At 39.1% G+C, this 144,179-nt stretch overlaps 1 protein-coding gene across 2 annotated transcripts; it reads right to left on the minus strand.

Moving 5' to 3' along the window:
* Nucleotides 1–15,822: 15,822 nt before the first annotated feature.
* tmem256 (transmembrane protein 256) lies at nucleotides 15,823–77,358 on the minus strand. Of its 2 annotated transcripts, none has more exons than XM_039746930.1 (4): nucleotides 77,232–77,358; nucleotides 71,438–71,475; nucleotides 69,087–69,167; nucleotides 15,823–16,465 (listed from the first exon to the last, which is right to left on the minus strand). In XM_039746930.1, the coding sequence occupies exons 1-4, from the start codon at nucleotides 77,308–77,310 to the stop codon at nucleotides 16,322–16,324; spliced, it is 342 nt and encodes a 113-aa protein (XP_039602864.1). In that variant the 5' UTR covers nucleotides 77,311–77,358; the 3' UTR covers nucleotides 15,823–16,321. The 2 variants fall into 2 exon arrangements, with proteins under 2 accessions (XP_039602864.1, XP_039602863.1); XM_039746929.1 differs by having other exon boundaries at nucleotides 69,074–69,167.
* Nucleotides 77,359–144,179: the final 66,821 nt, after the last annotated feature.

Below are 144,179 nucleotides of genomic sequence, written 5' to 3' on the forward strand. Positions count from 1 at the left end.
TGAAAACATCCAAGCTGTAAGGGCATCAACTTTGCAGACATTCAGCATGCAAACATGTGCAACACATCTTTGAGGAGGATTTTGCATGAACACCTTAATTTCCATCCATACAAAATGATGGTAGTGCAGAAACTCGCTGAAAGAGACTGGGAGAGCCATAGAGTTGTGTGTGAACATTCTGCAAACTCTTTATCAAGATTTCATTGTCACATGCAGCAATGAGGCACATTTCCATTTAAATGGATGCATAAATAAGCAAAACTTCTGCTATTGGGCTGAAACCAATCCTTGTGAACTTCATCAGAGACCCCTGGACAGTAAGCGTGTTACAGTTTGGTGCGCTGTTGCGGAATTTAGTGCTGTAGGCCCTTGCCTTTTTAAGGAGTGGGTAGCAACGGTTACTGTCATGTTGAAATGCTAAAGAACTTTTTGTGGCCCCAACTGGAACAAACAGATTTGGTTGATGCATGGTTTCAACATGATGGAGCAACAGCTCATACAGTGCGGAGATCCATGCAAGTTTTGCATGAGATGCTTCTGGGGAAGCTGATCTCCCTGCCCAGCGATGTTGAGTGGCCTTCAATTTTGCCTGATTTTGCTCCATGTGATTTCATTTTGTGGGGCTTTCCCAAGTTGAAGTTATACACACACCGACTTCAAAACCTTCAAAGTGAAGCACAGTGATTGGCCAAGTTCCAACTCAGCACAGGCCAATCTAAGTGCAAGTACCTTTGTTATCACCAGAGGTTGCACTTTCCTTCAAAACTTGGTGCATTTTTCCCTTCTGTCTCAGTGGGAGCTGACAATCCACATTCTCTGGAACAGGAAGTTGTGGAGCAAAAAATTCACAAACTTTCTTTGGCCTAGTAACTACTCTTCATAGAGCCTTGGAGCTGGACACCCTGAACTAGCTCTAGGGTCATTCAAGGTATACCTGCGATGCTGCCACTGTCAAGAGAACTGCAATCATCGGACTGGTGGATGAGGTTTTCTTCAGGGTCTGGTGTGATCCACTTGTGATGCTGCCGATGTGAGCACAATCATCAAAATGGTAGATGGGGTTTCGTTAGGGGTAAGCCACAATCAATCTGGGATGCTTGCGCTGTCATTTAAGTGTGATTGTCAGAGTGGTGGTTTTCATAAGAGGCTGAAACAGATTGGGAAATGCAGAATTAGGATATGCATTTCTTAAGAAGACAAAACTCATCATACAAAGATACTTCAGACAGAAGCCACGCTATCTAGTATATATATATATATATATATATATATATATATATATATATATATATATACACAGTACTCCTGTAGCCACAATAAATGCCTTTATTGAATACACAAACCAGGGGTGAACAAGTTCCTTTCTACTGCAGCCACTGCCGCGACACACATAAAAAACATCAATAATAACTCATAAACTTGCAATATTATTTACCAAAATCGCAACATTTACCAAAAATTCTGATTATTTGTAAACAAAATCCATCCTCCTCTCTTTCCTCAAAAACAGTTCAATTACTCTGTCGTACGGATTATCCGTGCACTTCAGTTCCATCAAAACGTCCCTTTCTATCGCCATCGAAGCTAATGCTGAAAGGCGAACCCGCCCTATGGTATTTCTGGCAGAAGTTTGAATTTGTTTCAGGGCTGAAAATGTCCGCTCGACAGAAGCAGTATACAGTAATCCCTCCTCGATCGCGGGGGTTGCGTTTCAGAACCCCCCGCGATAGACGAAAATCCGCAAAGTAGAAACCATATGTTTGTGTAGTTATTTTTATATATTTTAAGCCCTTATAAACTCTCCCACACTGTTAACATTATTAGAGCCCTCTAGACATGAAATAACACCCTTTAGTCAAAAGTTTAAACTGTCCTCCATGACAAGACAGAGATGACAGTTCTTTCTCACAATTAAAAGAATGCAAATAGATCTTCTTCTCTTCAGGAGCAGAGAATTTCAGAGGGAGAGAGAGAGAGAGCGCTCGCAAAGAAAAGCAAACAATCAAAAAATGAATACTTGTGCTTTTAAGTTTGCCCGGCATTTTTTAGAGGAGCGTTAGTATCTTCTAAGCAAACAGCCCCTCTGCTCACATCTCCTCCGTCAGGCGCAGAGACACGTCAGAGAGAGAGCGAGATTAAAGCAACAATCAAAAATCAATACGTGTGCTTTTGTGCTTTTAAATATGCCGAGCACCGCAATAAAGCGGCATTTTTTTAGAGGAGCGTCAGTATCTTTTAAGCAAACAGCCCCTCCGTCAGGCACAGAGAATGTCAGAGAGGGTGAGAGAGAGGCAGAGACAAGCAAACAATGAAGCTCCTCGCGGGATGCATATCTTATAGCATTGAGGAGTTTTAGTTAATATGTAATACATGCTCTGATTGGGTACTTCTAAGCCATCCGCCAATAGCGTCCCTTGTATGAAATCAACAGGGCAAACAAACTGAGGAAGCGTGTAGCATAAATTAAAAGACCCACTGTCTGCATAAATCCGCGAACCAGCGAAAAATCTGTGATATATATATTTAGATGTGCTTACATTTAAAATCCGGGATAGAGTGAAACCGCGAAAGTCGAAGCGCGATATAGCGAGGGATTACTGTACACGGGAATGCTCACCGCCAAATATACCAATGTGAACAGCTGACACACGCTCTCATTCAGATTTTTCTGATGAAGGAAGTCAAGGAGATCAGTGGGAGATTTTCCTGCAAAATCATCCATGGCATACATTACAGTCAGTTCTGTTTTAGCGAGACAGATCAAAAAGCGCTCCGTGGCTCTTGTGTTAAACTGGAGAAGGCTGCATGCGTGAAATTTTTCTTCTGGGGCTCGAGGAGCGTGACAAACATCAGGTTTTCATGGTCTTGAAATCGGGTCTGTGTCTGGCAAATAACATTGTCCACAATCCTGCTATGGAGTTGGCCGTAATGCACGCGACAATCTTTTGCTCGGAGAGTTTGCGGTGCATTCAGTGGCCTCGTAGAGTTCCTCATATCGGCTTCTATCCAATCAATGGGTCTGAATACGGTGACGTTGCCGTAGACCTGCTAGAGGGCCCTACTGACACCAAATCAAAATCTGATTGGTTGAAGCAACAGGTTAATCGACATTTATTCTGAGTTAAGAGTGCCTGTACAACGGATTGTGAAAGCCTCTCTGCCACAAATGATGGCTGAAATGTGATTGGTTAAATGGTTTAATACGAAACTCCGCCTCCCACGGCTATCGAGCTGCAGTCTGGTACAGTATTTGGACGAAAATACGTTCCAGTTATGACCATTACGCATAAAATTTCGAAATGAAACCTGCCCAACTTTTGTAAGTAAGCTGTAAGGAATGAGCTTTCCAAATTTCAGCCTTCTACCTACACGGGAAGTTGGAGAATTAGTGATGAGTGATTGAGTGGGTGAGTGAGTCAGTCAGTCAGTCAGTGAGGGCTTTGCCTTTTATTAGCATAGATCCAGTTGCCATTCAATAAGCACGATGCAGTAAAGCAAAGATACAGACACACACGGGTACACATTTATTTAGTTATTTTCACTACTGAGTTAGTTTTACAACAGTGATTATCGCTTTAATGCAACACAAGGGGGAAATTCACTGTAGTACCTTGTAAAAGTTCTCTTTTTTACCTAATGAATTACTAAGGAGCTAAAAGGTCTCCTGAATGAGAAAGAGAGAGCTTTCAAATCTGATGACAAAGAGGCCCTGAAGGACACACAGCAAGTGCTTATGAAAAAGATTAGTGTGGGAAAAAAGCTTACAAAGCTAAAACAGAAAACAAACTAACTCAGAATAACATGAAGGATGTCTGGCATAGACTGGGTATTATTACTTGACTTAGGCAATCCAGGGCTCAGGTGCCAGACGTGAATGTGGACAAAGCTAATGCCCTGAACAAATTTTTTAATAGAATTTCCCTCCCACTGCCATTTTCTATCCAATGACTAGTCTCCCCACACCATTCCCACCACATCAAGAATTCCTGCCATGTCAACTGGAATAGACAGTGAGGAACTCACCCCTGACCATCAGTGTGAGGTGTCCATAACTGAAAACCACGTAATGAGACAACTAAGAAAGCTACACACAAGAAAAGTTGAAGGACCAGATGGAGTCAGTCCTCGAGTTCTTAAGGCCTGTAATAACCAACTTTGTGGAATCCTTGGTCACCTGTTCAGTCTGCCCCTAAGGCTTCAGAAAGTGCCACTGCTATACAAAACATTGGGCATGGTTCCTGCTGCAAATGGCGGAAGGCGCACCTCTGTATCTAATGACTACAGAGCAGTGGCACTTTTGACAGACTGATCCTGGACTATACGAGTCCTCTTGGGGTAGACCACCCGCACCCACTGCAGTTTGCCTATTCAACAAATATTGGAGTGGAGGACATAATTATCTGTTTGCTCCACAAAATTGACAGCACTGTAAAGATTCTGTTTTTATGTTTTCTCCAGTGCCTTCAGTACCATCCAGCCATCCCTGTTAAGGGGTAAACTCAGAGATATGCAGGTGGATGAGCCTATTGTGTCCTGGGTAATGGACCACCTGTCAGGCAGAACGCAGTTTGTGAGACTCAAGGACTGTGTTTCTGATATGGATGTGAGAAACACAAGGATCAGTCCTGTCTCCAATTATGTTCACTGTGTATAACTCAGAATATAAATACTGTATAACAGCACGTCATGTCACTTACAGAATTATTCTCTGATGATTCTGCACTTAAGGGGTTTGCTGGTAAGGGGGATGAGATGGAGGACAGGAGTCAGGTGGAGGAGTTTTCTTTCTTTATAGTCATTCCGGTGTGCATTCAGACCAAAATGTGTGCATTTATTTAAAAAAAAAAAAAGGCTGTAAAAAGCCAAATTTCCCCCTGGGGATAAATAAAATTCCATCTATCTATTCTGTTATGGTACATACCTCATGAGATAGTCAGGTCCAAAGCACTCATGTTACTTATTCCCCATAGCTTCATTAAATGCATTGTGCACATACAGGTTGAGTTCACTGCTTCACAGCTTTCATGTCCCTAGAACTCAAGACAAAATTATGCCTGTTTGATTCTGTGGGGGCGACATGCAAAGTTGTTGGGAGTGAGTCACTAGGTATGTCAGACTACAGGACTGTCATTATAGGCATGTGCTGTGACTGCCTCCAACTCACTAAAGTAATGGAAATAAAATCTGTGACTGAAAATCACTGCAAACATCATGTAATATGACAGAGACTTTAGACTTACAATACTACGGAGCTTTCACACTTCAAGCTAATTATCAAAATATTCAGGTAATTCTTATGTTAACTCGAAAACTTTAACATACAAGGGACCTTTTTCAGTAGTCAGGTAAACTAATAAGCTTATTATGCGTGAAAAAGTATAAACAGACTTTTTAAAAGCACACTTATTAAATGTTAAACGGTTATGCTCCTTCCTCCAACAGCACCCAAAATCTCGAGCCTCTGAACCTTTTTGTTTAGAAAAATATTGCCATTATCTATTTTTTTTCCACCTTTCTAGAGTTTCATGAAGCTATCCCCCATTCCTTTTAAATCTGAAGCCATTGACCAATTTGTTTTAAAAGTAATTTGTCAATGTTTGCTGTGCCATCTTTTCCATTGGTACATGTCTAGGTGCATTCAGGTTGTTCCTGGTTCTTCTTCTTTGATACAGTGATATCTGCAGGATCTTCCTAGTCACACTACTGATGACACATTTACAAAGTGGAAGCAATGAAAGTCATTAGTCAGACACCCCCTTGTAGACAGCAGTGAAGATTAGTAAATTCCATTGTGTCGCTCTGGATTATGCATAGTAGATTTAGAAAGAATTCAGACTCTTTCACTTTCTGTGACATTTACTGTGTTGCAAATTTAAATTTAAATGGATAAATTCCACATTTTTGCCCATCAATCTACACTCCATAACCCAGAAAGTTTTTAGAAAGGTCTGCAAATTTATTGTAAGTAAAAGCCTGACATGTCTCATTCATAGAAGTATTCAGATTGTGGAAGCACCTTTAAGAGCTTTGAGACTTCTTGGTAAGTCTTTACAAGCTTTGCACACTAGGGTTTGAGTACTTTATCCCATTCTTCCTGACAGATCCTCTCAAGCTCCATTAGATAGAATGGGAAGTGCTTGTAAACTGCCATCTTCAGGTACCTCCTCATATGTTCCAAGGGTTTTAAGTCTCGACATTGACTAGGCCACTCAAAAGACTTCTTGACAGCCATTCCAGAATTGTCTTGGCTGTATGATTTGGTTCATCACTTTTTATAAAACTGAACTGTAGCTGCAGTCTGATGCTTGTGATGCTTGTGTGGAGCAGGTTTTCTTCAAGGACCTTTTTGCATTTAGCTGTATTCATCCTTCCATCAATTCTGGCCAGTTTTTCTGTCCCTGCTGCTGAAAAGTGGCCCCATTGCATTATGCTGCCACAAGCATGTTTCATTCACCACTGGGGTTGGCCTTAGGTAGGTGATGAGCAGTGTCTGCTCTTCACCCAACATAGTGCTTGGAGTTCTGCACAAAATGTTCAATTTTTATCCCATCAGACCAGAGACTTGTGGCTTCCATCTAAACACTCTACCATAAGCGCCTGATTGATGGAGAGCTGTGAAGTTGGTCATCCTTCAAATAAGTTCTACCATCTCAGCAGAAGACTTCTGAAGCTCTTTTAGAGTGACCACTGTGGTATCGGTCACCTCCCTGACCAAGGCTATTCTTTCCCAGTTACTCAGATTGACTGGACAGTCAAATTCTAGGGAGAGTCCTAGTGGTTCCAAACTTCTTTCATTTCACAATAATTGAGGCCACTGTGCTCTTGGAAATACTCAAAGATTTCTCTACCACAAACCATTTTCAGGCAGCAACATGGCAGTAAGCAGTAAGCATGCCTCGCTATAAGCAAACCAGGGTTCATATCCAGGGTCTTCCCTGCACAGATTTTCCATGCTTTCCTCGTGTCTGTGTGGGTTTAATCTCACTGTCCAAAAACATGCAGGTGTGCTGGACTGTCAATACTAAATTTGCTCTAAGGCTGGGACATGTGTTACCCCTACCCCTGCGATGGACTGCTGCATTGTCCAAGGTTTGTTTCTGCATTGCGTCCTATGCTAGCTGGGTTAGGCTCCAGCCCCACCATGACCCTGTTTTGAGCTAGGTGGGTTAGAAAATGACTAACTGACTGTTTGCGTGGCGTATCTTATTTATTAAAAAATATTTTCCAAAATAATTTTTTTTTCAATCTTTCCAAAATAAGTGACATTGCTGAGTAGCATGTTGGCTCCCATTGCTTCATAGGGGTCTCCAATTCCCTAAAACCCTTGATTGTGTGTTATTTCCATGCGGTGCTTGATGTTTTGCGGGATATCCCAAACCCCAGTTAGTCAATCAAGTGTGTAAGCTTCACTGCGAGAAACATTTACAAGATTATTGAGATTTATAAAGGTTCACAAATTTGACTTTTACATCTTCAAATGTGATATTACTTTTGTACGGGGTGTGGACATAAATCAAAACATTTTCTAAGGGTGTGAGGCATAGAAAAGGTTGGGAATCATTGTGACAGAGCAATTCTGTTGCGACATTAGGATTCATAATTCTCGCACCTATTAAAAAAACCAAACCTAAATGTTTGGAGAGGAGCAGAGTATTTTTTTTTGGCAGACAGTGTTACATTTTAGTTAAGATGGCTAAAAGTTCTTATAGCACCTTAAAGAAAGTAGATTTCAAAACCCTGACAGTGGCCTTCACAAATTCCATCCTGCAAGAAAAAAATAATCCCAGCATTTAATGGAATGTTTAAGAGTCGCCTTCATTTCAAAACCCCACAGACACCACTATTAACCCTGTTAGCCCAACATGTTAATTCAACATCTTGCCTGATATAAAAAAGGTCAATCAAGCTGCATTCACCAGAGCACGTCCATTTTCACCTCCCACCAACCTGTCTGCCAGTCCAGTCAAATGGATGTGCTTAATGTTCATTCAGCAGAGGAGGCTTGTAGCACAGCTATAAATCAAAATTGGGTTTTTACATTATCACACTAGCCTAGAAAACCACAAATCTCTTACTTGGCTTATTTGACATTTCTTTTAATTAAAAATACTTGGTAGTTCTATTAATCAATTTAATTTTCATGTTACTGTCAAGAATTACAGTTACCTTTGACCATGATGAGAGACGATGAGTACTTGATGACAAAAGTTGATGCTCACAGCAATAAGAGTGAATGCCCACTTCTCACCAGCAAACTTCATAACCATCCAGAGGACATCTTGTAACCTGCCATATAACAATGATGAAACCAGACAAACCGCAAGAGCCAGGAAAACATTTTAAATGTCTCTATTACAAATTTCTTTATAACTTTTTTCCACTGCGTCACCGATTTATTGCACTATAACATCTAGTGAAGCCTTGTAAGGACACTAAATTGTAAATGACAAACAAAGTATCAATCCCTAAGAGTGACTCACTGTGTGACCCCTAGGATGTCACAAAACCCTGCACTGCTCCAACTGTACATACATTTTCTAGCTTACATAAAAGGCAAACAAATTAATAAAAATAAAAGCACAGCATCTGTTAATAATAATGGAGGCAATGTTTTATTTTATCCCACAACATGGCATTAGATTTAAGTGCAGACTTTGACATCACTGAGCACCCCTTTCTGTTACACAGGCTGGAAAATAACATTGGGTTCTCATTCTTTGCCTGGTTTAGTTCTCATCTGTCAATTTGATTTCAGTACGTACATAATTGTGCTGACAGTACTCCATTATATTCAAGTAGTTAAATATGGTGTCCTGCTGGGCTCAGTACTTGGACCTTTACTCTTTTCACTTTACATGGTTCCACTTGGAACTATCATTAGAAAGCACTACATTTATTTTCAGTCATATCCAGCTATCCTTTTCTTTTAGACCTAGGCTTACAGAGCAGGATGGACAAAACATACCGTCTGGAGACAACCATGAGTGAATCAACAATTAAATGATTCATTCAGCTTGAAATGTCTACTGTAAACCAATCCAGTGCCTGATGAAGACAGAGCTCAAAGTAGGAGCGGAGATTTTAAATAGTAAAGACTAACACTGCACTTGTTAATCTAGTCTGATAGACAGCAAGCCCGTGGTCACAATGAATAAACCTTGCATTACTGAAAAACCTCCTAAAAAGACCAGTTAAAAATGTTATATGTGCAGAGAACGCATAAAAAATTAAACAAATATAACCTCTTGCAAATGAAAAGCCTTTCCGTTAGACCAAACAATACTATGGCCTTCAAAAGCATCACTAAGCTTGTAGGAAAAGTAAACGATGCACTGCCATTGGCTGTATGTGGTTTTATTTGCTCATCGTTAAGAGAAACAGTGAAGCTCAAAGAATTGGTAGCTACAACTGCAAAAAGATGAACTGTAATATATGTATTCAAACAGGACTGCGCAACACATGCCCTATCCACGTACCTGCCTTGCATCCAGTGATTAATGGGACAGGCTCTAGCTGCCTCCTTAGTACAGTTAAAATATTAAATGTGTCTAATGGCACTAACACCGGCACCACAGACCATGCTGCACAGCACCCACATTCTGACTGCATGTCTAAACAAGAAACTAAAGTAAGTTACCATTACTCTCTAATTGAAAATGTTAAAACATAACATACCTGAGCATGGATACAGTGTTCGAACATGAATTAAATATATTCCACAATGGTTCTCACTATTCACTACTGTTATGTCATTTAGTGATGCAATATTCAAATGGCAGCAAGGTATGTAAATGATTAGCTTTAGGTAGTTAGCGCTTGAACTGATAACATCAATTTTACCTATTTTCTCTTTTTGTCAAGACATTTGTCCAGTTTCATGTTCTCTATCCCTGTTTTTACAGCTATTTTACACATTTATTTAACACAAGAAGAAATGGAACACTGCAACCCCAACTGGAAGAAACTGGGGACGAGTTTTAGGAAGAACTCCTGTAAGTTCACTAATCACTACAAACTTACTTTGCGAACTGTCTCCAGATGTGTAACCTTGTTTGAGAATCACGAGTGGCCCTTTAACAAGACTTTTTTTTTATTTTTAACCAAACAACATTTCTGCTGACTTGAAGGTGGTGACTACTTAGGCAATCTATTATTTTGTATTTTATATTTGAAATTAATTTATTTGCAGAGATGTTTTAACTTTATCATCAAGAAGTCTTTTTCTGTTGAACAAAAATGCCTTACTACATCCACTATGATTCAATGTTGTATAGAAATACAATGTGAAAACTTTCAAGGGGTGAACATTTTTTAAAGGCGCTGTATGATTATCAGGTAAGGGTGCCCATTAAGAATAAATTCGGAGCCTTCAGCTATCTTTTGCATTGGTACCAGATTTCAAGTTAATGCTAAACCAGCAGATTTCCATTTAGCTGACAGTAATTAATAGCAGTGGTGTGTACAGCAGCCCATTCACAGTGGAATTCCTTCCTATAACTAACTACACAATTAACTATGCAAGTTAATTTCTGACTGACAGTCTCTTAATAGGTGTATTTGTAACCCGATAGCAGAACTGAAAATTAGGTAGCACCATTCCCCTCTGGTTTTGTTACTTAGACTGTTGCCTATTTGTATTCCCAAGCAACAAAATTATAACTGCACTACATTTTTTAAAGGATATTGCAATACAATGAAAAAGACATAAAGCTTTGAGTTAAGACATTAATTTTAAAAATGTTAATTCTCCCAGAGAATGTCTGGTTTAACATTTTTCTAAGAGGCTCCTAAGATTAAATATGAATATATCTTTGAACTGTTATACGGATATAATTCCTAGGCATGTGAATGGCTGTGAAACTATTAAAGAAAACTGAACAAACTTGTGGCCACTTTATATGCATGATGTAAATTTAATGAGAAGATTTTGATGTCCATGCAGTCCTATGTATATTGACTGCACATGCACTAGACAACAAAACATTGACACATATGAAGAGAAGCTGTGCAGGGTGCAACTCAAACACAACTGTTACTATATAAACAGAACAGTGTGTACATCGTCTGCCTGTGACTGTACCCACAGCTGTCTGCATCTGTTCAGTTTTGAAGTACAATCCCACATTTAAGACTGCCAGGGTATTTGCAGGAATGTTATTCAAATCATTATTGAACGTTCATTTTTTTAGAATAGAATATTTTAGGTACATATAGAAATGACGATTAAGAATAAGTGATATAGAGCACCATGTTAGCTGAATATTCAGACCATCTGCTACAGCTTAAAAAAACAAGATCTGTATTTATGCAGCAAAGGATATAAAGACACTCCAACTATTTTAGCCCTCTATCTAATTGATCACCCGTTCTTGCCTTGAGCACTAAAATTATGTCCTGCACCACAAATAATTAAGATTGGTTTCTAATTAAGCAATCAGGTTTGAACAAAAAAATCTGCAGCCATTGTAGCCCTCCAGGATTGACACTGCAGACCCCTGATTTAGACCATGCTGCAATGATTAACGGTCTAAAGTTAAACAATGTTTACTCTAAACCATTATTTTAATGTCTCTATATTGCCCATGCTTTAAATTGTTGCATTTAGGAAATAGAAAAATTAACCTTAGCTCAGTCCAAACTACTCTTTCTGTTTTTACCCAAAACACCCTCAACCTTATTCAATTTAACCTTTCTGATCTGACCTTTGTGAGATAGATAGATAGATAGATAGATAGATAGATAGATACCTCCTCGATCGCGGGGGTTGCGTTCCAGAACCCCCTCTAGGCAAACAGCCTCTGTGCAAACAGCCCCTCTGCTCACCCCCCCTCCATCGGGCGCAGAGAAAGTCAGAGAGAGTGAGAGAGAACGAGAAAAGCAAACAATCAAGCACCGCTCGGGAAGTACATCGTATATCATTGATGAGTTTTATTTAATATGTAATACATGCTCTGATTGGGATTGGGTAGCTTCTAAGCCATCCGCCAATAGCGTCCCTTGTATGAAATCAAATGGGCAGACAAACTGAGGAAGCATGTACCATAAATTAAAAGACACATTGTCCGCAGAAATCCCCGAACCAGTGAAAAATCCGTGATATATATTTAGATATGCTTACATTTAAAATCCACGATGGAGTGAAGCCGCGAAAGTCGAAGCGCGTTATAACGAGGGATCACTGTAGATACTTCATTAATCCCAAGGGGAGTCTGTAAGTGGAGCAAGACAGTGACAAAAGTCTGTCACTGAAGCTGCTCCTCTGACTGGAGATGACACCTTTAAGTGGATGCAGTGGCTTCTTCATCATTGACAGGAGTTTGCTGCTGTCGCTCTGCTACAGATGTTCAATTGTCCAGTTTTATTCCTACAATAGAGACTGCCTTCTTAAAAAGTTTGTCCAGGCGTGAGGTGTCCTTCATCTTTATGCTGCTTCCCCAGCACACCACCGCGTAGAAGAGGGCACTCGCCACAACCGTCTGGCAGAACATCTGCAGCATCTTATTGCAGATGTTGAAGGACGCCAACCTTCTAAGAAAGTATAGTCGGCTCTGACCTTTCTTACACAGAGCATCAGTATTGGCAGTCCAGTCCAATTTTTCATGCAGCTCACTCCCAGGTATTTATAGGTCTGTACCCTCTGCACACAGTCACCTCTGATAATCACGGGGTCCATGAGGGGCCTGGGTCTCCTAAAATCCACCACCAGTTCCTTGGTCTTGCAGGTGTTCAGGTGCAAGTGGTTTGAGTCACACCATTTAACAAAGCCTTTGATTACCTTCCTGTACTCCTCCTCCTGCCCACTCCTGATGCAGCCCACAATAGCAGTGTCATCAGCGAACTTTTGCACATGGCAGGACTCTGAATCGTATTGGAAGTCTGATGTATATAGGCTGAACAGGACCAATGTCATGTCATGAGAAACGCTAACATTCGACAACTTGCTCCAGCAAATTTAAAAATTGTCACTGCACCGGCCATTACAATTCATATGCAGTGTTTTACTTTTTTGGAGATAACATGAAAATTATGCAAGTATGATGCCTCCAGAGCAGGAGTTTCAAACTGAGATGATAGTTTTTGTTCCAGCCAATTTTTTAATTACGAATCAATTCCTGTTGCCAATGGAACAGTATTTTGCTTTCATTTTAAATAAATTGTCTTTTATGATTAGGAACCCTTTATTTCCCTAGCCTTAGCATGCAGCCAAACAATAATTAAATTATTCATTCAGTTATTTTTTGTTTAGCACTCTTTAGTGTGTGCAGGCTCTGAGCGGTGTTCACAGGTAAAATGCAATTACAACTTTACAAATTACTAACTACGTAACACAAACACATAAAGACACATTTGTTTAAACACAAAGTCAAATAAAGAAGATTCAAATGGATTAACATAAATGGAACTTAACAATCTCTGTCCAGTGACAACGTAACGCAAATTGAGCCAACTAATGAACATCTAACTCATGGGTCTCAAACTCAGTTCCAGGAAGACCACCATTTTCGTTTCAACTAATATCTTAATTAGAAGCCAATTAAAACCCATTATTTAATTTCAAGGTTTGCTTGAACTCTCATTCCGCCACACCAGACAAAAGCAAAACGGATTTCCATTTTTTTTTTCCTTTGAGAACATCATCCAAACGTACCTGATCATTATTTTTCAGACCTTCACTATTTCTTTGTTAAGTATTTCTCTCTATTATAAAAAAAAATCCTGGAGAGAAACAGTAGGGCGACAATACATGATCTTCACGTTAAGATCACGGAAGACACTTAAAAGACCCGCGAGATGAAAGAGATTGGCTACGGAGGGTCTCACAGGGACCTTAAACATGAGACTTTGTGCCAAGAGATTGACCAAGGACCATCTCGCGATGACGTAGAACATGAGATTCTTGCAAGACACGCCTTACTTACAAATAAATAAGAGCAAGGGCAGCCAGTGACACAATCAGTTGTATTTTGGCTTTGTGCACATAAAGATTCAGGGCTCTCAGCGCATATAAAGTGTATAAGGACAATATGTTATAAATGAAATCTAGACGACAAAGCGAAGAAGAAAGCAGCGCAGAGAAAAGAGACTCAAAAGCATTGGAGAGACAAAAAAGAAAAAGAATAATCTAGGTGCAAATTCAGAAAATAAGGAAAGTAATTATCCGCCCGGAACAAGTGAATTTGAAAAAAAGCATGTCCAATCAGGACGTTTGCACATTACACATGCAGAGCAGGTTAGAGATTATGAAAGTAATGATACGTAATTATCAGCCTGGAACAAGTGAAATTGGAAAAAAATGCACATCCAATCTGGACTGGCACTATACACAGGCAGAGCAGGTTAGAGATTATGAAAGCAGTGGAATTCGAAAGGCTAAAAAAACAATAGGTGGCGCGATACACATGTGGAGAAAGTTGAAGAATATGAAAGTAGGAAACTTAGAAAGTATAAAAAAAAAGAAAGTAAAGATTGCAGGAGCGCAAACATAAATTATTACTCGAAAAAAGGGAAAATAATAACCACGGACCAGGTGTCATTAAAAAAAAAAGCAGGATAAAGCGAGGTCAGAAATAAAATACAGAGTAGAAAACAAAGAAAAACGTCATAAAGAGGTTTAAACAAGGGGGCCAAACACATGCAGAGCAGGGTGAGGGTAGGGGATATTAGTCCGAAGGCCATATCAAAAAAATTTTAAAATATTTAAAAGACATATAGAGCATGATACAGAATATGAAAGCAGAAAAAAACGAGTGTCAAAAAAAGAAAGTAAACATTGCATTAGTGCAAAGAATGAGAAAATACAGTATTAGAAGTATGTAAATACTCGTATTGTAAGGCTTTGAAGTTTAAGTCAAGAGAATTTCAAAAACGTAGTTTACCTCACATGCATTTATTGGTTACTTTGCAAACAAATTATTAACTGCTAATGATGTAGATTGTTTTGTCTGGGCTGAAATTCCAAACAAAGAAAGATATCCTGAATTATGGTACAAAGTCATTAAACACAAGTCTTACTGACCTCATTAAGAAGATTCAGCACGTTTGGACTTGAAAGATTCAAAATATTGTTTTTACAGTAAAAAAAAAAAATCTTAAAAGTGTGCATCCGGAAAAACAAAAATGGGGGTTGGCGAACGAAGCAGCCTAGTTACGGAAAAAAAAAAATGAACGATAGACACATGAACGCAAAAGGGATCAAACAAGCTGGACATCTCTTGGCTAATTTGCATATTAAAGTTTAATCTATCTATATTATTATTATTGTTTGGCTAATGGCTATGGAAAAAATAAATAAGTGTTCTGAAGCTTAAAATCCAAATCAGTTAATGAAAAATACTCCAGTTTCAATGTTAGCAAAAATTAGCTAATTAAGAAAGCAGTGGGAACAAAAACCTGCAGCAACTGCAGCTCTCCATGATCCAAGCTTGGCATATGGAAGAGATATGGTGGCTCACTTTTCATCTCATTGTTATTTGGAAGTTAGTTAAGGAAAAAATAAACAATTAAGCTTTCTGAGTCAAAAGAAGACTGCTCCTTCAGCAGCAATAATTGTTTTACTAATTAAGAAAGTGGCTGGAATAAAACTTGAAGCTATTGTGTCCCTACACAATACTCTACTCTACTGCTACACCCCTACTCTACTGCTACAATTACTTGGGACCATCCAAAGGCTGCTATGGAACAGATGAAATCTGGAATTGCTGTTCCAACTTCAACCTGTTTCAGGGTGGATTCAGAATTACAGTATATTAAACTGCTTGTTTTAAGATGTTAATTAAGAGATTTTTGTAAAAAAAAAACAACAAAAAAAAAAAAACACACAGCTTCGATTTAAGAGTGATTTAATAAGATGCTTCCAGCACCCTGCACAAAAAACACATAAAGGCACCAATTAGTTAAACACAACTGAAAATGATGCTGCACAGATTTGTAATTAAAATACTTGGACAAAGGAGCCTTTATGTGTTCTTCTTGGGCCATCAAAATTTATCTTATTTACTTTTCACATTATCAAATGTTTCCCAAATCAATAATACAAAGTTCCTGATTAACAAATGTAAATTGACTCATTATTACAAAGCAAAGCAGAAAGATCCAGAGATTGTCAATTCCTGTTGCTGAATCCAAGTCTACGTAATTAAACAAAATATGCTGCGCAATATGCAGACGTAAATGAGAAGCGGATGTAAATGGTCTTGTTTCTGCAAATTAAGGATAGATGTGCATAGTGTAGAAATCATTTGGTCACTTCAATTGATTGCATATGTAGTTCATCTTCAAATTTTGATAATGGCGCAATAAAATAATCTGCCGGATATGGACATCACACAGCAAGGGCCAGCCATCCTGCAATAAGCAGAGTGCCTCCCACAGGTGCAGCCTTGCTGAATGTTGGGTCCCCAGTTAATGCATGGTAATAAAAGACTCCAGAGAACATCACCATCCCGGTACACAGTATTGTACCAGCCTGGAAGAAAAAAAATATATATAAAAATAAATTCAGTATTTAAACAGAGCAAATAAATATTGCAACATGCATCAAAAATCTTTAATTAGTAAATTATTGCGATTTGTGTTTTAAGGAGGTATGCAGTGTGCAATGTATTTTTACTTTATTTACAAATGACTAGGGAATTTAGCCACAAATACTGTATAATAAAGTATTCTGGCTTATACAAGGATTATTACATGCTGCACTGCATGGGCAGTGACATCCAGATACAATCATCCAGAGATAAGACACAGATGAAGGTCAAGCATGGTCTTATTTAACCAGGAACTTAACAAGATCTTCTGGCTACAGAAAGACATATACAGTGGACCCTTGACATACGACCGGCCTGACATGCGAACAAATTGATTTACGACCAAAATTTTTGTTTTGATTTACGACCAACAACTTGCATTACGACCCGGATGCGGTCACGTGTATCCGCTCGTGCAATTATAAACAAATAGTCGAGAGCGTTTGCAAGTGGCAACTGGAGTTGAGATACGTGTATTTGTGTATTTATTTATTTTCTTATTGCAGTGATTTATATCATTTATTTGGATAATTACTATCAAAATGGCCCCAAAGAAGCTAAGTAAGGAAGAGAAGACAACGAAGGTAAAGAAAGCAATCTCGATCGAAACAAAGATGGAAATTGTGCGTAAATATGAGAGTGGTGTTCGTGTGACCGATCTCGCTAGAGCATGTACAGCATGTCGAAATCCACCATCTCCACAATTTTACAACGAAAAGATTTGTATAAGGAAGCTAGTGTTGCTAAAGGTGTTACTCAAATTAGTATGTCGCGATCAACAGTGTTAACAGTGTGGATAAACGAAAGACAGATGGCAGGCGATAGCCTATTTGAGTCAATCATTTGTGAAAAAGCTAGGGCTATAAATGCAGATCTGTTAAAGGATAAGCCATCAACAAGTGATAGTGGTGAAACATTTCGTGCCAGTAAGGGGTGGTTTCACAATTTTAAAGCGAGAACTGGGATTCATAGCGTAGTTAGGCATGGTGAAGCAGCCAGTGCTGATAAAAAGGCTGCCGAAAATTACATACGCCACTTTGAAATGATAACAAGGAGAAATGGCTTTTGCTCTCATCAAGTTTTTAACTGTGATGAAACTGGGCTTTTCTGGAAGAAAATGCCAGGGAGAACATACATTACCCAGGAAGAGCAGAAAATGCCTGGCCACAAGCCTATGAAGGATAGGCTAATTGTTATGTGCCAATGCGAGTGGTGACCTAAAGATAAAGCCTCTCTTGGTTTATCACTCCGAGACACCTAGAGTGTTCAGAAAACATACAGTCATGAAGAATAGGCTAGGGGTCATGTGGAGATCTAATGCAAAAGCCTGGGTAACAAGAGTGCTTTTTCTTGAGTGGATCAGGGAGGTTTTCTGTCCGACTGTTAAGAAATATCTAGAGGACAAAAGCTTACCACTCATGGCTCTCCGAATCATGGACAATGCTCCTGCTCACCCAAGAGACTTGGAAGAAGATTTGGCTGAAGAATTCCCATGGCTTACAGTAGATTTCCTCCCACCTAATACAACTCCTCTACTGCAGCCTATGGACCAGCAGGTTATAGCTAACTTTAAGAAGCTATACACCAAGGAACTGTTCCATAAGTGCTTCCAGATGGTCTCAGATACAGATTTGACTCTTACAGAGTTCTGGAAGAAACATTATAACATCCTTTCCTGTGTGGGGTTAATAGAGAAATCCTGAGCCAATGTCTCTCTAAGGACACTAAGATCTGCCTGGAAGAAAGTGTGGCCTAAAATTATAGAGGAGAGAGACTTTGAAGGCTTTGTAGAGGAGCCTGAGCCTGCAAATGACCCTGTGGTTGATGACATTGTCACTATAGCTGAGTCCATAGGCTTGCAGGTTGACAGTGGTGATGCTGAGGAGCTGGTGGAGGAACACTCAGAGGAATTGTCTACAGCGGAACTTCAGCAACTTCTGGCTGATCAACAGAGAATGGCAGCTGAGGAGATTTCTGAAGAGGAGGGGGAGGATCAACAATCAGTGCAGCAAATGTCCTCTTCTGAAATAAAGGACATCCTGAAAAAAATGGACAGAGCTACAAACATTTGTAGAGAAGACCCACCCAGACAGAGAAAAAGCTAATTGTTGCATTAACTTGCTTATTGACAATGTCATGTCACACTACAGAACTGTGTTGAAGAAAAGACAGAAACAGACAACCTTAGACCAGTTTTTATTTCCGAAAAGGTTGAGACCTAGTGAGCCAGAAGCAGGTACTAGTGGGCTACAGCCTCTCCCAAAGAGAGAAAGGACACCAGGGAGCCAGAGTCCTGATGTTCTTATGGAAGGGGACTCTCCTTCCAAACAATAACCACCTTCCATTTCATTCTCCTCCTCCTCCGTTCCTGCAAGCCAAAGATGTCAACTTAAATGGTGAGTGTAGTATGAAATTGTTGTTTCTGGTAGTCTAGGCACTTTTTATAACTGTTTGATTAGTACATTAGAAAAATTATTGGTGTTTGTGGTAAATTATGCACATTATACAACCCTTTTTTATTATGAAAAGTTTAAGTAAGTGTTGCTGTGGGAGGTTTGGAACGCATTATGAGTATTTACATTATTTCTTATGGGAAAAATAGTCTTGACTTACAACCAACTTGAGTTACAACCAACCCTCGTGAACCAATTGTGTTCATAAGTCAAGGGTCCACTGTACAGTATATAGTACTGGACAGTCACAAGACCTCAGCCACAGACACAAATCTCACCCAGTGCCTTGGAATAAAAAAAAATGTATTCCTTATTTTTGCAGAGTTTATTCTAAATTCAAAGCAACACTGGGAAATTTATCAGCAGCTGTGCCTGGAAATAGAGCCTTGTGCCATAACAACTTTGAAACTTAGAGCCTACCAATCTTCAAACTGGCCTCTGTTGAAAGAGAGAAAGAATGGGAGCCAAGACGAACACAGAGAAGGGGAGAAAGCTGGAGGATGCATTCTGAACCTTCATCGCAGGAAGGGTACATTGGCACATACTTGCTACTCCACCTCACTGTGTAAAATGTCTTTACTTTCTCACATTGTTTCCCTCCAAAGACTATAATTTGCTACTTTTTCTGAAAAGGTTCTAGATTAAAATATACATGGCAAAAAAGAAATTCACCATTGCCTAAAATAAAACATAATGAGGAGAAATTATATACTTTTAGACAAAAGCAGTAATCCAGCAAGACAATAAAATTGTCATCCAAATTACTTGAAAAGTAAATGCTGAGCCTGCGGTCTTAGAAAAGATCCCACTTTAGCTGGCTCAAAACTTTGTGCACGCTGATAACAGTGAAATCTGCCCAGCCCCAGTGCTCTCCTGATGTCTGATGGAGGCATCATTTTTTTAAGTTTTCTCCTTCCATTATACCCTTTTCTCCAATACATCATATAATCTAGATTTTTTAAGTTATTCCTGTAGCAACACACATATAAAATTTCAGGAAAATCGGTTCAACTGTTTTTATATTACTATAAATATACAAATATATACCGTAGATCCCGGAATATAAGTCAACTCGGTATATTAGCCGACCCCCTTCTCTACCTACTAAATTATATGTATTTGCCGATGACTGGTATTTAAGCTGACCCTTCTCCAAGCCAAATTTTCAAAATTTCCTTAAAAGTGTCTCTTCAGGTATATTTATCATGTTTATCGGCGAGAATAAGAGACTGCCGGCATTTTTGATGGAAACCAGGAAGTGATTGCGGAGAAGTTTGGTAAAATTAAACCTTTGTGTTGAAACGATATGCGCAAATACGGTACATCGTCGGGTGGATTTCCGGAGACTCGTTATAAATTTGATTAACTTAAATACGCAATACAGTGGATCCTTGACTTACGAACTTAATTCGTTCGCGAAGGCTAACCCATAATGCGTTCCAAACCTCCCACTGCAACACTTACTTAACCTTTTCATAATAAAAAAGGGTTGTATAATGTGCATAATTTACCAAAACACCAATAATTTTTCTAATGTACTAACCAAAAAGTTATAAAAAGTGCCTAGCCTACCAGAAGTAGGCTAGATTAAGCTAGGTGCATGGCGGTGCGCATGGTCACACCGGCTCAGGGCTCTCCTTTTTAGTGCACTTTTTTGTTGTTTTTGTACTTGTTTTTTTTTTTCCTTGTTTGTGCACGATCATCCGCTACACCCGTCAGAACCTTATAGACATCGGTGTCCAGAGCCAGACATCTGTTTCAAGTGTTTTTCATTACACGCACAACATCCCAGACAACATAGCGAGACCAGCTTGTTGTCGGGTCTAGGAGAAGACGCAGACGGAGGAGGGAAAGAAAGCAGAAGCAGGGCCGCAGATCCGGTGTTATGCTAAGGCTAAAGAAACAACCATACAAGCCCTATACAGAACTTTTTTTCTGCACTGAAGGAGCTGCTTTTAATCTCAATGTAGATGTGTATAGTGACAATAAAAGGCATTCTATTCTATAAACAACAATTTCATACTGTACTCACCATTTAATTTGACATCTTTGGGCTGCAGGAAGGGAGGAGGAGGAGAATGAAACGGAAGGTGGTTATTGTTTAGAAGGAGCCTCCTTATGCAAATCTTTTCTTTGTAAAATTGTCGAGATGGTGGATTTCGACATGCTGTACATATTAGCGAGATCGGTCACATGAACAGCAGTCTCATATTTCCACACAATTTCCATCTTCGTTTCGATTGTGATCGCTTTCTTTACCTTCTCTTTCTTCCTTAGCAAATATGTATCTTGCTCGCATGGTCTTAGTAAATCTATACTAATAAAAGGCAAAGCCCTCACTCACTCACTCACTCATCACTAATTCTCCAACTTCCCGTGTGGGTGGAAGGCTGAAATTTGGCAGGTTCATTCCTTACAGCTTCCTTACAAAAGTTGGGCAGGTTTTATATCGAAATTCTATGCGTAATGGTCATAACTGGAAGCAGTTTTTTACTGTAATGGAGATGAGCTTCAACGCCGTGGGGCGGAGTTTCGTGTGACATCATCACGCCTCCCACGTAATCACGCAGTACATAGAAAACCAGGAAGACCTCAAAAAAGCACTCAAGAAAACATGCATTACATAATTGAGAAGGCAGCGAAACAATAAGAAGCGAGCGAGTGACATATACAACCATATTCATGAGTTCTGCTACTGAAACAAAGCACGATGTAAACCTACACTTTAAATTAAGTTCATAGACAGGCTACGCTGGCGCTTGTAATTTAGTGCCTGCCCATATAAGGCCGTCCGTCAGCGGCAATCCAATAGCAAACTGCCACGGGTAAATATTCACGGGTGAAGGACTGTGCTTATGGAGAGGAAGATGAGATGGTCAGGGTGGTGTTTGACACAAACTCAGCGAAACTGCGAGAGAAAGTTTTAAGTGCCAGGACTAAGGTAACATTAAATACAGCTATGGACATAGCACGAGATGGCACCAGCACAGCTGGGAAACTTCGATGCATGTGCACCGAGTGGCTCACGTGAACTGACGAGTGCACAGATAAAAGCAACAGTTCCAAAGAGCGCTGAACAAAACCGAATTACACAATTGAAAAGGCAGCAAAAATATGAAGCGCCTGATACTTACAAGCATATTCATAAATCCAACTACTGCGGAAACAAAGCACACGTTGGAAAAGTCAATGTCCCGCTAAAGGAAGACAGTGTAAAAAACCGTGCATGCAGTGTGTCAGGTCTCAGATAAAGAAGAAGACGAGCTGTTTATTGATGCAGTAAGAAACGAATCGATGAATGAAACCTGTCATCTTTACAACGATTGACAAACACGGAATGTAACTTGAACACAACACATCCTACAAATACGAACCTGATTGAAAGAAATAATGATAATCAAATCCTTGATGACAGCAACACTCAGTAACACTCACAAAACAAATACTGTATATTGACAGTCATGTTACGTTATTTTTAAAATGTTCCCTTTTCTTTTCTAGCTTTTTAACACACTACTTCGCTGCGATACGCTGGGTATATATATATCCCGATCTACATACTCGAATAATGGATACTTTATTCGCCATCAATGATTGTTTTGGTAAAGCCATACTCAGTGTATTCATTAGATGAACGGTAAAAAGTAAGAGCGAGGGGAGGATGACTCATTGAGGCATGCAGGCTGTAGGCCAACTCTATCTGAATTGCGCGATCACATTTGAAAAATATATCTTTTCAAGTTCTATTTAGTCCATATGTGTCAAACTCAAGGGCCGGGCCACATCCGCCCAGCGTAATTATATCCGCCCGCGAGATCATTTTATATACTGTATTATTGTTATTAATGGCCCGGTATATGAAGCGCTGGTAACACAATAAACTACAGATCCCATAATGCAGCGCTTCAGCTGCCTTGCCAACACTTACCGCGTTAATCAAGTCTACCTTATGATGCTGCAAGTTATTGCGGCTAGAGTTATTGCGCACTGAGTTTGCACGGCGCTTTGGTGACTTTGAAGAACAAAAAGTCCGCCTACATGCGGCTCGAACCTTGTGCATGTTTGGTAGCACATATCTGTGGGAGAAGCTCTTCTCAGTGATAAAGACTAACAAAACAGCAAACAGGAGTCGCCTCACTGATGAGCACCTACAGTCCATCCTGAGAATCTCCACAACACAGAACCTCACACCAAACAGAAACGAACTTGTTGCCAAAAAAAGATGCCAGGCGTCCAGCTCTAAAATGACATATGAGCAAAGACAACTTAATGATTTGATTTGTTATTGCACGTAAGAGCGGGAGTCAACCGTTTTAACAAACAGCGTATTGCACTGATACTGAAATAGCTGTGTGTGTATATATGTAGATATGTATGTATATGTATATATATGTTTATATATGTGTGTGTATGTATGTATGTATATATATATATATATATATATGTATTTGTGTGTATATATGTAGATAAATATATGTGTATATGTATAGATATGTATATATATATATGTTTATGTGTGTGTAAATATATATATATATATATATATATATATATATATATATATATATATATATATATATGAGACAACAACACTCATCACTCACAACAGTGACAAAACAATTACATTGACAATCAGGTTACGTTATTTTCAAAATGTTTCCTTTTCTTTTTCATTGCTTCTGTAACACACTACTTCTCCGCTGCGAAGCGCGGTATTTTGCTAGTTATATATATAGGTAAATCACTGCAATGACCGAAATTACATCCACAAACACATGTATCTGGGCTCCGACTGACACTACTAACGCTCTCGGCTATTTGTTTACAATCGCGCAAGCGGATACACGTGACCGCATTCGGGTCGTAACGCAAGATGTTGGTTGTAAATCAAAACAAAAACTTTTATTTTAAACTTCCCGATAATTTATTATAAATTTTATTTATAAAATCAACAACTAAAACACTTTTTTGAATAAATTCATTATTTAATTTAAAATACCGGCATGCAAAGTTACTTCTTCATCTGAAAGATGGCTCTGTGGTTTCGTCATTATTTACTTCCGTATTCATCGGCAAAACCGGCATTGCGTTGGAAATCTTGAATCTGAAACGATACTCGTTGTATAAGCTGACCCCAAACTCCAAGCCAAAAATCTAGGACGAAAAAAAAAGCTCAAAAAAATTAAAGGAACACTTTGAAAACACATCAGATCTCAATGGGAAAAAGAAATCCTCCTGGATATCTATACTGATATAGACTGTGTGTTAGGAACGAAAGGATGCCACATCGTTTGATGGAAATGAAAATGATCAACCTACAGAGCCCTGAATTCAAAGACGCCCCAAAAATCAGAGTGAAAAAATTATGTGGCAGGCTAGTCCATTTTGCCAAAATTTAATTGCAGCAGCTCAAAATTGCACACAGCACTTTGTATGGCCTCTGTGTTCTTGTATACATGCCTGACAACATCGGTGCATGCTTCTAATGAGATGACAGATGGTATTGTGGGGGATCTCCTCCCAGATCTGGACCAGGGCATCACTGAGCTCCTGGACAGTCTGAGGTGCAACCTGGTGGCATTGGATGGACCAAAACATAATGTCCCAGAGGTGTTCTATTGGATTTAGGTCAGGAAAGTGTGGTGGCCAGTCAATGGTATCAATTCCTTCATCCTCCAGGAACTGCCTGCATACTCTCACCACATGAGGCCAGGAATTGTCGTGCACCAGGAGCCACTGTACCAGCATAGGGTCTGACAATGGGTCCAAGGATTTCATCCTGATACCTAATGGCAGCCAAAGTGTCTTTGTCAAGCCTGTAGCGGTCTGTGTGACCCTCCATGGATATGCCTCCCCAGACAATAATTAACCCACCACCAAACTGCTCATGCTGAATGGTTACAGGCAGCATAATGTTCTCCATGGCTTCTCCAGACCCTTTCACTTCTGTTACGTGCTCAGGGTGAACCTGCTCTCATCTGTAAAAAGCACAGGGCACCAGTGGTGCATCTGCCAATTCTGGTATTCTATGGCGAATGCCAATCGAGCTGCATGCTTCTGGGCAGTGAGCTCAGGGTCCATTAGAGGACATGGGGCCCTTGGGTCACCCTCATGAAGTCTTTCTGGTTGTTTGGTCAGAGACATTCACACCAGTGGCCTGCTGGAGGTCATTTTGTAGGGCTCTGGCAGTGCTCATCCTGTTCCTCCTTGCCCAAAGGAGCAGATACTGGTCCTGCTGATGGGTTATGGACCTTCTATGGCCCTCTCCAGCTCTCCTAGAGTAACTGCTTGTCTCCTAGAATCTCCTCCATGCCCTTGAGACTGTGCAGGGAGACACAGCAAACCTTCTGGCAATGACACGTATTGATGTGCCATCCTGGAGAAGTTGGACTACCTGTGCAACCTCTGTAGGGTCCAGGTATCGCCTCATGCTACCAGTAGTGACACTGACTGTAGCCAAATGCAAAACTAGTGAAGAAACAGTCAGAAAAGATGAGGAGGGAAAAATGTCAGTGGCCTCCACCTGTTAAACCATTCCTGTTTTCGGGGTCATCTCATTGTTGCCCCTTTAGTGCATCTGTTAATTTCATTAACACCACAGCAGCTGAAACTGATTAACAACCTCCTCTGCTACTTAACTGACCAGATTAATATCCCATAAGTTTCATTGACTTTATGCTATACTCTGATTAAAAAGTGTTCCTTTAATTCTTTTGAGCAGTATATATTTATATACAGTAATCCCTCGCTATATCGCGCTTCGACTTTCGCAGCTTCACTCTATCGCGGATTTTATATGTAGGCATAACTAAATATATAACGCGGATTTTTCACTGCTTCTGTGGACAATGCGTCTTTTTACTTCCTGTACATGCTTCCTCAGTTGGTTTGCCCAGTTGATTTCATACAAGGGACGCTATTGGCGGATGACTGAGAAGCTAACCATTCAGAGCATGCAGTTAAGTTCTCCTGACTGAGAAGCTAACCAATCAGAGCACACAGTTAAGTTCCTGTGTGCTGAATGCAGTGTTAACCAGGAAGTCTCGTCTCGCTCATTCAGCATCAACGTGTTTCGCTGTGTAAAAAGTTAACTTTTGTGCTCTTTTGTGTTTATCTTTGTGCATAGTCAAGCCCTTCATTATGGCTCCAAAACGATCTGCTCCTGCCCTGCTGCTGCTTCAGGGGCTGTGCCAAAGCGCCAACGGAAGATGTTAACGATTGCCGAAAAGGTAAACGATTTAGATATGCTAAAGGATGGGGAAAGCTACACCGCTGTAGGACGCCATTACGGCATCAATGAGGCTACGATTCTTTTTATTTATAAAGTAGGAAAGGAATATAAGATCTATAGCCGCAGTGTCCTTTTAACCAGGGTGCAAAACGAGTTGTAAGTGGATGTAATAAGGCAGTAGTCTGGATGGAATCTGCTTTAGGGATTTGGATTGAAGACTGCCAGAAGAAGAACAACGGTAGTGCTACACAATCGCCTCAAGTGGCTCCTTTAGAAGGGCTGTAACGCTCTACTTTGTTGTGCAGTAAAATTAAACTCATTGTTATCGGACAAGTCATCGTGTCATTGTTGGTGAGTAACCATAATTAATTTTCTACTTACAGTACTTAGTACATGTACGTACGTTTAGTGTCACTCTACACACATTTACTGTATACTATTTTTCTTGCATTATACATATTTATTGCTGGTGGCCTGTCTATCGTAATGGTTGTAACATATGTGAAATCGGAGACACTCGATATCTTTAAAATAATATTTAGGTTTTACTGTATATAAACAGTGTGTTTATATACATAATTTCAATGAATCTTACCTAATATCTAAGAGAATACAAAGAGATTATGCTGTATAACTGTGCGGGGAATATTTATAAACAGTGTGGAAGAGTTTATAAGGGCTTAAAATATATAAAAATAACCATACAAACATATGGGTTCTACTTCGCAGATTTTCACCTATCGCGGGGGGTGGGCTGTCTGGAACACAACCCCCGCGATCGAGGAGGGATTACTGTAATTTTTTTTTTCTAGTTTTGCTTCTGTCATAGACATACTCTTTGTCCAACATTACAAAACATTATTATTTCATTTAAATAAAACCAGGAAAAATATATATACATTAATATCAAATTAAACTAAACAGAGTTAACGATAAATCTGGGGGACACAGTGAGGAGCATGCAATCAGCTCTATGAAGCACCTATTTTTTTACATCACTATCCAGATAAGTGCTCTTAGCATGGAAAAAACTAGTATGGTTATTATCAGCTTCACTGTGTTAAATACCTGTCCTAATAGCATATGCACTAGCAGCACACAAATATTTTGAGATGACTTTCACAATTATCAGTAAGAACCATCTTTAGCCAGTAGAGGAGAATGTTCACATCAATTGAGAAAAGCTGTCACTTAAGCTTTGGTGACCTCTTTAGTGGGTAGATGAAGATGGTGAGAAGAGCACTCAGCCTCTCAAGTACTTAACAATTAAACAGTGGGGTAATACTCAAACAGTTATAGACAAGATAAGGATCTAGAAACATCTTTAACAAAATATACCAGTGGCTGCACTTTGTAATGAACTTTTACTATACATTTACTGACAGATACACATCAGGCTAGTACTATTCAACATTTCAAAAAACTGCTGAAAACACACATTTTTCTTTTAGCCTTTTCATAATTTATTTATAGCACACCATTTTTTAAAATAAAATTAATCCTCCAATGTAAGGTTTGCATTTATTGACAAACAGCTGTGTTCTTGCAATTACCTATAAGAAAGCTCTAATTACTGATATTTCTTTTTTCCAGTTACTAATCACTATTCTTTTTGCTTTCTGGAATTTAAGACTGCCATCCTTGGTCAGTGACAACTGTTCAAAGTATTCAGCAGCCATATTGGTGCTGAAAAGCACAAAGAATGTTAAAACTAAGATGACACGAACTGCAAGAAAACTTTTAGAATTTTGCATTGTATCTAAAAATTAACAAATAACTTTATCAGATTTACAGTATATGCTGTAGACAATCAAAGAAGGGCTGGGTGGACTTTTGCTTTTGGAATGTGTGTTGCAACCTCACACATTCATGCTGGCTGCCAAATTGTTTTCTTCTTTCTACTTTAATTTCTCTATTACTATTTGTAAAGCATTGTGAGCTTCACCTCTGTATGAAAATGTGCTAAGCAAATAAATGATGCTGCTGTTATAAAAGTCAAAATATTTCGGACTTACAAACAACGTGTATTGTACAGTACATATATACCCAAATTTATCTTTATATGCCCATACATATTCATCTTTATCTGGAAGGTCAACCATGGGGTAAATCAGTATTGTGGCCTAAAGTACACAATGAAGACAAAAGAACACTCCAAGCAGCTCCATGAAAAGATGATTGATAAGCAAACGTCAGGGGATGGATATAAGACAGTACCACTTGAAATCCCGCAAAATCAATTATTAAGAAATTAAAAGATTATGCCACAGCTGTAAATATGCCTACAGCATGGGGTCCATACAAACTAAGTGGTAGTACAAGAAGACAACTAGTGAATGAGAAAACCAAGAGACTTCTTAGAACTCAATAGGAGTTGCACACTGCAGTGGCTGAGATTAGAGAAACTGTAGGGGCAACACCTATTGCCCGGGTGCCCCACCAAGCACAGCTTTATGGGAGAGTGGCAAAGAGAAAGCCATTGTCAAAATAAAAAAATAACTAAAAAAAAGCAGATGAAATCTCAGCAGATGGCACAAAAATGCTTCAGAAGTCAGCAGAATGCAGAAAAAATGGCAGAGTCCAGAGTCCAGTGCAAAGTTGATAGAGAGAGACTCAAGACTGTCATGGCTAACAATGGTACATCTACTAAAGGTTGACTTGAACACTTATAGTAAGAGATCAATTACTTTGTGTTTTATATCTGTAACTGTTTTGCAGACATCTGTTTTCAGTTTGACATTACAGAGTCTATGCCCATCAGTGACAAAAAGCCAAATTAAATCTGCTGTAATTCAATGTTGTAAAACAAAAAGGTGAAAACTTCAAAGGGGGTGAACACTTTACTTAGGCACTGCAGTACTGTTCTAGTAAAACACTATTCCACACCACTTTACAAGTAGAAGATACATAATGTAACTGTATTGGAATTATGGGAAACGTAAGAGAATTGCACAGGGCCGCATATAATTCAGAGGAAATAATTTAACCTCTGGTCTTTTACATATTCCAGCTCATTAATTAAGCCCCTGCCACACAACAGTATTTACTGCCTAAAGACAATTACAAGTACATTAATTTATCTGTGTCACTGTTTTTACACTGTATTAAGGGTAGTAATGAAAGCAACTTGTCTGTAATGTATTATATCTGAGAAACACACACTTAAATAAAACTCATAAACTGTGAGACACAAAAGCAACAAATCTATTTGCTGGAATTTAGGTTTAAACAAAAAACACTTTTTAAATGTAAATTGTTCCTTGTATAAGGTTTACAATGATGTTTGATCAACTTTACTGAGTTTCTTGCTTTGCTTCTTTCTAGGCATAATAAATGCTAGTCTTTAAAATATTAAAATTTATTACATATCTGATTCTTTTAAACTGGGCATATTTAAATTTAGGAAAGACAGTGTTCAGACATCATGATATTACTTCACAGAAAGGTTTCGCCTTATATTCCTGGAGTTCTTCACTCCTGTCGGTGCTGCAGACATTAACAAAACGTGTTTGGCATCCATGAGGTATATTTCACACAGTTCCCTTACAGAGATACCTCACTTAAATCAAGATGCCTGTGTTATCTAAAGAGGATTAAGGCAAGTCACAGTCGGTAACCAAACCAAATAACCGTCATGTTTGGAGTTTAGCGGAGTGTTGTGAATTGAGAGTACATGAAATGGCCACTTGAGGAGAAACAAAACCACGTTTATCTTACATGTCCATTGTAAAATTATAAAGCATTATAACCTAAACTATCCATTGAAAAAAATCAACATTTAAATTATGTCATTCATTATCATCTTTTGTCAATGACAGGATTCTGCAGCATAGTAGCATTCTTACTTACACTATTGTCTAAATTAATCTGATATTAATTGCAAAGTGGTAAAATATTGAAAAATGATAGGAATTCATAATATATTACATTTAAATCATTATGCCATTCATCCCCATTGCAAAAGACAAAAGGAAAAGTTTAAAAAGAAGTTGGTCGTGATGTTAAAATCTTCAGTTGTTATTTTGCCAATTCTGTTAGTAAACCTCCAACACTACCATAGTGCAAAGATATTTATAGTAATGTACGTTAAAAAAGACAATACTTCAAGACTTAAAGGACCAATCACGGTGTGTTTCTGTCCTAGAATACAATAAACAGCTTATAAATCACCATCCAAAATAATGAGTAAAAAGATTTTTTTTTATGTTATAACAATTTTTGTATGTACATTGTAAAATAAAAAGAAGTAAAATATATTAAATTGAAAATGTCAATAATTAAATCGACTTGACCTCTTTGTTATTTTACTAACTGTCCATTTTTTGCATGAGTACCATATTACAAATACAAAATGTTCTTGTATTGAGGGTATGCCAGTAAAACAGAAACACTCATTATAGAAATGGTCAAGTTTGATCTGGTACTCATGAGAATGAATTTCATACATATGTTTGCGGTTACATTCAATGAAAAAATGTGAACTATGGCAAATCTGTGAATCTCTGTAAAATGCATTTCTCCAAAGTAATATCAGTGACACTAGACAATGTTATTTTAGCTTTCTAAATGCCATAGGAACGAAAGACTGCCCTCATATGTGAGTCAACAGCAGTGCAAAAGTTTATTAGAGACTTGGATAAAATACAAATCATTTAGAGCGTCGAGACACAAGTCAGTCTTTTTAAATGACACTAACCAGTCCTACTGTGCAATTAGACATAATGAAGACGACCAACCCTTCACCAAGAGTTACACTAAAGCACTGCATCAATGGCAGAAGCCGCACCTTTCTGTTTGGTTGCTGAATGTGCAATATATTTGTATATACTAAATGTACTCTCTGTTCTAGTAATTCTAAAGTATCCCTAACAGTAATATTAATAGGTCATCAATTAATGGTCATCAGAAAACATGGTTTATAAAACCTTAAATAATCTCGCTCCATCTTATATATCGGAATGCCTGACACGTTGTATTCCAAATCGTAACCTTAGATCTTCAAATGAGTGTCTCCTTATAATTCCAAAAGCTAAACTTAAAAGAAGTGGTGAGGCGGCCTTCTGCTGTTATGCACCTAAAATCTGGAATAGCCTGCCAATAGGAATTTGCAAATACAGTAGAGCACTTTAAAAAACTGCTGAAAACACATTACTTTAACATGGCCTTTTTATAACTTCACTTTAACTTAATACCGATACTATGTATGTTCAATTCATCATAATAACTATTCATAGTGGCTCCAAAATCCGTACTGACCCCTACTCTCTCTTCTGTTTCTTTTTCCGGTTTCTTTGTGGTGGCGGCCTGCGCCACCACCACCTACTCAAAGCATCATGATGCACCAACATTGATGGACTGAAAGCCAGAAGTCTATGTGACCATCATCATCAAGTCCTTGCCTGAAAACCCTAAATACAAAGAGGACTGTTTGATTTATGTTAGGTAGGTCTCTTGGTCTGGAATCCCTACAGATTTTATTTTTTTTCTCCAACCTTTGGAGTTTTTTTTTTTTTGTTTTTTCTGTCCACCCTGGCCATCGGACCTTACTTAGCAGCTCACTACTCAAAACAGTAAATGCAGGGAGGACCCAGGCTCGAACCCACAACCTCTTGATTATGAGTTTTTACCATTGCACTAACCAAGAGGACATGTATACTTTTTGTCATTTAATATTTGGGCTTCTGTTTTTACAAATTGACAGCAACATGTAAATTGAATTATTTCTTTTTCTTCGGTTATAATCTTGAATAAAAGTGCAATTTAAAAAAAAATATTTTAATGAATTTATTAAAAGCAAGTAACATTCCATACAAGCAAGTGAAACTTGACAAAACTAAATTCAAAAAGTGCACTTGTTTTGTTATACGTTTTGTGAAAGTGTTTATTTAATATTTGGACTTTAGTCTTCACACATTATATGCTTCTTGTCAGCATTTTGTCATTATTACTATAACATGAAAAAAGTTTTAGTTATGTGTTCAACATTTCTTGCCTCACATTTCCTGTCATCCTACATTAACACAGATCATTGTAGACACATGCATTCCAAATAATGATATATTATTTACCCCATACAATTCCAGACACCTAACTCCCAAATAAAGAGACTTCAGCTGCCTCGGTGGGGCATGAGTGAGCAGGCTGCCAGTACTGTTTGACAAATTTGCAAAACAAAGACACTGATGAGAAGGTGCAAGGGAATTTAAGGTGGCCCAGAATTACGTATATTTTCGTAGGCTTCTGAGATTCTACTATTAAGCAATGTTTAAGCAGTCAAGTCTCAATTTCATAAGCATACTTCATGGAATACTTCCCTAGAACTGCACCAAGCCCTAAAGGCTAATCTTATACTGGAAACAAGTAGTAAACAGCAGAATATAGGAAACATATAATGCAAGAGAATACTAAATACCTTTTACATTTACTACATTTATTCACTTAGCAGATGCTTATATCTGAAGTGACATACAAAAGGGTCAGCATAATCGAGTAAACATCAGCCTGGGAGACTGTTTAGGAATGAGAATAAAGAGTGCTATGCCATCCCAGTACCACCTATAATTAATCTATCTACAATAAAGATGAGGGACTTACTGTGCTAGCAGATACAGGATAAAGTTATTCAATTTAAAAATCATTTGTTCACTCAGATTTTGACCAAAAATCTAACAACATTCAGAATAAAATTTAAAAGGAGGAAATTTGTGCAAGATGATCGGAAAGTCTCTTATAGTAGTTAAGAGAATGGATTCTAAGCCAGAAGTTGTCAGTTCAATAACCACCTCTGACTCACCATGTGCTAAATGTAAAAAATAGTTAAACATTATTCATATGTTAAACTTTACACTGTGTACTTGGTAAATGGTACTTATAATTTGCATTGAGGCGGTCTTTGCTGTAGAAATGGGCTATATAGTAGCTCTAACTAAAACAAAGCTTATATATTTGCTTTGTGTTCTCTCTCATTATTAGTTCTAAAAAAAAGCCATCCTGACAATTAATGAAAAGTTCATGTTTACTACAAGATGACTTACATGGTGTAAGAAAGTGAAAAAGAGGTTATCAAAGTTGCAAAAAGACTGAAATAATAAATGTTGAGTAGAGATCTTATGCCAGGGGAGGAAGACAATGCAGAGCTAAAAGTGAGGACAAATTGTTCAGCAACGAAAAGCACACAGAGCTATTGGAAGATTATTAAACCAAAGGCAGCAAATAAATAGTTGATGAGGAACACTGCGATTGAAGGTGAAGAGAACAAAAAAAGCAGCCAACAGCAGCCAATAAGATGTGGTGGTAACTGACATAACGAGAAGAGGAAAATCATTCAAAGATTGTGTAAAATGAAAGCACACAGTTTGGGGAGTAAGTAGCTTGGTGAATTGCGAAAATGGCTATTAATCTCCTATTACTGTTGTACAGATAATTGTTTTAACTTTGCTTGAAAGCTGGATGCTTTTCGCAGAATTAAACAACTACAAATGCAAAGCAATAATTTATTATATTCACCATAGTATTTTTACAAAACATTTTATATACTGTGAATACACTTCCCATCAACTCAACACCCAATTATATTGTGTTATGCCTTAATTTATTAAAGTGCAATTATTATTACATTGTTTAATGTATTTGGCTGACATTCTACCCAAAAAAAATCAAGATAAACAATAATTGTTTACGTGCATTTTTTATAACAATCGCTAGCAGGTCAAGTGATTTATGCAAGGTCACACAGTGAGCTGGAGGTGAGAATCAAATCAGAAACCTTTGGGGCTTACATGCACTCTTAGCCACCACATTACACTGCCTACAATAATAATAATTTAATTGCAATGGTAGTAATTTCCTTATCTGTGAATAAATCTACTCACATGGAAGGAATAATCTGTTCACTCAAAAGAAAAAAAATACTGTCATATCCAGCTCACAGAACCGCAACACATTTTTGAACAAGTCTAACGCAAACAAAAGTATTGTTAACAAATATATTTTACCTATTTTATCATTGAACATTTATTCAGATTAATTCATTAGTACTGTGTTTGTGCTGGGCTAGTCTAAACAAACTTAAAATGCTCTACACACAAACTACCGAGATTTTATGTGATTGTGATTTTAAGTAAATCAGATAATAAGAAAACAGAGGAGTATGAAATAACAAAATTCAAAAGAAGGGGAGCTGAAGAAAACTTTCCTTGTTCATCCTTACATGATTGAGTATTTCCATTTGTTTCCCATCTAATTGTCATGATTTATCATTTAAAAACTGATTTTTGTAGCTAGTTCAAATCTTATTAGAAAACAACATATTCAAATTCCTATTTGCATAAAATCAATGCTTTTTAAACTATGGATCCAATCTCAGTAAGAGAGATACAAAGAAGATTTGGCATTAAGTTTAAAGAAGAATTTCTTCTTGTAACACTATTTTAAAGTGGTTCAATAAATTTCAATCTTCTGGTAGCATGAATGAAGTGTTTATTGGACAACTGAGAGCTGACAAAAAACACCAGCAAATATTAAAAAGTTGAGACAGGGTGTGGAGCAGTCCCTGGTACACAGTTACACAGTGGCATTTAACATTTCAAATTGGAATATTCGTTGAATTCTTCATCAAAAAGTATCCTGTTACCCATATAAAATATTAGTAACACATACAATTTTTAGGAATAATTTAGTTTTAAAACTCATTTTTTTCATTCAGTACATTGTTAAATATAACAGTTAAATGAAAACCAGGAATGCTCAACAATTTGTAAACATTTTCTATCCATCTTCTAAACCTGTGTATTCAAGCTGGGGTCACAGGAAATAATAATTTGGAGGAACTGTTAATGGTGGAGCACATTTGAAAAATGTTATTTAAACAAGGCAAACTTACTGCATCAATTAATTCTCTTTTTCTTATCTAGAGCAAAAAACCCAGATGCCAGTGAGGAGAAATGTAGAATACATCATCGGTCTCCAGTGCCAGGAGTCAAGTGATTATGTGATCATTCATACTATCCTTTCAAAATTGATCATATGCTTGCAAAGCCCAAATTATAAAGAAACATTATTTCTATCAGCTTTACTAAAATCTACATTAAGCATTTACTTTGGCAATGACACCCCAGGAGTCTATTCCCTGCTTTGAATGATAAATATGTTTTATTAATAATATGTTTGTTTTTCACTTTTCTCTTTTAGGAACACTAGTGAGAAACACATTTGAAAGAAACAAAACCTTTGTCATTATTATATGGCTCTGTTGTCATTAGGGTTAGTATTTTCTTTTTGGGGCCAGGTATTTAATTGATATTCTTTTTTTAGGTCCATCAAATTGAAATGTTTAAGAATCTGGGCATAAATAAATTAAAAGTGACTAAAGTTAGATATACGGTCATTATTCAGCTACTGCCTTAAAGTCCTCAATTTGAGCCCCAACATAAGCATTGTACATGTGAAATTTGCTTGTTCTCCCATCCTAGAACCGTGTGCTAGGTTATAGAGTATACATGAATACAGTATGTTTTGGTAGTTGTGATGCTACCTTAGATTAGGTCTGCATATGGATGGAGAGTATAGAAAGCAATATAATACACACCAAGACACAAATGTGTGTATCATATAATGCAAATAGTATATTTGACAGATCTGTAGTTAACCGAGGTGCCACAGATATTTTTAAAATGTCCGTTTGAAGGTAAAAGTTTTTGAATTTTTGATTATGAATTTGCTAAAAGGGGTATTCCAGTGATCCTAAAATATTTTCACTATTGTGCTATATAGGTCCACCTGACTGTACTTCTTGGGTTCGGTCAGGCAATATGCTGAGAAAGCTTTTACTTTCCAGATATTGCAAAGTTTGTAGTTTAACACTATCTTATTGTACCAAAATAATACCATTTGCTCGTTTCATGTGTTACCACATCCAGGCATTTGTGAATCCCACCACTGAAACCTGGACATGCTGGAGTACCACCACAACTGACCTGCTTAGCTATGGCTTTTCCGAACTGCTGCCCAGCTCCCTACTCCATAAAGTTCCACCCTCCAAAGTTTCAGCATACTCTAAGCTTACCTAGACAAGACAGTGCATTAAGAACACCTCAAATAAAAGAGGGAGACACAGAAGGTATCCTGATCGCTACATGAACATTTGCCTTGTCATTATTCAAATAGCTCTCCTGGCAAGGCCTAACCTTGATTGTATACTGAGAAAAACTAATATAAGCAAAGTATAAAATTATAATTATACTTTGATTGTTAAACTGTTGTATTTGTGGCATTCAGAGGGCACTCTTCACCAGAAGACCTTTATACATTCTGATTCTCAGCTTTGAACCTGGTCCATTTACTAATAAGGCTGCTGTAAAAAAAATTTCTTCTGCATTTCAAGCCTTCATGGCCATTAGGCACAAGTCATTTGGGTATGATACTGAGACTTTGGACAATAGCGCCATGTTGGCTTTCTTAAGACATACTGTACAAGTACACAAGACAAAGGCAAGCTAAAACAAGGATAATCTGAGCTTTTGTGGTTTTGATAATGAGAACAAAAATTCCAGCTGGTTCAGGATTTAAAGAACTTTGTCATAAAGGTCACTGATTAATTGGGAGTCTTGTAGGAAGAATTTCAGATTCAGAACACGTGATACTTAAAAGTGATATGTTAATGTTACTGATTAAACTAAGATTCCCCACAAATTTTGAATGCTCCACATATCAGATTAAGGTTCTGAAAATGTTGTTTTATGCTGTATGTCCTTATATTTTCTCTTAGCTGGTATCCTTCCAAGGATATTATCTGGATTTTTAATATACAGCACCACTGCCAGAATTAAAATTAGCAGGTCACATATTAAGATTGATGTGAATATCAACATCAACCCTGGATTTTTATTTCAGATATAACAATGTTCCTGGTAACAAGATATTCTACCCAGCATTTAAGATGGCACTTAGATCTGTTGTTAAATGGTATCTGGTGATGCCACCCCTGCGTGATATCAAATTTCAGGCCAATCTCTTCATGTGAAACTGCTAGCTGGTGGAAGGAGCTACCTACATACATTTGAAAATCTGTTTCAGAAACATTTAAAGACTTTCTTGTTTGGTGAATTTTTGTCTAACTGACAGCGGTTTTTTTACCTAAAACCTGTGTGTTGGGGCAGTGGGCTGAAGACAGCTGAGGCCAACAGGCTGAACAAACTGATTAAAAAGGTTGGTTCTGTCTTGGGTGTCAGACTGGAGAACCTGGCGGAGGTGTCTAAGAGGAGATTGCTGAAAAAGCTTCTTGGTATCATGGACAACCCCTCTCACCCCATGCATGTCTCCTTGATGGGTCATCGGAGCACACACAGCAAAAGACTCATTGCCTCCAAATGCAGAACCGAACGCCACAGGAAATCCTTTCTACCTGTGGCAATAAGACTGTATAATTCTTCCTCATTCTGTAGGTGATCCTTCTCATCATCACATGCTGCTATCTCATTTATCTACAGCATAAACATTAGCCACTTTTCATTTCCACTTGCACTAATAATCTGTAGTTTTATTATATCTGTCATAGTTTTTGTTATAGTTGTTTGTTGCTTTGCACAAATTAGTGATATAGTTATAATACAAACTATTAGTTATTTGATATTTTGTTTAGAGTTATTTTGTTATTCTGTTTATTCAGTTATTCTGCTTGCACTATTATTACTGATCTTTTTAACTCTTTATTTACCTTATCTTTATTCCTCTTGTTGCACTGAGCATGTATATGACAAAAGAATTTCCCTCAGGATAAATAAAGTTCGAACCTACCTACCTACCTACCTACCTACCCAACCCCACCTACCTATCTATCTTGACCTGAGCTGTCACTTTGGTTAAAAGTGTCTGTTAAGCAAATAAATGTAATTGTAAATTAATTGGACTGAATAGGTATTCTTAAGATTAATGGATGTGTCTTTGAATAAGTCATTCAGGTGGTATAGTAGCTGTTGTTTGACTATGTCTCATGAATAGTGTACAGATTTTATTGCATGAGGTGACTCTTTAGCTTAATTTAATAATAGTACACAGAAGACAAACAAAGTGCAGGTATGTAGGTAGAAGACCAACAATCTTAAATGTAAATACCTCTAGCAGGAAAGTTTAAAAAAAATCTAAAACATTTAAATGACTGAAGGCACCCTCCAAGTATACTTTCTGTGTTGCTGATGATGACACAGAGATCATTCAGCACCACCCATCACTTGCATGCGGCTCCATGTACTCGGCAGTCTTAATAATAGAGGCAAATTACCTCAGCAGGCAGAAGGGCAGACACTTAACCACAGTACACTCCAGGAAACTTGTGCACAGCTTGAAACAAATGCAATGTTTGCGCTAGATGTTTATTTATAATTATTTTTGATGTGGCCCTGTCCAGCCAATTAACTATGTTTGGTTTCCATTACAATTCTGTGAAGTATATCACACAGAAGTCTCAACTGAAAATTGGAGCAGCATTTTCATGTATCAGCCACACCATTTAATCCTTCAAATTTAACCTGTCCCTCAGCTCTGCGTATGCATGGTCCCGTCTCATGAGTTATAATGACCTGTTCTACTAGTTCAAATTAATCTATCTTAGGTTCTGCATTTTTACAAAAATTACCCTCAAAATATTTAATTAGTTTTCCCTAGTAATCTTTAACTTATGTCTTCAACCCAATTGCCATTTTATCCAGCTGTTCTTGTCAGTTTCATTATAAAAGTACTGATTATTTTTGTTTTGAGTTGCTTTTCTAAGCATTCACTCTGTTATATATGACAACCTTAAAAAGGCAGTTTGCAAAGAAAAAGGATAAAGAGGAGATGAGAAGGCCGCAATAAAACTGAATTTAAAAGATAACTCAATGTGCAATATTAGGGCCCTAAAGACCCTGGCAACAAATCAAAACATAAAACAATGAACGTAGTGTATATATATATATATATATATATATATATACATATATATATATAGTACAGGCCAAAAGTTTGGACACACCTCCTCATTCAATGTGTTTTCTTTATTTTCATGGTAGATTCTCACTGAAGGCATCAAAACTATGAATGAACACATGTGGAGTTCTGTACTTAACAAAAAAAGGTTAAATAACTAAAAACATGTTTTATATTCTAGTTTCTTCAAAATAGCCACCCTTTGCTCTGATTACTGCTTTGCACACTCTTGGCAATAAAACCATTTCAGGTGACTACCTGTTGAAGCTCATCGAGAGAATGCCAAGATTATTGTGGATCTGCCTCACGAAGAAATCTATTTACATGGTGTATATATACTCAGTGTATCAATTTGCAAAAAGTAACAGTATAACTTGTAGCAATGCTCTTTTATAGTGTACCTGTGCCACTGTATCCTTACGGGGTACAATAATCCGCTCTAAATGGTTGTAATCCAACCATTAGAGTGTCTCTGATTATTAATATAGATCTCCTTTGATCCAAATCCCATTCAATAGTTCACAGATTTTTACTATATATATATATATATATATATATATATATATATATATATATATATATATATATATATATATATATATACATACACACACACACAAAATACAATTTATTTTTGTATAGCCCAAAATCACACAAGAAGTGCTGCAACGGGCTTTAACAGGCCCTACCTTTTGACAGCTCTTAGCCTTGACTTTATAACACGACAAGGGAAAACATCCACAAAAAAAAAAACACTAGTAGGGGAAAAAAATGGAAGAAATCTTGGGAAAGGAAGTTCAAAGAGAGACCCCTTTCCAGGTAGGTTAGGCTTGCAGTGGGTGTCACCCTCTATATAGGTCTACCAACTGATTAAAATAGTTGATGGACAAAAAAACACAATGAAGAAAATACCTTATTGTGAGTTTTGCCACAACAATGCCAGCTGTGTGAAATCTGATTTGAAGGAAAAATTAAATACAGGTATAACAGAGCTAACATAGGTATTGCAATAAAAAAGGCAGAATTTAAGGAAAACAAAACACCTAGCCCAGGTTGCTACTTTACCTATGGTAAGAGTTGGAATTTTAACTCAGAAAGCAAACCCCTTTGCAGCTATGCACAGCAAATTAAACTAGGTAACAATCACTCAGCTCAATTACCTAGGTGTAAGAGTCACAAGAGAACTTAAAGATCTATTCAGAGTTAATTTCTACAATACAATAAGAATCCTACAAGAAGTGAGTGCATAGTTACTACATCTATTTATCTCACTGTAATTGGGAGAATTAATATTGTTAAAATCAATATCCTTCCTAACTCTTACATACTTTTCAGGATACCCCCATATTTATTAACAAATGATTTTTAATAAAATAATTAGAAACAATTATACCTTTGGTAATTTAGAATACACAATGGCCACGTATTAAACAGACAGCTCTGCAAACAACTACAGCAGAGGGTTGCATCTCACTCCTTGACTTCCTGTTTTATTAATGGGCCATGCATATACTCAAATAAGACTTTGGAAGGAAGCAGACTATAGTGAAACCATATCTGCTTTGTTAGACATGGAAAAGAAACCTTGTCCAGTTCATCTATCTGTGTGCTTTGTCTCTGATTCAGCCTGGTGGTACATCATTCCATCAACATATGGCGCCTGTGTTAAGACTTGAGATGCTATGCACATATGTCCCCATGCATACTTAAATGTCTCACTCTTCTTTAACCTACACAATATTTAATTCATAGAAGCAACAAGGTATTTGGACCTTTTCCCGATTACCACTCTAAAAGCAAAATTGTGATACTTAATGTTTCTTAGGTCTTTAACAAAAATTTGATATTAAAGGCAACTGAATGACAAATTTTATGTCATCCCCTGACTGAAAAAAGTTTTTTTTTTTTTTTATCAACTGGAAAAGTGTGAAATAGTTATTGCTTCCCAACATTTAATTAGTGAAGTGCCACATTTTAGCTGCAATACTGTATCAAATTTTAACATCACCTTGAATTAATTTTAGTCCACTCTTCCTTGCAAACTCATTTTCATTTAGAAACAGTGTGCCTGTCACAGCATTTCTGTTAGGTTTACATCTGGACTTTGACAAAATAGCCTCACAATGCTTGACTAATGGTATGATGTGCATGCTTCCTCCTGGACATAATTTGAACAAATATTGTCCAAAAAGTTCAACTCTAATCTGTTCATAAAATGCTGTTCCAGAAGGCTTGGGTATCATCCAGGTAATCCTGGAAAATGAGAGACAAGTATTTATTTTCTTTTTGGTTATCAGTGTTTTTGCTTTGCTATTCATCAATGAAGCACATTTTTGACAGTGCCTTTCTAATTGTGGAGTTATGACTTTTGCTGAAAGAAGTTAAAAATGCAGCTCTTTCGATGCTTTCTTATGATCCTTTGCTACTTCTTTACTGATTTTACGCACCGCACCCTTTAAGTAACTTTGGCAGTTCAAAGATTCCCGGAAAGATTCACTACTGTTTCTGAGTGCCTTCTATTTGGAGATTATGGATCTAACTGTGGTTCACTGGAGACCCAGAGCCTTTGAAGTTGCCTTGTAGGCCTTTCCAGAAGGATAGAAACCAACAACCTTATTACCAGCTTAACAGTGAAGATCAGCACAATACTTGCTAGCTTAAGGCTCCTAAGAAAATCCTGGGTGCGTAGCATATTAGGGAAAAAAATGTTAAAGGGTTGTACATGACATCAAGGGTTGAATGAGAGCTGTTTTCAGTGCCTAAATATTATATATATATATATATATATATATATATATATATTGTGGAGGATTGCCGGCTTTCCATGCGGTCCGCACTCCCCAGGCCGCCAGGAGGAGCTCTCCCGACAGCAGGATCATGCCCGAGGTCCAGCAGGGCATTATGGACCTTGTAGTATTTTTACACAACCCTGCTGGATACCTTGGGGGCCACCAGGAGTCGCTGTGGGGGGGCTTATGGGCTCTTTATGCCCTATGACCCGGGAGTACGTCATGGTCACGTGACAGGAACGAACAATGTGCTCCCGGGTTAAAGAAAAGGACTGATTGCCCTGACCCGGAAGGAGTAAGGAACTATGGACTGTCAGGACAGGAATACCTCCGGGTCAGGGGCTATAAAAGGACGGTGCCTCAGTCCAGACAATGAGCTGTGCTGGGAGGTGGAGGAGCAAAGTGTCTGGGCGAGGAGGAGAGGTTATTGTATTCATTATTGTTAGTGTATTGTATGAGTAGTGTGGAGGGTGCTTGGTGCATATTTGTGATAGAAGAAAATAAAGAGTCTTGGACTTTTACCCGTGTCTGAGTTATACCTGAGGGTTCAAGGAGCACTAGCCCCTACTGCCACATATATATATATATATATATATATATATATATATATATATATATACTGCTCACAAAAATTAAAGGAACACTTTAAAGAAACACATTAGATACATCAGATCTCAATATGAAGTTGGATATCTATACAAATAACGACAGGGCAATGTCTTAGGAACAAAATGATGCCAAGTCTTTTAATGGAAATAAACGTTTTCTGCCTACAGAGGGCTCAATTGTGTAGACACCCTAAAATCAGAGTGAAATGAAGATGTGGCAGGCTAGTCCATTTTTTCACAAACTTAATTTCTGCTACTCAAAATGCTTTTCAGTATCTTGTGTGGCCCCCACGAGCTTGTATGCATTCTTGACAACGTCAGGGCAAGCTCCTAATGTGACGACGGATGGTGTCTTGTGGCATTTCCTCCCAGATCTGTATGAGGGTGAGAAACGCACACATCGCGAGTCGCCCAGAGAGTTATAGCGCGGGTTGTTCACTGAATGCTAGCAACTGGCGCACTGACGCTTGTGGGCAGTCGTGGCTTTGTCTCGAGAGAGGTAAACAAGGGAAGCGCGCGGTGTTCTAGCACGCGAGTTGTATTGCAAACAAAGGTTGTATACCAAGCAGAATTTTTCGTGTTCAAACAGGACGTATACCAAGTTGGACAAATTCCAAAGCAGACATATACCAAGGTACCACTGTGTGTATATATATATATATATATATATATATATATATATATATATATATAGGGAACCCCTTTCAGCCTGCATAATAATTTACTTTCAACAAAAAAGATAACAGTGGTATGTCTTTCATTTCCTAGGAACATGTAAGTACTGGGGTGTTTTCAGAACAAAGCTTTTTAGTGAAGCAGTATTTAGTTGTATGAAATTAAATCAAATGTGAAAAACTGGCTGTGCAAAAATGTGGGTCCCCTTGTAATTCTGCTCAATACTGATTACTTGCAACACCAAATTGGTTGGATTAGCTCATTACGCCTTGAACTTCATGTTGTGTCCAATCATGAGAAAAGGTATTTAAGGTGGTCAATTGCAAGTTGTGCTTCCATTTGACTCTTCTCTGAAGAGTGACAGCATGGGATCCTCAAAGCAACTCTCAAAAGATCTGAAAACAAAGATTGTTCAGTCTCATGGTTTAGGGGAAGGCTATAAAAATCTCAGAGGTTTAAACTGTTAGTTTCAACTGTAAGGAATGTAATCAGGAAATGGAAGGCCACAGGCACAGTTGCTGTTATACCCAGGTCTGGTAGGCCAATAAAAATACAGGAGCCGCATGTGCATAGGATTGTGAGAATGGTTACAGGCAACCCATAGATCACCTCCAAAGACCTGCAAAACATTTAGCTGCAGATGGTGTATCTGTACACCATTCTACAATTCACCTCAATTTGCACAAAGAACATCTGTATGGCAGGGTGATGAGAAAAAAGTCCTTTCTGCACTCACGCCACAAACAGAGTCGCTTGTTGTATGCAAATGCTCATTTAGATAAGCCAGATTCATTTTGGAACAAAGTGCTTTGGACTGATTAGACAAAAATTAAGTTATTTGGTCATAACAAAAAGCACTTTGCATGGCAGAAGAACAACACCGCACTCCAAGAAAAACACCTGCTACCTACTGTCAAATTTGGTAGAGGTTCCATCATGCTGTGGGGCTGTGTGGTTAGTTCAGGGACTGGGGCCCTTGTTAAACTCGAGGGTCAGATGAATTCAACCCAATATCAACAAATTCTTCAGGATAATGTTCGCAAAGTTCAAGTTACGCAGGGGTTGGATATTCCAACAAGACAATGACCCAAAAGACAGTTCAAAATCTACAAAGGCATTCATGCAGAGGGAGAAGTACAATGTTCTGGAATGGCCGTCACAGTCCCCTGACTTGAATATCATCAAAAATCTATGGGATGATTTGAAGCTGGTGGTCCATGCTCGGCAGCCATCAAATTGAACTGAACTGGAGAGATACTGTATGGAAGAATGGTCAACAATACCTCCATCCAGAATCCAGACATTCATCAAAGGCTATAGGAGGCGTCTAGAGGCTGTTATATTTGCAAAAGGAGGCTCAACTAAGTATTGATGTCATATCCCAAATTTATGCACCTGTCTAATTTAGTTATGATGCACATTGCATATTTCTGTTAATCCAATAAACTTAATCTCACTGCTGAAATACTACTGTTTCCATAAAGCATGTCATATAATAAAATGAAGTTGCTACTTTAAAAGCTCAGCCAATGATAAACAAAAATCCAAAGAATTAAGAGGGGTTTCCAAACTTTTTCATATGATATACAGTATATGTATACAGAATCATATGAAAAAGTTTGGGAACCCCTCAATATATATACAGTGGTGTGAAAAACTATTTGCCCCCTTCCTGATTTCTTATTCTTTTGCATGTTTGTCACACAAAATGTTTCCGATCATCAAACACATTTAACCATTAGTCAAATATAACACAAGTAAACACAAAATGCAGTTTTTAAATGACGGTTTTATTATTTAGGGAGAAAAAATCCAAACCTACATGGCCCTGTGTGAAAAAGTAATTGCCCCTTGTTAAAAATAACCTAACTGTGGTGTATCACACCTGAGTTCAATTTCCGTAGCCACCCCCAGGCCTGATTACTGCCACACCTGTTTCAATCAAGAAATCACTTAAATAGGAGCTGCCTGACACAGAGAAGTAGACAAAAAGCACCTCAAAAGCTAGACATCATGCCAAGATCCAAAGAAATTCAGGTACAAATGAGAACAGAAGTAATTGAGATCTATCAGTCTGGTAAAGGTTATAAAGCCATTTCTAAAGCTTTGGGACTCCAGCGAACCACAGTGAGAGCCATTATCCACAAATGGCAAAAACATGGAACAGTGGTGAACCTTCCCAGGAGTGGCCGGCCGACCAAAATTACCCCAAGAGCGCAGAGACGACTCATCCGAGAGGTCACAAAAGACCCCAGGACAACGTCTAAAGAACTGCAGGCCTCACTTGCCTCAATTAAGGTCAGTGTTCACGACTCCACCATAAGAAAGAGACTGGGTAAAAATGGCCTGCATGGCAGATTTCCAAGATGCAAACCACTGTTAAGCAAAAACAACATTAGGGCTTGTCTCAATTTTGCTAAGAAACATCTCAATGATTGCCAAGACTTTTGGGAAAATACCTTGTGGACTGATGAGACAAAAGTTGAACTTTTTGGAAGGCAAATGTCCCTACATCTGGCGTAAAAGGAACACAGCATTTCAGAAAAGAACATCATACCAACAGTAAAATATGGTGGTGGTAGTGTGATGGTCTGGGGTTGTTTTGCTGCTTCAGGACCTGGAAGGCTTGCTGTGATAGATGGAACCATGAATTCTACTGTCTACCAAAAAATCCTGAAGGAGAATGTCCGGCCATCTGTTCGTCAACTCAAGCTGAAGCGATCTTGGGTGCTGCAACAGGACAATGACCCAAAACATACCAGCAAATCCACCTCTGAATGACTGAAGAAAAACAAAATGAAGACTTTGGAGTGGCCTAGTCAAAGTCCTGACCTGAATCCAATTGAGATCCTATGGCATGACCTTAAAAAGGCGGTTCATGCTAGAAAACCCTCAAAAAAGCTGATTTACAACAATTCTGCAAAGATGAGTGGGCCAAAATTCCTCCAGAGCGCTGTAAAAGACTCATTGCAAGTTATCACAAACGCTTGATTGCAGTTATTGCTGCTAAGGGTGGCCCAACCAGTTATTAGGTTAAAAACTGCATTTTGTGTTTACTTGTGTTATATTTGACTAATGGTTAAATGTGTTTGATGATCAGAAACATTTTGTGTGACAAACATGCAAAAGAATAAGAAATCAGGAAGGGGGCAAATAGTTTTTCACACCCCTGTATACACTTTGCATGATGTTGAAAAATTAGCTTTGTTTTCAGTCGGCTAGATTACTATAATGCACTCCTCTCAGGACCACCCAAAAAAGACATCAATTCAGTTGCAACAAGTGCAAAATGCAGCTGCTAGAATCCTAACTAGAAAGAAAACAGCACATCTGTCTAGTTTTGATGTCACTACAGTGGTTATCTGTGTCATTTAGAATTGACTTTAAAATACTGCTTATAGTTTACAAAGCCTTAAATAATCTTGCACCATCCTATATTTTGGAATAGCTGTCAACTTACACTCCAAATCGTAACCTCAGATCGTCAAATGAGTGTCTGCTTATTATTCCAAGAGCTAAACTTAAAAGAAGTGGTGAGGCAGCCTTCTGGTGTTATGCACCTAAAATCTGGAATATTTAACCAAAAGAAATTTGCCAAGCTAATACTGTGGTCTTTCTCATAGCTTCATTTTAATGGTATATTGTATGCATTGAATTATTTTTATCATGGCTCCGCAATCCATACTAATCCCTGCTTTCTCTGCTGTTTTTTTTAAGTTTTTTCTGTGGTGGCGATCTGAGCCACCACCACCTGATCAAGGTACCAGTTCCTATAATCATGGACTGAAGGCCAGATATCCACATGACCATCATCATCTAATTTTTACACGTGAAACCTGAAAACCATGAGGACTGATTGAGATCATTTATTTTAGGTAGATTGGCCAGTGGGGGCTGGGTGGTCTCATGGCCTTGGAACTCCTGCAGATTTTGTTTTTTACTTCCTCCAGCCCACTGCGTTTTTTTTTTTTGGTTGTTTTTTCTGTCCTCAAGGCCATCGGGCCTTACGTTATTCTTTGTTATGTAGTACAGTGGAACCTCTGTTTGCGAGTAACGTGCTTTACGAGTGTTTTGCAAGAGGAGCTAAAATTTTTTAATAAATTTTGACTTGATAAACGGCCGACGTCTTGCAATACGAGTAGTATGTATACACTTTGTCTGCTGAGCGTCATGTAATCACAACTGAACTGATGGTTCTTCTTTCTGTCTCTCTCGCTGCGGGATTGTGGGCAATCATCTCCTCGTGCCTCACTCATATAGTCAACATCCGTATGAATGTATACTGTTTGCTACAGCATTGTGACTGTGTGTGTGTGATGTGACGTGCGAGTCCCCGTATTGCACCACCAGCTTTATTCAGCTTGAAACAGCAACAGCGCAGTTATTTATTGTAGCAGGATCTTCCACTCTCCTATAAACAGACACAGCAGTCAGGCATGATCGTGGCTAAGTAGTACTGTGCTCTGCAATTTATAATGTTTCTTGTTCCTTATATCACCCACTGACGGCAAGCGCTTATAGCATGTCTGCGATCTTTCTGGATTCGCTTTTTAAAGCAAACTGCTACAGCAGTGGGAGACTGGGATTGCTTTGGGATGTTCTTCCACATGTCGTCCCGTTGGGTGAAATCCCACAAGAATTTAGAAACTCACTCACACCAGCCATGATTCTTTTCAAAGGTAAAGAGCAGGTTAATTTGTTTTATGTATTTTGTACTACCAAAATACCCGCGCTTCGCAGCGGAGAAGTAGTGTGTTAAAGAAGTAATGAAAAAGAAAAGGAAACATTTTAATAAAAAATATCTAATTATAATAAAATTAGATGTAATTAGAATTACTAACGGTCATGGAAGTCCAATGATCCCCAGTAAGAACCACAAAGTCCGCTTTCTGTAATGCATCTAATTTTGCTTGCTTTTCAGTGTGCACAAAACCATGCTTTTATCAAGGCTTCTGTCGGGTAGTCTTTTGAAATGAAATTTGCCTCCGATCAGTCTTAGGAACGCGCTTTATTCTGACTCTAACATTTTTGTAGCTCTGATGTGTGCATCAATGTCATCGAATTACCAGGAAATCATGCATTGACAAAAGTTCCCCTTTGCTTGGAATTGAAAGTGTGATTAAATGCGTTATGGAGTACATGCACTGAATCTTCTCATCTGTGCTTGTGCTAAGAAAAGGAAACATTTTAAAAATAACGTAACATGATTCTGCGTTAACCGCATATTTTTTCATACGTCTCAAACCAAGGGGATCGAACCTCGGATGTCGGTGCTAGAGGCAAAGCCTCTACCATTGCGCCACGGCGTGTGGCTTGTCTATTTGAGAGTATGTAGATCGTGGTATATATATATATATATATATACACACATATACATATACATATACATATACATATATATATATATACATATACATATACATATATATACATATACATATATATACATATACATATATATACATATACATATATATACATATACATACATATACATATATATACATATACATATATATACATATACATATACATATATATATATCCGCGTTTCGCAGCGGAGAAGTAGTGTGTTAAAGAAGTTATGAAAAAGAAAAGGGAACATTTTAAAAATAACGTAACATGACTGTCAATATACAGTGATTGTTTTGTGAGTGTTGCTGTCATCAAGGATTTGATTATCATTATTTCTTTCAATCAGGTTCGTATTTGTAGGATGTGTTGTGTTCAAGTTACATTCTGTGTTTGTCAATCGTAAAGATAACAGGTTTCATTCATCGATTCGTTTCTTACTGCATCAATAAACAGCTCGTATTCCTCTTTATCTGAGACGTGACACACTGCATGCATGGGTTTTTTTTACACTCTTTCTTTAGCGGGACATTGACTTTTTCCACCGTGTGCTTTGTTTCCGCAGTAGCTGCACTTATGAATAAGCTTGTATGTATCAGACGCTTCATATTTTTTTGCTGCCTTCTCAATTGTGTAATTCGGTTTTTGTTCAGCACTCTTTGGAACTGTTGCTTTTTGTCTGTGCACTGCGTCAGTTCACGTGAGCCGCTCGGTGTACATGCATCGAAGTTCCCCAGCTGTGCAGGTGCCATCTTGTGCGATGTCCACGGCTGTGTTTAATGTTAGCTAAGACCCGGCACTTAAAAGTTTCTCTCGCAGTTTGGCTGAGTTTGTGCCAAACACCACCCTGACCATCTCATCTTCCTCTGCATAAGCACAGTCCTTTCACCCGTGAATATTTAGCGGCAGTGTTTCTACTGGATTTCCGCTGACGGACGGCCTTATAAGGGCAGGCAGTAAGTTACGCCTCCCACGGGCATCGAGCAGAAGTCTATTATAGTATAAGGACGAAAAAATTCCGGTTATGACCATTACGCATAGAATTTCGAAATGAAACCTTCCCAACTTTTGTAAGTAAGCTGTACGGAATGAGCCTGCCAAATTTCAGCCTTCTACCTACACGGTTAGTTGGAGAATTAGTGATCAGTCAGTGAGGGCTTTTCCTTTTATTAGTATACTGTAGATTAATCATTTTTATATGAATAGTTTTGGGTTGTGGAACGAATCACCTGAGTTTCCATTATTTCTTATGGGGAAATTCACTTTGATATACAAGTGCTTTGGACTGCGAGCACATTTCCGGAATGAATTATGCTCACAAACCGAGGTTCCATTGTATTGGCTAATCTTATTTTAATGTCCTTTTTTTTTAAAGAACATTTTCTTTTGTCACCTTTAAAAGCACTTTCAGCTACATCATTTGCATGAAAATTTGATATATATATAAATTGGAGGGATGTTCACAAATATTTGGCCATACAGTGTAATAACAGTGTGATTTTTGTTTTCTGATTCTGTTCTATAAAATATTGCAATTAATGATTTCCTTTTTATTAAACTGAATTTAACGATCTTACAGTTAAATCACAAAATGGGTCAATTTATTAAATCTAACAAAAAAAACCTGTGACTTTATACATACCACTTTTTTAATATTGTGAAAGTGTATTTCAGTAGTCTCCACAGAAAGAAAACGCTCAATTTTGGTATACAATATGTACAATATAAGCACGCCTAAGTTTAGTTCTAGAGAAGTTCGCATGAGATAAGCTCTTATGTTTTCTGTTGGACTATCAACCTATAACTAAGATTATTCTAATTAGTATATAAACATGTATTTTAATTTCTTGTTGCCACATAATAGTATACTGCCTACTTTTGTGGGTAGAAAAGTATGGAAACTAGTAGGTCTTTATAATATAGTGTTTATTTATCCAATCTACTTGGTTACCACCATTTTCTCCAATTCTCTCTGCTAATAAAAATGCACACAATCTACTACACATTCCCAGCTGTGGTTCGAACAATATCAGATGTTCTAAATGGGAGCATCAACACTAATCAGTTGAGACGGACCTAAACAACCTCTTCCAGGGCCTTCCTGGATGGTGTGTCTCTGATATTCCCATCAGTCACTTGCTTTCTTTTTTCTATTCTTACTTACATTACTGTATATGGAAACCCTGAACCATACAATGAAGGAAAAAAAATTCTCAGATGCCATATCATCACCTTCCTAGCTAAGTAACTAAATAACATAATAAATGAAAAGGAGTTTATCTTTCACATAAAGTTGTTAACACCGGTTTTTCATAGGTTTAGCTAGACCTAATCCAACTACACCCCCTGGAATTTTGGTTCTTTTGCAAGGATGTACTGGCTTTTGCAAGAAAGTTAAATAAGACCAGAAAAAATCCAGAGAAGAGAGACTAGAGTGAGTCCATGAGTGCAGAGAAAGAGTTATGAGAAAAGGTTAAATGAACTGAACTTTTTCAGTTTAAACAAAATGAAATTAACTGGAAGCATGACTGACATGTTTAAATGTATGAAAAGAATTAGCACAGTGGATCCAGGCTTCTACTTTAAAATGCTAAGCTAAGTAAGAACACGTGTACAGTTAGAATTTTTTTTTTCCACAGGGAGAACCTTAGACACATGGAATAAGCAACCAAGTAATGTGGTAGACAGCAGGACTTTAAGGGCCTTCAAAACTTGACTTACTATTTTGTAAGAATTAGGTGAATAGGACTGGTGAGAGTTGCTGGGCTGAAAGGAATGTTCTCGTGAAAAGTTTTCTAATGTTCTGTCTGGGATTTCCAAAATGGCACCAACTACTTGAAACATTTTGCATTGCTTAATTTAATAATATAGGAAAATTCCATTATTCTACCAAAGGTAAAATAAGACTTCTGTTACTGTTATTTTATTTATCTATGGAATAGTTCAGAAATAAAAATACATGATTTGTGGAGGAATTGAGAGTACAATGCTGTGACCACTCATCTGTAACTTGCAATCATTTTCACATGATGGAGTTACAAACAGTACCAAAAATAAATTCAATTTTATCTTTTGACTATAATAGACACAGCTACTGTTACCATTGCAACAAGCCATCTATTCTCTAGCTGGTCTATCTAGTGTGGAACGAGCCCCGGACACCGACAGGCAGACATGTTTTTAATCACCACCACACGTTTATCTCTCTCTATATAAAAGAAAATCCTGGAATGTAAAAGCCAGGCGCGAGACGTGATCTTCTCGAAAGACATTTTAAAGACCCACGAGACAAAAAAGACTGACAACGGAGCGTCTCGCGGGGCCGTGGAACATACGATTCTTGCAAGACACGCAAGATGCAAAACATTCAGTCATGTGAAGTCATGTGGCATACACAGATCCTGTGCCTTTAGCAAAAAAGAAAGAGCAACGCGGAGAACAGACACCCAAGGCACAATACATATGCAGAGAAAGGTATAGAATGTGAAAGCAGTAACAGGCGAAAGTATTGTAGGGTCCCAGCCAAGCTGAAGCCTTTTTTTTTTTTAAGTGACTGTTAGGTCCGCTCGAGGGAGGGCAGAGTAAAGCACGGCATACTGATAGCTGGGTGCTGATTGATGCAGTAAGGGGAAGGCGAGACCCGTCGGAGGAGAGGTTGGAGAGGGTGCTAGAAAGTTGTGTTTGGGGTTACACAGTCAGCGATTGTTAAAGTAGAAGTTTTGTGACACTTTATTAAGTCAGTCGCTACAGTATCAAAAAAAAGATAGCACAGATCGCACTGAAAAGAAACAAAAGGAAATTAGTTTAAGTCAGAGAATTTCAAAAACAGTGTTTAACTCAAATGCATCTATTTGTTACTTTGCAAAAAAAGTGCCTGTGACTAGCGTACATGTTATTTCCAAACTAAAATCTACTCATCATTTCAAAACTTCAATACTGGCCAGACATACATGTAGTTCAGCTCATACTTATGCACAAGGCAAACCTGATGACCTGATTGTTTCATTGTTGATCCTATGATACAACATGTAATGCACTAACAGAAGTACATAATCACAGAGATGCACAGTTAGCAGGACCACTAAAACATTACACTTCATTGCTAAAAAAAAAAAAAGGACAAGACAACACTACATTTATGTAGTTCACTGTGGTTTTTAAAGCCAAAGTAACATCTATTTAGTGTAACAACTTAAATATAACTAATGTAGTGACATGATGTGTAATGGATCTGGAACTGACCTTAATTCCATATTTTTAACTGGCAATTACTTTAGGAAGTAAAACTTTTAGTGTCAGCACCTGTCTGCAAAGCCTGGGGGGTTGTGTCTAATTCCGAACTGCCACTTGAAGTTCATATAACATTTCTTTGCAAATATTATCATTTAAATCATTTTGTGTATCCAATCCTATCTAGGCTCTCCTGCTGCCTAAGCTCTTATTTGTGCCTTTATCTTTTTGTGTCTACAATATTGTAATGCCCTTTGCAGTGTCACACAAACTTCAAATGGTTCAGGATTCTACAGTTCACTTACTGACACATGACTCATGACTGCAAGAAAAGTTTTACTCCAGAAAATTCTTTTAACTCTTTTAGAGCTATATATATATTTTTTTTGTTTCTTTTCTCCCAGGGCTGAATATTTTTCCAAAAACTAACATTTTTTAAAAAAAGAACACAAAGCAACGGTTTAAGACATCAAATCAACAAAAAATATTTATTTTTGACAAATGTTACTGTCTTTCATGTTGTATGAGCCTGTATACTATATGATTTCACAAACATGTTACACAGCAAAGTCCTGCAAAGTATGATATTGCTCAAAGCAGCCAATTGCATCCATTGCCACACTGCACTGCTTACAATTATGTGTTGCACTGATGCCTCCTTTTCAATTGTCTGTTGTTGCACAAAACACAGTCAGGTTTGTATTTTTGTCATCATATGTTGCAGGAAAGCCTGTCTGGCAGAAAAAAGGCATCCCTTATATTTTATCATAGATTCATCCACAGACAAATCATGGCCAGGCTGATAAAATTGCTTATATGTTGGTTCTACAATGTCAAGCAGGGGCTGAACTTCATACATGGGGTTATAGCCTGGCTCATCCCTTAGGCTTTGATTCTGGTTATCACAGAAGTGAATAAAACTTTGCAGGAGCACCTACAGTACCTATCACGCGGCATAAGCTGTCCAAAGCCACCAGGGGACAAAGCACGTTTGGACTAATGCTCCCTGAAGTTATATCTCCAGTCTAGTCCCATCTCGTCTTTTGTTGTGGGTTTCCACTTTGAAAAAACAGAATGCAGTGCAAGCGTAGCCCATGATTCAAAAAATTGCTCTGCATACCTGTTTGTCTAGTCTGATAGTAGCTGAAAGGCAGCCTCAGGAAAGAACAGCCTGAAGTAGTCCAGCGGCTGGTAATCTGTTGTGTCCAACAGCAAGCCATGCTGTCTTGTCAAGTACGGTAGCCAATTTGGCTCCCACAAATCAATGTCTGGGTATTCCTCCCACACGAACCTTGCCGTAGGGGCATCGGCTGTGCGAATTCGCTCATGTGCTAGCCAATCAGCTGGGACAGCATCGGCTGGGGTCCTCCACCACAATTGAGAACCAGGCCATGGGAGAGATAATGAACCTACTGGTCGCCTTTCAGCATTTTAGCTATTGCTATAATAGAAACGTATAAATGCTACCGCTTAAGTAAGTTATACATTTACAGTATATATTAGAGCAATAGACAAACAGTGCATGTAAAGATGAAGGCAGTCAGGGGCCAAATGTGCTTGTTTTCTAAATTTTATTTAGGTTCATATTGATTCAATAAAAGGAAACCTCAAGCAACTGCTGGGCTACAGACTGCAACTGTTTTTTGAGGGAGTGGGAAGTGCAAGAATGTTTAAATTTTTGTTGATCATATTTTCAGTCAGCATGTCTTTTCTCATGTTGCTTATTAAAATATTAAGCTTTGAAGAGTAGCTACATACATATAAATATACATACACACACATACATATACATATATATAAAGTGGCTAATTGTTACTGTGGTCAGATTGAAATGACCACCCCAGCACCTTCACTTTTTTCAGAGGTAGCCAACAAAGGGTTCACTTGGAGTTGTGTTTTGGATCACTGTCATGTTGAAAAATCCAAGTGTGTCCCATACACAGCTTTCAGGCTGATTAATACTAAGTCTTCGTCCTCCAATATTTTTCACAAAGTTATCTGTGTTGCTGTAGCACACACAGTTCAAGAATATCAGAGATCCACCTCCATGTTTCGCAGTAGGCATGGTGTACTTTTTGTCATTGGCCTTGAGCTGTTTTGTGGCATTTGAGCAGTAAAGGCTTTTTTTCTTGCAACTCGTCCATGTAGCCCATTTTTGCTCAAGTACCTCCTAATGATGCATCTTGAAAGAGCAAAACCACTTATTTGCAGAGGAACCTGTATTTCAGCTGAAATGGCTTGTGGGTTTTTCCTGGCATCTCGACAAATGATCCTAGCAGTTGTGGCTGAAATCTTGGTTGATCTACCAGATCCCCTAACTTTCCACTCTTTTTTATCCAAGTTTGAATACTACTGACAGGCATTTTCAGATCCCTAGATATCTTTTTATATCCTTTTCCTGATTTATATAATTCAACAACCTTTTCTCATAGATCCATTGCTGTATACCAAGCCATCAGGAAAGCAAAAGAATCATCAAAATCAGTGCCTCTCAACATGGACTTAAATTGACTATATATATACACAGACACTGATTACAATCAAAGAAGTTTCATGTATGGGCACTCTCCCTTAATTTCTCTTAATTTGAACTTGTGTGTGTCAACATGTGTGCGTACATTATCAGCCCCAAAATTCAAGGGTATGTAAACTTTTGATCAGGCCCATTTGGGTAATTTCAGTTATCATTGTGATTTTAATAGGGCATACACAATTATGTGATAATAAATTGTTTCCCCTTCTGGAGCCAGGTCTGGAGGTGGGGCTCGATGGCGAGTGCCTGGTGGCCAGGACTGCACCCATGGGGCTCGGCTGGGCACAGCCCGAAGAAGCAATGTGGGTCCCCTTCTCATGGGCTCACCACCTATGGGAGGGGCCAAGGAGGTCAGGTGCAGTGTGAGTTGGGTGGTGGCCAAAGGCGTGGACCTTGGTGGTCCGATCCTCGGCTACAGAAGCTGGCTCTTGGGATGTGGAATGTCACCTCTCTGAAGGGGAAGGAGCCTGAGCTAGTGCGTGAGGTCGAGAGGTTCCGGCTAGATATAGTCGGGCTCACCTCAACGCATAGCTTGGACTCTGGAACCAATCTCCTTGAGAGGGGCTGGACTCTCTACCACTCTGGAGTTGCCACCGGTGAGAGGCGCTGAGCGGGTGTGGGCATACTTATTGCCCCCCAACTGTAACCTGTACATTGGGGTTTACCCCAGTGGACGACAGGGTAGCCTCCCTCCGCCTTCGGGTGGGGGGACGGGTCCTGACTGTTTTTTGTGTGTATGCGCCGAACAGCAGTTTGGAGTACCCACCCTTTTTGAAGTCCCTGGAGGGGGTGCTAGAGGGCATACCTTCTGGGGACTCCCTCGTACTGCTGGGAGACTTCAATGCTCACGTGGGCAATGACAGTGAGACCTGGAAGGGCGTGATTGGGAGGAATGGCACCCCCGATCTGAACCCGAGTGGTGTTTTGTTATTGGACTTCTGTGCTCGTCACAGATTGTCCATAACGAACACCATGTTCAAGCATAGGGGTGTTCATATGTGCCCTTGGCACCAGGACACCCTAGTCCTCAGTTCGATGATTGACTTTGCGGTCGTGTCGTCAGACTTGCAGCCACAGGTCTTGGACACTCGGGGGAAGAGAGAGCAGAGCTGTCAACTGATCACCACCTGGTGGTGAGTTGGCTTCGATGGTGGTGGAGGATGCCGGTTAGGCCTGGTAGGCCCAAACGTGTTGTGAGGGTCTGCTGGGAACGTCTGGCAGAGTCCCCTGTCAGAAGTACCTTCAACTCCCACCTCCGGCAGAACTTCGACCATGTCCCTAGGGAGGTGGGGGACATTAAGTCCGAATGGGCCATGTTCCGTGCCTCTATTGTTGAGGCGGCTGACTGGAGCTGTGGCCGTAAAGTGGTCGGTGCCTGTCGTGGCGGCAATCCCTAAACCTGTTGGTGGACACCGGTGGTGAGGGATGCCGTCAAGCTGAAGATGGAGTCCTACCGGACTGTTGTGCTGTTGTCCTTTTGTGCTGTGGGACTCTGAAGGCAGCTAATAGGTACCAACAGGCCAAGCGGAATGCGGCTTCGGAGGTTGCTGAGGCAAAAACTCGGGCATGGGAGGAGTTTGGGGAGGTCCTGGAGAACGACTTTCGGACGGCTTCGAGGAGATTCTGGTCCCCCGTCCAGCATCTCAGGAGGGGGAAGCAGTGCAGTGTCAACACCGTATATGATGGGGATGGTGCGCTGCTGACCCTCACTCGGGACATTGTGGGTCAGTCGGGGGAGTACTTCGAAGACCTCCTCAATCCCACTAACATGCCTTACAATGAGGAAGCAGAGCCTGGGGACTTCTGATACACCCTTAGCAGAATCCTGGAGGGTGCATGGGAGTTTGCACTACCAGTCAACATGTGTTTTGTGGACTTGGAAAAGGCGTTCAACCGTGTCCCTCGGGGAATCCTGTGGAGGGTGCTCCGGGAGTATGGGTACCAGACCACCTGATAAGAGCTGTTCAGTTCCTGTACAACCTGTGTCAGAGCTTGGTTCGCATTGCCGGCAGTAGGTCAAGCCCGATTTCAGTGAGAGTTGGACTCCGCCATGGCTGCCCTTTGTCACCGATTCTATTCATAACTTTTATGGACAGAATTTCTAGACGCAGCCAGGGTGTTGAGGGGGTCCAGTTTGGTGGACTCAGGATTGGGTCACTGCTTTTTGCAGATGATGTTGTCCTGCTTCATCAGGCTGTGATCTTCAGCTCTCTCTGAATCGGTTCGCAGCTGAGTGTGAAGCGGCTGGGATGGGAATCAGCACTTCCAAATCCGAGACCATGGTCCTGAGCCGGAAAAGGGTGGAGTGCCCTCTCAGGGTTGGGGGAGAGATCCTGCCCCAAGTGGAGAAGTTCAAGTATCTTGGGGTCTTGCTCACGAGTGAGGGAAGAATGGAGCGTTAGATCGACAGGCAGATCGGTGCAGCGTCCGCAATGATGCGGGCTCTGCATCAGTCTGTCGTGGTGAAAAAGGAACTAAGCCGTAAGGCAAAGCTCTCAATTTACCAGTCGATCTACGTTCCTACCCTCACCTATGGTCATGAGGTATGGGTAGTGACCGAAAGAACGAGATTGCGAATACAAGCGGCTGAAATGAGTTTCCTCCGCAGGGTGTCTGGGCTTTCCCTTAAAGACAGGGTGAGAACCTCAGTCATCCGGAAGGGGCTCAGAGTAGAGGTGTTCTGGGCACGGTCAACCGGGAGGAGGCCCTGGGGAAGACCCAGGACACGCTGGAGGGACTATGTCTCCCGGCTGGCCTGGGAACACCTTGGGATTCTCCTGGAAGAGCTACAAGAAATGGTCGGGGAAAGGGAAGTCTGGGCCTCTCTGCTCAAGCTGCTGCCCCCGCGAACCGACCTTGGATAAGCGGAAGAGGATGGATGGATGGAAATTGTTTCACCTGAGCACACTCCCTAATTAGAAAGAAAGCTTTCTGCATGGTGACTTATATTTTCCAAACTAAACTTATGAGCACATTTGTATATATTGTGACTGATGTCGCCACTGGTTAGTTGCCCAGAATGGTTGTGACTGTTGCTCATGTGCAGTTAAGTAGTGACCCTGCTCCGTTTCTCCTCTCGCAAAATGCCGCCACCAGCACGCTCTTACATTCTTAATTGTGAGCTGCCTCTCTGTTAATACTACAATCCCTGAAGCCTACATAAAAAGTCATAATGCAGGGCTACCTTAAATTCCTTCGAACCTCTTCATCAGCATCTTTGTATTGTAAATGTGCAAGCAGCCACCTATCCAATCCCCCACCAACATAGCCGAAGTGAGCCACAAAATTCTCAGAGCTCAAGTCTGTTTATCTGGCAGGTGTCTGGAATTGTAAAGGGTAAATAATGTATCATTATTAGGAATACATACATGTCATGTGTGTTCCGTGTCTACAACGATCTGGGTAAATGTAGGATGACAGGAAATGCAAGGCATGAAATGGTGAACACAAACCAGGGACTCTAGTGTTAATGGACACAGCATGTGACAGCAGAGACTCGAAGATTGGTTTGCAATGACCAGAACACTTTGTTCCCAACATATGGCGAATATGACAGTGCCAAATGGAGCTGTAAGTCAGCACATAAGTATGTGTGTTCATGTGTGTATTTTATTTAAATATAAGAAAAATATTTAAACTGACACTTTAACAACATTTTTTGTGTGAATAAATGGTGGACTTTATAAATTATATCTATTGAGTAAGAGTCTGACAGCTTCAATGGGATTATTCTCATAGTCTGAATCTCCAAAAATAGGATACTCGGACGCTCAATTAGTTCAGTAGCAGCCATGCTTAGAAGAAACATTTACAGATAATTCTAAAGATGATTGATTTGCCTTAATATTTTTATTTGAACATAAGGAATTATGCCCAATGGGGCCTGGGGGCCATTTTAATCTTGGAACCCCTGTCGGTTTTTTTTTTCCCCCCAGTATTTTAATTTTGGTATGCAATTTATTAATTCCTATTCTTATATATTTTTATTTTACTTTTCTTGTTTTTTTTTTCTTTGATATCGTGTAAAAAATTTTGAACTGCATTCTTTGCATGAAAATGTGCTACCGAAATAAATGTTACTGTTGTTGGATATTAAAGTTTTACCTTGATTACTAAAGGAGATCCTCAGGTCTGACTTCTGTGAGTAGGAGGAAACACTGGAAGATAAATGTTTTTGCCTCTTGTGATAAAATCCTGTATATTAAACAGCTTGTCCAGAGCAAATGGTCAGACTGGAATGTCCTAAAAGACACTGGTATTTTGCAGTGCTGAATTATTTACATTGCGGGTCAGGTCACCGACATGGCAGGGCTGCAAATGGAAAGTTTACCAGCAGTTTTTTTTCAGGAATATGCCACCCTCCTCATGGCTTTGGGAATAAGAGTGCCAGTGTGTCAAACTCGCAATATGCTAGAATAAACTCTGGTTGTGGATCTGTGCACAACAAACCTTCATTAGCTAATACTGCATTGCTTAACACAATATCTCTTAATGGCAAAGCACTGGTGCTACCAAAATTCATTACATAATGTAACCTTGATATGTTATGCTTAACAGAAGCTTGGCAAAAACCAAACAACTTTATATCTCTCGGGGAGGAGACAACATCCGGATACGTTTACTTCACAAAGGCTTGCAGCTCAAGACAAGGAGGACAGGTTGCAGAAATTGTTAGATCTGAGTTAAACGTCAAAAGAATCCAAATTGACAGCCTATTGTCTTTTAAGTGTCTGGCTCTATAATTTCCCTAAAAGTGTGAAAAACTTTGCTCCCCATGAACATACTACTGTTCCTAAACACACGGGAGGAACCTTGTATATCTTTATCACGATGCCAATTGCCCATCGATAACAGACTTTTTTTTGCAAACATATCCATACGACCATCTGTATAAATGTATGACAAAATAAGAAATATTAGATCTTGTAGATGCAAATCAAATGTATGCGTTTATTATATCAAATATAAAAGCTTGAATGTGAGGTTTTACTGTTGTGACAATCACACTCATGTGATGCCAAGGTAATTATAACAGCACACAGACATAATGTGTCATTTAGCATTAACTTTTACAACTAACAAATTTACACAGGCTGTTACTCAAATGAAATGTATTTATTATATCAAATATAACTGCTTGACTGTGAAAAACATCTTTATTTGAAAACAATATTTGGACTTCACAGTCTGTATACTTTCCCAGCAAAATGTTTTCAAATCTGTCTCTGTCTTTCCTGCTCTCTCTCTCTCTCACACATGTACACACATATATTCATGCATGTAAACATCTTTATATATAATAGGGTGTTTGGGGGAATGACAATTTGTCAGGGAAACTAGTGTTAAACTAATAATGAAACCTGGTCCTATCTCACTTGTTGTTCTTGATCATCCCTCAAAATACAATGGGCCTTTCTTATCAAATCAAATTGCCTTTTATTGTCAATTCACTCGAAATACTGTTTCGCTCTCATCTTCGTAGTACAATAAAATATATATTAAAAAAAAAGTATATAAGTATAACATATAAGATAAATAAAATTAGAACTTGTAAAGTAAATCTAAGTAAAATGTGCAATAATCAGTAGTGCAAAAGCCACTTACAGTAAAAAGTGACAAGGTGCATTATACAGTAGAGTAGCTTATGAGATGTACAAAAAGACAAACAGTTAGCAGCAGATGTAATATTAAGTCTTTATATAATACCAGCAGAAGTAGGGTACTTGGTAGATAATGACTCTTGATACAGTCCAGGGGCAGGGGGCAAGGGGGGAAAATAGTGGACAGAGTTTAGCATCCTGACAGCTTGGTGGATGAAGCTGTTTAGACAGTCTTGTGGAGCTGGCCTGGAGGCTCTGGTACCTTTTCCCTGAAGGAAGGGGGCTGAAGAGGGAATGTAAGGGGTGAGAGGAGTCACCAGCAATGCTGATGGCTCTACGGGTGTGGAAAATATCCTTGAGGGAGGGCAGTGGGGCATCAATGATCTTACTGGCTAGATCCACTATGCATTGCAGGGACTTCTTAAAGGAGGCAGTGCAGCCTCCATACCACACAGGGATGCGGCTAGTAAAGATGCTCTTGATTGTGCCCCGGTAGAAACAGCACATGATAAAGGGTGGAACTTGTGCTCTCTTCAGTTTATGGAGGAAGTAGAGGCGGGTTTGAGCTTTGTTGGCCAGTGATGTGGTGTTATCTGACCAGGAGAGGTCCTCGGAGATGTATGTCCCCAGGAACTTGGTGCTGATCACCCTTTTCCACAGCTACAGTACACCGTCGATGGTCGGGGTGTTCTGTGAATGACCTCTCCTGAAATCGACCACAATCTCTTTAGTCTTACCCACGTTCAGGAAGCGGTTGGTGTCTTTACACCACTGGACCAATTAGCTCACTTCGTTTCTATAGGCCGAACACAGTTGTATTGTCCGCAAACTTGACAATGTGATTGGAACTATAGATTGGTACCCACAATCGTGGGTGTGCAGAGTAAAGAGCAATGGGCTGAGCACACACTCTTGTGGGGCCCCTGTGCTCAACATGATGGTCTTAGATGTGTTATTGCCGATTTGCACATTTTGTGAACTCCCTGTAAGAAAATCCAGCACTCAGTTGCAGAGAGAGTTTTTGAGTCCCAAGTGGCTGAGTTTTTGTATTAACTGCTGGTGAATGATTTTGTTGAATGCTGAAATAAAATCTAAAAGCAACATTCGCACATAGGAGTTCTTTGAGTCCAGGTGGGTGAGGGCTGGATGGAAAGCAGTAGAAATAACATCCTCTATGGACCTGTTTGACCTGTATGCAAACTGAAATGGGTCATGGGAGGGGGGGGGAAGAATGGACTTAGTGTTCTGCATAACCAGCTGCTCAAAACATTTCAAGATGGTGGAAGTCATTGCTACGGGCCGATAGTCATTATACCTAGATGATCTGACTGAATATGCAGTCATTCTTCTTGGCAAGTTCAACATTCATATCAACATTCCTACAACTAAACTGAGCATAAGAACCAATCTTAGTTAATGTAAAATTCACATACATATTTGCTTAATTACAATAGAATGTTAGTTTCACATACTGGTAGTTACTTACATTATGGTATAATCTTTTACCCAATATAACTTCGCATGAAATATAACTTTCTTAGCTATTCCTATAAAAACAAAGCATTAATTAAGCCCGTTTGGAAATAGTCTCATTAAAAGCATGAACAGTTACATCAGTTTACAAATAGAGCATCAGCATATAATTGTATGACCATTCTGACTGTCTCCTGATCGTTCTACAACCTTTAAAGAACATATGAACATTTAAAAGTATAGTTGTATGACAGAGCGTGAGAGAGAGAAATGAAATGAAATAAATAAGCTTTAACAGAACTTTCTTTAAACATGAACTTTGCTTTTAGTTGTAATATCAATATATTTCTCTATTTTTGTGTGAACTGTTTGCTTTGAATTTATTAAAGCTTTTTAAGATATTTGGAATGTAGAATTATTTGAACACATGTTGCACTAGTGCTTGAATTATTCTATGAAGTAACATAAAGCTTGAGAACCTTAGAAATTTTGGTCAAATGCAACTAAACTGATAAATTAATTCCTGTCCCTTCTGGACTGCTCTGACTTGGTGCAACATGTTGACTTTCCCACCCATTCTGGTGGTCATATATTAGACATGATCTGCACATTTGGCTTATCTGTCGGCAACATTTATAGCAGTGATTTTGACCACTCTGACAATAAAGCAGTACTTTTCACTGTATATTTGCCTCTCCCCACTCCCTCCTGTAAATGTCAAATTTCTTTCAGAAACCTTAAAAATATCTGTCCCTTTATCCTTGTTGGATACATTTCTGATCTTTTCCTCTCTTCCCTTATTCCATTAGATAGTCTTGGTGATTACTATAACTCTGCCCTTCATTCAAAACTAGATATAATATCTCCCTTAAAACAGAAGGAGGTTTCCTTTAAGCATTCGGCTCCATGGTAAAATCAGAATTATGGGCTATGAAAGTAGCAGGCTGGTACCTTGAGAGAATGTCATGTAAGGCAGGCCCTCGCTGTGCATGTCCGGGCTTTCTTTCACCATCAAAAGGCTGACAAAGGATTCACTAAGTGCAGCCAAGAACATGCAGTATGGCAGAATAATAGAAAGTGGCCATGATAACCATGAGAATTTGTTCTTTGTAGTTAATAAACTACTTCAACCTTCATCTGGCCCAAGTACCTCCTCTTTTTCTGTTATAAAATTAAAAATTTAAATAATTCAACTAACAATAATCCATCGTCCATTTATACTGTTCTCTGTCTTCGAACTCCATCCAGCTCCTTTTCTAAATTTGTTAATGACGTGCTTTGTAAGATGAAGTAGACTACTTGTGTATTGGACACCCACCTCCACCAAACTTCTTAAATCCTGCCTTCATGCCATAATCAAGATTGTTACGACAATAATAAAGACCTTTAACAATTTTAACAACCTTTAATAATAAATCCTTTGACACTGACTTTGTGCCAGCAACTTTTAAAATCACTTCAGTAATCCCAAAGTTAAAAAAGTCTGGTCTTGATGCTGACAATCTTAAAAATTGTTGGCCTACTTCTCATTTACCTTTCCTGTCAAATGTTCTTGAAGGTGTCGTAGCCTACCAAGTCAACAATTACTTAACTTTTAATAAATTGATGGAACCCTTTCAGTCTGGTTTCAGAGCGCAGTACAGCTGTGAAATGTCTCTGCTTCGGGCAACTAATGATTTGCTTATGGCAGCAGACTTTGGACAAACCAGCACATTAATTCTGATAAACCTCAGTGCAGCATTTGAAACTGTCAGACATGACATTCTACTGTTCAGAATGGAGAACATTCTGGGTATTTCTGGCACTGCACTCCAGTAGTTTAAGTCCTATTTGACTGTTAGGCAAGAGTTTGCTAGCCTTGGCAACAGCAGATCCAGCTCAAGGGCAGCCATACAAGGAGTTCCTCAGGGCTCTGTCCTCGGCCCTTCACTCTTCTGTATCTGTACGTTTCCCCTTGGATATATTATTTGTAGCTCTGGACTGGGTTATCATTTTTTATGTAGATGATACTCAACTATGTTTCAATGTTAAAAGTGAAACTTCTTCGGAGCTTGTTCAGCATACAGCTTACCTCAGTGAAATTAAAACTAGGATGGAGCAGAACTCTTTTAAAATTAAATTGTAACACAACCAAAGTCATGCCAATTGGCACTAAAGCTCAGCTTAAGAAAATTAGCTCCTTTTCAAAAATTCTTGATGATGATCTCTTCAGACATTCTTTTTCTGCAAGGAATCTTGATGTCATTTTTGATTCCCCCCTTTCTTATTCCACTCACAAAGACCACATTAGGAAGCCCTCTATAATATATCCTGTGTTCACTCATTACTCTCCTTTTCTAATGCTGAGAAACTTGTACATACTTTTATTACATCCTGCAAAGATTATTGTACAGTAACATCCTACTGCCAGATGCTTCAGATCTTATATCACTGCTCCAGTTGATTCCAAACTTTTCTGCAAGAGTCCTTACATGGACCAGCAACAGCGAGCACACAATACCCATCCTGTTTTGCCTTCACTGGCTCCCTGTGTCATATAGGATTAAATATAAAATTCTATTAATAATTTATAAAGTTTTAAATGGCTTTGCACCAGACTACATCAGTGCCCTTCTCCATTGCTATCCTCCTGTTTGCCCACTAAGGTCTTCTGATTATGGCCTCACACTAACCTGCCCTCTATGAAAATGTAAAATAAATTAAAATAAAATAAAAGTAAATGCTAACATAACTCAAAGTTATTGTCTGCTTTTTCATTTTTTCATTTTTATTACTATTTAATTTAATATTGTTTCTTTGTATCAGTATACTACTGCTGGATTATGTGAATTTCCCCTTGGGATTAATAAAGTATCTATCTATCTATGAGTGATAGGGCCTTCAGCGGTATAGCACCCAAACTTTGGAATGACCTCCCTAAATTAGATCAGCTGATTCAATTAATTATTTAAAAAAAATCAACTAAAAACTCAACTATTGTGATTGCCCAGAAGGAAGGACAGGCACCCTGGTTGGGATGACAGAACAATTAATATCCGGAAAAAAGGCCCTAATAGAAGGATGGAGAGAATGGGCTCACAAGGAGCAGGTCATTCCCCCACAAGGCAGGTGGCCACGTTCCTCAGAGCTAAACCCGATTAGGACACTTTTTCATGAATGCATTGTTAAATGGAATCCAGAAATGCAACTCTGTCTGGTTCTTTGGGTACCAAAAGGGGGCACTGCCAGGGGAGGACTGCCCTGGTTTTCACACAATCTGGAACTGCTCAGGACGACTTAATGAGAAGATCGGAAGGAGTACCTGGGTCGACTTTAGAAGAGAGACCACTGCCTCATTTGGACTGTGTCAGAGTCAAGAGGCAGTGAGCTACGATCTTGGAGGAGGAAGGAGAACTGTGCTTGACGTGTTTATTGATTTTTATTCTTGTAGAGAAGGCGTTGTGGCTCAATAAAAAGCCTTTACTTGAGCATAGTGTTTTTGGGCTTTATTATGTCTGAGTTTTGACAGGCTGCAGCGTCCCCTACTACAGTAGTCACACTGTTCAGAAGGCTTTTAACTTAACCTGACATTCACCACTTCTTTCAGTTTACCTATCTGTCTAGATGCATAGAATAATGTGTGTGTATGTTATATCACAAATTATGTTATTTGATCAGGCCATTCCTCTAATATTGAATTAGGTTAATTTACTCTGCTTTATTATCTTTAATTCTGTGTAATGCTTTGTATATCCTGTATTCATCCATTTCAGTGTTCTATGGAGAAAACATTTGTATCCAATGTTACATATATCCTGCTGTTCTTTCTGAGACTTTGTGAAGTGGCTTGAGCATGGGAAAGGTGCTATATAAATAAAATGTATTACTACTGTTAAAACTAAGCTGTGTAAAACAACAGTCTCTATTTACAACCGACATACAATAGTCTTGGCAATGTTAGAGTAAACTAGTATTAGACAAGTACAAAATAAATGTTGATACTAGGGTTGCAATAATGTACCAAAATACTTGTTTTGTGCTTATGTACAGAGGAACCACAGGCAACAACTCTGATCCTTGGCTGGCTACTTTTCTGATACAACTAACCATTTCAAAACGTACCAAACTACTTAACGTAATAACAAAATTAATTGTTTTAGCATTTCCAAATATGCACACCTCAAATATTTGCATGGTGCTAGAACTGAACTGGGAATAAGTTATGTTCAGATGTAACTACAAAATACAGTGGAACCGACCCAAAATAATTTCCTCCATAGGACTGTATGTAGATACAATTAATCCGTTCCAGACCATACGAACTATATGTAAATATATTTTCTTTAAAGATTTTTAAGAACAAAAATACAGTTGTGCTTGAAAGTTTGTGAACCCTTTAGAATTTTCTATATTTCTGCATAAATATGACCTAAAACATCATCAGATTTTCACTCAAGTCCTAAAAGTAGATAAAGAGAAACCAATTAAACAAATGAGACAAAAATATTATACTTGGTCATTTATTTATTGAGGAAAATGATCGAATATATTTGTGAGTGGCAAAAGTATGTGAACCTCTAGGATTAGCAGTTAGTTTGAAGGTGAAATTCGAGTCAGGTGTTTTCAATCAAGGGGATGACAATCAGGAGTGGGCACCCTGTGTTATTTAAAAATCAGGGATCTATCAAAGTGAACTCTTCACAACACGTTTGTGGATGTGTATCATGGCACAAACAAAGGAGATTTTTGAGGACCTCAGAAAAAGAGTTGTTGATGCTCATTAGGCTGGAAAAAGTTACAAAACCATCTCTAAAGAGTTTGAACTCCACCAATCCACAGTCAGACAGATTGTGTACAAATGGAGGAAATTCAAGACCATTGTTACCCTCCCCAGGAGTGGTCGGCCAATAAAAGATCACTCCAAGAGCAAGGCGTGTAATAGTCGGCAAGGTCTGAACAACAATGGTGTGCATGGCAGGGTTGCAAGGAGAAAGCCACTGCTCTCCAAAAAAACACTGCTGCCCGTCTGCAGTTTCCTAAAGATCACGTGGACAAACCAGAAGATTATTGGAAGAATGTTTTGTGGAAGGATGAGACCAAAATAGAACTTTCTGGTTTAAATGAAAAAGCATTATATTTGGAGAAAGGAAAACACTGCATTCCAGCATAAGAACCTTGTCCCATCTGTGAAACATGGTGGTGCTGGTATCGTGGTTTGGGCCTGTTTTGCTGCATCTGGGCCAGAACAACTTGCCTTCATTGATGGAACAATGAATTCTGAATTATTTCAGAGAATTCTAAAGGAAAATGTCAGGGCATCTGTCCATGAACTGAATCTCAAGAGAAGGTGGGTCATGCAGCAAAACAACGACCCTCAGCACACAAGTCGTTCTACCAAAGAATGGTTAAAGAAGAATAAAGTTAATGTTTTGGAATGGCCAAGTCAAAGTCCTGACCTTAATCCAATTGAAATGTTGTGGAAGGACCTGAAGTGAGCAGTTAATGTGAGGAAACCCACCAACATCCCAGAGTTGAAGCTGTTCTGTATGGAGGAATGGGCTAAATGAGGAATGATCAAAAGTTACTGGAAACGTTTAGTTGCAGTTATTGCTGCAAAGGTGGGTCACACCAGATACAGAAAGCAAAGGTTCACATACTTTTGCCACTCACAAAAATGTAATATTCAATCATTTTCCTCAATAAATAAATGACCAAGTATAATATTTTTGTCTCATTTGTTTAACTGGTTTCTTGTTATCTACTTTTAGGACTTGAGTGAATATCGGATGATGTTTAAGGTTAAACTTATGCAGAAATATAGAAAATTGTAAAGGAGTCACAAACTTTCAAGGACAACTGTAGTTAATGATACCATACAATGCACAGTGTAATAGTAAACTAAATGTAAAAACATTGAATAACACTGAGACAAACACCCAGGCGAGCCTGCTCTCTCTCTCTTTCCTGCCTTCTCCTGCAACCTCCCATTCTTTCCTGTTCTCTTCTTTTTCCCTTTAGCTGACTTGTGCTTCTATTTATGAAGAGGCATGGTAGTCGTGGTAATCAGCAGCTCCTGGGAACAATTACAGATGCAGACCGCTTCACACCTGTGCATTTAGATGGGAAACTCCCACATAAACTCCTCAGGAACCGCTTCGGCCACACACCACCACGCCCCCTCGCTAAGCTGCAAATGCGGTGATTATTTATTAAAACTGGCCTTTCTGACGGGAGCTGAGGACCCGCTATACCACAGGAGGAACCTGGGTTGAGAGGAGGTTACAGTTTTGAGGGAGAGTCCCTCTGCGTGATTCACCGAGAACAATGTACAGTACAGGGAGAGACTGAACATGTGCAGAAATCATCGCCGCGTACAAATCAGAAGGGAAACAAAATAGAGCACAAAGAGTTCACAGCGAATGCACAGGGAGAGACTGAACACGTGCGGAAATCATCGGCATGTACGAACCGGAAGGGAAACTGGCTTGTTCGTCAACTGAGTGCGTGGTCCGGAACAGAGGCAAAAGTTTGGCAAACTTTTTGGTCGTAACCCGATTTGTACGTGTTCAGAGACATTCATGAACTTATGTTCCACTACCAACATTATAACAGTTATCATATTTTTCATAAGAATACTACTTTTTGGAATTTCAACTTCCAGTCTTACCCTTAATACATACCAGCAAAGGTTTTCGACAGTGGGGCACTCCAAGTAGAGCAAGACTATGCAAGAAGTGATATTTGTTAGCAGTCTCATAAAGCTTAAAAAAAAAAAAATGAGAAAAACAAATATTATTGAACTATGCTAGCAAACAATTATCGTATTCATGATAAAAACATGGTTTTTAAAATGTTACAATTTAATGATCACACTTAAAAACAAATCCCATTGCTGGGCATAAACTGCACTGATTGAGGTCTGGTAATCCAAGTAAAACATTAATTTCATTTTAAAGCAATTAAGCAAATGTTAGATTCCACGTCTAAGACCTTACAGGAAGCACAATACTCAGTCACAGAAACTTACCATAAATAAACTATTTTGTCTGCTCTAAGGTGTTAGGTCCATTTTCATATTCTATCGTTTGAGAGATCATAAAATAGAAGTATACTTGTGCGAAAGTTTTAATACCCAAAATTTCTACATTCTGTCATTATGATGATTTAAATAGAATAATAAAGTATCTATCTATTGTAAAGAAAAAATGTTGAAATGATAGTGCTGCTCCCACACTGATCCAGTGTCCAGGATTTAAATCTCACATCTAACCACCGCCTGTACACATTCTACTCATGTTTGCAAAGGTTTTCCTCCAACATCCTAAAGATGTAAGGGCTACGTTTAATCGGTGTTTCTAAATGTGAATAGAAAGTTAAGCATATAAGAGTCTCAGAGTGGACTGGCACTCTGCCCAGGATTAATTATGACCTTGCTGCTGCTGAGATAGGCTCTGGCATCCCTCATGACTCTGAATTTTATTAAGCATGTATGATAAACGTATGTTACAAACACCTATCAAAAAGATGAGTGTGGGAACACAAAGAATACTTTCATATCAAAATATTTTAAACTAACCTTAATTAGCACTGTATTATTAAAACATACCAGTGATTTCTAAATTCAGTCCAGAGAACCCCATTTGGCTACAAGATTTTCCCCAAGCTGTTTCAGAACTAATGAGTATTCTACCTCTAATTGAGCTCATTTTCTCAGTGGTCTTTCTTTACCTGTCCTTAAACTCTTTTTGCAGAAAAGCACGGAGGTGCCATTTTTACATTTTAAAGACATTTGCAAATACATGTGCTTTTGCTACTGCTTTAGGTGCTTCTCTCTTCTGTTTCTAATAATCTTCCTATTTTCTGTATGCTTTGTTCCCTTAATTGTATCCTAATAATGACAACATTAGGTACTGCACAGCAGACACCCAGGCCAACAACACTGAATGCTGAAATACTGCAACTACTTCAGCATCAGTCTTGCTAATGTCGTGCTTAATAGTAACAATGGATTAAACAAACACAACATCTCGAAAAGCTGAATGAAAATCATGATTATGAGGAAAACCCTAAAAACCAAGATGTAAAAAATACAAAAAACACAAAATTATATCCATGTTACATATATAAATGCTTGGTACACACTATTGACAATTTTATTCTGCAATTTCTACACTGGCCTCAAAATAGACAGACACTGGAAAATAATTTGCTTAAATAGGTTAGCAATCCAGATAAAAACTGAAGTTGGTTATAACAAAAAACTGCAGCCACAAAGGTTCCCAAGACTAACTTTAAGAACCAATGCAATAAACTATATTTATTCACTACACTAGCTTGTAATCACCTGTTCTACATTTTGTCAAGGTATTACCTAACTTTTAAATCAACAACTCTGTAGCGATATTTTTAGCACGGCACACTCATTTTTCACAGCTTAGTTAGGCAGGTTCATTCTTTTAATTTAAAGTAATCATTTATCTTCAGTTCCTTCACTTCAGAGATCTATCTTTATTATTTTTCATGTCAGCCATTTCCAGTATTCAAACCAGAACAGGAAAGACAGCTAATTAAGTTCCACAGCTTCTTTGCTGACAAGAAGAGGCAACTAGCAGGCGCAGCAAATTAGGCTAAGATCTTTATGGCATTTGAAATTTGAATTTTTAACGGTATATCCCCCCTCAGTCTTTACTTGGGACTTAATTATCCACTTGTCAGATTGCTAAGTCAATCAATAGGGGCTTTTATCTTTGCTGCCACTTCTAATCATTTTTGTTAACTATTTTGGCCTGTGTTATTGTGTTGATTGGTCAGCTATTATTAGTGACCCAATTTAATTTACAGTTGTCTCAGAGCCCGAGCACAATTCTTTCTCTCCTTTCTAGTATAAAATTATAGCAATAAGGCAAAGCATGACTTTACAGCAGATTACAAAATATCTAATAACTCAGATTCACATTAAAGATGAAAACCAATCATTGTCTGAAATCTAATCTGTAGAATTAGATTGGAATTCTTTTCTTTTTTTTTTTACCTCTTTTAGGTATTCGTCCCTGTCACTCCTTCGAAAACCTAGAGAAGACAAAATGCAAACGGTTCAAAACAGAAAAGTGTTTAAAGTACTTTGTAAATAAGAAAAAAAAAATCTGTATGAAGATAACTAGGTAAGCTGCTTTTGAACCTTCGACAAAGTCACATTACATTTCAAGAATTTTCTCTAGCATTGAGGCTCCTTTACACCCTGGATGGACTTGGCTGCAGGTTTTCATTGCAGCTTGTTAAAGAGTGCTACTAGCTGCTTTTCAACACTTAAAGCACTCTTCATCTATGTATGGTAAAAAGGACTGAAAAATCAATCCATTCATTTTATTATACAATTTAGTCCAGAACTTGATTACTGGGAGGCAATGCCTATGTTGGCAATTTTGAGAACAAGGCAAAGAAGCCTACTAAAGACAAAGTACAGTACTTGTTCAAAAGACAAATTCATTAGCACACATACACACTCGACGAATGACACTGCCAGTCAACCTAAGGTGTTTATCTTAGTGTTGATAATGGAAAATTAGGTACGAAGAGTGAAACTTTTATCAAATGTTGCACAAGCAAACACCACACAACTCGAGTTTGTTTTCATCTCCTTCCTTGCCTCATGGCCACAGCTGAATTATTATGTTAGTGGGGACTTTCTATTGTGATGACCTGATATATTAATTATTGTGATCAAGTTGTATTTAACTTAATTGCATGTTTATATAAGCAAGTGTTGAATCATCTGATAACAGTTTAGTAACTGTTATTGAGTAAGTATAAATATGTGTAAATGCTCTAAACCAGTAGTCAGTGATAAACACCATTCAAGAATGAACTGAACCATACAGTAACTGGGCCATGAACAAGCTATGACACAGCATTGCTAATCATTCCAGCACTGTGGATCTGATTTAATAATTTTAAATTTATGTTAATCTCCTCCTAAATTGCATTATGCAGAAAACATAAAACTGAAAATTAATTTCCAAATGAAGAAAAAAAAAAAGTCCTGTCACAGCAATGTTTTAAACATTGCATATCCACAAATACCGTCTTTGTAAACAATAGTAAATCGGCCATCGGCCATTTTAGGAATAGTGGATTTTTTTTTTAAATTCAAGATGTCACTTGGTAGTCATTTCCATGTAAAATAGTAACTTGCAAATCTGATATTCTAAAAATACAAGTAGACACACTTAAAAGAATGTTACTTGTTTTTGAGGTATTTGAAGGCTTTCAATGCATTAATATTTTAAACATCACAGTAAATTAAAGCTAAAACATAACTATAAAGGCAAGCATTTCAGTACTACATATATATTATTCATAAGGCACATAGAAATGTTATATTTACCTGCATATATAATACGTATTTTTGAAGAAAATAAAATAAATAAAAAGAACATATACTACTGAACTGAAATAATTTGTACCGGTAATGCCCTGGTGAATTTGACAGAATATCTGTTCATAATGGTTTTTGGTAACTATAGTAAAAATAACTGTACAAGTTCCTTGTCTACCACAAAGGCACTAAAATGAACTAACGCTGAGACGGGCTGATAGAGCATGGAAATTAATTTACATTTTAGTATTACTAAAAGTCTAAGTACAACATATTCACCTATTGCCTAATTCATTTCTTTCAATCTGGAACTGCCTTCGAACTTCGAAAAATCTACAGCATTAAAATATCGTATAGAAAATATATAACATACTACAGTAATGGGGAAAACCTTGTTTTACAATAATGCTGGGGCATCCATACTTCTCAAACCCACTTACTCCAGTCTCTAACAGCTGCACTGGACACAACCATGAGCTGGCACCACTAAATCACAGGGCCAAGTAATGCACACATTCACTTGTACAGGACCAATTTAGAGCCACCAACTATAGTGACACCGACATCTTTGGGATGTGGGCAAAAAAATCTGACAACCAGATGAACTATATAGACTAGTGTGAAGATAATGTGCGAACACCACACAGTGACCATACAGGTGATTCAATCCAAGGAATCTACAGCACACAAACACTAACAAGTGCACCACTGTGTCACCCACAACAGACAAATAGAAATGCAACATATAAACTGACAGATAGATATAAAAAGCACTATAGAAGCTGATAGATGTGTAAAGGTAGCAGACAAAATGAGAGACCAACAGATATGACAAGCAAAACAATGGTGCAGTGTGCAGCCCTGAGTTTAAAGGATAAGTTTGGTATTTTTCAAGTCAAGTTTTTTTTTCCCCGCAATCACATGAAACTGCATTCTAAAGTGAAGCTTAGTTTATAAATTAAAAAAATAATAACCCACTTTTTCATTTGAACTAGCAAAATTTTCATTTTTCAGGAAATATGCTTTCCTCATTTCTGAGGGATGCTTGTGTCAAATTAAGTAAACTGTAAATAATACAATGTATCACAGGTACAGTACTATTTTCCTGAGGTATGGAAACAATTCTTGCTAGCCTTTCTGCTTGCAGCAGTCGTCGTGACATGTGCAGTCAATTATTGTCTTCATAGAGATTGTATATTTGCTTCCCTCAGTACACTCAGGTCTCCTCTCACATTTCAAAAACATGTGGGGCAGACTGACTGTTGGTTCCAAATTGGTACTGCCAGACTTAGCCTGGTGGTTTGTGTGATTGTGGTATAAAAACGGTTTTTACTGTAGTTTTTTGTGACTATGTTTGCCATTACAAGTGTAAAGCATTTTAAGCTACATTCATGTATGAAAATGTGCCATTGTTGTGGCAAGCAATAGTCTGATTCCTGCAATGCACTAGGTGCTGTAGGGATAGGGTTCAGCTCCTCATGACCTTATAATAAACACAGTGCGTAAAGAAAATGGATGGATGGATTAAAAATAGTAAGGCAGAATGGTACTGAGAGTGGTTATCTTTAGGGATCTGGGCTCAATTAGCTGTGCCACATCTGCATTTTGTATAAAGTTTCTCCTGGTAGTTATTTTTTCCTCCTAATTCCAAATACACATTTGTTAGGTTAACTTGCACCTCTAATCCAAACAGAAAAAGCAGTATGGATTTATGAGGGTTCCTTACAGTGACTGGTATCTGTTACTGGTGTGGTTCCTGCTTTGTGCAATGTGCTACTGGGACAGGCACTAACCTCTGTTGCTTCTGGAAAGGAAAAAATCTGTTTATACTGATCTGCTCCTAAATAGCTATACAATTCCTAACCTCTCTGAAAAGTAAAAGAGAAAACAAATGAACTTGATGAAGCAAAAGAAATATTCTTTCATCACGGATGAGTATTTCCACTCTATTTCAGAATAATGATCTTATTGTTCCCACTCTAACAGGCACTCCCCATGAAGCTCAATATATATTATCTGCACAAAAGAGGAGTTTATAATTACGTAGTGAACAAGTGGAAAATGAATTGCATCTGAGTAATAACAATAAATATTCAAGAAAAAATACAATTTTCATTTTTACAATAATATACCAAATGATTTAATACTTAAAATAATTCAGCTTAGTGGTATTTAATTTATCAGCCTGATGTTAACTTACTATATACAGCACACTAATCTGTGAACCCATGTATGTGTGGTGCTTTAGTTTCCCACTCTTTATCACTTACGAAAACACAAGCAAACCATTCTAAGCTTAGAAGAAGAAAAAAATCAGTCCCTAAAGGAAATTAAGACATTTTGAGCCAGTATAAAAGAAAGTAACATCTTCTCCCTTTGTATACACTGCACCTACTTTATGATGTAAGAAGCTATCTTTAAAGCTGTTTGGTTCAAAGTGAAGAGACATTCTGGTACAACTACTTTAATGTGTTTTACCAGGAATAAAGGAAACCCAACATTATTAGATCAAGTGGCACCTCATATGCAACTGTTTCCTAACATTTCGCAATACTTCAAATACAGGCACCTTCTCCCCCAAAACTTGAACAGAAAGGCCAGGTTAAAAATATGTGTATGTGTTCTCTGTAAAATTCACAGACTAATTAACAAGTCTCCAATAAACAGAATTTTTGCATATCTTAAAATTACACAGAATTAGCTGAAGAAATTGCATTGTTCCGGAAGCATCTTAAATATGTATATTGATCAACCTTTATTTTTCCTTTTTTTTTTTGCTTTGTGCATCCTTAATGTAGAAAGTTTTACACTCCAAGCTAGAGTTCATTATTTTTTGTTAATATAATTAAATTAGAAAGTTAAATATTTATAAATACATAGAGAAATAAATGCACAAGGGGAAGAACAGTTTACACAACAGAGAAAATTTTAAATATATTTCATTTAATATTTTTGGCACAAAACAATTAAACTCATATATTCTAGACAGAATGCTGACCAGTGATCTTTCAAAAGTACTATGAGTAAAAATAATATTCTCAAACTTACTTAATCCAGGAGCCCGTATCTGAAACAACAGGCACAATGCCTAACTCTTTTTAGGGCTCTCATGCAGTATACAAGTTGTACTGTGCGTACCAAATAAATAATGTTGCTATGAAAAGCAGAGGTATTTTTTTCCTAATGAAAAAACAAGTATGGTAGTTGGACTCTGTTGGAAAATAGCTATTCTGCATGACAACTCAGCACCAGATCTTGTCACAAGAACAGGTGTCAAAATTGTTCATTTGCTTTTCCATTCTCACTCCAAAGCTGTGGAACGATCATCCCTTGGCTATTCAAACTGCACCCAATTTAATCATCTTTCAAAAACGTGACTTTCATTAAACATTTTTAGAACCGATTAGTTTCTATTCTACTGGATAACTACCATTATACTGTACTAACAAAGAGTTTAGGACCCTGACTCTCAAGTCTAGGGGCAAGTATAATTTACATGGTAGGAGTACCATATCCTCTTGCTGTTTTTTTTGTCTTGTTCTCTGTTGCTTTTAACGCTTACACCTTCTAATGATTCTTGTATGTATTATGACTTGCCTTGAACGAAGGCATCTACCAAATAAATAATAAAAGTGTTCAAACAGAAACACCAGCGTTTCGGACCTGTAGAGCTGGTACGCTTATATCGGCCGCAAATCAAGTTGCCCGTGACTTAGAAACTCACATTCACGCTATAAAACACAAAACTACTGTTAAGGTGGAGAGTTCATAAACAAAAGTGAGAAAGCAGGTGACCTAGAGAATGTGGCGTTTTACATGGATAGGCATCACAGTGGTTGCACATCAGTGGAATATAAATGTTCGTGCAGGTGTGTGCGGCTGGTTTTACTGTCATGAAAAAGAGCATTGTCTAAGTGTTCAAAAACATTTTGCATACAATCGATCATTTATGCAACCAATGCAAAGATAAAATTAATGTAACGGTCTCGACATTTCCTTCGTAAGACTTGCAATGTGTTAAAAGGAAAAAATAAACCTTTTAAAAATACAGACAATATTTTTGATAACTTTTTGCCATTATGGTAGAGAATCATTTATTGCTATACTTGTTAAAAATTAAAGCTTGTTCTTTTTTTAATGTAACATTAATTAAGTCATTACTTTGGAGATATGTATCGATTAATCCCCATCCGTCCTAAGTTTTAGTTACCACAGTTAAAATGCATGAATAAACACAATAATATAAAAGTAAACACGCACATTCATCGAGCTGCCTATTTAACGAGCTTTTTTTATCCTTACTTCCCTTAAACTTTAACCGCAGGTAGGGCCTCAGTAACCTTGCGAACTTTGTTGCTTATTTTCTTTCTTTTCGAAAGATGCTGCAGTTTTTTTTAATGTACACTTTAAAAATATTGTGAATTTACTTTCAGATTGTTAGTAAACCCACCGTGAGCTCCATAAGCTCCGGCAGTAACAGCCAAGGCTCCAGAGATCCCAGCAACCCGCCTAAAAAATAACGCAGCCATTAGTCTCCAGAAAACAAAACGCAGGAATCGTCTCGAGGCATTATTTATAATAGCCGCGAAACTGTGGCCATTTTGGCTCTCCCATGATGCAATGTTGCAGAAATGAAAGTGAAGCAGCTGGAGCCAAGATGGCGACAAAGAGGCGCATGCGCAAAAGACTTCCTGACAGCCCGCGTTTAAAGGACTTAACCTGCTATGATTATAGAGCACACGGACGACAAGACAGTCTTTATTTTTTCAAAATAAAACCACTCAAATATGCATTTAGACATAGAACAAAAGTTCACCTTGCGAATTTCTGTCCTGCGCACCAAATAAGGGACCGATTCCACAGGAAGGTAATTCCTCTCACAGGATATATTCCTGTTAATTATGATTTGACTAGAAATGCTTGCACAGCATAAAATACCTCACTGGGAGCCCAGACCACTTTCTCTGCTAATGACTGTGATTTTTTTTTGGACCGCATGTGGAGAATCTGATATCAGAGGTCCCCGACAACTATGAAGAAAATTTTCCCCACTGATTCAATGGCACAAATGAGAGATCCTGCAAGACAATACACGATACAGATTGTTCATTAATTGTGTGTGTAATCCTGCTGAAGCAGTAACTGCAAAACTTTCAGACCTTTAAGAATGTGCAGTGATTAACCTATGTAGTTTGTAGTGATGACCGAGAACAGTTTTAATCATGTGTTCATGTATAATGAAGATAGCAACATTTCTGATAGAAAAGGTGTCTATGGTGACAAACTGGGCAACAGCAAACGACATCAAAGCCTCCATGATGAAATCTCATGTCTAAGTCTCTCAACTGAAAGGTCAGATCAACCATTTAGGCAAACTAGGAAATTGACTTGCATGGCAAAACCAACAGCGTGTCATTTATATAAACACCCACCCTGGCTTTCGAACATGCAGACTCCATACAATTATCCGACTCCTATTAATCCCATTATGTTGCTTTCACGTACTATCATTGTGTGATGATCTTTACGAGCCTTTTATGGGTGGTTTTCCAAATAACAGCATACACTGTATTTAATTTCACAGAGTCGCTCTTTATGCTGAACAGGATTTTATATATAGCTAGTAGATTCCTTATTTCAACATTTGGTTGATGGAGATTTTGGATAGATTTTTCTTTCTGTTTAGTCCTTTATTTTGCATGTGCAGTGTTAATGCATGTGGAGAAGATTATGCTCCAGGCCAGATTAAGACACCCATACAGGCACCTGGGTGACTTATCTCGCCGAGTTTTTGCATTTCAGAGTGAGACCTGTTCGTCCCAGGAGGGTTCCCATGATTATTTCAACCTAACAGATGCTCAATCAGTGTTGGTGGAAAGTCCCCCTCACAGGCCCCTGGGCACGCACCGAGAAGGCCATGATGGTAGATCCACCCAGTTTATGTTTATGAGTGGGCTTCAAGCATCTCTTTTATGCCTGTTTTGCTTATTTTATATGTTAACATTGCTGTTTATTTAGTTTCTTTATGTTCACACATGTTCTTTCATGTGCCTTGTGTTTTGTGGGTGACCCCACCAAGAAGTTGGGGCGCCTGCCTATCACCATCAAGTGTCTGTCCTCAGCCCTATTAAAGCCGAGGAAAACTCACAGTCTCTGGTGCTTCATTGAGTGCACTGGTGTTGGTGAATTTCATTGTATTATTTCTGTGCTTTTGTGATTACCGGATTTTTGACCTCTGTGCTCTGCTTTTCGACTTTTCTTTGGATTTGTGTATTGGGACATTGTTTGCCTTAAATTTCAGGCAACACCTTTGGCCTCTAGTACTTCTAGGAGCTTCACTGTTTTCAGAGCATTTTCTGTTAATAAATCCTTTATTTAGAAATGTGCTGCATTTGCCCTTTTTATGATGGGCCAGGGTTTGACGGTTTTCCCCCATTTATTGTGTTTAGGAACCCAGAGTTTTTGAAAGAATAAACCACCAAGTACTCTGTGTTTTCCTTAGGCTTTATAGGGCTTCACAGTGATGGGCAGGTGGCCCCACCTCTTGAGGGACCACCCATAAATTACATGGCACTTGTAAAAGGATACCTAGCCATATAGAAACTAAATTATCAACAATGTTAACATAAACAATTAACAAAACTGGTGTAAAGGACACATTTGAATCCATTGCTGAAATATGACAGGAGCCCCCTGGTTGAATGCAAATTCTTTTAAAACAGCTTTCATGGTATAGGTTACTTAATACAGGAGCACTGCAAGGGTTATAGGGGTCTGGCATTTGCAGGAGCAGTAGGTGATGACAAGGAGCCCTGATGATTCACATGCAGGAAAAGGGATCACAAAGAGATGGCCGCAAGTTAAGAGTGCAACAGAGAATGGCAGACGATGATCTTGAGAATGTGTACAGTGGGGACAATGAGAGGTGAGGATTGATTTGCCCTGACGTCCGAGATTCGATCCCCATAAAGATAATGCAAAAGTGTGTACACCTGATTAACCCTAATAAGTTTGAAACACATGTAATGTGCCATTTGTATTTTTACTTTATAACATATCTGTGATCTGCTTCTCGCAACTGAGAGAACATGGCAGATGTTTGCTGACTGGCCTACCAACAGCAAGCGTTACCTGGTGGGTAGCCACCCAAATAATTAGACTGCAATTCAGACCTAAGAATATCCTTCTGTTATATTAAAAAAGTTTTCCATTGTGTACACGTTACACAGCCTTGACCAGTCCCCACCACGCAACTCACCCAATCATTACTCCTACAGTTCACATCCTCTCTCCATCCCACCCCATGACACTCTTAGTGCTAACCCTTCCTTCAACAAAGTCAGTTATGATAGCAAGGCAAAAAAACAAATTATCTATTCAAGGAGGTTGAATTTTATGTCACGATAGAAAAAGAGTGGTAAGAGCAGATAATGAACGATGAAAAAAGAAAATGAACAAAAAACAAAGAGAATCATCCAATAAACACAAAAGAGAAAAATATCCCAAACAATATGTGAACAGAAATTCAAAGCAATGTTTATAAAATGTAAGTTAGAGGATAAAGTAATTCATGATATGTTTTTGACAAGAGGTTAAAGTAATTAAATTTTTTATTTACTTTTTTACTTGTACTTTTACTGTTTTCCTTTTTACTACATTTTATTATTCATTGGTATTTAAAATAGACAGTTGTAGTAAAATACTCAAGTAACTTATTTTTTATATAAAATATCTAAGGACCAAACTGTCTTCCTCTCACTCCCTGCATACTCTTCTGTACGCCATCTCTTTAAATACAATCGCTTTCTGCAGTGGACGAGTGTCCCAACACCCTTCAAGCGGCTCAGCCTACAAACAAGGTAGCTAATACCCTGTGCCTGCTCCTGGGGACCTGGGGGACTGTGAGTGTATATATATATAAAACTGTATGTATATATATATATACTGTATATACTGTATATATATATATATATATATATACACTCACACACTATTGGGCTCCCAACCCTGCTTACTTCGCTCGCCCACCCCCGGATATACAATTTAAAGAGATTGTTATTTTCATGGGAATTGTTACATACTCTTTCGATTCTATGTTGCATTGCTTCTCTGTGTTCATAAATATACACCTGACCAAATTGTGGTTTCTTTGAAATTAAACTTATCGTAGCTTCAATTGTTGCGGGACCACAGATTCTCATAGAATATGGTCCATTATTGTGTAAATGTACATTATGAGCACTGAATAATGCAAATGCGAACAGATTATTGTAGATTCGGATATTTTGCCTGTAGTGTTTGTGGATTTCACTTTCACCAAACAACAAATCTTTTAATTTTCGCGGATACGCCTCTTCATTAGGAGGCAACACTACTTTTCCCTGATGGCAACACAAATTAGACAATCTACAAATCTCCAACTTAAACTTTAAAGCCTTACAATATCTATATACTTCTGACATATCACCTATGTCCATATATTCAATCTTTTTGCTGTTCCGTTATTTCACTGAGTAATAATTTCCATTTGTTTGTGGTAATGTGATCTTTACCTTGTTTCTTTTGATACTTTTGAATTTTACTACATTCATATTCTGCAACTTGCTCTGCATGCACAGGTAGGTATATGGCGCCAACATTTTTTTGGAGCCTTTGGAATTTCACTGCTTTCATAATCTCTAACCACCTCTGCACGTGTATCGTTCCAACATTTTTGAATGTCTCTATAAAGTCTACAAGGCTTTCAATTCCATTTGGTCCTGGCTGATTATTACTTTACTTATTTCCAGAATTTGGACATAGCTGCTGTTTCTTCTTCACTTAGTCGTTGACGTGTGTAAAATGAATGAACGCAACACACTTAAAAAGGTTTGAGGCAGCCACCCGTTTTCCTGGCTTCATTTTGCTTTTAAATAGTACAGAGATGTTCTCAGTAACAGAACTGCTGAGGGTTTGCAAAGATGGTGGCTTTAAGGGATCAAACAGGATGTTTCCTGATTTATGACGCGCACATTTCCTCGTGTATGACGCGCACCTGATTTTCTAATGCTAATTTTCGGGGAAAAATGTGTGCATGGTACACGGGTAAATATGGTATGTATATATGTATATATATATATATATATATATATATATATATATATATATATATATATATGCCAGCAACACTCATGACAATGACAAAACAATTACATTGTCAATCATGTTACGTTATTATTAAAATGTTTCCTTTTCTTTTCATAACTTATTTAACACACTACGTCTCCGCTGTGAAGCGGATATTCTGCTAGTATATATATATATATATATATATATATATATATATATATATATATATATATATATATATATATATATATACTAATAAAAGGCAAAGCCCTCACTCACTGACTGACTCACTCACTCATTCACTCACTGACTCATGTAGGTAGAAAGCTGAAATTTAGCAGGCTTATTCCTTACAGCTTACTTACAAAAGTTAAGCAGGTTTCATTTTGAAATTCTACACGTAACGGTTATAACGGTCGATAACGGTCGACAACGTCCGCCATGTTGAAATTTTTTATTTATTGCCCCATCGTAACGAAATTTGGTAGGCGGCTTCCCTGCGCTAACCGAAACCGATGTACTTACTTATTTCAATGGTATGACGCCACTGTCGGCCGCCATATTGAACTTTCCAACATCACCAATTTTCCAACTTCCCGTGTAGGTAGAAGGCTGAAATTTGGCAGGCCTATTCCTTACAGCTTACTTACAAAAGTTAAGTAGGTTTCATTTCCAAATTCTACGCGTAACAGTCATAACGGTCAACAACGTCCGCCATATTGAACTTTCTTATTCATGGCCCCATCTTCACGAAATTTGGTAGGCGGCTTCCCTGCGCTAACCGAAACCAATGTACATACTTATTTCGGTGGTATGACGCCACTCTCAGCTGCCATATTGAATTTTCCAGCGTCACTAATTCTCCAACTTCCTGTGTAGGTAGAAGGCTGAAATTTTGTACTTATTTCGGTGGTATGATGCCACTGTCGGCCGCCATATTGAACTTTCCAACGTCACTAATTCTCCAACTTCCCGTGTAGGTAGAAGGCTGAAATTTGGCAGGCTCATTCCTTACAGCTTACTTACAAAAGTTTAGCAGGATTCATTTAGAAATTCTATGCGTAACGGTCATAATGGTGAACAACGTCCGCCATGTTGAACTTTCTTATTTACGGGCCCATCTTCATGAAATTTGGTAGGTGGCTTCCCTGAGCTAACCGAAACCAATGTACGTACTTATTTCGGTGGTATGACGCCACTGTCAACTGCCATATTGAACTTTCCAACGTCACTAATTCTCCAACTTCCCGTGTAGGTAGAAGGCTGAAATTTGGCAGGCTCATTCCTTACAGCTTACTTACAAAAGTTAAGCAGGTTTCATTTCGAAATTCTACGTGTAATGGTCATAACGGTCAACAACGTCCACCATGTTGAACTTTCTTGTTTATGGCCCCATCTTCTCGAAATTTGGTAGGCGGCTTCCCTGCGCTAACCGAAACCGATGTACGTACTTATTTCGGTGGTATGACGCCACTGTCGGCCACCATATTGAACTTTCCAACGGTCTTTGTTACTTATGGGCCCATCTTCCAGAAATTTGGTATGCGGGTTCCCAACGCTAACTGAATCCTACTTACGTATATATATACATCCATAGCCTGCAGCTCGGTCGCCGTGTGAGGCAGTGTTGGGTCCCCTATCCCCACACTTCCCACGTTGTTGCCTGCCTGCCTATATAATGCCGTCCGTTGCTCTGCTCTCTTCATTCCCTTCTTTGTTTCGCCACGAGATTCACATCTCCCTGCTGATAACTGCAGCCTTTTTATTTAATCCACGGCTTCTCCGCTGTTTTATTGTTTATTCCGATTACAGTTATTGTGTAGGTGTTTTAGACTTACTTTACATTGTTCAGGTAGTCATTTCCTTTATCGTTCCAACCATACCCCCATTAACATGTCTATCGAGGTGATCACCATCGATCGAAGAACTGTCACTTACCGAGTTGTTTCCATGCCTGGAGATGGCGCCTGCCTTTTCCATTTTCTGTGTTACATATTGCACGGCCATATCAGGCTCACTCTTGATATCCGGAGGAACATTGTGTCTTATGTATTGAATGACTGGGACAGGTTCAAGGTGTGGACTGATAATGGTACAGGAGATAATTATACTACACAGGAGCACTAGAAGAGTGACATGCTTAAGCCCTTCACCTATGGTTCTGCATGTGAGTTGATGGCTGCCGCTGAATTGTTCGGTTGTCGCTTTCAAGTGTACCGAAATGGCCAAATATTTTACACCTTTGGACAACCGCCAATGCCTCTTAAGCATCTTAGATTCACAAGTGACGATTTCAGTAGTGGACACTTTGATGTTTATGAATGTTTAAACTCTCAAAAGCTGGATGCGAAGTTATCGATGAAACCGGTTGTATGCTTACAACGCTTGACAGATGCCGAATGTCACTTAAACACAAGTCCTGCAAATACTGTCGTAATTGAAACAAACCATGAAACTCAAACCAATTATGACAGCAGCAATGCAAGCTGTGAGATTTGAGGCAAGTTTGCTTTTCACATGGCCAACTATACGTTGCATGCTCAAGAGTAAGCTCAGCGCACAGCTTGGTCATATTACAACCGGAGGGCCAAACAGAAAACGTAGCATAGAAAGAGATCCTTAACAAATAATTATTGGTATATTTTCCCTCAGTTTAAAAAGGTTTACTTTTCTTCTTAATAAAAATTTTAAGGCAGTACTTCGCCGCTGTGAAGCATGGGTATTTTGCTAGTATATATATATATATATATATATATATATATATATATATATATATATATATATATATATATATATATATATATACTAGGCTGACCTGCCTTTTAAGGTGACCGACTTTTAAGCTGACCACTTCTTAAGGAAATTTAATATGTAGATCAATTTGATATTTTATACAAACTCATTAATTTGGTTATATTGCATTTGAGCGGTATTACTTTAATACTCGTAGTTTCTGTTATTTTTGTGATGAAATTTAAACTTTTTTTCTATATTGAGGTCGCCCTTTTGAACCCCCCTGATATTTACTACATGGTGAGGCATTTGTACTCCATCAACATTAATTATTTCCAGAGACATAATTTTGTCTATTTTTCCAGCGCATCGCGCACAAAAGCAAGGGAACATTGGGAGCACCAGAACTCTGCTCACATCATGTCGCTTCGTACCGCAAGCTGCAAGTAGTAAGTCTGTGTTAAGCGGAATACCGCTACGCTTTCCACTCATGGAACGGAAGGACAATCCCGACCGCTTTTATATAGTAAGAAAAAAGAAGATATCGCACAGTCTGGAGCAGATAATCATCTTTTACCTGGAAAAACGAAACTACAAATCCCATCGTGCATTGCAAAATGGATGGGGCGTGTGTGAAACTCTGCGCCTGCGTAGCACTCACAGGACGGAAGGACAATCCCGACCGCTTTTATATAGAAGGATATTAGTGCTGGGCAATGATTAAAAATTTTAATTGCACTTAATCACAGACAATCACAACATTCATCCATCCATCCATTTTCCAACCCGCTGAATCCGAATACAGGGTCACGGAGGTCCGCTGGAGCCAATCCCAGCCAACACAGGGCACAAGGCAGGAACCAATCCTGGGCAGGGTGCCAACCCACCGCAGCAATCACAACATTCACATTGTTATGTGAAAAATTCAATAATGAACTCAAAAGTAGTGTATTGCGCATATTTGGTTAGCAAACACTTTAAACAAATAAGGTGCTTTTTAACAGCAGTATTTTCTTTACATAGTAGCAGTTAAAATATTTTTTGTAAATCTCAACTTAAACATTAATGTAATCAAATCAAATATAAAACCAAAGCTATTTGCCACTGCCAGGGCATTAATATTTTATCTAGTTTGTTATAGAAAAACAAGTTACCCTCAGAGTCCAGAGCCACAATCACAACATTATAACAGGAACCTTCCTGCAACCGCAAGTTAATATTTTCTAAATCTGTTTTCTTTCTTATCTGAACAGATAACAGCAGAAACATTTTCTTTTATCAGGGAGCAGCACAAACAGTCCATGTGCAGTAGCAACTCTTTGAGGGCTAATATTTTTTCCAAAAAACTCAATGGTTTCACACATACATCAACATAAAACGTCAGTTTGCACAGTGGGATGGCTGCCTGCAGGCCGTCTTTCTGAGACGCAATATGGTTTGTACCTCCTTGTGTTCGTAAGTGTCTGTCCCGCTAGGCGAACATTGTCATAGGTGCATCAGCCACACGGACATGTTCAGCACTATGATCAGCTGGGGATCGGTAGCTCACTTTCATTTTCAATCTACATCTCCAGATCACTTGCATCAAAATCGGAATCCAACAAATCAGAGTCTGATTCAGCGATAATATGAAAAAAAGTCATCCACGGATTATTTTGCTTTGAGCATTCACTTTGGTATCTCACCACATGCCATTTTAGAAGCTGTTTGCTTTTCGCTACTCATGCACAAGCAAGGAATCAAGGTCAAATCAACAAAGCTAACTTTCCTTCTAGCAAAAGCGTATCGAAAAAAGCGCCGTAGGAAGAAGATCACTGATCTCTATCAATCACTAGCTTTCAGAATAATAATAATAATAATAATAATAACAAAAACTGCGTTAATGCACGATAAAATAGTTGTCGGTGTTAATTAATTCATTAACGCAATAATAATGAGTTAACTTGCCCAGCCCTAATATATATATATATATATATATATATATATAGTAATAGACAAACTGGTTGGGGGGCCATTACAATGGATGGACAAGGGGAGACTTCTTTGTGGAGCCATGTGCTTACCGAGTACAGTGGGCTTGCAGCATCTCTCTGACATGCATCCAGTTTGGACACCTGCATGGCCAGATGGGCTGCATAAGAGTTGTTGCTTTGGTAAGCAGCCCTGTTGGGGTGCTCGAGTGCCGCTAGGGGGAGCTTCTGGATGCAGGCTGTCCTATCCGCCTGACCTAGAAGTGCTCTTTGGGTGTAGTGTGATAGCACCAGACATACTTCTGGGTCTGGTATACTGTAAAGGAGGCTGGTCCACTTCACCTGGGGAATTGGGCGTGGCTAAAAGAGGACAAACCTCACATGGTAGGAGTGGAGGTGGAGGAAGAGAGAGAGAGAGATAGAGAGAGAGAGAGAGAATTTTGTTTTGTCCAACATCCTCCTGATCTCAATCTCCAAATCTTTTTATTTGCTGTGTTTATCAGCTACTTTGTGCTTGATGTTGTTATTGTCTGGAACAACTACATTGATTAGTAGAAAAGTAAGACAATTGGTTTTTGCTGCCATGTCCCACATGATAGTAATTTCGGTGATGTTGACAACAGCCACCAACACGTGTTGGTACCATTGCTCATGTATTCATCCACCTATCTCACCACAGATTGACTAGAGCAGATAGTGGGCCACCTTGCTGTGCTGGCTTATATAGTTGGTAGAAGCCAGCATTGTACACCCAGTGGTGATATGGCTAGTTATCTCCTCAGCTGTGCTGCACATTCTGCACTTGCTGTGATGATTAGGATTTCAATCTCTCCCTTGATCCCAGGGCTGTTCAGCCATGTCACATTATTATTATTATTATTATTATTATTATTATTATTATTATTATTATTATTATTATTATTATTATTCCTTTTTATGAACCTAATCAGGGAGCCAGCAACATCCAGCACAAGGGAAGAATCAGATTTGGATGAGATGCCAACCCATGACAGAGCATAATATTATTATCTATCCATCTATCCTCCTTTTTGTATCTTGCTTACTAACCTCAGGATCTCAGGGAGCAAGAACTTATCCCTGAAGTACAAGATGCAAGATGAAAACCAACCTTGGCACTGGCATCAGTCCATGAAAAAAGATGATTATTGTAAAAGAGATTTTAATTTTTGTTCTAAACTAAACCTTTCCATTTAAAACTTTCCGGCCAAACCACAAATACATGATTCATGAAATGGTTAGACAACAACATAGGTTTAGAAATTATTTATAGACTATTTGAATTATTAATACACCGATGTGTTTCTTGCGGCTGAGGCAAAAAGATGGATTGCTTGTGAATTATTAAAAACATAAATGAAAGTTTATTTTCTTATATGGTTGATTACATAACCAAACTCTTATTTATGCAAAGATCGCAAAGTAGCATTGACCTTTGCAGCTCTGTGGACTGTGAACTTGCCATTCTGGTTTTTGCTTGAGAACTGCCAATTTTTCTAACCCTCTTGTGTCTAATGTTTGTGTCCTTTAGCCCAGTGGTCTTTAGGTTCAGTCCAGGGGTCCTCCTGTGGTGCAGATTTTCATCCCAAGCATTTGTTCTCCTTAATCTGGATATTCAGCTTCATTAATCTGGCTGTTATTTGTCTTTTTCCTTGTTTCTTCAAACCAGAAACTACAAATTGGTTATCATTTCTTTTGCTTTTTAGTAGCTTGTTCTTTTTTTTTTTTTCTTTTCATTTTTAAGTCATTATTTACTAAAATACACACAAGTGGGTAACACTGAAATATCTGCTGTCCTTCACACCTTCTCATTCACTGCCATTTACATCCATGTCTGCTCTGCTTGTTGTCACAGCCTTCTTAATAGCATCATAGGCGCCCGGGCAAAGTAGTGTGCTGGGGTTCATACCTAGGCATCAGAAACATTGTGGGCCCCTATGCTCCTGGGGCCCCCAGCCAGTGGCCATGGTGTCCACACGTTAGGACCTTGTTGTAATGTTCACATAAAGAACCATAGACATGTGGAATAAATGAACAAATAGTTTGGTGGAGAGTTGGCCTTGATGTTATTTTGGACAATCTACATCAGGGCTATCCAGCTCTAGTCCTGGTGGGCTGCAGTAACTGCAGGTTTTCATTCTAACCCTTTTCCTAATAAGTGACCACTTTTCACTGCTAATTGACTCCTTTTCCCTTCATTTTAATAGCCCTGTTTTTAAGAATTCAGTCCTCTGAATTGATTTGTTTCTTCATTAAATTACAGCCAAACAGAAATGAGATGTGAAATAAACCAACAGACGACCAGCTAAATTGGAACATAAACTCCAGCCAATTTCACTCCAACTAGTTTCTTAATGAGAAAGCAAATCAATGCTGTTAAATAAAGCAGTTATTGAATATCATGACTTGTTGCTGCTCTCATTCTGCCACAGCAGACTGCTGATTTTCTGCTTTTTCTAAGACCACCATTAAGATGTTTTGGTGACCTGAGCAGACCAACATGCCTGAGGACTTCACCTTTGTTTATTTTCAGGTTAGCTGGTCATGTGGTGGCTTGGTTTGTGTCTCAGTATTGTTTGACTGCTCATTCAGAATAACAAAACAACTAAGGGGTCAGAGTCACGTCAATTAAAACTAAGGTAAAACAAGTTCATTTGCAGCAAAAATGGCTTGCTAATTAAGAAGATGGTTAGAATGAAAACCAGCAGCCACTGCTGCCTACCGGGACCAGAGTTGGACACCCCTGATCTAGATAAATAGGAATGGCCGGTTCTCATCACAATTTTCCTAAAGTTCTAATTGTCAATATTTAGATACAATGAAGAAGTCAAACACCACAGAAACAGGAATTACATAGACAGTGGCAAAGCACAGTTAAGCACTTTTTTTTTTTTTTAACAAATTATAGCCCGCAGGGGACACACAGGGCCCCAAATCTCCATATAACACTACACAGACATCTTCCCAGGTACAAATAAACGCATTGCATTTGTCACACAAATACCTAATTTTCCCAATGTGAGGTAAGACTGTATTTTAGATAATTGACTGAGTAAAACATTATGAATATTTACATAGCCTTTTTGTTTTTTGGTTTAATGTGTCTAGCAAAATATATCACAGTTGAAGTAGCCATTTGTGTTTGAAATATACTGAAGTAAAAGTAGGCATAAAATTTTAAACTCAAGTAAAGTAGAAATACTCTCAAAACATTCAGAGTACTATTCTGTACCTGTACAACCCTGCTGCACAGCGTGTGGTACCTAATTAAAGAAGACAAAGTCCAAATGTATTTCTTCAGACACATTCTTGCCATTATTATCAATAAGTAATGATATCAGAGATGGACTGAATATCAACAGCACCCTGGTCAAAGAGACACTTTGAGAGATAGAGAGAGAGAATTCTCATCACTGCAGAAAAGCGATTTTCAGTTTTTCATTTTATTTTGCTTGGATCAGGTTTACATACTCCACAAGGGGCCATGTGCTTTTAAAAGGTTGTCTTGATAGTCACCGTTTAAAAGAGCACTCCACAAAAAAAAAAATTCATTATTATTTGTTACACACCTCGTATTGTTTGCAGTGATGACCAAGAATATTTGTTAAATGAATGTGTTCATAGGTAATAGAGATAACAATTTCTGATAAATGTGACTTCAGTGGAGACTCACCTTGAGCAACTACAAAGTATTCATTAAACAAATCTCAAATACCCGTGCTGTGAATTCCAGGTATATACTATTTCAATTGCTAGTTTTTTATATTTTTTACTGATTTGTTTTGTTGAAACTTTTTCTCGTTTTATTTTAAATCACAGGGAACTCAAATATACTTTCATTTTCAGTTATTGTCTATTATACCTGCATTTTTATCACTCTTTAATTTAATATTTTTCTTTATCAGTATGCTGCTGCTGGAGTATGTGAATTTCCCCCAGGGATCAATAAAGTATCTATCTATCTATCTATCTATCTATCTATTATATAGTGCCTTTCCTATCTATCTATCTATCTATCTATCTATCTATCTATTTTCATATTGCATACATTTTTGAGCCTAGTTAATTTTATTTATCATTTTGTTTGGAATATTACCACAACACTATTTTGGTTTTTAATGGGCACTGTTATTTTAAGCCTGTTGCTATAACATGACAACATGTTGCTAGAAGACGTGCTTCAGATGTTGTACCGTGTGTGGAGTCATCGGCGCAATGGTATTCTTGTCAGTGTTGCAAGTAGAATTTTGTAGAAGTTTGTAGCTATTTTTTAAAACCTTATTGCTAGTGTTGTTCAGTTTAATTGGTTACCAACATTTGCCTACTGTTTGTGACTTGTGAATTTCATTTTTGATTTAGTTTGACTCACGTTTACTCACTTTTCAGTTTTGAACCTCACATTGTTTAGACCAGTGCTTCCCATATTCAGTCCTGGGGACCCCAATGTGGCTACAGGTTTTTGTTCCAACCAGCTTGTGTTTTTAATTGGACCCCTGGACTAATTAAGTGAACTGTTATTTAACCTGATTCTGTGTTTTGGGAACACTATAGAAATTAGAAAACTAAGTTTGATAAAAAATATATCACATTAAAGTTTGATAAATTCTGAAAAGAATGATACTAAACATATATATGTAGGTTTTAAAATAAGCCCGATTTAAAGCGTGACAAAAAACGTGACATAAAAACATAACATAAAATCATTGCACAAAATCATTGCACTTCTATGCTGAGGATTTTATATATAGAGATTAGATATATACATTTTTAGTGTCTACTGTCAACACCATTTTGTCGCAGTCACATAACCCTTTGCTACAGCAAACTACCCCACAACCACCAGGAAGCACATGAAGCATGATGTAATTGGAACAATGGTATAGATTTATCTGAGTTCTAGATAAAAACAACTGTGCATGGTGTGTAATTTTTGTGATTTAGACTTCTGGCTAACAAACTTCATTTTGATATAAAGGCCTTTTATTTTGCATTCTTAGTTTAATGACAGATTGTTTGAGTTTTATTTTTGCATTGCTTTGACTATCTGACTATGTTTCATTTCCTAATTCTATTAATTAAAAATAGCAGAACAGAAGAGTGCTGAACTGAGATCAAGGTTTTGAATTGAAGACCCCCTTATTAATTTGCTAGGACTCCATCTTACTCATTGGCTACCCTGATGCTTCATGTGCTCTTTGGGTGCAGGATATTCAATTGCTATGTCATCTTTTAACCAGGTCTCCTTCTTTAGTCTCTGTTTTCTTAACCTACTTATTTTATCTTTTGAGGGAGTTCTCCAGTATTTTTCTAGCTGCTGTTTATAATTCTCTACGTGCAGGCACAAAGAATGTGCGCTGAATAATCAGTACAGCATTATTAGTTTACATCTTGTGGGACTATTTATTGTTATTAATTGAGACCAACAAAGCAAACTTAAATGTATCCCAAATATCACCAGTACATCTCATATTCCATCAGGGGCTGCTAATTTTCTTTTCATTGCTGTACCCTAAAAAATGCACTTTCCACCCCCTACTGTGCAATTATTAAGGGCAAGTTGAGTTGAGAGGTGACCAGAGGCCTCATGCATAACACCATGCATAGAATTCACACTAAAACATGGCGTATGAACTAAAGTGGAAATGTGCGTTCACACAAAAAAATCCAGCTACATAAATCTGTGCATACGCCAACTTCTGCGTTCTTCTGCTCCATAAATCCCAGTCAGCGTGAAAAGTAACACTCATGAAAGCGCCTGTTGCTCCACCCGACTCCTCCCAGAATTACGCCTCCTTGAACATGCAAATCAATATAAATAGCCCCTTATGTTTTGCATTCTGTGAAATGATAATGGCAACAGCATGGGGAAAAGAAGAATTTCAGCAAATACTAAGTAGAGGCAAGAAAAAAACATACTATTTGCTGGTTTAAGCAGTAATATAAACAACAAAAGGAAGTTGATCGAGTGACAGAGTGTCAGAGAAACTCGAAAGTTCAAGTTCAGAAAGTCACACAGTGCCCAAAATAAATAAGAAGTGGTCAAATATCAAAGTCGCTATGAAAAGGCATCTGAGTGTCATATGGAAGCGTATTAGCGTACAGAGAAAAGAAAAAACTGGGACACAGTGTGAAAAAAGGTTGAAATTTCCACTTTAATCACATAGTTTATTTTGTCATTAAAGTAGAACATCATAAACTTCATCTTAAAATCATTTAATAGTTTCTCAAATCCCATCGTAACTAAAGTAGCACATTAAATGCTTCATATTCTATGTACTCTTACATGTGTGAATCACTATGTGCTTCTTAAACAGGCCTTCTTTTACGCCGACAGGACATTCATGATGTTACAACTCCCTGAACAATTTAAATATTAAGATGTATACTTGATATCATTTTCATGATGATAGAAATTAAAGCAAGTATAAAACATTGCAGCACATTGGTGCAGTGGTAGCAACGAGCTGGCGCCCCTTCCAGTGATTGTTCCTGCCTCCCATAAGATGCTTGCTGCGCTGTGTGCGACCTTCAATAAAATAATTTATTGCAGCAGTACTGTCTCTTTCAAACATACTAACCCCCAATTCCTGTCCTTCCTTTTCTTTCTCCAAATGACCAATCACCACAAAATCAGCTCTTTAATAAATGTCAAACCATCTGTAAGCTTGGAACGCCGATTCTTCAAAACTTTTAAAGAACATTGAAATACATGTTTAATTATTCCATCCATCTATCCATCCAGGGTTGCGCCAATACCAGCAAGCATACAATGTGAGGCAGGAACAATCCCTGAATGGGGCACCAGCTCGTTATAAACAATATACATTATTTTAATGAAGTTTAAAACTTATCTGTATAATGTAATAAACATGCTTTATTTCATTTTACCTTAGAAATGATATCAAGAGGTCCAAGAAGATAGTGTTTGAAAATTTAAATCTACTTAGAAGCCAGTCATCATCATATGTAAATATGCACTTTATAAAGTGGCTCAGGTTATGCAATATTATAACTGTAGTGCAAGTTTACAGTAAGGTGATTGTACTTATAAGTAGAAACAGTTGTACCATGAGCACTTGAGGGACTGATTGAGTATGTTTAGAGCTCTTGGGATTAAAATGTTTCTGAAGCATAACGTCCCTACAGGAAAGGTTCTGAAGCATTTTCTGTACCGTATAGGTGAAGTTCAAATAGACTGTGTGCATGGTTGAGGCAGCGTGTGCTTGATGCTGTATCCTGATAATCCAATCAGCTGCTGTAGAGCTGCCATACTCAGATACACTGGGTTAAAATACTCTGAGTGGTGCACTGTCAGTGACAATGCTAAAGCAGCTATTTGGAATAGTTTGGCCATTCTGTGCACTATTATATGGTTACAGGTTGATTACAATCAGATGCCTTACACTAAAAAAGGATATGCCATATTAATTTCAGTGTATTCAATAAAGCCATTTTAGGAATGTGAATCTAAAAAATAAAGGGAAACCACACAGGAACAGTAGCACTTGCTTTGATGCTGGGTGCCACCAGTTTGCAAAACTGAGTGGAGAACTTACATACGCAAGGGATTGACCTGGCGTGAAAATGTGAGTGGTTTTACGTCAAGTTTAGTTTTTATACATCGCAATCTGAACGTGGAAATGGACATATGCAACATTTTTGTGCGTATGCACCGTTTATACATGAGGCCCCAGGAGATGAAAGGAAAACAAAAAATTGTAGTCAAAAGTAATAGCAAGTGTCTAAAATATACCAGTGACAAAATGAGATTGAGCAACCAGGAGCAAAGTCAGAAATGGTCAAAGAAACATGACTGTCACTAGGAATTAATTGAAACAGAAACTATCACTAAGGAAGACAAAAAAAATATTTTTGTATCCACTGAGAAATAACAGCATATAAGTAAACTGCCCTATTTATAAAAACAACAACAACATTTATTTATATAACACATTTTCATACAAATAATGTAGCTCAAAGTGCTTTACATGATGAAGAAAGAGAAAAGAGACAAAGTAAGAATTAAAATCAGAGAACACTAATTAACATAGAATAAAAGTCCAATGGCCAGGAAGGACAGAAAAAACAAAAAAAAAACCTTCAGACGACTGGAGAAAAAATTAAATCTGCAGGGGTTCCAGGCCATAAGACCACCCAGCCCCTTCTAGGCATTATACATAACATAAATGATCAGTCCTCATTGTATTCAGGGTTCTCATGGAAGAACTTGATGATGACGGTCACATGTACTGTCTCATGATGTCAAAGTGTGACAACCACTGTCACATGATCACAGAAGACAATGCTGTGTACATATAATAAATTAAAATGAACTTTTTTATTAAACATAAAATAAATAAGTAACAGATGGACTCTGAGTGCATCCAAATCCACCCACCTCAGACTGCCACATCATCTGTAAGTACACCTGCTGCTAGAATACATGTAACAACTGAAACGTAAGAAACCAACAGGAAAAGTGGGACGGTGCTGGACTAAAGAGACCTAAGAAAAGCTGCAGGATTGCTTTGACTTTGTAAATTGATTCATGTTTAGAGACTCCTTATCAGATCTATGTAGACATCATAACAAAATTCATAAAAAATTGTGTGCCTATACAGTTAAAACAGTCCACTTATTTCCTGCTATGAAACTGTGGATCCCCAGTGACATCAGAAATTTGCACACAACAATGCATTTCAAAATTTCAACAAAAGTGGACTGCAGACCAGTGGCTTTAATTTTAATCGTGATGAAGTGCTTTCAGACACTGGTGTTGGGACACATTAAACAGAGTATTAAATAGAGTATTACAGATAATCAGAATGACCTCCAGTTTGCCTATCGTCACAACCACCCCACAAATGTTGCCTCATCCTTTGAAATTCACATCATCCTGGCACATCTGGATAATACTAACTGCTATGCCAGAATCCACAGAGTACAACACTGTTGTACAATCAAAGCTGACAAGCAAACTCTGCATTTTAGAAGTCAGCATCACCCCAGAAATTGGATTTTGGACGTCCACACCAACAAACCTCAGCATGTGCAGTTAGGCTGGTTTATATCTGCCTTGCTGACAATCAGTTCTGTCACTCCATAGGGTAGTGTGCTGAATCACCTAGTATGTGACTGTGTGACCAGACACAGCTCCAAGTCCATCATTAGATTTGCTGATGACACTGCCATAATAGGCCTGTTCACCAAACATGATGACATGACTTACTGAGAAGAGGTCTGCCGGCTGACTTGGTACAAGGACAGCAACCACAATGTCAGTAAAACCAAGGAGCTGGTCATACATTTCATGGTGCAGAAAGTAGACCACACTTCCATCTAGTTCAGGGTGATACTCTCTGGCTTTTGCTCTAACTTAGTCAGTTTCTCCTCAGCACCTGAAATCTTTTCTTTAATTCGTAACTCATATTCTTGCACGGGTGGCATAGTGGCCCAGTGGGTAGTGCTGCTGCCTCACAGTTAGGAGACCGGGTTCACTTCCTGGGTCCTCCCTTTGTGGAGTTTGTGTGGGTTTCCTCCCACAGTCCAAAGACATGCAGGTTAGTTGCATTGATGATTCTAAATTGTCCCTAGTGTGTGTTTGGTGTGTGTGCCCTGAGGTGGGCTGGCACCCTGCCCCAGGTTTGTTTCCTGCCTTGTGCCCTGTGTTGGCTGGGATTGGCTCCCGTGACCCTGTAGTTAGGATATAGTGGGTTGGATAATGGATGGATATTCTTGCACCTCATGACACCCCGCATAACTTATCGATCATTCTCATCTCTGTTTTTTCAAGCTTTGCTTCATGTTCAGTCTTCTTCAGCTATTTCTCACTTCTATATTACTTGGACTACCAGTGAAAAGGTGATCAATTTTGGAATCTTTAAAGAACCAGGGGACAAATTGCAAGTCTAAATGCCAATGGATGGTTAACCAGGAAGTCAGAACACCAGCAAGAGTGAAAGGGGAGGTCTAGAGGACAGTAGTGAGACCATCTATGTTATATGGGTTGTACTCGGTAGCACTGACCAGAAAGCAGGACACAGAGCTGGAGGTGCTCTGGAGTTAAAGATGCTGAGATTTACATTGGGTGTGAAGAGAATGGACAGGATTAAAAATGAGGACTTTAGAGGGTCAGCTCAAGTTGGATGGTTGGGAGACAAAGTCAGAGAGGCGAGATTGTGTTGGTTTGGACATGTGCAGAGGAGAGATGCTGGGTATATTGGGAGAAGGATGCTAAGGATAGAGCTGCCAGGTAAGAGAATAGAGGAAGGCCTAAGCGAAGGTTTATGGATGTGGTGAGAGAGGACATGCAGAGGATAGAAAGATATGGAAGAAGATGATCCACTGTGGCAACTCCTAATGGGAGCAGCCAAAAGAAGAAGAAAACACAAGACAATAAGTCACAATAAAACAGTAAATACAAAGAAAACAGCAATATTTACAAAATTCCTTCACAACCTCAATAATCTACTGCTAAGATTCTCTTACTGCCTCAATATAAAGCCATAGGGATATCTCAGAAGCATTGAAGTCAGGGTGGCCCCGCCTCCTCGGGCTTCACCCACAAAGTACGTGACATTATGTCATAATTCGTGTCATTTTATTATGTAAGTTCCAACTTCTTGACCTTTACTTTCAGGTCTTTCTATTCTCATCAGTTTGAGAGCCATCATTAGGGCCACATCCCACGTTTATGGTGGCATGGCTTCAAGGGTCGTGACCAGCTGGCAATTGGTACGACAGAATAAAAGGTCGGCTGGGGACTCCTTTTGTGATTCGATCTGTTAATACAACCTGTTAAAACAAAAAAAATTGATGCTTTGCTTTTGTGCTTCTTGCGAGTTTCATTTCACTTGTTTTCTCAACCTTGATTCATTATCTGTTGTTAGGATTTGTTAGCTAGGTTTATTTTAATTTGTTTTGCTTTCATTTTGTTATACTTTTTCTTTTTACATGCAGGACCAGTCTCTCAAAGAAATTCATAATGTGAGATGTAAGTGCCACTGGTCTGTAGTCATTAGATGCACAATGCAGGAACAATGCAGGATGTTTTCCACAGGCAGCAAGCAGCCTTTTTGGAGCCTTAGAGACAGACTGAACAGGTGACAGAGGACACCACAAAGCTGGTCAGCACAGGCCTTTAAAGAATTCGTCTATAGAGACTTACCTTTTTACAGATATTATTTAACTTCAAAAAGCCCAAATAAGCCAAGAACTCAAGAGCTGTGATGTCGCATGAAGGCTTGCTGGGTTATTAAGTTGGCTGGAATGCTTGGTCAGGTTTGTGTGAGCCTGCAGTTGTGACTGCTGATCAGTGTCAGTTGCTCAACAGCAGGGGGAGCTCTAATTCTGCAGCTGTAAAGTGTCTGACTGGAATGCAGACAACACACACACACCCACACACACACACACACATACACCGCACACACACAGCCATACAGATGCGCGGATGTTTCCTCAGCTCAGGCAGGCAGCCTGCAGTGAGAAATTTACCCCCATCTCACAGAGCCGTTCATTGAATCCCCTGCTGTTTTCCACGCTATTAGTCTTGTTTGGGGATATAAATCTTCGTCCGATTCTGGCTCTTTTTTTGCTCTCGCTCTCTTATTGCTGCGGATTTCACCTTTGCCATCAATCTGAAGATTCACTTTCTTTACACAAACACTTAACATTTGCCTAAAAACACAATGGAAATGTATTTATTTTCTGCGTGATCAAAGAGGTGAGGCTGTTTGTCAGCAAAAAATGAGGACCAAAGGTGAAGGCCGGCTTTGATTGAATTCTCTGCTTTTTTCAAATGCAGTTCAACTATTTTCTCTCAGATTTTTTTTCTTATTTGAATAACTGTCCTCTGTTTCAAAAGCAGTACTTAATGTTGCTTTTCATTACCATGTCTAAAGCTTGGCTTCAAGTTCATACTCACCCAGTCAATGCATCTGTCTTTATTAGAACTGCACCTCCTTACTGTATATACTGAGCATGGGGTGTTATAAAATCAGTAAGCATTGATGTGCCACCTAAACATCTAACTTTTGGCACTTAAGATTTCTTCACTTGGAGAAAGCACTCAAAATCCTGACTATGGCAGGATAAGCATTGTCATCGTGTTTGTAATATATGTTGTGAAGGCTAGGGGGTGCCAGAGAGTCCCAAACCCCAACACAAACACACCAAGGGATTCCATCCATCCATCTATTATCCAATCCGCTATATCCTAACTACAGGATCACGGGGGTCTGCTGAAGCCAATCCCAGCCAACACAGGGTGCAAGGCAGGAAACAAACCCCAGGCAGGGCGCCAGCCCATCTCAGGGCACACACACACACACATACACACACACACACCAAGCACACACTAGGGACAATTTAGGATCGCCAGTGCACCTAACCTGCTTGTCTTTGGACTGTGGGAGGAAACCAGAGCACCTGAAGGAAACCCACGCAGACACGGAGAGAAAATGCAAACTTCATGCAGGAAGGACCTGGGAAGTTAACCCAGGTCTCCTAACTGCGAGGCAGCAGCGCTACCGCTGCGCCACTGTGCCGCCCTCCAAGAGAGCCACGTGTTCAAATAAATGGGCGTTTTATTATAAAATACCTTCTATACTGTTGTGATGTGAAATTTTGCATACAAGTTGATAAATATGTTGTTTGTCTTTAGTTGTAACGTAGATAAAGTAATGTAATATTAGTGTTACATTATTGATAATAACAGCAATGGTCTGATTGTTTAAGAACCATTTCCCTTTTTTTGGACTGAGTGTCTTTGTAATTTTTCAACAGGGTTGGGGGGGAGTGCCTCAAACAAGTCTGGTACTGTAAGTGTTTCTCTGCAGGATTCTCAGTCAAACCCCAGAGGAAAGCCAGGCTGCCTAATTGGCAAACCTTAGCTCAATAAATGGTTTTGGAGGGTGACAGATGTGATGGTGTTCTTTGCCCCTTGGTCTGAAGTATGACTGTTTGGAACTGTCTTGTATCAGAAGCCTTTAAGCACCACGACACCCTATTGGCTGTAGGGGTTGGACAGAAAACCTATAAATTTGCTTGCTTTACCCAGCTGTCTGTCTCTTACCATCTGATGAAAGACCATCACACATCATTAACTGAAAAGGACAACACAATGAAGAGCACAGCTCGGCAGCCATATTGAGACAGGCATGTGGCCTGTTCTGAAGAAAGCTGACCACAAATGATGCCTTAATTAGAGACATTTTAAGTAACTAACAAGTCTGTGTGCCGCCTGCAACTGCACATCACCATTTATCAGGTTGTATGGTTGCCAATATTCAAATGTACTTTGCATACTATTATTATTTATGAATATTATCAATAATACATTATTTAAAGTGTAACTTAACTCCTGCTTGTCTTTTACTACACCGAATTGCCTAAGGTTATACATGTAGAAGGGAAAGTGGGGAGAAGTTATATACTATAATATCTTATAAACAGTGGTAAGTCTGTGAGATTTGAGGCGTTCTGATAAAGCCTACATATTAATAACTAGCAAAATACCCGCGCTTCACAGCGGAGAAGTAGTGTGTTAAAGAAGCAATGAAAAAGAAAAGGAAACATTTTGAAAATAACGTAACATGATTGTCAATGTAATTGTTTTGTCACTGTTGTGAGTGATGAGTGTTGCTGTCATATATATATATATATATATATATACAGACACACACACACATATAAACATATATATATATATACATATACACATATATCTACATATACACACATACATATACATACACCCACATATATACACACAAATACATATACAGTATATATATACATTGTGGAAGACTGCCGGCTTCCGAGGCCGGTCCGCACCCCAGGCCGACAGGAGGAGCTCTCCAGACAGCGGGATCGTGCTCCGAGGTCCAGCAGGGCCTTATGGACTCTGTGGTGTTTATTCACAGCCCTGCTGGATACCTTGGCGCCACCAGGAGTCGCTGTGGGGGGACTTATGGGCTCTGTTGTGCCTTATGACCCGGGAGTACGTCACGGTCACGTGACAGGAAGGTATGGCGTGCTCCCGGGTTAAAGTCATAGACTGATTGCCCTGACCCGGAAGGAATAACAGACTGCTGGGACAGATATACCTCCGGGTCGGGGCCTATAAAAGGACGGTGCCTCAGTCCAGACACTGAGCTGTGCTGGGTGGGAGAGGAGCAAAGTGTCTGGGCGAGGAGGAGAGGTTATTGTGTTTATTAGAGTGTGTTTATTTGTAGTTAATGAGTAGTGTGGAAGGTGCTTGGTGCACTGAAAGAAAATAAAAGAGTCTTGGACTGTTACCTGGTCTCGGAGTCGTACCTGAGGGTTCGAGGGTGCACTACTGCCCCTACTGCCACACTGGCGTAGCGGCAGGATTCTCTGGCCGCCTGTTGGCAGAGGACCTGCATAACAAACAAATTTCGTGTGGGCAGACAACCCTCGGTCGATTCCCCATTTTACACGGAGGTGCACAACACCACCCGCTGCCAAGGAAGCGGCAACAGTGCGTGCTATCCCGCTCTACAAGGCCATGGGAAAGAAAACGGGAAAAAAGAAGGTCAGCCCCAGCCGCCTGCAGGGCATGACGGACGCCGCGATGTCCTGGACCCTCCTGACCGGGAGCGAGGAAGACAAAGCGCTGATACGGGCCAAACAAGCCCGGGCCGCAAAGGACCCGGGACACGGACAAATGCCGCGCGCATCATACTCCTTAAACGGTCCGGGGTGCCACATTCCGCTCCGAGGCGGCTGCAGGTAAACCGCCCGGCCCCGTCTTTGTTTTATTCATGTTTTGCAGACGTCCGCCGGAGGATTGCAGCGGCGTCTTGACGACGGCCTCATGCCTCGGCAAAATGGCCGCGGCTCCCAGAAGGCAAGTCGCGGTGAAAGACGGCTAGAGACAGCCGCGGTCGGCGACAACAGACTGGTCACCCGCGGGGGATGTCGGGACGGTGGAGGAAACCCGGAGTCCGCCGACGAGGCGGTCGCCCCTAACGGGTCCGAGCCTCCTCGAAGGGGAGGGGAAGGCGGGCGAAGCGCCGCCGAAAGAAAAAGCCGCCGACAAAGAGGGACGGGTTGTGGCTGACGAGTCTGCCGCGTAAAGGAGAAGGCAGATCGCAGCCGGCTTGTAGTAGCCAGCCGTCCCTCTGAGGACTCCAACTCCAGGAGCCTTTGCGCGACCCAGCGGAACACGTGCCTGGAGGCGACGTGCTCATTGGTTCCCGGCCGGAAGGTAAGCACAGCGCGAAAATGCAGCCGGCCGTAGTAACTAACTGTTTGGACTTACGGGTCTCGAGAAATACCTCGAGCCCCTGCAAGGTTTCTTGCAGGGTGTCAAGACCTAAAGGAACGAGTGGAGGAACTAGGAGCGACGGCTGCAGCACCTGTAAAGGCGCTGAAGGATTTCGTGCAGCGGCTGCGCCGGAAGCTCGGAGATGATCGATGCGGGAGTACAGGTGAGTCCCTCCCGTGTCGTAGAGAATAAGGGGACACAGTGCGATCGGGCACCGCGGAGAATGAGTAGCGCGTGCCAAAGCACTGTGTGCCCGACAAGAGACTGGGGCACGATGACCGAATGGTCGGGGACTGGAGCAAACAGCCCGGGGCATGCGCGTGGCGTGGCTTTCCGGGGCAGTACGGCTCACCAGGACCCGACCGGTCTTAAGTGCGGGGTAGCGCCGGTGGTAGGAGTGCCGGGGATGCGCCGCCGTGCGGTGCAGCTGAATAGTGCTGTTCATCGGTGCGGGACGGTGCAAATGACGCCGACTCCCAGTAAGCGGAAGGTAGCGGGTGTCCAGACAGCACAGAGGCTCTCCTCTTCCCATGGAGGGCCTCAGGCTGAGCGCAAGCCCCACATTAAGCGGGAGATCCCCAAAAGGAATGGTGGGTCTCCCAACAGGATGGAAGGAAGGCTTGAGGGCCGCCAGGCGCCATGATGACTTCCCTGGCAGGTGAAGGGCGGAGACGACGCTGACGGAGTTCCCGAGATGTTTTGGTCCCGCAGAGGGGAACAGCCAGGAGGACTCCGTCGGTGCTATAATTGCCGGCGACCGGGCCACGAGAGGCGCCATTGTCCCCGGGGAGACAGGAAGTACACCGTCCCTCCAAGGTTCGCTCGAGGACAGGGACAACGCATTCAAGGCCCGGATGACGCGTCCTCCTGGAGGAGGACGCCCTTCGGGCGGACGCTCCGCCCAGAAGTCGTCACTAAGGGGGGGGAACTGTGGAAGACTGCCGGCTTCCGAGGCCGTCCGCACCCCAGGCCGACAGGAGGAGCTCTCCAGACAGCGGGATCGTGCTCCGAGGTCCAGCAGGGCCTTATGGACTCTGTGGTGTTTATTCACAGCCCTGCTGGATACCTTGGGCGCCACCAGGAGTCGCTGTGGGGGGACTTATGGGCTCTGTTGTGCCTTATGACCGGGAGTATGTCACGGTCACGTGACAGGAAGGTATGGCGTGCTCCGGGTTAAAGTCATAGACTGATTGCCCTGACCCGGAAGGAATAACAGACTGCTGGGACAGATATACCTCCGGGTCGGGGCCTATAAAAGGACGGTGCCTCAGTCCAGACACTGAGCTGTGCTGGGTGGGAGAGGAGCAAAGTGTCTGGGCGAGGAGGAGAGGTTATTGTGTTTATTAGAGTGTGTTTATTTGTAGTTAATGAGTAGTGTGGAAGGTGCTTGGTGCACTGAAAGAAAATAAAAGAGTCTTGGACTGTTACCTGGTCTCGGGAGTCGTACCTGAGGGTTCGAGGGTGCACTACTGCCCCCTACTGCCACAACAAACATATCTAAATATATACATATACACACACATACTATATATATATATATATATATATATATATATATATATATATATATATATATATATATATATATATACAGTCTTTGGGGTGCAAGCAACTGTTGCTGGGGGTGCCAGTATATTATGAACTATCGTATCTGTTCAAGTTTTATTTAAAATTTATTTTAAATAGAAGGAATTTTTATTTAGTCGACAGAATAAATCAACTCAAACCTTAAATAACTTATAATATTTTGCTCTCTATAAAAATATATCCTGTCTAAATTATACAAGTTAGAAATAAAGTAAACGTTGAAAGAACAAACATTCAAATTTCTTTACTCTTATGTAATTTTATATAAAAAATAAACTTAAATTTTAAATATCCCAAAAGATTTTGCTTCCCATAAAAATATATCCTGTCAAAATTATACAAATTCAAATATGAACATGGTGCATAACAAAACCTGGAAATATAAATAAAATGTGTTCCTTTCAGCAATAACAAATCAAATCATTCAGTTGTCTTTGCTCTTATGTCATTTTAGAGCTGGACGCCTGGCATCTTTTTTTGGCCACAGGTTCGTTTTTTGTTTGGTGTGAGGTTCTGTGTTGTGGAGATTCTCAGGATGGACTGCAGGTGCTCATCAGTGAGGCGACTCATGTGTGCTGTTTTGTTAGTCTTTATCACTGAGAAGAGCTTCTCACACAGATATGTGCTACCAAACAGGCACAAGGTTCGAGCCGCATGTAGACAGAGCTGGAGCATTTGTGCGGGAATGGAGTGAATAAACTGTGCGGGCCGTGCAGTATCGTGCTTTGCCATTACACTGCAGCTCAATCACCTCCATCTCAATCTGCACAGGTGCAGTTTCCACATTGACGGCAAATGGGTTGCGAAACAACTCAAAATTCTTTTTTCGTTCTTCAAAGTCACCAAAGCGCCGTGCAAACTCAGTGCGCAGTGCGCTCAGTTTATCAGCAAAGTGTGTATTTGGGAACACCGTTGTGCTGACTTGGTTCAACATTACTTGGCAACAGGGAAAGTGGGGCAAGTTGCACTGGTGCATTTGTGTCTCCCATAAAAGCAGCTTCACTTGAAATCACTTTGTGATTTTGCACGGGTAAAAACGTCCGCTGAAGTGTCAGATTCTTATTTAACTCTTCTGCTTTATGTATCTTGTGCATTGCATTCAGGTCTTTCAGGTTAAATTGATGTTTTGTCTCATAGTGCCATCTTAGATTAAATTCTGTAATTACAGCCACATTAGCTCCACAAATGAGACACACGGGTTTACCGGCAATGTCAGTAAACATATACTCAGCCTCCCATCGGTTTTTAAAGGCTCTATGTTCAGAATCACCTTTTCTCTTTGGGATCATGTGGGATAACTTCGCAATAACTTGCAGCATCATAAGATAGACTTGAGTAACGTGGTAAGTGTTCGGCAAGGCAGCTGAAGCGGTGCATTATGGGATCTGCAGTTTATTGTGTTACCAGCGCTTCATATCCCCGGGCCATTAATAACAATAATATATAAAATGATCTCGCTGGCCGAATATAATTACACGCCGGGCCGGATGTGGCTTGCAGGCCTTGAGTTTGACACATATGGACTAAATAGAACTTGAAAAGATATATTTTTTCAAATGTGATCGCACAATTCAGATCGAGTTGACGCGCACTACAGTACATCGAGCCCGCGTGCTATTGTGGTTTTGCCTGCGTGCCTCAATAACTTACCTTCCCCTCGCTCTTACTTTTTTACCATTGATTACACTGAGTATGGCTTTACCAAAACAATCATTGATCGCGAATAATGTATTCATTATTCATAAAGCTTCAATTGGTGATCTGTCTTTCTGCGTTAACCGCATATTTTTTCATACGTCTCAAACCAAGGGGATGCGAGGCTAAAATGAATCGTGAAGCGCACGTACATACTTAGTGCATCCCCTCTCGGGAACTGAACCTCGGACATCGGCACTAGAGGTCGAAGCTTCTATTATTGCGCCACAGCGTGTGGTTTGTCTATTTGAGCGTAGCAGTGTAATTCGGTTTTTGTTCAGCACTCTTTGTAACTGTTGCTTTTTGTCTGCGCACTGCGTCAGTTCACGTGAGCCGTTGAATATGGTTTTATTTGTCACTTGCTTGCTTCTAATTGTTTCGCTGCCTACTTAATTACATAATGTATGTTTTCATCAGCGGTTTTTGGAGCTCTTCCTGGTTTTCTACGTACTGCGTGATTACATGATGATGTCACACGTAACTCCGCCCCCCCCCACGGCTTTCGAGCTCAACTCCATTACAGTATATGCAGAAAAATAGCTTCCAGTTATGACCATTACGCGTAGAATTTCGAAATGAAACCTGTCCAACTTTTGTAAGGAAGCTGTAAGGAATGAGCCTGCCAAATTTCAGCCTTCTAATTACTCTAAGTTGCTAAGTTGGAGAATTAGTGATGAGTCAGTGAGTCAGTCAGTCAGTCAGTGAGTCAGTCAGTGAGGGCTTTGCCTTTTTAATCACCTGTCCTCTCTCCACCACACTGCTCTCTTCCAGTTGTGTGTTGCATTTCTTCCTCCCATGGACTCCCTGGACAAGGCAGTGCAGTCATTTTCATGGAGTATTTCTGGTGCCAGGACTTTGCCCGTTGGAAGCACTTCCAGGTCATATGAAAGTAGCAAATAGCAAGAAGTGTATCTCCCTTCAGCACACTCTTGCAGCACCCCCAGACCTCTGCAGGGCAGCTTTACCAGTCTATAATTCCTGACATTTCCAGCTGGTGTCCCAGCATGCACCGATATCCAGGGATGCTGCCATCTAGTGTCCTGGGGGATAAAACGGCCCCCAGAGACAGTCCTTTCCTGTCCTTTCCTTCTATCCTAGCCAGGAAAGGTACAGTAGGCATATCCAGTTGGGACACCTGTCCATCCACATGGGGTCTCACTTTCGGGTAAGGAATTTTCCCTCTCTCGGTCGAGACACCTGTCTATCTGCTTGGGGCTTCCCGTCCGGTTAAGAAAACTTCCCTTCTCTTAGTCGGGATGCCCATGCGTCCCGTATGGTAGTTACAATGTTAATCATTTTCTATTGTTCTATACTGCTGGCTTTAGTGTTCCAAACTTACAAATACTTCTTCCCTTATTATTTAATCCTGAGAATACACATACAAAGTGATGTTTGTCCTTCTCAAACCACCTTAAAATGGTACATCCCAATGTAAACTAGGGTCAAGAAAACATGTCTGCTTGAGTCGTCTTTGAAAATTCAAGCCTATTCTGCCAATGTAAGCTTTGAGTAGCACAGCCAGTAAGTCATACATGTGAAAATCTACCATTATATATTGCGACTTTTCACAAGCATTGTCGTAAGTTTGACTGATGTAGTTCAGTATCAGTTACTGAGCTTCTTTCAGATAGCCATGTGTTAGTGTTCACTTCACACTCAGATGTTCATTGTCTATAAAAAGTATTGACACCTTAGACATTTTCACATGTTATTGTTATACAATGTTGCATCATAGCAGATTTAATTTGGCTTTTTTGACACTACAGACAAAGCACTCTTTAATGCACAAAGTGATAAGAAGCCTCTGCAAAGTAGTCTAAATTAATTACAAATATAAATCACAACCTAATTGATTACATAAGTGTGCATCCCCTTCAAGTCAGTATTTAGTAGATGTCAGCCATGACAGCCTTGTGTCTGTATGCACAGGTTTCCATCAGCTTTGCACATCTGGACTCTGCCATTTTCTCTCTATTCTTCTTTTCACATCTGCTCCAGCTCTGTTAACTGTCACGGTAATCACAAGTGAACAGCCTTGGTCAAGTCCAGCCACAATTTCACCAGCAGACTAAGATTTGGACTCTGACTTGATAACTCCAGGACATTCAGATTGTTATTTTGAAGCCATTCCCATGTAGCTTTGGCTTTAAGCTTGGGGTTGTCGTCTTGATGGAAAATAAATCTTCTCCCAAAGGTGTAGGTTTCTTGTAAGGTTTTCTTTATGATCACTCCATATTTTGCTGCAACTCTTCCCTCTCCTGCTGTAGACGAACATTCTTAGAGCCTGATACTGCCACCACCATGCTTCACAGTGGAGATGACATGTTTTTGATAATGGTGTTCAAACATGCCATTTAGTCAGATGACCAAAAGCTCAACTGTGGACTCATCAGACCACAGAACCGTCTTCCAGCTGACTTCAGAGTTTCCCATGTGCCTTCTGCTGAGATGTCATGTGTTTTTTCAATAGTGCCATCCTATGATAAAGCTGTGATTTATGAAGCACCTGTGTGCGTTTTTTGTCTGCCCAGTCTGTAGCTTGTAACTCCTACAGTTGTCATATATCTCTTGATGGCCTCTCTTACTCGTCTTCTTCTTGAACTGTCACTCAGTTTTTGTGATTGTCCTGTTCTGGGTAGATTCCCATCTCTGACACACTCTTCCCATTTCTTAATGACTGACTCACTTGGATATTCAGTGACTTAGAGATTTTCCTTTATCTGTTCCCTGATTTGTGCTTTTTAATCACCAGCTCACCAGGAGTGTTTTTTTGTCTTCTTTTTGACGGTCAGGCCACCATACTGACTCTCCATAAGTTGTTGCTTTCCACATTCGGGTGCATTTAGACAACAATCAACTCAAAGTCCAGATAGGTGGTCTCCACTGAACTAATTCTGGGACCTCTAAAGCCAAGTGGTGGCACCAGTGTGGATTTAAAGGTGTCATATTACAAAGGTGAAAACTTATACAATCAATTATTTTGTGTTTTATATTTGTAATTAATTTAGATCCCTTTGATCTTTTTCAGTTTAACATTAAAATGTCATTTTCTGTTGCCAGTGTCAAAAAGTTGTAAAATGTGAAAATTTCAAGGGGGTAAATACTTTTTATAGGCTTTGTGGTTTAATATTAGTTCCTGAGTGATTTTTAAATATTTTTGAGTTGATGTTCACTGGCCACTCCGATGTGTTTGTGAGTTTATGCAGTTTGTGGACAGTGTACTTGTTCTGTTTCACATGCTATTGAGTTATGTTGGGAGCGTGCACTGATACAGCACATTACTGCCCCCATTACACGGCGGACCACCTCAGGATCCCAGTGGCTGGAGTGCCAGTCCTACCCCTGCAAGTTTTCCCTGCAAGTTGGAGGACATGCTTGCAGAGTCGGATGCAGGTTAACATCATACCCAGGATGGACCAACTGCAGGTTAAGGGCCTTGAGTTATGTGCTGAATGTGATTTGCATCTTTACTTTACAGCAGTGGTCCCCAACTCCGGTCCTGGAGGGCTCCTAGTAGCTGCAGGTTTTCATTCTAACCCTTTTTTAATTAGAGCACTGTTTTTGCTGCTAATTCACTTCTTTTGAATTAATTTGAATTGACTTGTTTTGGAAAATTTGTTCCCCTGAATTTCTTCATTCCTCTGAATTGCTTCATTTCTTTCCTTAAATGGCACCCAAACAGAAACAAAATGTGACGTAAGTGAGCCAACAGAAGACCAAGTAAGTCAGGGCCTCAAACTCCAACCGATTTCACTCCAACCAGTTGCTTAATTAGGCGCCGATTCTTGTTGTTAATTAAACTTGTTCTTTAATTCCATTGCTTGTTGCTGCTCTTATTATGCAATAGCATATAATTTCAAAATTGCTGATTTTCTCTTTTCTAAGAGCACTGTTAAAATCTTTTGGGGACCTTCACCTTTCTTTATTTTCAGATATTGTATGATCGACACAGTTTGCTGGTCATGTTTTGGCTCATTTTGTATCTCATTATTGTTTGGCTGCTACTTAAAGAAAAAGAATGAAATAAAGGAGTCTGAGTCGTCAAGAGCAAGTCAAATAAAATGAAGTTAATTAGGAGAAAAAACAGGTCACTAATTAAGAAAAGGGTTAGAATGAAAACCTGCAGCCACTGGGGCCCTCCAGGACACCTGCTTTATAGTTTCACACCTACAGTCTGTGAATACAATTGGGGCACTTGCACATCTTGTTTCAAGCCATATGGGTTTGTTTCTTATCATTTTCTCACTGTGCATTATCAATTTTTAAGTTTTTATAAAAATGATTTTGTTTTGTAAGCCAGAGGTTTTCTGTTATCCTCTCCCTTAAAGAACATGGTTGAGTATTAACCTACTTAATGTTATGCTTACCTCTGGAGCCAAAAACTATGAATTTTTCTCAACAAGGAAAAATGTTATTACATGTACCAAAAAAGGGAAATAGCAAAATATCAGCATTAGTAAAGTAGAAAAGGTCTGTGTAATGTCCACTGTTGTACTAATGCAGTTTTAGTACAAGTCCTTTGTTTGATATGTTTTGAGACAGTCACCAATCGGTGCGACAGAAGTGCCCTTCTTTGCTCACTTTTCTTATAATATTTCTTTTTTTGCACATGAGAGGTTAGGATGTCATTGCCTGACCCGCACATTCAACACTGCCCCTTGTGTTATTGTAGGCTGCCACAATACAAGGGTTAGTGACTTCCACATTTCCCTGACACAAACACTGACAGTTGCTGTTTTGTGGACAGTGTTTAGTAGGCTAATGTCTAATTGTCCGTGCACTTGATTGCACTTTTTTGCCTTTTCGTCATGCAGCTACTATCGCACCATGGTGAAGCTTCACACAACCAAATACACCGGTTATATCATAGCAGTTCAGTCGTACAGTGCCATATCATGCATCAGTTTCATGTTTGATGACTGATTAACATTGTCATAACTATCGCTCAGTTTGAGAAGTGGTTTGGTTTAAGTTTGTTCTAAAACTGTCTTTATGGCGTTGTGTTTTATTTATTCCACCCCATTCATAAATACTAATAAGTTACCTTGGAGTTACCAGTTAGCAGAAAGCATAGAAATATATTTTTTGGAGCATGGTGTTATTTCATCCACTAGATGGCAGAAGAATACTGTCCCCAGAGTTATTTGAGCCTAACACTTTAAAGCATATCATTACATGTCACCCCAAGCCTGATTCAAGTTTAGTTGTAATTGCATAGAATTCCAAGCAAGAGTCATGCTCAGGGTTAATGCCAAGAAGGTTAAGAGATTTTTCTTTTTTTACCATTTTAAACCTTAGCTGTGGAGGTTTTAAAGCATGTCTTTTGAGTTTGTGACTGATTTTCACGTTTGACGACCAATTAACATTGTCATCACTATCGCTCGACATGGCTGACTGGGATAAGGCCTATTCCTAAAACAGGCCAGTGAAGTTCTGGTCAAGATTGTCACTTATTTTGAGGCCTGTTCACTCATATCACAGCAGTTGCAGTACTAGGATGCTGACTGTATGCACACATATCTTTGGTGAAGTGCTGACACACATTAATAATACAACATCATGGTATCCAGAAGAGTGTTAGCTGTAAGTGCTGAGGAGGCATGCCATGACCTTTCCTTACCGGTCAGTGTTATGCAGAGCTCTTAGTGCTAACTTGTGCGCACTGAGCCTCTCAACTGTCAAGGGCTTTACGAACTTTGCTGATATCTCAAGTCTCCATGTTCACCTGTTCATAGAAGGCTTTGTGAGTCGTGTTCACTGAGATTTCATGTTTGCTTTCTCCTCCTAATAGATGCATTATGATATCTTCATCCCTAAATTTCGAGACAAGCTGTTGGTTTTTCAGTTTTTTGTGTTTTTCCCATCAAATCGAAATTCCCTACCTGAGGACATCCTCCTCCTTTTTTCCTCAAATGATGACAATTGCTTTTATGGCACACAGACAGCAGGACAATCAGGTAAATTGTATGGCTTGTTAGACCAATTATTTTGTTCCTGAATTGTACTTATGGAGATGTATTTCCATTTTTATTCATTCTACGGTCTTTTTCATTTGTTTTCATTTATGATTTGAGAGGTATTATTTGCTCACTGAAAGTGCCATAAATCAAAGCCTCACGGCAGCAAAATGGTAAGATTGGCTGAATACTTTTGAAATGCACTGTACTTAAATAAAAAAGACAATGATTATTTCAATGTTAAGTAAACAAATAAAAACTGGGTCACTTTATAGTCGTTTATTTTTTGTCCTGTAGAATTACATTTTGTTGAATGAATGTTAACCAATACAAAGTAGTGCCAACAAACACAAAATCTTCATAAGATAACAACACCCAGACCACCCTCAGCCCTCTGTGACCAAAATGACTTAAATGAATCCTCCACTCAAATATGATAAGCTTTCATATGTTACTCACCTTGTGTAGTTTGTAGTGAGGGTGAAGAGCAGGTCCAGCTCAGAGCTTGCATACAGTAAACCCCTGCATGCATCTTCCTCCTCCCAATGCTTTAACTGGCAAGTTAAATGACCATACTAACTGTAAAAATATAAAACTCAAGCAAGAAAGACAAAGGGTTATCTACATATGAGTGGCGTGAAAGCCATTGTGCGCAGAGCAAATACACATCTACTCAGTATTAACCTGACACTACGCCAACCTCTCAGCTCCATTATCTGCAGTTTATAATGATTCACTACTTCACTGTCACTATAATTCACTCGGTGACCAGATGACAAGGACAGTCCCAATTTCAGGCCATGCATTCCGATAAATAACTGAAGATTGTCAAAATGTTATAATAGCACAGTCAAAACTCAGGGGAAATCTTGATTAAGAATTTGTATTAAATTTGAACAACATTTGTGAGGATGACCCACAAGCAGACTAAACCAGACAGCACTGCTATTTGTTTCCACATCAACTACTGTGTGCAATCCTATGTGACCATTTGTAAAAGTTTTTTTTTTCCATGCTCTGATCTCTTGCTGATGATGAAAGTGCCCATTAAATAAACAAGGATGGGCTTTATGTGTGAGCATACATGGTACAGCTACACAAGTGTCCTGATTTGGGACTTTTAAAATCAAGTCACGCTATAATTTATAGTTCTTAAGTTCTGTGCTGAGCGACTTTGTGGTGTTCTCTGTCACCTGTTCAGTCTGTCATTAAGGCACCAGAAAATGCTGCTGCTGCTGTGGAAAACATTCAGCAGGGCAGGTGCCTCCTCACCTAATGACTACAGACCAGTGGCACTTATGTCTCATATCATGAAGACCTTTGAGAGACTGGTCATGGACTATACAAGATCACCTGTACCCCCTGCAGTTAGAGTGGAGGATGAAATTATCCGTCTGCTCCAGAAGCCTCATTCACACTTGAACAAAGCTGGCAGCACTATGAGAATTCTGTTTTTTGATTTCTCCAGTGCCTTCAGTACCATCCAGCCATCTTTGTTAAGGGGTAAACTCCGAGAAATGCAGGTGGATGAGCCTGTGGTGCCCTAGATATGTCTGTTCACTATTCAAAGAGCAGATGTAGAGGTGATCCACTCCTACAAGTACTTGGAGGTCCACATCAATGACATGTTGGTCTGGTCTAGGAATACAGAGGAACTATAAAAGAAAGACTCTTAGGTGAATAAGTTCCTTTAATGTGGGAATTGACATACTTCACATCTTCTATATCTCTGTGATGGCCAGTGCAATTTTCTATACTGTGATGAGCTGAGCTGATAACATCACTTCAAGTGAAGCCTACCAAATCAACAAGCTAATTAAAAGGGCAGACACAGTTATGGGATGCACACTGGAGCCCATTGAGATTGTAGCAAAGGAGAGAATTAAAACTAAACTGAATGCCATTATTATGAACAATGCTTTACATCCTTTCTCTGACACACCAACACTTACGAGTTTCAGACAGTGATTAATTCACCAGAAGTGTGTCAAGAAACACTACCAGGGCTCCTTAATACCAACAGCAATATGTTTGCATAATGCCTCACTGTGACTGTAACTCCTAAATCAGATATCTATCTATCTATCTATCTATCTGGCCACATTTGTTCGGTATCCATAATGGTCAGTGGCTATAATAAAGAGTGCCTTTCCTTTGTGTTATTCCCAAACATTTGTCATAACTAAATAATTTTGCAAGTCCCTTTTCAAAAAAAAATTAAAATGGCAGACATGCTCAAGCCAAGCCAATTATTATTTTTTTTTAAATGTTATGTTAATTGCAAATTGTCACTGTGTGTGTGGGATTGTGTGCATGCATATTTGTGTGTGTTTGTGTGTGCGAGTGAGATTGGTCCATGTGTATTTTCAGCCTTTTCCTCAATCCTATTGGGATCATCATCTTTGACTCCTGCACCCCAAAAGTGGATTGAGAAGGTTGTGGAACCTAGCTAATGAACTCAGTCCTTTACCCGCACACTTCTCGAATGCACCTACATACATTATCTAACTTGTTATTTGCTTTTTGGTACAATAAAAATATGTAAGAATGTTAATTTGATGCATACCTTGAGTCACTAGCTACCTGTGATGTCATTTTTGTAACTGTCTTTAAATAATTTGATGCAGCTTTGACTTGATCTCTTAGATATGCCTTATACTCCATCCATCCATTGTCCAACCTGCTGAATCTGAGTCACGGGGGTCTGCTGGAGCCAATCCCAGCCAACACAGGGCACAAGGCAGGAACCAATCCCGGGTAGAGTGCCAACCGACCGCAGGACACACACAAACCCACCCACACACCAAGCCCACACTAGGGCCAATTTAGATACGCCAATCCACCTAACCTGCATGTCTTTAGACTGTGGGAGGAAACCGGAGCGCCCGGAGGAAACCCATGTAGACACAGGGAGAACATGCAAACTCCACGCAGGGAGGACCCAGGAAGCGAACCCAGGTCTCCTAACTGCGAGGCAGTAGCGCTCCCACTGCGCCACCGTACTGCCCATGCCTTATACTTTTCATCTATAACAATTTAAAATATTAAATCCAAATCCAAAATAGTGTCTGCTTTCTTTTTTATGACTATTTCTTTTCAAAAAATTATATAGGGTCACTATCGACCCGAGAATGTAATAGTGTTATAAAATACATGCCTATATGCATACACTAGTGTCCAAATCATATGCTTGCAATAATTTTGTATGAGTATTTACTTGTGAGAATGGCATTGGGTTGCTTTGGAATGTCTTTATTGAGAACTGCAGGAGAAACTATGTGGAAAGTGTATATGTCACAATTGATGAACAGTTTATTCCATTTAGTGAATGCTGTGTCTTCCGACAGTATTTTCCAAATAACCCTGACAAATATGGCTTGAAACTGCTTCTTACGTGTGATGTTTCAACAGGTTGTAATTACAATGAACTACCATATGTTGGCTGTGAAAGCAGTCAGTCTTGCAGAATCAGACATTAATAGATCCAGTACACTGCTCTGGCATAAATGTAACTACTGATAACTGGTTTAAGTGCAAACTTGCAGGAGATTTGCTGTTAAAACAAATTACACTATTGGGAACAGTGTGAAAGAACAAAGTTCTAAAGATATTTCTTCCATGCAAGACCAGAACTCCATGGTTGAGTCTGTTTAGTTTTTGCCAAAAGATGGCCATGATGTCAATGCATGACAAGAACGAGATTGTTGTATCTGGAAAACTGTTATGATCATTGACTATAACAACAAAAAAAGGTGCTGTGGACTGTGTAGACCAATTACACCACAGCTAAAGTGTTCAAAAAAGAACAAAGCACTGGCCTTTGTCTTATTAACTTAACTGGCTAAACCTTGCAGGTATAAATGCACTCATTACATTCATGGCAAATTTTTCAGATTGGCAAGCTACACAGACTCACAAGCAATGCATTTTCCAGGTCAACCTAGGCCATCACCTACTGAGACCCTCGCTGGAAAGAAGAATTCAGGTTCCTAGGCTTCAAAGGACAACACTGAATGCATTGAAAGTCTGTAGTGTAGTGAGGTAGACACTTGTCAAAACAGTTCAACCAACATAATAGTACAGAATTTGCTAAGGACCATTTTGCAATGACCATAAAAATGCCACTTTGGTTTGTGATTATTGAGCTGAGTAACACTATCAATCAATCATAAAATAGTTATTGTTACTATATATTTGAAAATACCAATTACTTTTTCTGTTTTTAAGCTAGATTAGACAAATATTAAAAATTAATATTAAATATCAATAAAGAATTACAAATGTTCATAAAGTGTTCAGAGTGTTTGTGGAAGATAACATTCAATAAATGTTTGCAGTGTCATGGCTATTTGTGGCTTGTTTTTTTTAATTTATATGCCAGATCTCAAAAGATCCAGACATGTAATAGTGTTGGGTTGAATGACCCATGCACACAAGGGTTGAAGATTATAATAACCAAATAAAAGATGATTGCCTGCTCCCTTTGCTTACATTTAATATTTGCTCTGTCCTCTAATGAGGAAAGTAAACCACAGTGGCTGCCGGTTCCAGGCACAGAACAGATCCGTTGGTTCCAGGTGCAAGGGTATTGAATGGCTGTGTGACCTTCCAGACCAGGGGCCTCATGTATAAATGGTGCGCATGCACAAAAATTCCGTATAAAAACTAAACTTGGTGTAAAGTCACATACATTTTCACACCAACTCAATCCCTTGCACACGCAAGCTCTCCACCCGGTTTGTAAAACTGGCAGCACCCAGCGTCAAAGCAGTGCTACTGTTTCGGTGTGGTTTCCCTTCATTTATTTGATTCACATCCCTGATGCGGCTTTATAAGTACACTGAAATTAACCGCATATCATTTTTTAGTTTAAGGCATCTGATTGTAATCAACCTGTAGCAATATAATGATACATGAAATGGCCAAACTATTCCAAATACTATAGATGGTGTAGTGTTGTTACTCTCAGTGCAACACTGAGTATTTTAACCCACTGTATCTGAGTGGAGAATCACAGATTTCCAGGTGCTATCTTCTTGGAGCTCTTGATATAATTTTTAAGATGAAATGCAATAAAGTATATATATTACATTATGCAGATACATTTTTAACTTCATTTAAATAATGTATACTGTTATTAATTAGACGTTTGGACATGGTGGACAGCAATAGCAATGAGCTGGCACCCCATTCAGGGATTGTTTTTGCCTTGCTCTGTATGCTTGCTGGGATTGGCATGACCCTGGGTTGATAAATGAATGGAATAATTAAACATGTACAGTGATCCCTCCTCGATCACGGGGGTTGCGTTTCAGAACCCCCCGCAAAAGGTGAAAATCCGCAAAGTAAAAACCATATGTTTGTATGGTTATTTTTATATATTTTAAGCCCTTATAAACTCTCCCACACTGTTTATAAATATTCCCCGCACAGTTATACAGCATAAACTCTTTGTATTCTCTTAGATATTAGGTAAGATTCATTGAAATTATGTATGTAAACACACTGTTTATATACAGTAAAACCTAAATGTTATTTTAAAGATATCAAGCATCTCCAATATCACATATGTTGCAGCCATTACGATAGACAGGCCACCAGCAATAAATACGTACAATGCAAGAAAAATTGTATACAGTAAAATGTATGTACAGTTACGCTAAACGTATGTACATGTACTAAGTACAAGTAAAAGTAAAAGAAAATTAGTTATGGGTACTCACCAACAACAACACAATGACTTGTCTGATAACGAGGAGTTTAATTTTAACAAAGGACAGCGTTACAGCTCTTCTAAAGGAGCCTCTTCAGGCAACTGTGTAGCACCGCCGTTGTCATCTGGAGTTTCTTCTTCCAGTAAAGGTTTACTAGGTGGTGTTTTGCAGGTAAGGAACATCGTGATGGGCAGTTGCTGGCGCTGCTTTTTCATTTGTGTAAGGAGGTTTATATACAGTTCAGGGTGTCGTCTTGAGCAATTCTAAATTGCAAAGAACGAATCGTTAGCGGGTCCCATTCTTCAACCGATATCTGGAGATCTTTTGCCATTCGTAGAATGGTCGCGAGATGCTCGAGAGTTAGGCCTGCTTCTTCTTCCTGTGCTGGGTCCTCTTGTTTCTTATCTTCCTCGCTTGCTGACTTGGTCATCTCAGCCAAATCTTCGTTGCTCAGCGTCTTGTAGTGTGCATCGAGCAGCTCATTGATGAAACTTAACTCTTTATACAGCAAAACACGTTGATGCTGAATGAGCGAGGCTCAGATTTCCTGGTTAACGCAAAGCAGAATTGAATTCTGCGCTCCGTCGCTGAGCCAATCAGCACCCAGGAACTTAACCGCGTGCTCTGATTAGGTAGCCTCTCAGCCATCCGCCAATAGCGTCCCTTATATGAAATCAACTGGGCAAACCAACTCAGGAAGCATTTACCAGAAGTAAAAAGACCTACTGTCCGCAGAAACTCACAAACCAGCACAAAATTCACGATATAAATTTAAATATGCTTACATATAAAATCTGTGATAGAGTGAAGCCGCGAATGTCGAAGCGCGATATAGCGAGGGATTACTGTACTACGAAGATATTTCAATGTTCCTTACAAGTTTTGCAGAATCGACATTCTATTTTGCGGGAGGCAGGAACAATCTCTGGACGGGGCGCTAGCTCTTTGCTACCATTGTGCCACTGTGGCCCCATGTTTAATACATGCTTTAATTAATTTCATCATGAAAATGATATAAAGTATAGATCTTAGTATTTAAATTGTTCAGAGAGCTGTAATATCATGAATTTAATGGATTCTGTGTCCTGTCGATGGAAGAGAAAGCCCATTTAAGAAGCACATAGTGATTCACACACATAGATCACATAGAAGAACACACAGAATACGAAGCATTTAATGTGCTACTTTAGTTACGATGGGTTTTGAGAAACTAGTAAGTTTACGACATTCTACTTTAATGACAAAATAAACTAGGTGATTAAAGTGTAAATTTCGAGATTAAAGTTGACATTTCAAGCTTTTTTTTCAGCTGTGTCCCTGTTTTTTTTTTCTTTTCTCTGTACCCTATTACGCTTGCATAAATATTATTGCATATGACACTCAAACGGTGGGCTACGACTCGACTTTTCACGGTGACTTTGATATCTGACAACTTCTTTTTTTATTTCGGTCACTGTGCAATTTTCTGAACGTTAACTTTCGATCAGCTTCCTTTTGTTGTTTATACAGCTGCTTAAATTAACAAATAGTAATTTTTTCATTGCCTTCACTTGGCATGTGCTGATATTCTTTTTTCCCCGTGCTTTTGCCATTGTCTTTCCACTGAACGCTGTACTTAATGGAATATGTATATTGATTTGCATATTCAAAGAGGAGTAATTCTGGGAGGGGTGGCAGGCACGTGCGCATGCGTTTCATTTCACGCTGACAAGGATTTATGTAGCAGAAGTGCGTGGAAGTTCGCTTATGCACAGTATTGTGCATCAGAATTTTTTTGTGCGTACGCACATTTTGACTTTTGTCCGTACGCCATGTTTTAGTGTGAATTCTACGCAGGGCATTATGCATGAGGCCCTTGGTGACAACAAGGATAGGAAAACAGGAGTTGAGGTGAAGGACATATCTTTGGGTCTACTTAACAAACAGGATAGGATTACCCCAAAACCCATCCACAATAAAACAACCTCAGATTTTACTTTGTAATGCACTGTTTTCTAAAGCCTGGCAGGGCCTGGGTAATCAGGGGAGACTGCAGCCCATGAAGCTGGTGGAAACTGTCAGGTAGACCCTTAGGGCCTAAACAGAGAAGCTCAGTGTTAAACACCAGAGTGAATCAGCCTCCGAATACAACATTATTTCCTGAGTCTTGACAGCTGATTTGCTAGTCGGGGGGAAAAAATATTAATGGCAGCTATTTAAGAGTTTTCTGTAAAATTAAAAAGTGCATTTACTTACTGTGACTTTGGGAATAATTCGCATTTTTATTGAATTATCTGTTTAATTAGACAACTCCTTAAAAGCAGTATGCTAACTGAAAGATAAACTTTCAGGCTGAGCTTCAAGAGTCTTAGTTTATTCCATCAGACATCATAATGATAAGTAAATGCATATTGGTTATGTTTGTTTATCTCCTCCAAAAAGGCAGATATTTGTGCTTTAACTTATGACATTGTGTGGAAAACAGTTCACTTGAAGTACAATTGTTTCTGCAGCAGGCAGAAGATAAAACTCATTAGATAACCAATTTGATAATCAAGAGGCCCATCCTCTCCTCAGCCTGATGACACTTGCAGGTTTTAGTTTCTTTAATTTTTACCCAACAGTCAAATGTTCATAAATCAAAGGTTAATTGACTCAGGCGGTCCTGAAAATGAATCATTATTGGTTTAACAAATAAATTAAATTTGAAGTTAATTATGTGTAAAATCCCAATTAAATTTTTATCATTTGAGGAGAAGCCTTGGGGTAGTGTAAATACAGCAAACCTTTGTCATTTTCTGTTGGTATTCTTTATCAAAAAGAAGATTTTTTTACACTCACCTTGGTTTTTGGCTGTTTTAGGTTATGCATTTTTTAACACATTTAAGTAATTCATCAGAAGTCAGTTGAAATGTGAACATTAGATGAATGCAAAAAACACAATCTATTTTAATTCATTTAATAAAGTGTCTTTTATACCTATGTAGTAGATTCTTAAATTACCTAAAAAGGAAACAAAGACAAAATCAATAATACATTTGAAAATAATATGCTAAAAAAATAGTAAATAACCAGAAAGCACACTTGAGACAGGAATAAAACCCTAGCCGAACCATGACATTTTAACACTGGCACTGCTGAGATGTTCATTTTGTTTTGAGTAGCATTCATTCTCTTTTTTAATTTTTATATTAGTTTTTATCAATTTTTCTCCTTGTCTCAGCTTTAACTGTTTTATCACAAATAGGGAAATTCATTTGGTTTGTGTGTCAACAATAAACTTATACAGACATAGGTTTTAAATATTAAAAGATAAGTCAGGAGAAATATTGAATAACGAACGGCATATATCTGAACAACAACCTGCATACTTAAAGTATGGTGGTATATCAGAAAGTAAAGGCCATTTTAAAATTACGAGGTAACCACAATGTATAGAAGCTGATGCCATACAACACGTTTCTGGTGGCTTATGGGTAGTTCAAGCAAGTACAGTGCAGCACCCTGCAGTTAGTCCAGTTGAAGATAACATCAAGTGAACATGGGCGCTTCACACCATTGCTGAATAACACATTGTAGTGAGATTTCTTTGGGCAGAGGGAGTAAAACGTCCTGAAATTCACATCCAGTATGCGCAAACGTTATGGTTCTCCAAGTCATTATGCACTATGGCATGTGCACATCCCTAGTTGATATCTAAATGTGCAGCAACGGTGGACAACATAATCTGTCGGTCTTCTCTGATGAAGGCATTTGTCATGTCGATGTGGATTTGTGTACACGATGTTGATGGTCGACTGAATCGAGCTTCGTCAGTTACACTTGTTCTTTCCCAATTTAAATCTTTCTATTCATTCATAAACCTTTTGTGGGGTTAAGCTGGCATAATTTCCGTACTGAGCCAACATCCTTTGGTGAATTTCAATAGGTTTCATGCCCTCTGCCCAAAGAAATCCTACTGTGATGCATTGTTCAACAATGATGAAGTCCTGCAGAAGAGTGTCCATGTTCACTTGACCTTGGAATCAACAAGACTAATGACAGAGCACTGTGTGCATACAAAATACCCATAAGCCATGTGTTGTATTGCATCAGCTTTTGTAAATCCTGTATTTATCTGTAGTGTTCTAAAAAATATTTGCATCCAATGTTACATATACCCTGCTGCATAGGATAGGTGCTTTATAAATAAAATGTATTATTATTATTATTATTATTATTATTAGTAGTAGTAGTAGTAGTAGTAGTAGTATCTGTTTTGAATTACCCTTGTATACTAAACATACATATATACATACATATTGTCATCTATGTGCATTTAAGGATCACCCTCCAAGATCTTCCCAGCTATGTGATACCACCCCAGACAGAGAGGGGGCGCTGCCACTAACAGTCTTCTCATTTTCTTCCTCCACAGTCTTAGGAAGGCACCCCTTCCTTTCCCAGAGCTTTAAAGGTACAACCACCAGGAAGGAGATATTGTTGATTGCAGAGACGAACTAAAGAGAAGAGCTCAAACTCTGAGGACCCATCAACACAACTGAAATGATTAGAGGCCACTCGGCTATGTGGCTCTTACCTTTGTTTATCCTTATTTACACCATCAAGTGTTGTTTTCGTTTTCCACTTTGTTGGTAAATAGGGAGGTCAGTGTTAGCACAACAAAATATTTTCCTTTTTTTTTTTTGTTGAACCTTATTCACGCGACGATCACAATATATATGCAAATAATAACCTTCATTAAAGTGTGACTAGTTATCAAGGTCCACCCTTAAATATTGTAGGACGGGACTCTTTCTGCTATAGCTCACCATTTATTTCCATATGTTTTAAGGGTTGTTTTCAATTTCTTCTGCTGACACTGCCAGTTTGTGCTTTCTTGCATGGTTGCATCAATATTGTTGCTGGCAATGGTATTTGTGAAATTGGGCACTCTTCATTTCACTCTTAAATTAAGATGGTGGTGCACTATTGTTGGTGTCCAATTTATTTGTGTGCACACAAAAAGAGTCCTGAAAGGTGCATACACAATTTTCCAAGAAAATGTAAGGATTTGTATAAGAAACTTGATGGGAGAACTTGTATGTATTTATGGAAACTCTTACCCAACCGTATTCAGCATTCCAGAGGAGCTGGCATTTGACATCACCCTCGATCACGTAGAGAAATTAGGCCAAACCAGCTAAATGACGGCTCACATGCATAATAGTTCATATCACTGTGGTATAGCGGGTCGGTGGCTGGGAAATCAGTGTCCCATTTTTAAAAAAATAAATAGTTGAATGGCTGGCTCGACCTCTGTGGGTCTGTGTCCTCACGCAGGCGCGGGAGGTTGATAAGGTAATTGAGGCAAGACACACCTGCAAGAGAAGGTGAGGTCCATCTCAATTGCTTCATTGGCCTTCTGCAGTGTGCGATTGAGGCACTGAGCCCACAGAGGCATATAAGTGAAAAGGAGAAAAGATGAAAGGAGGAAGGATAGATTAGCCAGCGAGAGAGAAGAAAGAGGAGACATGCAGGAGGTTAAAAGAAACGAAAGAAAATAAAAAGGCAGTGATGGTAAAACAGAGTGCCCATTCTGAACTGGGTGAGGCAGATGGTTAGGTGTGAGTCTCCAGGCTGTAGGAGCTGTGGAAGGGGCGTTCCTACTGAGTGTTTTCCTGGGAGTAGAAGAGGCCTGATCTGCAGTGTCTCTGCAGCTTCTGAGGGACTGGTGGCGGGAGACATTTATGGCTCAGTGTGGTGCCCCAGGATTGCTGAAAGCCAGGCAATAGGGACCTGAGCTGGGATATGAAGGTTGACTGCCCCTGTCGGGAGGCGTCTCCTCCTTCTGTAAGGTCTGAACAGGATAAGGAGAGGAGACAACAGATCTAAGAGGTAAGTACTGGGGCTCATTTTTTTTAATGGAATGTCTCTGGTTTTAACCTCCGATTTTATTTGATATTTATTGCATTTTAACCTTCATCCTGTTTTAATGGATTCTTTATTTATTGACTTTGGATGCACTGCACTGTTTTGTACACTGTTGTTTGGTTGAATTGTTTTAATAAAAGCACTTTGGCATCTCTATGCTCCTACCCCTTGCTATGCATGTGTGTCTGTCCTAATCTGCTGGCTAATCCCTCAGGTTAGTTATTGGTGGTAGCGGGCTCAAGAGGGGGCCAACCTGCACCATCACAATTACCAAGCCATTATTATAATGTGTGTTGACATGACAAATACATTCAACCTCAAAAGTGATGAATGCGATGCACAGACTGTGTTTTAGCTCCCCTTTCGGGGGTCAATGCCACATATTTACGCTGAAGTACTTTGTGTTTTCTCATCAGTTTATATCAGCTTCCTGGTGTTACTTCTCAGGATTACAAACCAATGCAATCTCTTGTTGTCAATAATTGCGTGAAGTAAAAACCCAGTTGAGATTCACACCCTGCGTACAGAAATCTCTAAACCGCATGCCATACAGCCTATTCATAGCCTAATGGTTTGACACAACAAGGCTTGTTTGGTGCTGCTTGTGGACTATTCAAACGGTCATATACAAACAGGGAGCTGGCAAGATTATTTTTTCCCATGATGATAATGGGCTGAATTTGGAAAGGCATTAGAAAGGCAGACTGCTCAAAATCGGCCTATACCTGTTCATATGCAGCTTTTAATAATGATTTGCTTTCTAGAGATATGCAACTATCAGCTTTTATCAACTCCATCCCGCCCGTTGCACTGGAAACCATAAAAAGACTTTCGATTCACTACTTTCAGTTTCCATATGGTGTGGGTGTACTGGCCAACATAAAAAGGCAAGTTGGAGCAGTGTCTGGTTTCCCAATGTAACTGGCGCAATTGACTTCACTCATATTGCAATAAGGGCACCTTGTGAGAATGAAGCTGCTTTTTGTTAACCATAAACAGTGACCTTCCATTAACTCACAAGTCATCGGTGATGCCAAGGTGAGGCTGACAAACTTTGGGGCTTACAGACCTTGGGCTGACCATGATTCATTTCTTTTGAGGCAAAGTAGCTTTAGCAGACAACCTGTTGAAGGTGCTGTATGTGATGGCTGACTTGTTGGTACGCTAGCTGGCTGAACTTTCAGTTTTTCAGATGGCCTGTACTATTCACTGACAGGCAGTGGTTAAGGTTTTTGGACTGCAAACCCTGAGGTTGTGGATTTGAATCCCACCACTGAGCAAGTCACTCCATCTGCCTGAACTCCAATTGGAAAAAAATCGGGAGTGTGCTCCCCTCAACCTTCTCGTATACTGAGAGAGAGGAATAGGTCATCAAAGCCACTTCCAGTTGCACAATATTTATTAAATATCATATTTCTTTGTTTCTCATCATAACTAATTGATACTATTGATACAAAATCATTTATATGTATTTATGATCTAACTTTACATTAAAATTATATTTTGATCTTGGGGTGGTCGAAAATGATGGTGGACTTTTTTCATGATTACATATGCATTACTTAGATTACATACAAAGTAAAAAGAGTTATAGTCACCTAAAAACACAGAAAAAGTCGTAGTATAATACAATATTTGTTGCAATAAATCGCTACATTTAATTATGATAATGATGGAAGAAATAAAAAGAAAAAAAAATCATAAAATTAAATATGTTAAAAGGGACATGACAGGGACATAGCATCTTATTGTTCCATTACATTTTTATATTTACATGACATGTTCAATGTTTACATGTTATTGCTAAACTGATGATGTATAAATTAAAATAAAATTAATAATAGTTATTGAAAGAATATGCAATATATTGAATACAATTTTTAATATTATGTATACAATTATATTTCCACTAGCTGTCCTCCGCAGCTCCACCTATGTAGCAGTGAAAAAGGACAAACTTTAAAAATCAAACAGGTATCACTAGCTAGTGTGTGTGTGGGGGGGGGTACGCCAACTTGAATGGAGGCTGGCACGTGAGTGAGGAAGGCCCCACCCAGCTCCCCACTCCTGATGTCATGCTCCCCCCCCCCTTGGCCCACAGCTTCTGTTTCGAATTAGCGTGAATAAATTGCTGCCACAAGCAAACTATGATACTTAGCGTGATAAGAGAAGTAGCAAAATCAACTGGAATGTTCAAGCAACTTTTAGAAAAATTACCCGATCTAAATCCGTTAAGTAGTTCTCTTGTGGAGAGCGGACAGACAGACAGACAGATAGACAAACAGACATTGGATTTTATATATATAGAGATCATAAAATATAAATACTAAAAATATAAATACTTCCGGTTGAGTAATGTTTCTCAAATATCATATTGGTTTGCTTTTTATCATTCTAAATATCTATACAACATTTGAATCATCTATCAGTAATTATAATCATCATTTACTTGAAAATTCTCAAAAATATTCAGTTAAACTACCACTTCGGTAGCAGGAAGTGGCCCAAAAGTTGATAGGATTCCTTGTTTTTGATATAAAGCATGTGTACAACCTCTCATTGACCGAGGGGAAAGCATTTCTGAGTTATTGTGTTTACACACATTCACACAGGCAGGCATATAGACAGACGTAATCTCAAGAGTGGTATTTTCGGACTCAGGAAGGTCTAAAATGGTAAGATTCATCACAATCACAAAGTCGAATTTTTTCACAATTCCTATACTTTCTCTATACTATGTATACGAGAAAGTAAAAAGAAATGTAACCAATTGTATCTCAGAACATTGTAAGTTGCTTTGGACAAAAGTAAAATCTATATATACAGTGGAACTTTGAGATACGAGTTTAATTCGTTCCAGCACTGAGCTTGTATAGCGAATTTCTCATATCTAGAACAAACTTCCCCATTGAAAATAATGGAAATCCAGTTAATCCGTTCCGCACCCCCAAAAATATCAACATAAAAATCAATTTTCCTAACAAATAACACTGATAAATAATATATACAAGTGGAACCTCGGTTTGCAAGTAACTTGGTTTACGAGTGTTTTGCAAGATGAGCTAAATTGTTTAATTAATTTTGACTTGATAAAACGAGCGATGTCTTGCAATACAAGTAGTATGGATACACTTTGCTGAGCGTCATGTGAGCATAACTGAGCTGATGGTTCTTCTCTCTCGTGCGCATCTCTCTCGCTCGCTCGCGCATGCGTCTCTCTCTCTCTCCTTATCTCTCTCGTTTGCTCGCTCACGCGTGCCTCTCTCTCTCCTTATCTCGCTTGCTCGCTCGCGCACGCGCCTCTCTCTCTCAACAGAAATTACATACGACCACAGAACATATTATAATACAGGAACTAATCACTTCATTTGTGGACGCCATTTTTATATCATCTTTATGAATTGTTATTATTTGTGTGAGAGTTATTTTACTGATATTGAAAAGAAGTAAACACAAACACGCCGATCTATCACATAGAAGTGCGCCCCGCGTCGCCCTTTCCCAATCCATCTCTCTGTACTCCAGCGCTGAGCATTCTGATGGAGAAGTTTCATTTATTTGTCCAAATGACTGTCGCGGAAACTGCCACATTCTAACTTTTTTTAATTGGCAGTACTTGATAGTAGAAGAGATGAAGAAAACAGCTTTTGCGTCTTTCTACTTTTTAACTGCGCCGAGCTGTAGAAGACCGCCTTCAGTGGCGAGGGGTCGTGACAACAAAGTGGACGCTGGAAGGCGCGGAATGTCGGGCTGCTCTGCCGGGTCAACAGGTAAATCTGTTCGTTATGCAATGTATGTTGTCGTGATTAGGGAGTCCCGAAAGCACAGGTACCAAAGCCACTCTCCAAAGTTGCCCACTAGAGGGGGGCAACACCATCAATATCCTGACTAGAAGGGTCAGGACAGATTTTTATAAAAATAAAAGGTTTGCAAGCCCCAAAGCTCTGAGGATCACAATGGAGATGCCTGAAGGCAGACACGGCAAATAAGTCCCAAAACAGAATCCAAAGATGGTGGTTGAAAGAGAGCAGAGGTTCAAAAAATATCCATAAACACAGTCCCAATATAAAATCCAGAGGCAAGGTCAAAAACAGAGCAAGGGTTCAAAATCCAGAAAACCACTAAGCAATAGCAAAGCAAAAGCACAGAAACACAAGAAAATATTCCACAATCAAGTGCGTTCAATGAACCACCAGGAACTAATGGAGGATGGAGGGCCATTCCTGGTGGTGATGGGTAATGGCTACTCCCTTTGTGGGACCACCCACAAAGCACAAGGGACATAACTAAGACACTTTCCCTTTTCCAACATATAACCAGAAAAATTTACATAAAATTTCAAATAAACATTAGTGCAAATAACTAACCTAACATTAGACAAAACGGACCCAAGACTTGCCTTTGAACCCCAACTGCAGAGGGAAAATGCTGGCTGAAACGTGACATACTGTATGTGTAATACAAGGTTGATTACCATGGCCCATTTAAGGTTATTTCTGAGTGACAATCATGAGGGGCTCAAGACGCATTCACATACACACATTTACCAGAAGATTGTGATTTATGAAGGGTAAATAGCATTTACCCGTGCCAGGTTTTAGAGTTTAGATTTTATTTGGCATACACATTTTCTTGCTTTTTAGGGTATGCATACTCTCATGTTTGAATCCATACAAAGTTTTATAAACGTGACTCCAGGTTTCTGCATTCAAACATAATAATTATGAGTCTGTTTATTCAACAAATGGTTTAGGATTCCTTCAGAATTACAATTATGCGTGATCTTAGGATTTTGTGAGATGGTTTTGCTGTAAAGCTGCAAAGATCAAAATCACATGAATTAAATACAAAGTGAGAAGAATTCTATTGATAAAAAAGTAGCTCTACAGCTACGTTGGACAAAGAATTGTGGGAAATCAAAGTACAAAGCCCCGTCCATTGACCCGCACTATTTGCATGTTGAGAACATGAAAATGAAAATGCAAAGTGAAAATGCGTTTTACTTTTCATTTTTGCCACTTCATTGCAGTTCTGGCTGAAAATGAAATGGCAAATGGGGTTATTTCATTGTAATTTTTGCAACATTCTCACATGCAGATTTTGAAAATGAAATTGTAAAGGAGAGGTTCCATTTTCATTTTATAATTTTCATTTAACTTTTTGCAGAAAATACCCCCATATTAGGATTTTAAGTTGTCATTAGGAACTTTGTGCGGTTTTCACTTTCAATTTTGGAATTCATTTTGGGATGAGTCATTTGATTCTTCTTTTGGTCTCCTGGTTTTCACTGTGTTATATTTTAGCCTCCCCGGCTGGGTTTAGATTCCTTTTTAATGTTATTTTCTTGTTCATTTTTGATTCTTTTGTTTATGTTAATATTATTGCTCATGTTTATTATTTGTATAATAATGTATTCTTCATCAGTACTGTTGTTCTCTTAGTTTCTCTGTGTCTATGCATTTTCTATGACATTTGCTCTGTTTTCTGGGTGATTCTCCAAAACACAAAGGCCACCTGTCCATCAAAATTAAATAAATGACTCCCCGCAGCCCAATAAAGGCTGAGGAATTCCACAGTCCCTTGCGGTTCATTGAATACATGGGTGAGTTTTCCATTGAAATATTATTATATTTTCTTGTGAATGTATTGAATTTTTGACCTTATACTCTGTTTCTGACTTTACCTCATGTATTTGTGGACTCTTTTCCTTGGTTTCCCTTTGTTGTTTTAGGAAACACTTTTGCATTTTATGCTCCTCAGAGCATATCTTTGTCAGAGGATTTTTTATTGAAAAGAAATCTTTTATTTTTAAAGCTGCTGTATTTGACCTTTAGTAACTAGCTGTTTCATGGTCTTCACCCTCTAGTAGGAATTTTGACTTATTTTTGGGGCTTTTTGTGTTTAGGAACCCCATTTTCATGACAGATTGAACAGCCTTTTATGTGATTTTTCAGGCAGGGTTCCTCTCTTGGCTGGAGTTCAGATTCCTATTTTATGTCTTTTTTGTTCATTTTTGGTTCTTTTGTTTATGTTAATACTAGCAGAATACCCGCGCTTCGCAGCGGAGAAGTAGTGTGTTAAAGAAGTTATGAAAAAGAAAAGCAAACATTTTAAAAATAACGTAAGATGATTGTTAATGTAATTGTTTTGTCATTGATATGAGTGTTGCTGTCATATCTATCTATTTATATATATATATATATATATATATATATATATATATATATATATATAGCAAAATACCTGTGATTGGCAGCGGAGAAGTAAAAAGAAAAGGAAACATTTTAATAATAACGTAACATGATTGACAATGTAATTGTTTTGTCATTGTCATGAGTGTTGCTGGCATATATATATATATATATATATATATATATACACACACATCTATACACATACATATATACAGTTATATATATATACATATACACTGTATATACACATATATATACAAATCTACACATATATATCCACATATATATATATATTAGGTGGGACTCGATTAAAAAATTAATCCAATTAATTAGAGGCTGTGTAAGAATTAATCTTGATTAATCGTATGTAATCGCACGTAAATTTGCCCCAAATCGCAAATGTTTTTTTTTTAATTTAAAACGGTTTTAGTGGGCTTACAGAATCAAATAATAGACATGGACATGAATATTGTAAACTGAAGCTGTTTTAATTTCTGAAAAAAGCTTTTAAACTGCATTTGAATTCAAAACAGAAACAAAAATATCATCCCTGGTTAAAATTGGGCAGACTTAAAAATAAAGTGGTAGTTTAAGTACTTTAAGTACATTTTCAGAATAGTATTGTCTTTAAATAATAATAACCAAAATTTCAACATAAAGTGCAGTTTTCTTCTTAAAAAATAAGTCAGAAACATAAAAGGTAATTTGACCAGCTTACTCTTTAAACTCTGAGTAACATTAGCCAAAATTATTTTGTACATTAGGCTAAAACAGTGTGATCATTGAACATTTTGTAATTAGATGTATTTAGAATTACTAACGGTCACGGAAGTCCAATGATCCCCAGTAAGAGCCACAAAGTCCGCTTTCTGTAATGCATCTAATTTTGCTTGCTTTTCAGTGTGCACAAAACCATGCTTTTATCAAGGCTTCGGGTAGTCGAAATGATCAGTCGTAGGAACGCGCTTTATTCCGACTCTAACATTTTTGTAGCTGTGATGTGTGCATCAGTGTAATGGATGTACCAGGAAATCATGCATTGACAAAAGTTCCCGTTTGCTTGGAATTGAAAGTGTGATTAAATGCGTTATTTTTTAACGCGTTATGGAGTACATGCATCGAAGCTTCTCAGCTGTGCTTGTGCTAAGAAAGGGAAAATTTTAAAAATAACGTAACATGATTCTGCATTAACCTAATATTTTTTCATACGTCCCAAACCAAGGAGATGCGAAGGTAAAATGAATCGGGTAGTGCACGTACATAGTCAGTACACCCCCTCTCGGGAATCGAACCTCGAATGTCAGCGTTAGAGGCGAAGACTCTACAATTGCACCACAGCGTGTGGCTTGTCTATGCTAAAGTATGTATTGTAGATAGGGGTATATATATACATTTATATATATACCCGTGTACCCAGTGGAGAAGTAGAAGTTATGAAAAGAAAAGGGAACATTTTAAAAATAACGTAACATGATTGTCAATATACAGTAATTGTTTTGTGAGTGTTATTGAATGTTGCTGTCATCAAGGATTTGATTATCATTATTTCTTTCAATCAGGCTCGTATTTGTAGGATGTGTTCAAGTTACATTCCGTGTTTGTCAATCGTTGTAAAGATAAGAGGTTTCATTCATCGATTAGTTCCTTACTGCATCAATAAACAGCTCGTCTTCCTCTTTATCTGAGATGTGACAAACTGCATGCACGTTTTTTTTACACTGTCTTCCTTTAGCAGGACATTCACTTTTTCCACCGTGTGCTTTGTTTCCGCAGTAGCTGCACTTATGAATATGATTGTATGTATAAGACGCTTCATATTTTTTTGCTGCCTTCTCAATTGTGTAATTCGGTTTTGTTCAGCACTCTTTGGAACTGTTGCTTTTGTCTGCGCATTGCGTCAGTTCACGTGAGCCGCTTGGTGTTCTTGCATCGAAGGTTCCCAGCTGTACTGGTGCCATCTCGTGTAATGTCAGCTAAGACCCGCACTTAAAAGTTTCTCTCGCAGTTTCAATGAGTTTGTGCCAAACACCACCCTGACCATCTCATCTTCCTCTGCATAAGCACAGTCCTTCACACGTGAATATTTACCGGCAGTGTTTGTATTGGATTGCCGCTGATGGACGGCCTTATATGGGCAGGCACTAAATTACAAACGCTAGTGGCAGCCTGTCTATGAACTTAATTTAATATAAACTTACGGTTCACGCCGTGCTTTGTTTCCGCAGTAGCTGTACTTATGAATATGCTTGTATGCATCATTTGCTTCATAATGTTTTTCTGCCTTCTCAATTGTGAAATGGCGTTTTGTGCTCATCGCTGTTTGGAGTTCTTCCTTGTTCTCTACGTACTTACGTAGGAGGCGTGATGATGTCACATGAAACTCCGCCCCCCACGGCCATCTCCAACTCAAGACTCCATTACATTATATGGGGAAAAATAGCTTCCAGTTATGACCCTTATGCGTAGAATTTCGAAATGAAACCTGCCCAACTTTTGTAAGTAAGCTGTAAGGAATAAGCCTGCCAAATTTCAGCCTTCTACCTACACGGGAAGTTGGAGAATTAGTGATGAGTCAGTGAGTCAGTGAGTGAGTGAGTGAGGGCTTTGCCTTTTATTAGTATAGATTGTTCATGTTTAATATTTGTATAATGTATTCTTCATCGATATTCTTTATCATTTATTTCCTATGTGTCAATATATTTTCTATTTCGTTTGTTGTATTTTGTGAGTGATCCCCAAGAAGCGGGCCACCTGTCCATCACCATCAAATGACTGACCTCAGCCTATTAAGGCTGAGAGAATCAGCAGTCCCTTGCGGACTGGCAGTGGTTAGTTTATCTTGTGATTTTGCCATATTTCCTTTTGAATTTACTAGATTTTTTGCCTTACAAAGAGTGAATCTCTAAGAAAAAAAACAAAAAATTAACAAAAAAGACATAAAGTAATTTGGATCCGTTTCTCCAACACAGAAGACATCTTTCTATATAACAGATACTTTAAACTGTTCAGAGAAGGGGTCTTTGCCTCTAGTTTGAGGTCTTGTCAAGCTGAAAAGAAGTGCAATGCATGCTGGGGAAGTTGGAACACAAAGCAAGAATTTAGAGAATTTTTATTATTTTATAGAGAGCTAACCTTAAGCTTTGAGTACAATGTCTGAAGCTTTCACTGCACTGTAGAAACTGCAGTAGATAATGTCAGCATGCTCTGGTATCAGCATGTGTGTTTTCTCATGTTTATGTGAGAAGGAGGGAGTTGATGCTGAAGGAGCACCCCCCCCGTCCCCGTCCCCGTCCCCGTCCCCCTCATCAACCACTTGTACAACTGCCAAAGGGGTCTCTGTCTCTCCTCATTGCTATGCTTGAGAACCGAACACATAACCTAATAGGAAAGAAACCAGGGAATGGAGTGGTCACCAGCATCTCACTTCTTCTGCTTGGACTGAATGAAGATTTAAAGCGGCCTGGATGAATGATTCCCTGTATCCCCTTATACAGGGTGGGGCATAAAGATCTCCTAAATTTTGAAGGGGTATAAAAAATGAACAAAGCTATCTAAAAAAAAAATGTATGTATTACTGAAAAGTACATAAAAAACAGTTTGGTTTTAATGGGTGTCACACACGTGCGCATGGGAGACAGCTAAAGGGCTTGAGTGAAGGCAGTTCTGAGGCATGCCAGGATGTGGCAGAGTGCACTAACTCTTTTTCTCCCTTTCCTGTAGACCATTCTCGGGAGATTCCACCTGGCTCTTTTGATGTCACTTCCGGGACCGAGCCAATGGAAGTAGACCTTACCAGCTCCGGCCCCTCTGATGTCACGTCCTGGCTTGACCCAATGGTTGATCCTTATGACCTCACTTCCTGTCTTCCCCTTTAAAAGCCTGCTCTTTTTCCCTTTTCCATTCTTGTTTTGGACTCAATGGTATGCACATCAGCACTGTTTACTGTAAGAAATAACGACTTTTGCAGCCAGGATACCAGATTATACGGGTGGCTGCCCCGAACCTTCATGAGTATGTCTCATCTTTGTGACATGGGTTTTAAAAATCATATCAGAGAAATGGCGGCCATCGATGGCAATACATTGCTGAAGATGTTCCCGGAAGTTCTCCATCACTCTCCAGGTCATCTCTCTGATCCTTTCCTTCACATTCTCAAGAGTTCGAGGACGATGTTTAAAAACCTTTTCCTTTAGGTGTCCCCCAAAGGAAAAAGTCACATGATTTTTTTGGGGGGTTTTGGGCGTGTTTTTGTCAGTCTGTAAAATTGGCGTACAACTCGGACAAACTGGTTCCCAGCAGCGACTTGGGAGTCCAAGATACATCCAGACATTGTCCCCATGCTGTTCCCAGTCCATTTGGGTGGTGTTTCTGTCACTTTCTGACCTTTTCCAATGGACCAGGCACCATCCCCTCTTCAGAGCAGGGGGTGCCTGGTTGTCTTCCATTGACTTACATTATACTCGGGTGCTTGGTAGAGCACACAAACATCGCGGTGTGTTCGGACCGAACACCCGAACACTTTGGTGCTTGCTCATCACTAGTGCTCTCGCTAACTTTGTTTCCTTTTCTCCCCACAGCTCCCAGAAACCTCCCAATGAAGGAAATTAGCTCAGCATCTTCCGGTCCTCCCATTATAAAAAGACTAGGTGCCTCCACTAATTTGTCTTTTGATGAGACCAGTCCCGACGAGTGAAAGCTCTAGGAAAGCCTTCCATTGTTTTGTCTGCTAGAACTAACGCTAAATCTATTTTCTGTTTTGTTCCCTGCTGCCTTATGTTAAGTGTTACCAGGCAGCACCTGTTAAGCTTATTGAGAGATTTGTGAGAATTAAAAGGGATTATGTGGCTAGTGTCCCAAATATTTGTGATTTGTTACGGCTTTGTTTGAACCTGTGTTCGGCCAGCTCACACCCCACTACAGCCTGCACAGTTCTCTCTCGAAATGTGGGCGATCTTTATGGCCCACCCTGTTTTACTTTTACTGTTAATAGTTTTGATGTGAATATAATGCATATATCATTTTCAAACAAAAGCTTAACAATCTCATTGTCTGGTTGTTACTTACAAAGCCGAGAAGTTGGTTGTCCATTCTGTTCCTTAAGGACATTTGTAAAGCCCTTCTTAAGTTTTAAAACTGGGCTGAGTGCAACTAAAGACAGTCCCAGTCTTATTATTTACTTTGCACAGAAGCGCCATCTGCTGCCCACCAGTCTCTAATGCCGAGACACCACTGATCAGGTGTGCCCCATGCTGAAAAATATACTTTGAAATTATTTCCCTGTTATTTTATCAATCTATTTTTTTTCCCTACACTCTGCATATCTGTTCAAAGTCATGCCAGCGAGAATCCAAGTGGCAGTGATAAGTGCAAAGCAAGTGCAGCACCAACCCTGGCAGGAATGACAATCCATCCCCGTGTTCAAGGAGCTTATGATGAAGTAACTGCTGATATCAACTGTATCCATAATTTAAAATACTTCTTGCAGGTTTTCACTTAGTCTCGGTTTGCTCAGGCTGAAAAGATTTGGCTCCTGCTTTTAATATCATCTCGGTGATAAAAGGATCACCACATTGTAGCTTAGTGTTTTCTGTGTTTCTGCAGCCATCTGTGCAGTGCACCGTGAATCCCCACAGCTCGTATTTTAATAATTAATCTCTCAAAAGGTGCCTTGTGAAAAGCTTGCTGCAAGACAAGGTGAATAATCTCATACGCTCTACTGCCGTGAAATGTTCTTGTTGTTCCTTCATCAAATTCCAGTGCTTTGGTATAGCAAGGCGAACCTTTGCTCTGTGTGGATATTCACGCACTGAGTGGCCACTTTTTCTATTATTTTATTCGCAATCCCATTTGTCCATTTTTAAAATAGATAGCTTAATTCGCTTCCTTGGGTTGTTGAAAGTCAGCATTTGCCTCAGGGCAGAAACCAACCCTACATTTTCTGGGCACATGCACTCCCACACTAGACATTCCCAGATTCGTCTAATCTGCTCATCTTTGACATGCAAGAGAGAATCCCTGTGCTGTGGTCAGTAGGGTTGGTTGCTCGGTTTTTGACCCAAATGGACTTCCAATATTCTCTGCACTGCCATCTTTATAAATCTTCCTGCTTTTTATCTCCAAACCTTAAGCCAGAATCATGCAAATTTATTTATTTATATTTATGCAAATGTAGTGTGGTTTAACTGCTGAGATGGATTGGCGTCCTGGCTGGGATGGAAACTGTTCCCTTGTCTGGGCAGGAGGTCAGCCTTATGGGTAATCAAAGGCAGGACATGCAGTGTCTCAGCCAGAAAGGTGGACATGCATGGACTGGCATCTTGGTGGGGTTTAACAGAAGACCAAACTGGTGGATGGTCATGTGAAAGCAGCTAACTACTGGATGGGCCAGTTGTACTCAGACATACTGTACAACCACAGGGCATACTGGGAATTGTAGTCCCGGGGGCAGCCCTGCTGGATTCCATTGGATGCTGTAGAGAATAGCTACCCCTACTTTGTGGGGCTTCTGCATGACCTGGAAATGCTTCCTTCATGTTGAATTCTGAATACTGCATAAACAGAGCTGCCTCACATTAATTCCAGGAGTTGGAGTCAGCAGGCTTGCTCAGATGAGCGCAGAGCTAGATAACAGGTGTCACACACGCGTGTTAAGGAGGCAACAAAAGGGCTCAAATACATGTAATTCCACGCCGGACCAGAGGTTGGTGAAGTGCACTAATTCTCTCTCTCGATATCTTGCAGACCATTCTAGGGAAATCCTGTCTGGCTCTGGGACAGCCAACGACGTCACTTCCGGTTCCAGTGCTGATGACATCACTTCCTTTAATGGCCTTTAAAGGCCATCTTGTTAATACTGAGTCAGTTCTGTTTTGGACTGAGCCGTGTGAACATGGACTTGATTCTTAATAAGTTTTGCAGCCGGGCACAAAACTTTGCGATGTCTTGTGGTAATTATTTTTGCACTGGATTTGTGCTTGGGATTGCTGATGTTTTGAAGAAAGAACGTGGAAAAGGTACTTCTGCATGATAAAATATACTTCATTTGAAACCATGACTGTGTTCTTACACATGTGTCTAGAGTTTGTGGGCTATAGGGCACCCCCTTTTGGTCATACTATGTAAGATGTGTGCTAGACCTCTACCTTTAGGCTGGCAGCATGACCTTCTTGCTTCTCTCCCAGACCTTGTGGAAAGCTATCCTTAACAATATCTCTGAATCTTCTTTATTCTCTCCCATTTTGGCCTCATATACCGTATATACTCACATTTAAATTCTCCCACAGATAAGTTGGGGCTTGATTTTACCGTATACTTTCTGGTATTTTATAATGTTGGTTGAATAAGTTGAATGCGGAAAACTCACGCTATTGGTCCAAGAAATTATAATATGCTAACGCCCACCTAAGAGAGAAACCACAGAGCACACTGCCTTTTTTTCCTATGTATTGTGCCTACATGACCACACGGTAATACCCAAACTATTCTGAAGCAACGTTTGCACTTTTTGTGTTTTTTGTATCTCACACCCTCACACAACTTTATCGTACGAGCATCCCTTATCTGCAATGGATTGTTCGATTAGAAGAAAATATGAAGCTGGTTTTAAATTAAAAGTTGTTGAAGTGGCAAAAGAAATTGGTAACTGCACTGCTGCAACAATATTCGCTATGTCTGAGAAACTGGTGCGAGTTTGGAGGAGGCAAGAAGATGTAGAAAAAAAAACTTAAGTGTCATATTTTTGAAGAGCATATAAGTCGGGGTCTGATTTTATGATCGATTTTTCGGGTTTCAAGACCCGACTTATATGTGAGTGCATATGGTATTTCTTTTCTTGGACGTCCTCTACTCTGACCCTGATTTTGAATCATAAGGTTTGTGAGACTTACCAGGAATATTTATTGGGTTCATCTACTCCCGCCTTTGAAGATTAATGCACACACAGATATACATAGTCATCCTATCCAGACAAAGTCTCGAGTGATGCCAATTACCAATCACTCTGCAATATTCTGCACAGAATTCGCTACCTAGGGACTCACTATCACCAGCGCTCACAAACATACTGGTGTAATTGTGACACGCATTATAAATGCTACTTATTAACCAAACAATATCTTACTTTTACAGCAGTTGTTCTAAATATTGAGGAGCAACATTGATAACCCTGTGGGTAAGATGAAACTCAAAGTGTAAAAAATACAAGAGCAATGTGGTATTTGTTAATGTATAACTATACCAAATAGAAGAAAATATAATAGAAATAATAAATAGCAAATTCTGGACATAAACAGTCTGAGAAAAGCTTGCTGAAAATTAGAAATGTCAAGGTGTGAATGTTGACCTGGGTGGCTTTTTGATTTAGTGATTAGTATTCTTCACAGAGTATTCAAGGTTCAAGGTTTAAGGTTGTTTGATTGAGTCATGATTACAGTACACAAGAAAACATGAAATTCGCCTTCTCAGTTGCATCGAATAACAAGACAGAAAGAAATGAAACAAAACAAATAGAGACAAGACAGGTTAAGGTAAGGCAGTTTGATAGTGCATATTTACACAATAATTGTTATAAGATACACATCAAACCGTAATCATTATCTCCGATATTCCTTATTAAAAAGTAGTATGGCACTAGGAAGAAAGGAATGTCTAGAGCGATTTGTGTAGGTTTTCAAAGCGACTCTCCTTCCTGATTTACTGACGTTAAGTTTTACATATACAGTGAACCCTCGTTTATCACGGTTTATCCGTTCCAGACTCTACCGTGATAAATGAAGTTTCGCGAAGTAGGATTCTTTATTTATATATTGAATATTTTCACAGTTAGAGTATAGAAAACCTGTTTACGACCTTCTAAATACGTTTTTTAACATTATTAGAGCCCTCTAGACATGAAACAACACCCTTTAGTCACCATTACACTCGTATTACTCAATATATTAGACAAAATAAGAGAAAATAAGACATTTTAGACGTTGCAAATATCATATTACTAGGCGCACTCGCCTTTTAAGGTGACCGACTTTTATCCTCAATTTTTGTGCGCTCCATGTGTACATCAGGCATGTAAGTGTAGGGAATGAGAACATCAAAGTGTCCATTCATATCTCCCGAAAACCTACGTTTTTTTTAATCCTCTCAAGTGCCTGTCTAAAGTCGTACAATGTCAGCCCGAATCTGTACCGCTAAAGACGGAGTTTCATGCACTAAATAAGCTATAGATGAGAATAAGCAAGCACCATCTACCTTGATATTTAGTACGCGGTGAGGCATTTGTACTCCATCAACATTAATTATTTCCAGAGACATAATTTTGTCTATTTTTCCAGCGCATCATGCACAAAAGCAAGGGAACGATGAGAGCACCAGAACTCTGCTCACATCGTGTCGCTTTGTACCTCAAGCCGCAAGTAGTAAGTAAGTAAGTGGAATATCGCTACGCTTTGCACTCACTGGACGGAAGGACATTCCCGAACGCTTTTATATAGTAGATTATAGTACTGTACATTTAATTGCACACAAACACACACAGTTCTTACACACAACCACTAACCTATGAAGGCACGACCTCAGTAGGAGAGTCTTCAGAGTTGGTGCAGTATCTTCAGCAGGTGCGTTGTTGTCTTCTTCCGCTGAAGGAGTACTAGGAGTAGGCAGTGGGTGTCTGGGTGCGCGGCTGAAGAACATCTTGATAGGCAGTTGCTGGCTCTGTCTTTTCATATGCGTAAGGAGGCTTTTGTAGGGTATTGCCATCTTTAATCATATCCAAGAGTTTCACCTTCTCCTGGATAGTAAGCATCTTCCTCCAGCGCTTAGTTTTATTGTCAGAAGGCTTAGAAAAAGCAGCACGTTTAGGAGCCATCGTAGGGCTTAGATAAAAGTTCTCAGAAAGCGCATGCGTAGTGACGTTAGCGTGTATGAGAAAAAAATCGGGATAGAGTGAAGCCGCGAAAGTCGAAGCATGATATAGCGAGGGATCACTGTAATGGATGTCTGATGTCAGTTGAGATTATTTCTAGTTTCTTTAGCATTGTCCTCTGAAAGATCATCTTCATCAGTCCCAATAACTTTAGCTGCATACTTCGTAATCTGCTGGAGCTTTTTAAAATTTTGGTTTGTTAGACCACTAAACCAGGCAATGAAACTGAAAGTGATAACAGACTGGATCATGCTGCGATAAAAGGACAACATGAGGTACTTGTCTACTTTACATAGTTTGAGTTTACAGAGGAGAAATAAACACTGATTGTATTTAGAGAATAGTTTTTTTGGATTTGCATTCCAGTTAAGATTGTTATCTAAGTTAGTTCCTAAGTATTTATATTCATTCACTATTTCTACCTTCTCCCCCAAAACAACAATGGGTGAACATACAGATTTCTGTCTCTTTTTTACATTTTATTACTACCATCCAGTCCACTGGATTTAGATAGTGGCTTTCATTCTATGTTCTCCAATGTCCGGATGGTCTCGATCTCTGACGATGCCTGCTCTGTAATTTTCTTCTGTTTTGGTCCAAATATATATTAAAATGCACATGTGAGTTTTCTGGTCACGTGACATTGCACACACCTGATTGGCTGTCTTGTCCTGATGATGGAGGACTCTGATCAAAGTGTTTGATATTTGATGGGCCTCTGTACTCCTTCCTTTCTCAAGATGTAAACTAATTCTATATTGCCTAGTTCTATGGTGTCCATCCTTTCCCAGGTTATAAATTAATTAAAACAGGTTCTGTGATATCTGTACTGCACTTTCCATTCCCAGGTCATAAAAATTGAAAAAGAAACTGACTGAAACAGATGCAATGCCTGTAATTTAAGTCCTGAAAATTCAGCCCATTCTGGTTTGTTTGAGCCAAACAATTAAAATGTAATATAAGGAGTCCAAAGTTTCACCAATTAAAGCAGCGTTTCTCAACCTTTAAGTCTTTACGACCCGAGTTTTCATAACAGTTTTAATCGCGCCCCCTAACATTTTTTTGAAATGTAGATGCATATTTTATTATACCTACTTAACTTTTATCGACATTTATCTAATTCTGTATTTATTGTTCTAGTATCAGAATGTAGTTTAAGTTAATTTGTTTTGGTTTCAACAGATTTTTTTTCATATTTTTCATTCTTGTTTTCTTTTTTTCACATCTTCGTGCCCCCCTTTTTGTTACTTCACGCCCCCCTAGGGGGGCCTGCCCCACAGGTTGAGAACCACTGAATTAAAGATTTGTCCACACCAGAAATAGAGATGATCCTATCTCTGCTAAAGTAATCTTTGCCTCTCGCTGGAAACCCCCTTTCTGTAAATTTCTGGAAACAGTTTTCTATAATCTAACCTTACTTGATCTTTTGGTGGTGATGGATCTTCAGGCTCCAACATGGAGAAGTGGTAAGCTGCTGTGTATTTGGCTTAAAGCTGATTGGCTGGGTGGTCCATGCCATGCCACTAATATTAATATTTCAATTCTTCTTTTTTCTTATTCTTTTCTCTCCTCTGGGGCTCACAGTGTCTGTCTGGCCTCTCTTTCTGGTCTAAACAGACATCAGTAAGTTTTAACTCTATACAGGACCCCTTTTACATGACAATTATGGGTCACCCTGGTGGTGGTGGTGGGGGTTATTGTTGCTTTCTCTTTATACAAGACTTCAAAAACACATAAAATGTGTCTTTAACAAAAAGAAATAAACCAAACAAGGAGCTACTAGCATCCCCTAACTGTAGCAACGCTCAATTTCTCATCTCATTGCCTGTACGTGACCCTGTATGGAGGGTATTTCTGCTTGTGGACTTTTTAATTTTCTGGAGGTATTTATTTAACAGTATTTTAGCAGAAATGCATTCATTTTGAACATTATGAGCATATGAGCTGGATGACCTGACATTCAACAAGAAAACGTGGACGCAGTTGGAAACTTCTTAAAGATAAACATCGCACAAACATTAGGAAGCCTTGCTTCATACAGAAAACCACAGACACATGGAATAAGCAACCAAGTAGTATGGTAGACAGTAAGACTTTAGGGACTTTTAAAACTCGACTTGATGTTATTTTAGAAGAATTAAGTGGATTGGACTGACAAGCTGAGTTAGGCTGAATGGCCTGTTCTTGTCTAAATTCAAGCAACGTTATTTGCTGAGGTCCAGTGTTGGGGCTCCCATCCTACCAGAAATAATGTTATCTCCATTCTGCATGAAAACATAAGATTAAAATGTTTTCTCAGCCAATTCTACAAACTCATCATTTCTGGATGGAGTATTCCTTTAATTCACATCTAAACAATAAAACTAAATGATCTCCTCTTGCTTCCACAATGTGTGTTTTTCTTGGACTACTTAAATCGCCTCTATGACAATCACCATAACCTATAAAACTGGATCATAATTTGGTTAACCAGCCGAAGTCAAAGAGCACAAATAAGACGAAAATACTCCATATGGAGTCCCTCAAAGGGTCCGTCCTTGGCCCACTACTTTTTCTGATTTATATTAATGACTTAAATTTCAAAATAGTTAGCAAACTTGTGAAATCTGCAGATGATGCTAAAATTCGACAGTGAAGAGTCATCAAAAACAGTTCAAGAAGACTTGGAAAAGCTTCAAGACTGGATGAACATTTGGAAAGTGCAGTTTAATGTAGAAAAGTGCAAAGTGCTACAGGCTGGCAACATAAGCACCACTTAAAAATACAAGATGGCAGACATTGTCCTACTGGAACCAAACCCTGAAAAGGACTGAGGAGTTTATATTGACACAAGGCTGTCATAAGCTGAGCAATGTGCAGAAGCAATTTATTGTTAAAAAAATCAGAGGGACCATATAATGCACTAGCGGGACTATCATGAACTGAAAGTCCCAAAAGTACAGACGTTCCATAAATACTTCCCAAATTGCTCACTATGAGGGCTTACCATCAAAACTCTTACTAGAAACAAAAAGGACTTCATCTGTATATACAGTATATATGCGTATATATATATATATATATATATATATATATATATATATATATATATATATATATATATATAAATAAAATACAACATCTGTCTGTTTGTCTGTATGACTGTCCGCTTTTCACAAGAGAACTACTTAGCGAATTTAGATCGGGTAATTATTATATAATTTGCTTGAGCATTCAAGTTGATTTTGTGACTTCTCTCATTGCGCTATGTATCATAGTTCGCGTGTGGCAGCGATTTATTCTCGCTAAGCCAAAACAGAATCTGTGGGCCAAGGGAAGGGGGAAGTATGACGTCAGGAGTGGGGAGCTGGGCTGGGCCTTCCTCACTCACTTGCCAGCCTCCGTTCTAGTCGGTGCATCCATAACTAGTGGATGTAGCTAGTAGCTAGTGATACCTGTTTGATTTTTAAAGTTTGTCCTTTTTCACTGCTAAATAGGTGGAGCTGCGGAGGACAGCTAGTGGAAAAATAAATGTATACACAATATTAAAAAATGTATTCAATATAATGCATATTCTTTCAATAACTATTATCAATTTTATTTTAATTTATACATCATCAGTTTAGCAATAACATGTAAACATTGAACATGTCAAGTAAATGTAAAGATGTAATGTTTTTTTTTTATTTCTGCCATCATTATCATAATTATATGTAGCTAAATGCATTTTTACCTATAGCAATTTATTGCAACAAATATTGTATTATACTATGACTTTTTCTGTGTTTTTAGGTGACTATAACTCTTTTTACTTTGTATGTAATCTAAGTAATGCATATGTAATCATGAAAAAGTCCACCACCATTTTCGACTACCCCAAGATCAAAATATAATTTTAATGTAAAGTTAGATCATAAATACTGTAATAAATAAAGAGTCTTTCAAAAATAGAAAAAGATTTGGGGATCGTCCCCATATATTGTCGTCCAGACAAAGTGAAAATGGTTGATTCAGAATGACTTTTCAGTACAGAATGAATGAATACATGGTAACAAAATGGCGTTTAAATAACAGATGGGATGATGGGAGAGGAAATGGTTGGCAGGAAGTGACGATTGGAGGCGGGACCACGGAACCAACGTCATCGTGAGCAGACAGGAGTAGTTGAGTGTGGAACCGGAAGTGATGTCATTGGATGGGAACCGGAAGTGATGTCATCGCGGCCATTTTGGAACTGAAAATGGATGGGTTTATTTTTCTTCCAGTTTTCTGTAGGTAGAAAGAGATTCAGGTAAGTACCACGTGATAAATTCTTGTCTCGCGAGATTTCACTCACCTTTGGGCTCTTTGACTGCCTCCAACTCCCACGTGTGTTACATGACCCCCTCAGCCCAGACCCATCCGGTCGGGCGACCTGCACCGAGAGGTCGTGAATCCGGGAGAGAGCATCTGCGTTGGCCTGCAAGGAACCCTTACGATAAGTAACGCTAAAACGATATGGTTGGAGATCCAAAAACCACCTAGTGACACGAGGATTCGACTCCCGATGAAGGGACATCCACTGTAAAGCGGCATGGTCTGTCACCAGAGTGAATTCCCGCCCCAATAGGTAGTACCTCAACGATGTAATAGCCCACTTAATCGCCAGGGCCTCTCGCTCCACCGCAGCATACTTCATCTCACGGTCCAGCAGTTTCCGCTCAGATACATAACGGGTGTTCAGCACCCTCGACACATTGGCTCAACACGCACCCAATCCTGTGGCCGATGCATCGGTCTGGAGAATAAAGGAAGAGAAAAATCAGGGATTTTAATAAAGGTGCTGATGTAAGGGCCAATTTCAAGTCACAAAATGCTTTATCTACTGTATCATCCCATACCACTTTTATAGGTGCCCGCTTTGTCAAATTAGATAAGGGCGCAGCAATTTCTGAGAAATGTGGCACAAAGCTTACGATAGTAACCAGCTAATCCCAAAATGCCTGTACTTGCCGCTATTTATCGGACGGGCCAATTTATGATGGCATCAATTTTAAGACATTGTGGTTTCACGACACCCCCACTAGGTAGCCCAAATATTTGGCTTCTCTTAATCCAAAGAAACATTTCTTTGGGTTAATACGAAGTCCTGCAGCTGCCAGTGTGGAAAGTACCGTTTTCACCTGCCATACATGATCCTTCCACGTGCTGGAATAGATGACAACGTCATCTAGGTAGGCGGCACAATAGGAATTGTGGGACCGTAGCAGTGTGTCTACCAGACGCTGAAAGTAGCTGGCCCGTGCAAACCAAAAGGAAGGACCCGTATTGCCAATGTCCGCTGGGAGTGCTAAATGCGTTTTTCTT

Source organism: Polypterus senegalus, chromosome 3 (assembly GCF_016835505.1).
Source record: "Polypterus senegalus isolate Bchr_013 chromosome 3, ASM1683550v1, whole genome shotgun sequence".
Classification (NCBI taxonomy): domain Eukaryota; kingdom Metazoa; phylum Chordata; class Cladistia; order Polypteriformes; family Polypteridae; genus Polypterus; species Polypterus senegalus.

What these genes read in the sequence shown, in the direction of transcription:
- tmem256 (XM_039746929.1), bottom strand. Translation starts at nt 77,310, where the DNA reads ATGGCTGCGTTATTTTTTAGGCGGGTTGCTGGGATCTCTGGAGCCTTG. An exon ending in CGGAGCTTATGGAGCTCACG is followed by an intron (nt 71,476 to 77,231) that starts GTGGGTTTACTA and finishes TGTCTTCTCTAG; the next exon opens with GTTTTCGAAGGAGTGACAGG. An exon ending in TTTGCTGGTATGTATTAAGG is followed by an intron (nt 16,466 to 69,073) that starts GTAAGACTGGAA and finishes TTTTTCTTCCAG; the next exon opens with GCTGGTACAATACTGTGTAC.